The sequence below is a fragment of the Macaca mulatta genome, chromosome 7, assembly GCF_049350105.2.
Source record: "Macaca mulatta isolate MMU2019108-1 chromosome 7, T2T-MMU8v2.0, whole genome shotgun sequence".
Lineage (NCBI taxonomy): Eukaryota > Metazoa > Chordata > Mammalia > Primates > Cercopithecidae > Macaca > Macaca mulatta.
The window spans coordinates 161,112,865-161,257,043 of NC_133412.1; the positions used below are offsets into that span (position 1 = coordinate 161,112,865).

At 38.6% G+C, this 144,179-nt stretch overlaps 2 protein-coding genes across 3 annotated transcripts; one reads left to right on the forward strand and one right to left on the reverse strand.

Annotated features, from left to right (window-relative positions):
* Positions 1 to 39,595: 39,595 nt before the first annotated feature.
* GALC (galactosylceramidase) lies at positions 39,596 to 97,012 on the reverse strand. Of its 2 annotated transcripts, none has more exon segments than NM_001044262.2 (17): positions 39,596 to 41,822; positions 46,809 to 46,885; positions 48,293 to 48,456; positions 52,422 to 52,602; positions 54,588 to 54,738; positions 56,725 to 56,811; positions 57,539 to 57,628; positions 66,990 to 67,117; positions 69,020 to 69,144; positions 72,216 to 72,371; positions 80,168 to 80,298; positions 86,036 to 86,074; positions 88,229 to 88,368; positions 90,313 to 90,426; positions 91,993 to 92,056; positions 92,303 to 92,371; positions 96,800 to 96,946. In NM_001044262.2, coding segments are annotated over 17 exon segments (2,010 nt in total). In that variant the 3' UTR covers positions 39,596 to 41,675.
* Positions 97,013 to 108,054: 11,042 nt separating this feature from the next.
* Positions 108,055 to 116,246, forward strand: GPR65 (G protein-coupled receptor 65). Its single transcript, NM_001266353.1, is given in 2 exon segments — positions 108,055 to 108,126; positions 114,285 to 116,246. A coding segment is annotated over 1 exon segment (1,014 nt). The 5' UTR covers positions 108,055 to 108,126; positions 114,285 to 114,738; the 3' UTR covers positions 115,753 to 116,246.
* The last annotated feature ends 27,933 nt before the right edge of the window (positions 116,247 to 144,179 follow it).

Sequence of the window (144,179 nt, forward strand, 5' to 3'; positions counted from 1 at the left end):
CTAATTTTTGTATTTTTAGTAGAGACAGGGTTTCACCTTGTTGGTCAGGCTAGTGTCAAACTCCTGACCTCAGGTGATCCACCCACCTTGGCCTCCCAAAGTGCTGGGATTACAGGTGTGAGCCACCATGCCCGGCCTATAATAACTTATTTTAACAACTTTTTTTTTTTTTTTTTTTGAGACAGAGTCTGACTCTGTCGCCCAGATTGGAGTGCAGTGGCACTATCTGGGCTCACTGAAGACTTCATCTCCCAGGTTCAAGCAATTTGCCTGTCTCAGCCTTCCCAATAGCTGGGACTATAGGCACATGCCACCATGCCTGGCTAATTTTTGTATCTTCAGGAGAGACAGGGTTTCACCATGTTGACCAGGCTAGTCTCGAACTCCTGACCTCAAGTGATCCGCCTTCCTAGGCCTCCCAAAATGCTGGGATTGCAGGCACAAGCCACTGCACCCGGCCTCTCAACAACACTTTGAAATAACAACACTAAGTTTTCTGATTTACAGAGGGGGCTTAGAACAGTCACTGTGGTAGGAAGAATAATTCCCCCCAAAGATGTCCAAGTCCTAATCCCTGGAACCTATAAATATGTCTCTTACATGGCAAAAAGACTTTGCAGATGTGATTATATTTAGCCTCTTGACATGGGAATATTATACTGTATTATACAGGTGGGCCCAATGTTAATCATAAGGATCCTTAAAAGATAGAAGAGGGAGGACGAGAGACAAAAGATGGAAGAAGGTCAGAGTCAAATTCAGAGAGAGACTTGAAGGCATTACACTGCTGGCTCTGAAGATAGAGAAAGGGACCATGAGCCAAGAAATGCAGGTGGCCTCAAAAAACTGGAAAAGGCAAGGAAACAAGATTCTCCGTTAGAACCTCCATAAGGAATACATCTCTTCTGACACCTTGATTTCAGCCCAGTAGAACACCTAGAACTATAAGACACTAAACTTCTTGATGTTTTAAGTCACTATATGTGTATAATTTGTTACAGTTGCAATAGGAAACTAACAGTCACTTTGCATTAGTAAATGGTGGAGGTTGGATTTGAACACTGGTGTGTCTGACTCCAAATTGCATCCCGCGTTTACCAGAGTTTTGGGTTGAATTGTGCCACCATTAAGGATTGACCCCTTAATCCCCAATATCTGTAAATGTGATCTTATTTGGAAATAGAGTCTTCACAGATTATCAAGATAAGATGAGGTACATCCTAATCCAACGTGATTGGTGCCATTATAAAAGGGGGAAATTTGGACACAGACTGGCACAACGAGAAGACATTGTGATGAGACACAGGGAGAAGGTGGCCATCTACAGCCAGGGAATGCCTGAGGCTCCCAGAAAGTTAGGAAAGATGTCTGATTATATCCTCAGCCTTCAGAGGGAGCACGGCCCCGCCAACTCCTTGATTTCAAATTTCTGGCCTCCAGAACAGACACAATAAAATTCAGTTGTTTTAAGTTACCCAGTTGGTGGTGGTTTGTTGCAAAAGCCCTAGCAAACTAATATACCCATCCGGTGAAGTAGCCTTATAGCTGCTTGAGTCTACAATCTTGGATGGACACTCTCCACATCTAACATTAAGATGTCTTAGTTCGTTTTTGCTACTGTAACAAAATACCTGAGACTGAGTAATTTATAAGTAATAGAAATGTATTTCTCACAGTCCTCGAGGCTGGGAAGTCCAAGATCAAGAAGTTGCAAATTTAGTGTCTGTTGAGGGCCTGGTCTCTGCCTCCAAGATGGCACCTTGAACACTGTGTCCTCACATGGGAAACAGATGGAAGGGCAAAAAGGGCCTGTGCTACTTCCCTCCAGCCCTTTTATAAGGCACCAAACCATTCATGAGGGATTTCATTTAATCACATCCCAAAAGCTTAATACCACCACAATGGGTGTTAATTTTCAATATGAGTTTATAAAGAGATGCCGTCATTCAAACCATAGCAGGAGGCTTTTAGTAATAAATTAAAAATTATATTCTCTTACATCCATGTGAGTTTTTATTTTATAGAACACTTTTCCCAAATATTAACTTATCTTATTCATACCACAATCAGGTAAACAAGCCAAGGATCATCTCTCTAGAGTGGTCCCGTGGTATGGTAGTCCTGTGATATATATATAGTGGTTTCACACACCGGTCTTAGACTGTCTAGGTCCAAATTCTGCCCCCATCAGTGACTCAGGAAAGTTACCAACCTTCTATATTCTTCAGTTTCTTCATCTGTGTAATAAGAGTAATAATAATAATAGTACCTACCTCATAATTTAATCTACCTAATAATTGAGAGAGTTACATTAGATAGCATTGGCTAGGTATGGTGGTTCATGCCTGTAATCCCAGCACTTCAGGAGGCCGAGGCGGGCGGATCACGAAGTCAGAAGTTCGAGACCAGCCTGACCAACATGGTGAAACCCTGTCTCTACTAAAAATACAAAAATTAGCCAGGCGTGGTGAAGCACACCTGTAATCCCAGCTACTTGGGAGGCTGAGGCAGGAGAATCACTTGAACCAAGGAGGCGGAGATTGCAGTGAGCCAAGATCAAGCCAACGCACTCCAGCCTGGGTGACAGAGCAAGACTCTGTCCCAAAAAAAAACAAAAAACAAAAATTGGTAGCACGTGTGAAGTGCTTAGCCTAGTCCATTGTATGCCTGTGGAAGACCCTATTTTATAGATAGAAAAACTGAAGTTCAGAGAAGTTAAGTGATTTGCCCAAGGACATATGACTACTAAGCACAACCAGGACTAAAACCCAAGTCTTCTAAATCTCAGGACAGCACTCTTCACTATAATATCTTGTCTCTCCCTTTCCTTTCATGATCATGATTCTTTCGTGTTCTGGGTTTAAATCAAACTGAACCTTTTTGTCCTTTAAGCAATTATAAATGTAATTCCTCTTGCCATGCCCACCCCAGTCATTCAGTGAAGATTACAGTTTCTATAAACCACAAAGTCTTCTTGTCCAAATTCTTTTATGAGAACTTTTATCCCAAGAAGTAACTCATCTTACTGCCTAACAGCAAAGCAGTTCTGTCAAGATAATGCTTTCCCTAAATAAAACACCAAGGACATTTAAAGATAGAAGACACAGCAGCCCCCACCAGCAGCCACCAAACTGCTGACTCCCCCAAGTCTACTGTGTTTTGTTCCTGGGTTATCTTTGCTTAGTGAGACAGACCCTAATAGCTTACAGTGTTTGCAACTAAATAAACTGAGTGCCCTGTAGATTGCAAAGCTGCCTTGGGACCTCACTTCCGCCTCATTATATTTGTTGCATTTATCCAACCATCTCGAAAAGTGGTTCTCCTTAAAATTATGGGATGCAGAATAAAAAACCCATCAGGATTTAATGACCATATTTCAGTGTCTTATTCCTTAAAGGAACTTGGCTTTTTCAGCATTTTTGCAACCATTCGAACTAGGAGGAGATTGAAAAGGCAGAGCAAGTTTTGTTTTTTTAAAAAAACGACCACAAACTATCCATCAATGTTAAAATATTGATAGGGAGAATGGAGAAGGGATGGGGAGCGATGAGTGAGGAGGTTTGGAGAATATTAAAAAAGACAATCTCTCAGTCTAATAAAATACAATTAACTGAATTTCGTGAAGGCTTCTATAAAAAATACACAAAGAATCAATATTAGGCATAAAACCCAAAAGTGGGTTGTTATCTCTAAACCAGAAAAAGCATTTCATTAGTCTGAAGGATTTTATACTCCCATTGGGAAAATTGCTTTTTCTTCACACCCCTCTTTGCTCACTACAGAAACTCAGTTGAAAAGGCAATCATCAAAGTCACTTAGCAAATGTCAAAAGGTGCTGCCTCTTTCTAAATATATTTGCTTCTTGGTGGAAAATTCAGGCCCTAGAAACCCTGGCACCTTTCCTCCACGTTGGCTCACACTTTTCCATCATTGTGCTGTGTTTACTCTTTATGGTTTTTTGTTGTTGTTTGTCTATTTCTGTTGTTGTTGGAAACAGGAAGCCCATTTTATAAGGTTGTGGACAACAGCTTTTCCCTTTAACATTTCAGTGTTCTTTCACAGTCACTGCACCAGTGAGAGCACCCGTTGTCCAGGTTATAAACAAGCATCACACTCCAAACCCACTCATGGCAGCAAGAAAGGCCTTTTCCAGGCAAATAGCATGAGGTATAGTCTTCTCACATTTTATCCTTGGACACGCCTGTTGCTTAATTTACACTCTGCGCACTAACAATGGTGGTTTCGATTATGATCTTGCCAACCACAGATTGACAAGGCATGCCCCCTCCTTCCTCAACTCGCTAAAACACAAGTTGAGAAGATACTCGGTGTACAAAGGCTCTGGGAGCAGAATTTGAAGATCAGGCACAAACAGTCCAAACAGGAGCTTATAGAAGCATCTGAAAACCTCGAGTCATAAATGACTGAACTGGAAACAGCATGATACAAGACTACTGTCTGGGTACCAAACCAGGCTTCTAGTAAACAGTAGCCACAGTAAAATGGCAATTTACTGGACCTCTGATGTGCACTTGATATATGCTTTACCACTCTACCTCTGGATTCTCTTTTTACTGACTAGCTATGTAAGCTGGGGCAGATTGCCTCTTTTTTGAAAATAGGGTTGTGAAATTCACATGTGATATATCTGAACATGCTTTATTAACCAAGTACTTTAAAAAGGAAAGAATTACCTTGCCAAATCTAGGAGGGTAACTTGTGCTGCTGGTTGACCAGTCTGTATGTATATTCAGTTATCTAACTAATAAATTAACCAGATTGACTGTCTACAATTTCTAATTTACTCTGTCTTGGCTATGTGGACGTGTCCTAAACATGACAGATGGTGACAACAGTAGACAGCTGCGGTGGGGACCTGGTTCCCCCGTGAACATGGCTGGCTTCAGTCTTCTTTGAATAATCCTTAAACTTGGAAAGTCAACACTTGCTTTCCAGTCCAAACTTTTTGGCTGTTTGTAGATCACCCAGCTATTTTCAAAAGAATTTTCCATAATCAATAGGATAGATATCTCAACTTAAAAGGACTTGTGAAGAAAGAATTTACTTTTTACTAAGGTGTGCACTTCATATATGAGTCATGATACATTCCACTAGAGTGCAACCTCCGTCAAAGTCTTGTTCTGCCTTCCCAACAACTCACACATGACGTGCACTCTGTAAAAATGTAATTATTTAACATATTGCACCCATGAAATATCAAAAATTGGGAGTTGTCATTAATATTAAATTATAGAAGAAGAAAATGCCCACTGCCTATAACTGAGTGAAAATCATGATAGAAGAATAATTAGTAGGAACACAGCCGTGTGGCTGATGATTTCGACTAGAGCCATTTAATAAGTAAACATTCCCTGCCCTTTGAAGAATGTAGTTTTAGTTTAGCCAGGCAAAAGCTGAGATAGGCCAAGAAAAGGTTATGGTAGGCAACAAAGGACTTTTAGCTATATGTCAAACCTGTTTAAATCACATACGATTTAAGTAATGACAGTAAGAATTATAGTAAGAATGACAGTATGATACTGTACACAATAGTATTCAGAATTCTATATTAGTTTTATATACACCTATATAGAGAGAGATATATATTCTATAGTTTAGAATTCTTTAATAATAGATTTGTATCCATAAAATCTTTTGAGTTCCAATCTCCATTCAGTATAATAAATCCTCTTTTCTGTGCCGGAGAATGCCGGATATTTTAACCGTAGTCATGCTGCCATCTAGTGGACATCTCTTAGACCTGAGGGTCTTCTGTCTTCTGGAAATCGTCAGGAAAGAATTCGAAGTTTGAAGGTTCGTGTCTGACATCTATTTTTCTGTAAGAGACTAATTTTTTGAATACCTCTATAGATTTATCTTAGCTTAGATCAGAGTATTTTTCACACTATCCCTCCCGTCTTAGTAGATATTTTCAAATGTGTCAGTCACACTCAGTGAGCTGGAAGAGAATTTGTTTTTCTGCTTTTGTCTAAAAATGAGAAGAGTGTGACAAGAGAAAATGTGTCCCCCTGGAAAGAAGTGCCATCAGATGGGCAACAACCTGCCTCCTTTTTTTAGATCCATGGTGTTTATCTTTGAGGGACGAGGCCTCAAACAAACACACTGACAGGTCACTTCCTTTTATTTTTTTCTTTTTGTTGTTTTCCTGAGACAATTATGAACACCGCTATGTGACAAACACACTCCTATTTGGACAGGGACATTTTACTTTACTCCTTCACCAGCAATTGCGACAGAGGAAATGAAGGACAAAGCAAAGAATCTGGCTTCTTTCTCAGCTGTGAGGCCTGAATGAGTCATTTCTTCTCTCTGACCTCGGTTTCTCCCTCTGCTCAATGAATAGTGGCATTAGGCAATCCTTAAAGCACGTCCTTGCCCAAAAGCACATTAAGATATATTGTATGTAATCACCCTATGAACAAAGCAAGTACTGTGCCCGGATTGCAAACAAAATACGATTGCAAGATTTCCCTCATTTTACCCTCCTCTGTTGGTATCAGGTCCTCAGTGCTATCTGAAAAGTCTTGGAGAGAAGGGTTGCCTCTCTCTACTCAGTGGGGAGCTGACACATGGGATTCATAATTCTGAGCCCTTCATTTACTGGAGGGCATGGATCTTAATTTTGGGGTGCACATTGGAATCACCTGGAGAGCTTTTACAATACTGACGTTTGGGATCCACCCAGATTTAATTGGTAGGAGGTGCTTCTGGGACTTTGAAGTAGTCTGAAAGCTCTCCAAGTGATTGCAATTTGCAGTAAAGCTTGAGGCCCACTGGTCTAGAGAAAATAAAACGCAGAGGCATTGGATAGTGAAATAAACCTTTCCAGGGAAGAGCAGGAGAGCAAGGCACCTGCACCACGTTGCTCATCCTCATATGACCCACTTCTGGCTTCCTTTAACCCTTTTGCTCCCACTGGTAAATTTCAAACACTGTTACTTGGTTTCTTAATCTATCTGCATGTGCTCCAATAATTCTTTTTTTTTTTTTATGCTAAAGGAGGAAAAATAGAAACTAAAGGGAATATTAAATTCTCCTTGCTAAAGGCTTTTTAAGTGCCATATATATTTTAAAGAGAAAAGGGAATTTAGAGATCATCTATTCCAAGTCCTTGATTTGACAGGCAAACACATAAACCAGGAAAGATCAATAGCTGGATATAGGCTATAATGTGCTCCGTATAACCAGGACTCCTTGCTACCACTTCTATGTACATCATATCATTAACTCTTCACTATAGTCTTACAAGATGGTCATTTTACAACCATGTGGAGATTTTGTGAGATTAAGCCAACATTGGTAACTTGAAACCTGAACCTGAACCTAGGCCCTTCCAGCTCCTCTGTACATGCAAAGTCCTGCTCCCACAGGTCATGGATGGCCAGGTGAGACCAGAAGACTACAAGCTTACAAAATAGCTATCATTTTTTGAGAACGTACTAGATACCAGACTTGAGCTAAGCACTTCGTATGCATTATCTCATTTAACCCAAACAATAATACTCATAGGATTAATTAACCTATCTACTTTTACACACAGGCAATCTGCAGCCCAGAGAAGTAATTTGCCCAAGATCAGAGAGCTAACAAGAAACAGAGCCGAGGGCCTGTTCAGCCTTCAAAGCCCATGGAGGAATTTTCCCTTATATTACATGACTCATTTCTAACACGGCCAAGCCCGTAAGGAGTATCAGTAACACAAAAGTTTGGTGAAGTTTTCTTCCTCGTTTTGCAGTGCAAGCATGCCCGAATACTTCATCTGGGTGATTTATATTAGTGGGAAGTGCTTAAAACCAGATTACACTTTTCACTTTGCCTATCTCTAAAATGCATTTAATAGGCCACAGGTAAACTGTGATACTTATTAAAATGTACTTTTAGTGCATTCTAAATAGCTGTGATAGCTTCACTGTGAATTTTAAATTTGCACTGCATTTCTTTTACTCTGGAAATACAATTTATATGATTCCTCCCTAATATATTTCTTACCTGATTTGTATTTCATGGCTCAGTCTCTGCAGCTGATACATACTAATGATGATATATACTATAGTGGACTAGGGAAAGGATAGTGTCGATCCCCTCCAAAGAGAATGTGGGGTGTGATAAGATTAATTCACTTCTACAGAGCCTTTTAAGACTCAGGAAAACACTGTACTAGTGTTTTGTTGTTTGCCATTTCAGAAACTTACACGAACATAGAATATGTCGTATACAACTAGTGTCCTAGTACTTCTATGTAAACCAAGTTGCTTTATTAAATTACACTTTCAATGCCCTAAATGAAAATCCTATTGAACGGGTTAGATATCCCAAGCCATTGCATAAAATCACACACTTACCTCTTACCATTTTGTCTGCTAAAATGAGATTACAGTGTCTCTGATAAAGGAAGAGATGAAAAGTTGCCATAAAATGGCAACTGGAGAGGAATAAAGGCAAAGGAACAATCTGGATTATTTGCTTTGTCGAGAGTGGAGGACAGCTATGGTTGGATATAAATCTATTAGCCTCAGGCATGTGTGTTTTACCAAGAGTTAATGGAGCTTGCAGAATGCGTAACCGGCATCACCATGCCCTTTATGATCTAAATAAGATTGGCTCTAACTCCCATTTCATCTCAACCCCCCACCACAAGATAAGATATCTGTGTATGCATGCCTTTCTGCCACCTCTGATTTAGAATTCTGCTTCTGTGAAATTCACTCTACTTCTGTATTATCTCCTCATCCATTCCCTGTTCTGCACTGCAACCACCCTCCTAAGGAGCAGCTCAGGTCTCTCCATCTACACAAACCATTCTCTGTCTCTCTGTTTCGGTCTCTGTCTCTTTCCGTGTGTCTCCCTCTCTCACGCGCACATATACATATTCACCACATGTACACACACATGCTTAAATTCACACACATGCATGCACACATATGGGCACACATACACATGCACATCACTTACGGAAGCTGTGCATTTGGGTGAGCAATGCACTTGACTGAGAATTTCAGAGAACTGCAAGAGGTGCAAGAGTTACATGACTAAAATGCAGCCCCTTCAAACTGACCATTTATCATCTCCGGGCACATTCCTTAGCCCTCCTTTCCACTAACAGGAGCACTTCACTGGCCTCTGGCCACCGCACTAGCTCCTCTCTCTTTTCTCCTTGTTCCTAAGCCTCAATATCTAACGCACAACAATTTTGAAATTCCTTTGGTTGTCTTAACTCCTGCAAGCCCTCAGTGCTCCCCGTCACATCCCCAAATGACTTGTCAAGATACTTTCCTAAAATAGTTTCCATCTTGAGAATAATTCTGGTAGCAGATGTGAAAATAATACATTATTCTACCACCCACAAAACTCTTTCTTCCCTACCTACTTTTTTGCAACTAGATATCTAGTAGCCAGGACAATCAACAAATGCTATACTCTGATTTGATAAAGCTCAGTAACAAAAATAATCATTAAATAATTCAAAAAACAATCCATCTTTATGAGCATCTCCCTAATCTAAATACTTTGCTGGCCTGAGCTGTGTTGAACACACACAGGGCATACCTGTATATTGTTTGGCTTGGAACCCAAACCATCTAGAGGCCCCATCAATTCTGTGGCTCTCAACTGTACTGAGGGACAGCCGATGATCCACCAACCACAAGATTTGAAGCCTAGAAGACAGACAGAGGTTCAATAATCCAAGAAAACTGTTGACAGGAGGTGCCAAGAGCATGAGTCCGTGTCAAAACAGGGGCCTGCTGAAGACTGTCCTTGGCGGGAACTGGAGAAAGCCATGCCAAGTGGTGGGGACTGCAAGATAATTCAGCAGAAGTGGCATGGAGGGAACAGCTGGAGTGTCACTTTCAAACCTTCATCTCTCACACCAATACCCAAATTGAATAGGGCAGGAAGAAAATAGAACAAAGGCATCAGCAGATGCAAGCCCAAAGAGCTAAATGTCATCTTTGCTGTTGCAAAAAGAGAAGAGAGGAAGGAGGGGATGGATTTCCTGGATCCATAATCTTAAACATGGGGCCAATTCTGGGTCAAAAACACTCAAGGTGATGCACAAAAAAAGCCTGCTGCCTCCGTCACCAGCGTCTTCTGCTTTGGTCTTTCCTTGCTTTCCTTGACCAGGTCATTCTCTCTCGCCTCTGCCCACTCTCCTGTCATCCCACATTTGCCCATAAATACACACACTCACACACTCATGGAAGACCAGTCCTGTAACTTTTACCTCCATATGAAAGCCAGGAGGCTTCCTACACCTCTCAGGCATAGTTGTGCTTTTACCCTGTGAGAGGAAAAATGCCATATTGGCAGAGACTTCAAGATTTCATCCCTCCTGCCCAGGGAATAGGGTAAAGGGGTGTGCGGGTTTATGATGTGCCCACGTTTTTCTCAGTAAATGTTCCTGTTCATTCTGAAAATCATTCTGTGACTCTGCCGGCTTCCTTTTTCAGTACAAAGGGAGAAGCTTAGCCAAGGATTATGAGCAATTTGGGAGGTATCATTTCCCTGCCAAGTTGCCAAGTCACGAAGGAAATTCAACTTGTCTAGTGACAAGGCGTTTGCAAAGAGTGATGGCTTGGGAGATCTCTGAAAGCAGTGGCTGGAAACTGCAGAGGGAAATGAAATGCACATTCCTGGAGGAAATCTTCAGAGCTCTCCTACTGCTCTAGCATCCACTCATAGAAAGCCTGGTGCAAGGTCTGAGAAGTAGACATTCTCAGGCCTCATCCTGGTCACCTCATGGGCAGCATTAGATGCCCCAAGAAGCTCTTCCCCTCAATTCCTTCTCCCTTGTCTCTCTCCTACCATCTGTCTCCTCTCCCTGACCTCTAAACACCAGAACATCCCAGGGCTCAATCCTTGGGGCTCTCTTCTACATCAAATCTCATTCATACTTCCAAGAACCATCCATAGGCTGATAGCACTCAAATTTGTAACACCAAACAGACCCCTCACCTTAATCTCAAATTAGGATATCCAACTGCCTACTCAGCATATTATCTGGATGTCTGATAGGCATCTTAGACTTCACATGTCCCAAATAGAACCCTTGGTCTCTGCCCAAAGCATGCTCCTCCTTGCTCTTGTTCATCTCAGTAGATGGAAAAGCCATTTTTCCAACTGCTCAGGCTAAAATCTTAGAGTCATCCTTGAACTTAGCTCTTTCTCATATACCTTATATCTGGACCATCAGCAAAGCCTGCTGGTTCTACCATCTAAATTGTGTCTAGAATCCAACCACTTTTTACCACCTCATTCATCACTACCATTTCGGTACCAACCACCATGTCTTGGCTACTGGATCACTGCAGTCACCTCCCAGCTGGCCTCCAAGTGTCCATACCTTCTGCAGTGTGCTGCGCACAACAGCCACATCTTCTGTGAGTCAAATCAAGCCATTTCCCTGTTCAAACCTTCCAAGGATTTCTTATCTTACTCAGCATAAATTGCTATACGATCTGGCCCTTGCCATTTATCATTTTCTTTTTTTTTTTTTTTTTTAATTCTTAGCACTTAGTCATACCTGCCATATTATGTAGCGGTTGTATAGTCCAGAACAGCAGTCAGCACACTGCAGCCCCTAGGCTCACCACCTGTGTTATAAACAAAATTCTATTGGAAGGCATGCATGCCCCTTCACAAAGACTGTCTCCCTGGCCAAACTTCAGTTTCTTCTGAGCCCACTTCTCAACCAGGGCTTGACCTTAGCCTGCCTTCCTGCCCTCAGCCCCCAGAGCCCAGTTTTAGTAAGAATCCTGCTAAGTCAGTTCAGCAAAAATCCTCCCATCCTTAATACCTGATCAAATTCCTCACCCTTCACCCTTCACCCTTGATATCTAAGTCCTAAGAATTCTGTTGTTAGGTTCGTTTGGCAAGAATCCTTCTTCCCCTGATGTCTAATCAAGTTTCTCTTAGCAATTTTCCATCCCCTAACCCCCTCATTGTGCTATGTTTGGAACTGAGCAATTCTATACTGAAGTCCCTCTTACTTACTACAGTAGCTTGAATAAAATCTGTCTTGCCATTTTTAACAAGCATGCATTGCAAGATTTTTCTCTTGCACCACTCATTGCAGATTATCTCTGGCTGCATTAGGGCTATAATGGCAGAGTTGAGTAGTTGCAACACATTGTATGGCCAGTAAAGTCTAAAATATTTACTGTCCGGTATTTACAGAAAAAGTTGGCCAATTGATCCCTGTTCTCAAATGTAAATTCCATGAAAACAGGGACTTCGAAAATGTTCAATAAATGTTTGTTAAACAAACAATAAATGAATATGAGATAAAAGTACAAAACAGTGACTGGATTTCTAACAGAAGTGTTAGAATTTGACATCCAAGTGAATGTCCTGCAAAAGACAAGGATTGTAATAATAATAAGGTAATGGGATGGTTTTCGTTGAAAATGGATTAAACACTTTTGATGCTGCAAATGATTTCTGCCTTCGAAGGGAGGAGGTTTGAATTTATTTGCAGGGAAGACCATATTTTGGTTTAGGAAAACTACCCCACATAAGCAGTTTCCACATGTTACCACTAGGGAAGAGCTGTGTGGAGGAACTGGAATGCTGACGTTCCAGACTGTTTCAGTAAATAATGCGCATCGGGGGTTTCTTTCAGCAGAGCTATGGGCTCTAAGTTAAGGAGAGGAAAAAAATAAGAACAAAACCACCCACAAACTCTCGCTTCTCTCTGAGTGCTAAGGGAAGTGTGTTCTGAGCCTAAGGAAGGAAGGTGCCTGGGGTCTTCCCAGTGCTGGAGGAGGAGCTGTCCTTCACTTGTGGTGTCTAGTCTAGAGGTAGGCAGGGAAGTGGACCTAAGAGAGACTGTATGAGATAGTCCTAAGCTTGGGAGTTTGTATATAGTGACTAGTGGAGGCTTTAAGTTGTTCTCTGTGGTTTTGGGGTCTGTAAAGTGCTACCAGGAATTAGAGGACAAACTTGGTCCCAGCTAGAGATGAAAGGGCAAAGGGGAGAAAGAAGCTCATGCTCACCCCAAAGCCAGGATGGGGGTACTGGAGAGGGACATGAGCACAGGGCAGCCTTGCTCCTGGAGAGGCACCCCTAAGGCCCACCAGGAAGTGGGGCAGCAGTGTGGGCATGTCACAGGCAGGCTGGAGAACAATGGAGAGAACCAGTCTTGAGCACAGTTGAGAGACAGCCCTTCAGACAACTCTTAGAATTACTCTGGGGACTGGAATTCTACAGTCAAGACAGTGTAGAGCTTACAATATGGATACTTAGAAACGTGATCTTATTTTGGATCATATCCTACTGAGACTATGACATTTAGCTTACAATAAAGCTGGCAATTTAAAGAACATTATTTTAATGACCACGATTAAGTGTTCATTTATCCATTCAATTAATAAATATTGATTGAGTGCCTGCCACACACCCATTATTGGACTGGGGATGGAGATCTAGTGTGGAGCCCAAGAGACATGGCTGTGTTCTTGGGAGCATATCGTCTAGTGCAGGAGGCAGACAGTAAACCAGAGTTACACAAATATTTATGCGTGTGTGATAAATGTTGCAAAAGAGAAACACAGGGTGGGAGGCACATGGGTGGATGGATGGATGAATGAACAGGCTTTCCAACTTTCCTATAATCCTAAGTTCTTCCAAATGGTTATTGTTTCAGGGACATGTCTCATCCTAGCTGCTTGGCTGGGTAACTCCATCGTACACTCTTGATGAATCTCCTTCCCTTAGTCAGATCTTGCCTCTTCCACACCATCGCTATGCCTCATACCTGCAGTAAGGAAGGAGCTGTCACTTCTCAGCCTCATTCACCAGACTGATGACTCCAAGGTAACCTTCTAAAAATGGGGAAGTGACCAGCCTCCCAGCAGCCTTCCATGAGGGCACCGTTCTGTGGGCTCCTGGATTGTTTATAGACATACCTGATATGGTTTGGATGTTTGCCACCTCCAAATCTCATGTTGAACTGTGATCCCCAGTGTTGGAGATGGGCCTAGTGGGAGGTGTTAAGGGTCATGGCTTGGTGCCACCCTGATGGTAATGAGTGAGTTCTTGCTCTGAGTTCATGTGAAACATGTTATTTAAAAGACCCTGGCATCTCTCCCCACCCCCTCTTGCTCTACCTCTCGCCATGTGACATGCTGGCTCCCCCATCACCTTTGACTATGATTAGGAGCTTCCTGAGGTCTCACCAGGAACAAATGCCAGCACAATACTTTCTATAAGTCCTGCAGAACTGTGAGTCAACTAAACCTTTTTTTCTGTATAAATTACCCAACCTCAGGTACTTCTTTGTAGCAGCATAAGAATGGCATAATACAATACCCAAAGAGGCTGATTCTCCAGTGGTTTCACTCATTGTTATAAAAATAAAATGGTCTTACTTTCCCCAGTAACTTTCCTGCAGCAAAGAGTCTGCTCTGCAAACACCTCCCTACTGGAAGAAAGGGGATTTTAGTAATATCTCAACCCAGTTCCATCACTTCTTGGTCACTTTCAATTATTAAAACAGTGTAATTCCAGTTCTTAAAGACTTGTCTTCATTGTAGCTTTGCAAACTCATGTTTGATTCAAATCCCTCCCCACAGGCAGACGAGACTTGGGACAGAGGGACTTGGCTCACTCTCTCTTTCTCTTTCTGGTTCCCACTGCTGTGGTGCTGGGGCAGAAGGATAGAGAGAGTTGGCCTGGATGCCAATTCCTGAGCTGCCTCTGGTCAGTCTGCCAGCTCCATTTTGTTGGTTGCCTCTATTTGTTTGTTTACCCCTGCCTGGACACCAGTCCACTTTATGTGTAAGGGGCCCTTGGGAACACATTTGTGGATTCTCAGAGGGAGGAGGGTCTGCAGAGCCTCCTTGCTGCACAGTACCCCTAACATAAACCCTGCTGGGTTTGTGCTTTCCCTACCTCCTCAGCTCCCCCAGAGACCTCAGGGACCCCTCTCCCAGGAGGCATCCTCACCAGCTGAAGGGATCTTTTGGGGAGACCTATACCTGTGTATGGCATTTTGTTATAGCAGCCAAAATGGACTAAGACACTAGCAGATCAGGAAATGAATGTCATCTTGGGCTGCACTGGCAGAGGTGCCAGATATGAGGGTCTTGTCTCCCTGCCTTTTGTACCAGTAGCACTGTACATCTGACATCCCAGAGCAGGCCAGGCACTGGAGAATCTGAGGTGGATGCTGTGCCCATCAACCCTTGAGTGACTGTTGGTTTAGGGAAGGAGGTGGATCTGGAAACAAATCCTCACACCACAGGGGGAATGAGCAGCAACAGAGCAAGCAGTTCTCTTCAGAGAACCGGGAACACATAGGCAGGACATTTGTCCTGACTTTCGAAGACAAATTAGATCAAAAGGACAATGTTAGGGGAGAGGTGAGGAGAGACTACATTAGTTCTTCAAACAAGACTATAAATGGAAGTGTCCGATTTATTTTTACACCACTAGTACCAAAGAACTCCTAAAATCCCCTGTCAGAGAGAATACATACTTCTTCCCAAACAGTCCTGAGAAGTGGCCTTTATCTATTCAAAGGGCTTTGGAGTGGGATAAGAATTAGACCTTCTCAGAGTTGATTCTGATCTGGAATCAGAATTAGTTGACGAAAGTTTTAGAAAAGCATATTTTGGGCTCAAAACAAACACTTCCTAATGATTGTAGCTATATAGCCTGCTCTCTATATAGTTATAATCATTAGGAAGCATTTGTTATCTCTCTTTAGCTTCTGTCTGAAGGATGCCTCCTTTGTCTTCTGGATGAGGACAGACACCTATCAGGACAGTCAGACAGGAGCTAATCATCACCCATGAGAGATGCAGAAGCACGGGTTCCCCCTCATGCAGGTTCCAAGTCAACTTTCAAATTACTCAAAGGTTTCCTAATTCTGTTTTGAAGAAGGGACCACTCATATGGATTGCTCATTTCCAACGTGCTTATTAAACAATAATCTCCGTAGAGCCCACAGGTCATCAGAACAAGAAAAGCCTGCCAAAGAGGACTGTTTATAAAAGGATCTCATATGCCAAATCATCCATTTGTTGTTTGGACCTATGGTCAAAGGATTGGAATTCTTGCTCTGGGACTCTGGGGATGGAGTTAAGAGGGTTGCTGTCAAAAAATATAAAATTAAAATTAAAAGCTTCTTATTTTTATGTGATTAATGATAAAGAGAGGCATTTTCTTTCTTCAAAACTTCTTAACTTTCCACATGGTTGCCATGGTGATCTGAGCTGGTGCCTGACTCCTGCTAGGAGAGCCCAGGCTCCCTGCTGCAGTGCAGTGAGTTTCCAGGCTTGGCTGACACTCTCCGCTTCTCTTCAGGGACCTGGGAGCCCTGTCTGCCAGTGGAGGCTATGTCTTACTTTAGTCCAAATAATAAAAGGAGAGAATTCCAACCCCGGCCTTTTGTCTTTTAAATAACTTTTAAAATAGCTTTTTAGAAATGCTACATGACACATCGTAAACACATGTACTTATACATACACAAATACAGGACAGTGCAAATAATGTAAAATCACCTGAAATTCCATTCAAAGAGGACCTCTGTTAGGATTTTGAACACACTTACTTACGTGTGCGTGCTCATATATACACTGCTTTCTATATCAAATGGGATCATACTGTATTTGATCTTCTGAAACCACATTACTCAAAATTGCTATGGTCATTAATCTTTAGCAATAAACATAACAAAAATTAATATTCATTGAAAATGAAAGAGAAAATATTGTATAACTTCATTTAATTATCATAATACTCCAGCCAAGTAAGTTACTATCTGTTATGATTATGCCTATTTTACTGTTACTATCTCTGGTTTACAAGTAGCAAAAGTGATGCATTAAAAGATTAATTCCCAAGATCACACAGCTACTAAGCGGTAGAATCAACTGCACTCTGCTTCCAAAGTTTATGTACTTAGTTGACCCATGATACCATCTCTGAGCAATGCTACTCTTCTTCAAAGGCAGTATAATATTTTGTGGTGTACATGTGCTATAATTTATTTACTCAGTCCCTTTTTGATGAGCAATTAGTTTGCAAAACTTTGCAACTACAATCAATACTCTCATAGACATGCTTGCATATACCACCTCTCAACCTCCTGGGTTACCTCCTTCCTTAGCAGACACTCCTTGTAGTGGGATTATTCAATCAGATGATTTTCTCTGCCCTTTACAAAGGTTTATAAAGGTTGTTTACAGTGGTATAAAAGTGCCTCATCTGCCGCATCTTGGACAATACCAGATTTGTCATTGCCGATTTCAGTTGCAGTTCTTGCCATAATAAGGTTGCACAGCCTTTCCTTTCTATTGACATCTTGATTTTCTTTGAGTTACCTGTTTTTTCCTTTGCCTGCTTTTTATATAAGGGTGTTCATATTTTCCTGATTCACTTTTCACAGCTCTATGTACATGCTAGTGTGCATAATTATGGGAAGTAGAGAAAATTAGCTCCTTCAGCACCTGTCCTAACCTCCCATTCCAGAAGAGGTAAAACCCACATTTTCCAGACTCCCTTGCAGCTAACACTTCAAATGTGATGTTATTCCACCACTTGGACATAATGGCAGGAGCCTTGAGAGAGAAAGTCAGTCCATGAGGCACATATGTTACTCACTTTTGCTGCTGTGGAGTCAAAGGGCTTGGTGTGGCCCATGATCCAACAGTTCTGGCCACAGCTTCCTGATCTGTGGCTTACAGCTGTGGCCCTGTGACAATGACCAGCAGAAGAGATCACAGCCTCCTCAGCAGCCTCCTAGGTGAACCAGAGCAGCAGTTGGCTTGGCAGGCTAGTTTGAAAATTTTCTCCTTTGGCCCTTACAATTATTTAATAATCACCTAATTCTGTACATTAAATTATTTCCTACATAAAGAACCAGAGTGGGTTCCATAATCCATAACTGAACACTGAACACTAAATGTTAAACCATGCTAAACATATCTTATGAATACTTTCCAGGTTTGTCATTTGTCTATCAATACTGTTTTCACTGCTTCTCTGCCATTTAAATAATGTTTGTAGTAATATTTTGAAATTCTTTCTTTGTGATTCCTGGTTTATAGCATTCCTGAAAACACTTGTAATTCCCAAGTTTACAAAAGCAATGTTTTCTCTTATTACTATTACTTACTAATTGCAATCTGCATGAGTTGGAGAATAAGACAACTGCCATAATCAACAGTCCTGCTTATTTTTTATTTATTTATTTATTTAAACTTTCAAGTTTAGTGTTACATGTGCAGGTTTGTTATATAGGCAAACTCGTGTCATGGGGGTTTGTTTCATCACCCAGGTATTAAACCTAGTATCCGTTAGTTACTTTTCCTGATCCACTTCCTCCTCCCTCCCTCTACCCTCAGGTAGGCCCCAGTGTTTATTGTTCCCCACTAGATGTCCCTGTGTTCTCATCATTTACCTCCCACTTATAAGTGAAAACATGTGGTATTTGGTTTTCTGTCCCTGCATTAGATTGCTAAGGATAATGGTCTCCAGCTCCATTCATGTTCCTGCAAAGATCATGATACTGTTCTTTTTTTTTTTTTTTTGAATATTCATTTTTTAATCATTGCTCAGTGTTGGAAAAAAGACTTAGTTTTAAAATAAATATTCCATTTCACTGGGTTCTCACATATCAATTGGGTAGCAGATGTTCTTGTTATTGTGTTTGAGGAAACCCACGTCTTGAAACGTTAACTTCGTAATTCTTCCTTTCTCCTGTGTTCAGGATGAGTTGATGGCAGAACTTGAAGAATTGGAACAGGAGGAATTAAATAAGAAGATGACAAATATCCGCCTTCCAAATGTGCCTTCCTCTTCTCTCCCAGCACAGCCAGATAGAAAACCAGGCATGTCCTCCACTGCACGTCGATCCCGAGCAGGTATGGATACTGTTCTTTTTATGGCTGCATAGTATTCTGTGGTGTGTACGTACCACAATTTTTAATCCAGTCTACCATTGATGGGCATTTAGGTTAATTCCATGTCTTTGCTATTGTGAATATCACTTTGTGAATAGCAAAGACATGGAATCATGTGCTGCAATAAACATACGTGTGCATGTGTCTTTATGATAGAATGATTTATATTCCTTTGGGTATGTACCCAGGAATGGTATTGCTAGATCAAATAGTAGTTCTGTTTTTAGCTCTGTGAGGAATTACCACACTGCTGTGGCATCCACAGTGGCTGAACCAATTTATACTCCCACCAACAGTGTATAAGTGTTCCTGTTTCACTACAACCTCTCCAGCATCTGTTATTTTTTGACTTTTTAATAATAGCCATTCTGACTGGTGTGAGATGGTAGCTCTTTGTGGTTTTGATTTGCATTTCTCTAATGATCAGTGATCTTGAGCATTTTTTCATACACTTCTTGGCTGCATGTGTGTCTTCTTTTGAAAAGTATCTGTTCATGTCCCTCACCCACTTTTTAATGGGGTTGTTTTTTCTTGTAAATTTGCTTAAGCTCCTTATAAAAATGCTAGATGTTAGACCTTTGTCAGATGCATAGTTTGCAAAAATTTTCTTCCATCTGGCAGATTGTCTGTTTACCACGTTGACAGTTTCTTTTGCTAAAGTGCAGAAGCTGTTTAGTTTTATTAGATCCCAACTGTCAATTTTTGCTTTTGTTGCAATTGCTTGTGGCATCTTCATCATAAAATATTTGCCTATTCCTATTCCAGAATGTTATTGCCTTCCAGAGTTTGTCTTCCAGGGTTTTTATAGTTTTGGGTTTTACATTTTAGTCTTTAATCCATCTTGAGCTGATTTTTGTATATGGTATAAGGGAGGGGTCCAATCTTCTGTATATGGCTAGCCAGTTATCCCAGCACCATTTATTGAATAGGGAGTCCTTTCCTCATCGTTTTTTTTGGTCAAGTTTGTTGATGATCAGATGGTTGTAGGTGTGCAGCCTTATTTCTGGACTTTCTATTCTGTTCCATTGGTCTATGTGTCTGTTTTTGTACCAGTACCATGCTATTTTGGTTACTGTAGCTCTGTAGTACAGTTTGAAGTTGGGTAGCATGATTTGTTCTTTTTCTTAGGATCGCCTTGTCTATTCAGGCTCTTTTTTGGTTCCATATGAATTCTAAAATACTTTTTCTAGTCATGTGAAGAATGTCAGTGGTGGTTTGATAGGAGTAGCATTGAATCAATAAATTGCTTTGGGCATTTTAATGATGTTGATTCTTCCTATCCATGAGTCTGGAATGTTTTTCCATTTGTTTGTGTCATTTCTGATTTCTTTGAGCAGTGTTTTGTAATTCTCATCATAGACATCTTTCACCTCCCTGGTTAGCTGTATTCCTAGGTATTTTATTCTTTTCGTGGCAATTCTGAATGAGATTGCATTCCTGATTTTGCTCTCACCTTGACTGTTGTTGATGTATAAAAATACTAGCAATTTTTTATGTTGATTTTGTATTGTGAGACTTTGCTGAAATTGTTTATCAGGTTAAGGAGTTTTGGGCCAGGACTATGGGGTTTTCTAGATATAATCATGTCATCTGCAAATAGTAATAATTTGACTTCCTCTCCTTCTATTTGGATGCCCTTTATTTCTTTCTCTTGCCTGATTTCTCTGGCCAGGACTTCCAATACTATATTGAATAGGAGTGGTGAGAAAGGGCATCCTTGTCTTGTGCCAGTTTTCAAGGGGGATGCTTCCAGCTTTTGCCTATTTATTGTAATGTTGGCTGTGGGTTTTTAATAGATGGCTCTTATTATTTTCAGGACTGTTTCTTCAATACTTAGTTTACTGAAAGTTTTTAACATGAAGGGGTGTTGAATTTTATCTAAAGCCTTTTCTGCATCTACTGAGATAATCATGTGGCTTTTGTCTTTAGTTCTATTTATGTGATGAGTCACATTTATTGATTTGCATATGTTGAACCAACCTTGCATCCTAAGGCTAAAGCTTACTTGATGGTGGTGGATAAGCTTTTTGTGATGTGCTGCTGAATTTGGTTTGCCAGTATTTTGTTGAAGATTTTTGCATCAATGTTTATCAAAAATATTGGCCTGAAGTTTTCTTTGTTGTGTCTCTTCCAGGTTTTTGTATCAAGATGATGCTGGCCTCACAGAATGAATTTGGGAGGAGTCCCTGCTCCTTAATTTTTTGGAATAGTTTCAATAGGAATGGTACCAGCTCCTCTCTGTACATCTGGTAGAATTTGACTTTGAATCTATCTGGTACTTGGCTGTTTTTGGTTGGTAGGCTGTTTATTACTGATTCCATTTCAGAGCTTGCTACTGGTCTGTTCAGGGATTCAATTTCTTCCTAGTTCAGTCTTGTGAGGATGTATGCATGCAGAAATTTATCCATTTCTTCTAGATCTTCTGGTTTATGTGCATAGAGGTTTTCATAATATTCCGATGGTTATATTTCTTTGGGGTCAGTGGTAATATCCCCTGTGTTGTTTCTAATTGTGTTTATTTGGATCTTCTCTCTTTTCTTCCTTATTAGTCTAGTTAGTGGTGTATTTTATTAATTTTTTTAAAAAAAACAACTCCTTGAATTGTTGACCTTTCAAATGATTTTTCTTGTCTCAGTCTTCTCCTTCAGTTCAGCTCTGGTTTCGGTTATTTCTTGTGTTCTGCTAGCTTTGGGCTTGGTTTACTCTTGGTTCTCTAGTTCTTTTAGTTGTGATGTTAGGTTATTAAATTGAGATTTTGCTAAATTTTTGATGTAGGCATTTAGTGCTGTAAATGTCCCTCTTAACACTGCCTTGGCTGTGTTCCAGAGATTCTGGTATGCTGTATCTTTGTTCTTTACTATATTGACTATTTTGTCTGTCAGCTGCTGTATCATTTTGTTGTGATTCTTAGCTTTGGTGGATTGGGTTTCAGTGTACTGCATCTTGATGCTTTTCAGTCTTATCCATATTCTGAATTCTATTTCTGTCATTTCATCCATCTCAGCTCAGTTCAGAACCCTCGCTGGAGAACTAGCACAGTCTTTTGGAGGAAAAAAGACACTCTAGCTTTTTGAATTGTCAGAGTCCTTGCACTGGTTCTTTCTCATCGTTGTGGGCTGATGTTCCTTCCATTTTTGAAGCTGCTGTCCTTTCAATGGGTTTCTTTTTTCTTTTATCCTATTTGATGATCTTGAGGGTTTGATTGTGGTATAGGTGTGTTCAGTTGACTGGCTTCATTTCTGGAGTATTTTAGGGAGCCAAGGTTCAGTTCACAACTCCTGTACTGCACGCTCTAACTCTGGGAAACCAAAACAGGGCTTCAACTTTGTTCTCTGGTTTCTGGAGGTTAGGACCCCACTGCACTGGTGTGTGTTGGGGGGTAGAGGGAGTTGCTGAAGGGCTCCCTGACTGCTGGTCCCAGCACTCTGATGGATGGTGCCAGCCAAAGCTTTTCCTAGGACCGTAGCAGCCATCCTGTCCTCGTTTGCATGTGCCAGTAGCAGGCAGCAGCAGCCCGGCAGAGCACACACTCATGGACTGCAATAGAGTGCTAGCAGGTACCAGGGTGCCAGCCTCTATGCGGGCATTCACAGCAGCGATGGAGACAGCACGACTCCGGGGATGGGGTCTCTGCGGGTGACTGTGCACACAGCTGCACTGGCGATGGTGGTAGCACGGGGCTGGGGCGCAGGGCGTGTTCACGCAGGCGAAGGCGGCCGCACAGGGCAGGAGAGGGTCTGCCGTTCTCCATCCTTAGTTTCACTCTGAGGGCAGTGTTGGTGCAGGAATGAGACGCTGGTAGAGGCGGGGCTGGAGGGTTGTGTGCCTGCCAAGGCTCAGACTGCAGTGGAGGTACAGCGGGAGACCGGAGGCGGGGGCGATGGGGGAGCGGAGGCATTCACTGTGGCAGCAGTGGCAGGGCAGTGTGCAGTCGCACATGCGCACTGGTGAGGTAGGGAGGGAAGGTAAGATCCGCCCGGGCACACAGCACCAGCAAAGCGGTGTGGCGGGTGGTCATGGGCCGGGTGAGCTGCAGTGAAGGAAGGAGCAGGCGGGCTGATGCGGGTCCACGGGGCCGCCCTGCTGGAGGTCTCGTCAGGCGCTGTCTGCCAGTACAGGAGCCAGGATGCAGGCCCTCAAGGCACCTGAGGCTGCACTGCCAGCAGACGCAGCCAGGCTGGGGCCCCGGGAGCGGCCAGCAGACCGAGGGTTGCTTAGGTTGGAGCAGCCACACCTGATGGGCAGCACTGCCCTGCAGAGTTCAGGTCCGACAGTTCCCCTGGAGCTAAAGTCAACTATGGGAGCAAGTGGAGCCTAGGGGATGGGCATCAGCCGCGCTCCACTACAGACGCTTCCACACCAAACCCTTTGGGCGCTTCACTGGCTGGAGTGCTGCCCCTACCATTTCTCCGAGTAGCTCTCCTTGCTCAAGTGTCCGTGGCTATCGAGAGGTCTCCTCATGCAGGGATTCCAGAGGCCTGTGGCAAGAGTAACTTGCTCCTTACCAGTTCAACTCACCCATCCCGTTCTCCCTGAGTCATCTAGGGCCAGGAACCAGTCCCTCCCCTTGTGCAGTAGACCCATGCAGGGTTCCCAGCTCCCTCCCACTTCAGCTGGTTTCTGTGTCTTCTCTGGATCCACGCTCAGTGCCTTCCCTCTGAAGATGATAGGAGTGCACCAGTCTTCCAGTTCCCTGGGTGGCAGCTGTTCCACCTGGCTGCATCTAGCCAGCCATCTTGCCCCAAGAGCCCGCTGATTGATTTTTAAGTGCCTTCTAAATCCACTTAAGTTGGGACTTTATTCTATGCTAGGGATTGGCAAACTTTTTCTGTGAAGGACCAGAGTGTAAATATTTTTGGTTTTGCCAGCCATATGATCCCTGTCACTACTTAACTCTGCTGTTGTAGCATGAAAGTCGCCGTAGATCATATGTAAATGTTGACTGGGGCTGTATCTCTGGGGGCCTTAGTTTCACCTCTGCTAACCTTAGTCTGTTGACATCTGTTCTATATCCTCCATTTTTGGTTTATTCCTGGGCCATTTCCACGCTCACTGCATTGCCACAACTTTAAGTCCTTTCTTATTATACTTCTTTATAGAATTTTTCTGGCTATCCTTTAATGTCTACTCATCTAGAGGAACTTTAAAATTATTTTTAAGTTAAGAAAATCTTATTGGAATTATAATTGCAATATAATGTAATCCATAAATAAATTTAGAAAAAAATCCCATCCTTTCAAAATTATCATCAAATCTTCATTTATTCAAATATCCTATCATCATTAATTTTCTTCCTAGAGGGGTAGTGTAGGTGGACTCAAATCCGAGCTCTGCCACTTCTGAGTAGTGTGAGTTTGGGCAAGTTACTTCTCTGTGCTATTATTTTTCTCATCAGTAAATGGGAATAATAGTATCTCTCTTGCAGGGTTTGAGGAGGATTAAATGATTTGCACGGCACATGGAAAGCACTGTTCACTTGGTGCTCTAAATCTCTTGTTACATATGGTAGATAATAGTGGTTATTGCTGTGAGTATCCTCTTCTCTAACACTAAAAAATGGTTCTAGTGCTTCACCATTAGGTACAATGGAAAAATTCATAGAAATTGCCCAAATATGATGTGTTACTATTTTACTGCTTATCTAGTATATGTATTGACTTTTATAAAATGCCTTTGCCACATCTGTTGTGGCACTTTCTTCCCTCCTTTACCCATCAACCTAGAGAATTCCACAAGCAGATTTCCACAATTGATCCATCTCTGATTTGTTAAAATGAACCTCACTTGGCTGTGGTGCTATCCTTTTATTCATTGCTAGGTTGTTTCTGCTTATACTTTATTTGGGATTTTCATATCAATATTCTCATAAAAGATTACATTGCATAGCTAATTGTTTTTAAGTGCCATTCTCACTCATTTTTTATACTAATGTTATGCTTGCTTCATAAAGATAATTCAGAAGGTTCACTTTCTCTGTTCCGAAACACTTTCAAACTGCCTAAGAGCCATCTGATCCTTAAAAATTTGAAATTCTCCAACTGGAAACTGTTTGTGCCTGATTTTTTATGATAACTGGCTCAATTTCTTCTGTAACAATTGGTCAGATTCATTTTTTTCAGTTCTTTTTGAGACCTTTTTTTTTTTATTAAAGCCTTTTAAAGAAAAAGCATTCATTTATCCTAATTTCTCTATTTCTTGACAGATTATCTGTATTTGGATCTACTGGTTACAGAAAATCTATAAACCTTTTCTAGCTTATAATTGTTTCATTTTTATTATTTCTTTCCTTGTTTATTCATTGATTTTTAATTAAAAAAACAAATCATTATTATATACATCTCACTCTGTGCTCGTCATAGAAACTTTACCTTACCTGTCCTCCTGACTTCAATCTAATGCCCAGCCTTTAATGGTCATTAGAAATGCCATCCAGCAGAAGCAGAAGCCCTAATGCTAGATGACACAAGATACGGAACAGGAGAAAAACGCAAATAAAAATCATGGTTTTGGGACAGGGGGCTTGTTAGGCTACAAGAATGGCTCCCAACTCTGACTATACAATTAAATTCACCTGGGGTGCTTCTAAAATTAAATATGAATGCCTTGACCCTTCACCAAACTAATCAACTCAAACTCTTTGGTAGAACCCAGGAATCCATATTTTAAGCCTCCTCAGATTATTCTAACATACATCCAGAGTTTAGAACAACTAGGTTCTGGAAATACAACAGGAGGGGAAAAAACAGCCTTCAGAGGAATATGGCCACATGGTCTCCAGCCCACATCCACCATTCAAAGACAAAGGTCCTAAGCTATGCCTGACCCACAGGCCTGCTTTGGGGATTCTATCCCAGATACAAGGACTTGGATCTCTCTGTAGGTGTCTAAGATGCAGGGTCACACCGTCATCGCCTCCTAAGACAGGCTTATGACATTAGAAATACCTTAGGAACAACAGCAGCAAATAACAAAAACATGTACACAGAAATAGACAAGCTCTCTCCCAGTAGACATAGGAAAGCAAGGTCAGGGCCCAGAAACCACAGAAAGGAAATCCCTGCAGCTCACTGCTCTCTTCTATTCTACACAGAGTCATCATTTCCTTTAAAAAAAAAAAAAAGACACTTAGAACCATGGAAATAAATCCTGGGATCCTGGGATCCTGGGAGTAAGACTCAATGTCTCTCATCCATGATCTAGATTTGGTAACACTTCAGGAGAGCATTTTCAAATTTAATGCATGGCTCAAAAGAAAGTCTCTCAAACAAGAGAGGGTGAAAACTTTATTGAATAACACTTCTCCACTCAACCCTATCCCACTCCTCCCCAAAACACCCAAGAATCTTTCACTAACCTAACAGGTCAGCCTTTTCCTATTTTTTTCTTCCATTTTTTTGTTAAGCTAATTATCTTTGGTGCTAGATAACACATCAACTAGTCAGGCTTTTTAAATTCTTCATAATTAATCTAAGAGAAGTTTTATTTGTTTCATATGATATTCAACCCCAAAACCTCCAGCTTCCCTAGTAATTTAGGATGGAGTCAGACAGACTAGCCCAAGTCCCAACACTCACTATGTTTTTATCCATGGGCATGTTTTCAAATTTTAGTTTCAAATATTATCTACCTCAGAGGGCTGTTACAAGGATGAAATGAGATGACTCATGAAGAGTGCTTAACACCATGTCTGCCACCTCATAAACACTACATCTACCCAACCAACAGCTATTTATTTGTTGGATTATGCATTACGCATCAAGGGCTGTGTTAGGCACTACAGATACAGTGGCGCGTGAAATCAAACTTGATCCCTGCATTCATGGAGCTTATAAACCCAATTCTCAATAAATTCCCGCTGTTATTATTTCCAGATGCTAAGAATGGGAACAATCCATTCACTGCTAAAAATACATAGTTTAAGTGGTACAGCAAGAATTCATGAACTTTTACTTGAGCATGCTGATTCCCAAATGGCAGGTATTAGTACAGTGACGTTTCATGGGCAGAAACCACACAGCACTGAAGGGCTGGATAACTTTCTTTGATTAAACTTGAAATAACAGGGCCTACAAGTGTGTAGAGACAGCCTCAGAAGACTATCTTTCTGCTCTCAGGAAGTCTTCCCAGGGCATTTCATTACCCCTTCAGTCACTTTACCTCTCTGGGCTTTAGTTTCTCCTCTGCAAAATGAAGTAGCTGTGCCCAATGTGTTCTAAGATCTCTGCCAGCTCTCACACTTCTCAATAATTTAAACTGTGTGATTTTTGTTTGTTCCCTAAAAACAATGATGATTCAGGTCTGCCAGCTTTAGTATATTAATACTGACAACAACTAGGTAAAATGCTTGTCCACTGATTGAGATTTTAAATAACATTAACAAAACACCCCGACATCCATTTTCCACTCCCTCCTTAGTAACAGCCCAAGTTGTATTTGAAGTGTTGATGTGCCCAGCTGAAAAGCCATATGTCTCAGCCTCTCATGTGAATTTCTGGCTAGAATTCTACTAAGTTCTGATCAATGACATATACATTGGTCATTCCCAGCAAGTCTCCTTAAATGGGAAGGGTCAAGTCCTTTCCCCCTAATGAGCAGCAATTTTAAAAAGAAATATGTTGAAGGTAAAATGCTATTGAAACATGAAAAAGAGAAATTTTCAAAAGTCACTATTTGTTTTAAAAATTTAGTTAAATATCACTATAACCCAGCAAGCCATAAGCATCTTCTTTAGACAACTAAATTAATGGATCTTTACACCTTTTACACTGCTGGGGATAAAATGTCATCACAGTTAAACTAATTGCAAGTTTTTTATTCAACATTCATTCAACAAGTATTTATGATTTGAATATTTCCCAGGCATTCTTCTACCCTCTACAAAAACAGCCAAAAATTCCTGTGCTCTAAGATAGTTATATTTTTATCATAAAATGTAATGCAGTGCTCCAAATAGATTTTACCTTTCATTTAATAATTTCAAGATGCATCTGTAGTAGAGTTCTAGGAGAAAGGCATCTGTAGTAGTCAGGGTTCGCCAGAGAAAACAGAACCAACAGGGGGTGTGTGTATGTGTGTGTGTGTGTGTGTGTGTGTATGTGTGTCTGTGTGCGTGTGTGTAGAGAGAGAGAGAGATTTACTTTAAGAAATTGGCTCGTGGAATTGTAGAGGTGTAGTGATATGGTTTGGCTGTGTCCCCACCCAAATCTCATATTGAACTGTAGCTCCCATAATTCCCACAGCGTGGGAGGGGCCCGGTGGAAGTTAATAGAATCATGGGGGTGGGTATTTCCCATGCTGTTCTCATAATAGTGAGTAAGTCTCATGAGATCTGATGGTTTTATAAATAGGAGTTCCCCTGCATACGCTCTCTGGCCTGCCGCCATGTAAGATGTGACTTTGCTTCACCTTTGCGTTCTGCCATAATTGTAAGGCCTCTCCAGCCACGTGGAACTGTGAGTCAATTAAACCCCTTTCCTTTACAAATTACCTGGTCTCGGGTATGTCTTTATTAGCAGTGTGAAAACAGACTAATGCATGTAGCAAATCCAAAATCTACAGGGTAGGCCAGCAGGCTGGACACCAAATTGCAGTCCAAGTCCAAAAACCATCTGCTTGCAGAATTCCTCCATAGAGAGGTCAGTCTTTTTCTATTAAAGCTTCCAACTGATTGGAGGAGGTCCATCCACAATATGAAGGGTAATCTCCTTTACCCAAAGTCTACTGATTTAAATATTCATCTTAAAAAAACACCTTCACAGAAACATTTAAAATGGTATTTGTCCAAGTATCTGAGTACTGTGGCTTAGGCAAGTTGACACACAAGATTAACCATCACATCATCTTAGTTTTATTTGCAAACCTTAATTATTTGCAAAGATAATCACAAGCTATATAAGAGGAAAGACACTTCTGGAGGGTCTGTGGCCTGAACCTACAAGAGGGAAAGAAGACTCTCAGTCAGTTTTGTGTTACTATAAAGGAATATGTGAGGCTGGATAATTTAGAAAGAAAAGAGATTTGGCCCATGGTTCTGCAGGCTGTACAAGAATCATGGCATGGTCATCCACTCTGCTTCTAGTAAGGACTTTCATGATGTGTGAAAAGATGGTGGAGAAGGTCTAAGGGGAAGTGGGTACATGTGAAGAGAGACCAAACCTGAGGGGCATCCTGACTTTATAAAAACCCAAATGAATCCATTTCTTGGGAACCAATCCAGTCTCATATGAGCAATAACTCACTCACTACTCCAAGAACAGCACCAAGCCATTCCTGATGGGTTCCCCACTCATGACCCAAATACCTCCCCACTAGGCCTCACCTCCCAACACCGCCACACTGGTGGTCAAATTTCAACATGAGCTTTGGTGAGGACAAATAAACCATACCCAAAACTATAGCAGGGGCTTCACCTGAGAAAGTGACCTTCAACTCACTCAGTCTTGCAGTAAATTTTCAAATTATTCTGGGATTGTTACTAGTTCCACCTAAGGAGTAGTCAAGCATATAGCTAGTCTCCAGAGTCATTAGAAACAGGCAAGTGAGGAGAGACACCTTGAGACCTTCCATTTGCAAAGTTCCTGACCATATTCCCACCGCCACCAGATAGTATCATAGGTAGCTAAGAACCCTGTGAGCCTCAGGGCCAGATATTGTGCAATGCTGCTTAGGGGGATGCCACTGGGATCCCCACATTGAAGTGCCATCTATATACTGGTAAGTTATTATTTACCTACATTTAAGGAACTTGTATCCTCTCCCTGTGTCTAGTAGGGTCTCTAATTGAGTGGCAGACAGCCTGTTTATCAAATAGAGTAGTAAATGGATTGTAATGAACTCAGAGATGCCAAAGCCTATGCTGATTTCCAAAAGACAAGGGATCACCTCACATATAAAATCATTAACATGGTCTTAACTACTACCCACATCCTGTTAAATATATACCATACAATGCAAAAACAATACTTAGTATATTCTGTTAAACAGATGCAGAAAGTAATAAACTGTCTCTTCAATATAATTTTCAAATCACTTAATTCTATATTTCTCTCCCCCAGTGAATGTGAAAACTATAAATAACCTGGTGGAAAAAAATCACTTCAAGTATCTTGTTCAACAATCAATCACAATCCCTCAAAGTGTCTGCATTTTTCCTAGTTGAATAGCAATTACCAATTCTATGGAGCATCAAGTTCAGTTTTATTGGAGAAGGAAGGAGACGGAGGAGGAGACAGAGGAGGAGGAGTGGGAGAAAGAGTGGGAGGAAACACTTCAGAACAATTTCAAATTATCTATGGACTTAAACAGAGGTGCTATTTTCAGTATAATATGATCCAACTATAATATTCCAAACAAAGAAAGCCAGGCTTTCTTTCAAGTGAATGTAAAGCACTAACAAAGCAGAAGAAAAATCAAGTGTAAGGACGAAATCTACCTATGAGCAAAGGCTGTAGAACACTATGATTTTTAAATCCTGCTTTCATGATTTGGAGTGGTATAAATCACATCACAATGCTTGGGCCCCCCAGCCCCCATAGTTTAAACTACTACCAGTAGACCTGTGAGGATAATAAAAGATGGTCCTTTTTAAGCAGGTCACATGTTTAGAGAATGGAATCTGCTATAAAGCTTATGTATCTGTGTGTGTGTGTATATATATTTAACTTCATTAAATATATATACATATATATTACATATATATTAAATATATATATTTAATGAAGTTAAATCCATTTGCAAAATAATTTCATTTGATGAAGCCATTTGGCCAAGTTTAAACATACAAGGCACTGTCTGGTCATCTTTCAGTGTGGGAAACAATACATGGCAAATCTCACTAAGAAAAAAAAACCTCTTCTGGTAAGCAACTTGAGCCTAGTTAAATATTTGAATTAAATTTTTAAAATACACATGTTTAAATCAGCATTACAGAGTAAGAACTGGAAGGTGTCTCAGTGACTATCCAGCCTAATTTCTTTGTTTTACAGAAAGAGCAGTGTCAGTGATTCAACCAAAGTCAGATAAATAAGCAGCAGGTCTGGCATTCAACCCAGATTTTAGGACTCAACTTCAGTAATTTTACCATGGTGCTTTTCCAGGTGTTGTTGTTAGTGTGTAAAGTAACTTTGGCCACTTACAAAGTGGTTTCACTTAGAGGCTCTGATGAGTCTACTTAATTAATACAATTCATGGTTACTGGTAGCCATCTACCAGTACAGCCTATCTAATCAAACCTGATCAAAAATCAAGTCCTTGATGACCACCTATTAATATGTGGGCAGCAACACAAGGAATGTAGAAGCATAAGACATGCTTTATATCCAAATACTTCAAAGCTACTTGAAATAAAGCTACCAGCTGAAACAGTGTCTAAATCATGATGATGAATATGTGGTGCAAATCACAGATGCTCCTCGACGTACCATGGGGCTCTATCCAGAAAAATCCATTATAAGTTGAAATATCAAGTTGAAATGCATTTAATACACCTAACCTACTGAATGAACATCATAGCTTAGCCTAGCCTACCTTAAATGTGCTAAGAATAGTTACATTAGCCTGTAGTTGGGCAAAATTATTTCAAAAAACACAGGCAACACAGTACACTACAGAATATCTGTTGTTTACCCTCAAGATGACATGGCTGATAGGAGATACTGCTTGCTGCCACTGCCCAGTGTCAGGAAAGTATTGTACCGTATATCACTAGGCCAGGAAAAGGTCAAAATTTGAAGTACGGTTTCTACTGAATGTGTATCATTTTTGCAGCATCATGAAGTTGAAAAGTTGGCTGGGCGCGGTGGCTCACACCTATAATCCCAGCACTTTGGGAGGCCGAGGCGGGCGGATCACGATGTCAGGAGATTGAGACCATCCTGGCTAACACGGCGAAACCTCGTCGCTACTAAAATTACAAAAAAAAATATCCAGGCATGGTGGCGGGCACCTGTAGTCCCAGCTACTCGTGAGGCTGAGGCAGGAGAATAGCATGAACCTGGGAGGCGGAGCTTGCAGTGAGCCAAGATCGCACTACTGCACTCCAGCCTGGGGGACGAGCGAGACTCCATCTCAAAAAAGAAAAAAAAAAAAAAAAGGAAAAAGAAACAGAAAAATCATTAAGTTGAACCATCATAAGTTGGGGACTGTCTTAGTGTCAAAATATTTCAGAAAAGGACACCATCTCTCCAAAAAAAAAAAAAATATATATATATATATATATATAAAATATTTTTATATATATATATATAATTAGCCAGGTGTGGTGGCACACGCATGTAATTCCTAGCTACTCAGGAGGCTGAGGCAGGATAACTGCTTGAGCCAAGGGGTTCGAGGCTGCAGTGAGCTATGATGGTCCCATTCCACTCCAGCCTAGGTGACAGAGTGAGACTCTGTCTCAAAAAAAAAAAAAAAAAAAAAATCAAAAAAGGCTCAGGATGGCCAGGTATTCAAGTAAATGAAGAGTTCCATTTCCAGCCTTGAGAGAATAAAAACTACAACTGGATCAGCCCACTGTAAACAACAGTTTCAGAGAGTAGACAGCAGGAAGCCCAGTACTGTGATCAGAGAAAAACGGAGAAATCAATGAGGTGAATTTTGTGATCCCCCATTTCTGTCTAGAGCCATTTACCAGATTTCAGTGCAGGGAAGGGGAATGCAGAGTATATGGGTCTTGTGGAGCTGTGGAGATAAAGATCAGAGTTCAAAGAGGCTGCAGCACCTGAAATTTGCAGTGCAGAGTATCTGAGAGAGGGTGCTATGTAGAAAAAGAGGTTCAGAAATCTCAGAGGGGGTCTATTTGTGTCTTTAGCTCTAAACTAAGCATTCACAGTGTGAAAGCCCTTGGGCCAAAGAATAATCAGGAAAGTGTTAGCTGAACAACTATCAAAATTATCACAGGGCTAGACGATATTTAAGATGTGAACAAATATAGTGGAGAGAACTCATTCAGCTCCCAGGGAATTCCATGCCTTAAGAACAGGGCTAGACTAGAGCTAGAATGCCCCAGGAAAATCAACCTCTCAGACTGAACCTGAACAGGGAAATAGAAAACACACATTTTCTGTATTTGGAGATCTTAACTCTTCTCACTCAGTAATTAACAGTAAACGTAGAGAGAAAATCAGTAAGTCACAGACATCAACACCATCAGCTAACATGACCTAATTAATATTTGTAAAACATTACAGCCAATCACTGCAGAAGGCAAATTATTTTTAAGGGTACACTGACTAAGATAAATTGGGTCATAAAACAAGTCTAAATACATTTAAGATAGCTGAAAGGAAACACAACATATTTTCTAATCACAACAGAATTAAGTTTAAATATCAATGGCAAAAAGTTATCTGGAAAATCTTCAAATACTTAGAAATTAAACATTGAACTTCTACAATAATTAGCACAAAGTTCAAAAAAGTATAAGATAATTTAGAAAATATTCTGAACTAAATGAAAATTAGAACGTGGATATTAAAATATGTGAGATGTAACTAAATAAATGTTTAAATTTTAGTATTAAATGCTAACATATTTTTTAAAAGATGATCTAAAATTGAAGATCTAAGCTTGCATCTGAAGAAGCTAGAATAAGAGTAAATTTAATCCAAAAGTAGACTAAATAATAAAGGTACAAGCAGCAATCAGTGAAACAGAAAAAAGTCTAAGAAATTTAGAACTGGTTCTTTGAAAGATAAATAAAATTGACAAAATTCTAATTAGACCAAGTAAGATAAAAAGAAAGCACAAATTGGCCATATCAGGAATGTCTTATAGACATTAAAATAAGGGAATATTTTAAACAATGTTATGCCAATAAATTAGACAATTTAGATGAAGTTGACAAATTCCTTAAAAGACAAATTGTCAAAACGGACATAAGAAATAGAAAAATTGGCCAGGTGCAGTGGCTCACGCCTGTAATCCCAGCTCTTTGGGAGCCCAAGGTGGGTGGATCACGAGGTCAGGAAATCAAGACCACCCTGGCCAACATGGTGAAACCCCGACTCTACTAAAAATACAAAAATTAGCTGGGCATGGTGGTGTGTGCCTGTAATCCCAGTTACTTGGGAGGCTGAGGCAGGAGAATCATTTGAACCCGGGAGGCAGAGGTTGCAGTGAGCTGAAATTGTGCCATTGCAATCCAGCCTGGTGACAGAGTGAGATTCCATCTCAAAAAAAAAAAAAAAAAATAGAAAAATTGGAACAGCCTTGTATCTGTTAAAGCTTCTCAGCCTCAAACCCACTCATTTGACCTGCTTTATGATAGTGGAGCTGGGTCTTGTCAACATTTCTCCTGTGTCAGGCGGCATACTTAAGTTTTATCAACAGAGGTTACTAAAGGGACACTGCAGGAGGAAGGAGCTTCTCTTCTCTGTCCCGGTGTGCTTTTTCCTTCTTGCTTCTGTGGCATGTGGCTACCAGCAAGCAGCATTTGGGACACTCAGTGAAGCACCTCTTCCAGTAGGAGCTGGAACAACCAGTGGCACTTACTGTGCAGGGATTTTCACCAACAACCCTACAGGTAGTTTCCCTGAAAGTTTCACCAGCACCACAAAGGGTGGCTTCCTAGCGAGTTTCAGCAGCACTCCAGGAGGAGCTTCCCAATGAGTCTGACACATACCCCAGAAGACAGTTTCCCACTGCCAGCCCCAGCACACAGCATCTCAGCAAACTCTAGGCCATTCCAGGGTCACACAATATCAACACTATATCATCTGCAGTGAGATCTGAGCCTCAGTCATGTAAGGAGGATCTCTTCCGAGTTTGTTGCCCTGTAAGTACCCTGCCCCAGCCTAGGAAGTGGCTGGTCTCTACATCTGCTCTTCCTGTATTCTTTGGAGTTCTCTCTACCCCTTAGTGGCTAATCTCATTACTAATTAATAATTCTTAACATTAGATTGGTCCTGGCATGGTTTCTGTCTCCTGATCAGACCCTGACTGACATAACTGATGGATTCTAAGGTTTAAGAACCTCACAAACTTTCAGAGAATAAAGGAGGAGGCAGCATTTCCAAACTGAATTTATGAGGTATCACCCTACCACCAAACCAGATAAAGACATTAGGAGAAAATAAAACTAGATCAATATTCCACAGGAACACAGACACAAACACTTTTAGCCAAATATTGACAGATTAAATTCACCAGTACATAAACAGGGTAATAAACCCCACTTGGTCATGACATATCTCACGAATGCAAAGTTGCTTTAATATTTGAAAATCAAACCATGTGATATATCACATTAACAGAATAAAGAAGAAAGACAGTATAACTATCTCGTTAGATGTAGAGAAAAAGCATTTAACAAATTCAGTACTCACACTTAATGGTGAAAGAGACGCTTCCTAAGATGAGGAACAAGGCTGATACATCTGCTCTTACCACTTCTCAACATTGTACTTGAAGTCCTGGTCAGTGCAATAAGGCAACAAAAGCATCAGAAATACAGCAGAAATATTGAAAAGGAAAAAGCAGAATTGTCTATATTCACAGATTACATAATTACATATGTAGAAAATTCTAAAGAATTTACCCAAAAAAAGCTAAACTAATAAGTGAATTTAGCAAGGGAGCAGGACTGCAGGTCAATATGCAAAAAACCAGCTGTGTTTCTATGTATGAATAACAAATAATAAACACCATTTACAATAGCATCAAAGACATAAAATATTTAAGGATACATTTAATAAAAAACATCTTCAAGATCTGTATGCTGAAAACTACAGAAACTGCTGAGAGAAATTATAGACTTAATACATGAAAAGGTGTAACTGCTCCTCAGCAAATGCCAAATAACTGAAATCGTAACAGTCTCTCAGACCACAGTCCAATCAAATTAGAACTCAGGATTAAGAAACTCACTCAAAACCACACAATTACATGGAAATTGAACAACCTGTTCCTGAATGACTCCTAAGTAAATAATGTAATTAAGGCAGAAATCAAGAAGTTCTTTGAAACCAATGAGAACAAAGAGAACATACCAGAATCTCTGGGACACAGCTAAAGCAGTATTAAGAGGGAAATTTATACCACTAAATGCCCACATCAGAAAGTGAGAAAGATCTCAAACTGACAACCTAACATCACAATTAAAGGAGCCAGAGAAACGAGCAAACTAATCCAAAAACTAGCAGAAGACAAGAAATAACTAAGATCAGAGAAGAATTGAAGAAGATACACGAAAAGCTCTCCAAAAAATCAATAAATCAAGGAGCTAGTTTTTTGAAAAAATTAACAAAATACATAGACCACTAGCTAGACTAATAAAGAAGAAAAGAGGGAAGAATCAAACAGACACAATAAAAAATGATAAAGGGATATCACCACTGACCCCACAGAAATACAAACTACCATCACAGAATACTGTAAACACTTCTAGGCAAATAAACTAGAAAATCTAGAAGAAATGGATAAATTTCTGGACACATATACCCTCCCAACACTAAATTAGGAGGAAGTCGAATCCCTGAATAGACCAATAACAAGTTCTGAAATTGAGGCACTAATTAATAGCCTACCAACAAAAAAAGCCCAGGACCAGATGGATTCACAGTCAAATTCTACCAGAGGTACAAAGAGGACCTGGTATCATTCCTTCTGAAACTATTCCAAATAATTGAAAAGGAGAGACTCCTCCCTAACTCACTGTATGATGCGTCATCCTGGTACCAAAAACTGGGAAGAGACACAACAAAAAAAGAAAACTTCAGGCCAATATCCCTGATGAACATCAACAGGAAAATCGTCAATAAAATACTGGCAAACCGAAACCAGCAGCACATCAAAAAACTTATCCACCACGATAAAGTCGGCTTCATCCCTGGGATGCGAGGCTGGTTCAACATATGCAAATCAATAAACATAATCCTCACATAAACAGAACCAAAGACAAAAACCACATGATAATAGATGCAGAAAGGGGCTTTGACAAAATTCAACATCCCTTCATGTTAAAAACTCTCAATAAACTAGGTATTGCTGGAACATATCTCAAAATAAGAATAGCTATTTATGACAAACTCACAGCCAATATCATATTGAATGGGAAAAAGCTGGAAGCATTCCCTTTGAAAACCGACACCAAGGCAAGGATACCCTCTCTCAACACTCCCATTCAACATAGTATCAGAAGTTCTGGCCAGGGCAATCATGCAAGAGAAAGAAATAAAGGGTATTCAGATAGGAGGAGAGGAAGTCTAATTGTCTCTGTTTGCAGATAACATGATTCTAAATTTAGAAAACCCATCATCTCAGCCCCAAAACTCCTTAAGCTGATAAGCAACTTCAGCAAAGTCTCAGGATACAAAATCAATGTGCAAAAATCACAAGCATTCCTTTACACCAACAACAGACAGGCAGAGAGCCAAATCATGAATGAACTCTCATTCACAATCGCTACACAGAGAATAAAATACCTAGGAATACAGCTAACAAGGGATGAGAAGGATCTCTTCAAGGAGAACTACAAACCACTCCTCGAGGAAATAAGAGAGGACACAAACAAATGGAAAAACATTCCATCCTCATGGATAGGAAGACTCAATATCGTGAAATGCCCATACTGCCCAAAGTAATTTATACATTCAATGCTATTCCCACCAAACTACCATTGACACTTTTCACAGAATTAGAAAAAACTACTTTAAATTTAGTCTGAAATCAAAGAAGACCCCGTATAGCCAAGAAAATCCTAAGCAAAAAGAACAAAGCTGGAAGCATCAGGCTAGCTGACATCAAATTATACTACAAGGCTACAGTAACCAAAACAGCATGGTACTGGTACCAAAACAGACATATAGACCAATGGAGCAGAACAGAGACCTCAGAAATAGCACCACACATCTACAACCATCTGATCTTCAACAAACCTGACAAAAACAAGCAGTGGGAAAAGGATCTCCTACTCAATAAATGGTGCTGGGAAAACTGACTAGCCATATGCAGAAAACTGAAACTGGACCCCTTCCTTACACCTTATACAAAAATTAACTCAAGATGAATTAAAGACTTAAAAGTAAAACCCAAACCATAAAAACCCTAGAAGAAAATCTAGGCAATACTACTGAGGACATATGCATGGGCAAAGACTGCATGATGAAAATGCCAAAAGCAATTGCAAAAAAGCCAAAATTGACAAATGGGATCTAATTAAACTAAAGAGCTTCTGCGCAGCAAAAGAAATTATCATCACAGTGAACAGGCAACCTACAGAATAAGAGAACATTTTTGCGGTCTACCCATCTGACAAAGGTCTAATATCCAGAATTTACAAAGAACTTAAATAAATATACAAGAAACAAACAAACAACTCCATCAAAAAATGGGCAAAGAATATGAACAGACACTACTCAAAAGAAGACATTTATGCACCCAACAAACATGAACAAAAGCTCAACATCACTGATCATTAGAGAAATGCAAATCAAAACCACAATGAGATACCATCTCGTGTCAGTCAAAATAAAAATATTAAAAAGTCAAGAAACAATAGATGCAGGAAAGGCTGTGGAGAAATAGAAGCGCTTTTACACTGTTGGTGTGAATGTAAATTAGTTCAACCATTGTGGAAGGCAGTGTGGTGATTCCTCAAGGATCTAGAACCAGAAATACCATTTGACCCAGCAATGCCATTACTGGGTATACACCCAGAGGAATATAAATCATTCTACTATAAAGACACATGCACATGTTAAGTTTATTGCAGCACCATTTACAACAGCAAAGTTATGGAACCAACCCAAATGTCCATCAACAATAGACTGAATAAAGGAAACGTGATACATATACACCATGGAATACTACGCAGCCATAAAAAAGAATGAGATCATGTACTCTGCAGGGACATGGATGAAGCTGGAAGCCATCATCCTCAGCAAACTAACACGGGAAGAGAAAACCAAACATTGCATGTTCTCACTCATAAGTGGGAGTTGAACAATGAGAACACATGGACACAGGGAGGGGAACAACACATACCAGGGCCTGTTGGGGGGTGTGGGGTGGGAGGTGAGGGGAGGGAACTTAAAGGATGGGTCAGTAGGTGCAGCAAACCAGCATGGCACATGTATACCTATGTAACAAACCTGCACCTTCTGCACATGTATCCCAGAACTTAAAGTAAAATAAAATTTTTTAAAAAGGTGTAACTGCTCATGGATTTGAAGGGTCCATATTAGTCAGATATCAGTTCTTTCCAGATATATCTATAATTTAAATGTAATCAAAATGAAAATTCCATCAGGTTCTTTGTAGAAAAAGAGAAAATAATTTTCAAAACATTTAAAAAAAAACATGTATCTAGAAGATGTAAAGAGCTCTTATAACTCAATAGAAAAGACAACAGAATTTTTTTAGATGAGCAAAAGATTTGAATAGATATTACATAAAACAAAGTATATAAATGTCTATTAAGTCCATGACATCTGCTCAACAGCTTTAGTCATCAGAGAAATGTACATACTATACACCCACAATTAAGGGTTAAAATTAAAAAGAACGACAACACAAGGCACTGACAAGAATGCAGAGTAACTGGAACTTTTAAACATTGCTGATGGAAGTGTAAAACCATACAATCATTTTGGAAAACAGTTTGGTAGCTTCTTATAAAGTTAAACATACAATTAACATAAGACCCAGAAATTTCACTCCTCTGTATTCATCTTAAATAGAAATATATTTGACACAAAGATTGTAAATGTGGACAGTTTTAATTGTAATAGCAGAAACTGGTGGGGAGGAAACAAATTGTGGTATATTCACACAATGTGTGAAAACTCTTCAGAAATAAGAAGGAATAAACCACTGAATCACACAACATGAGGACAAATCTCAAATCATTATGCTGACAGAAAGAAACCATTCATAAGAATACATAGTACATGATGCCACTTTCATGATGTTCTAGAACAAAGAAAACTAACCTATAGTGATAGAATTCGTATCAATGACTGCCAACAATTGGGAGTGAAAGGAACTGACTGAGCAGGTATACAAGAGAACTTTCTAGAGGGTGATGGAAATATTCTGAAACTTGACTGGAGTGTTGGTTACATGGGTATATCCATTTATCAAAACTCACTGAATTGTATACTTAAAGTGGGAACATTTTATTGTAAATAAATTATGACTCTACAATGTTAGTTTTTAAAATATTAGATATATCAACTGGAAATCACTTGGTTTTAACTGAAAAATGTTCTCTGTAACCTTATTTATTCTAGTACTTAGCTTCTTGTCTTCAAAAGCAATGTAAAACTTCACTGTAGCTAAGCCTATGTTAGACTCTTACAAATTCCTAAAGAGTAGAATTAGTTCAATGAGTAATTCTTACAAATAATTCTAGATTTACTTTACCCACATGAATAACGGATTTGCTACTTAGAGCCACATTAATGCTTAGTATAAATCATACTACATGATAAACATGCTCACATATATTTAAATATAAACATATTTGGACTTTAAAAAGTAAGTACATCTTAGGAGATGATCCAATTCTGGGAGTTAGCAAATGGCTAAGTGCTCCCCTCCTTCCACACATAAGGAGAGAAATCATTCATCAGCTGTGTGAGTCTGTTACCAGTGCCACATGTGAGGACAGACCACAGCACAGTGAGATGAGGCAGAGGAAATGCCTACAACAGCATTGGCTAGATCAGGTTTTCTTCCTTCTTCCAGCCACCTGGAAAAATGTTCACAGAGAGTTATAGTGGTTACAAGACCAAAACTTGGAATCAAAAGAATTAAATAATGCAAATAACCCAATTAATCTGATAATATCTATTACTGCAGAAGTAGTGTTAGAGGTAGTTTATTTATTTATTTATTTATTTTTTTTTTTTTTTAATTTTTTTTTTTTTTGAGACTGAGTCTGGCTCTGTCGCCCAGGCTGGAGTGCAGTGGCCGGATCTCAGCTCACTGCAAGCTCCGCCTCCCGGGTTCACGCCATTCTCCTGCCTCAGCCTCCCGAGTAGCTGGGACCACAGGCGCCCGCCACTTCGCCTGGCTAGTTTTTTGTATTTTTTAGTAGAGACGGAGTTTCACCGTGTTAGCCAGGATGGTCTCGATCTCCTGACCTCGTGATCCGCCCGTCTCGGCCTCCCAAAGTGCTGGGATTACAGGCTTGAGCCACCGCGCCCGGCCGAGGTAGTTTATTAAAGAGGCATTTTTTTCAATCATTCCACTCATCATATCCTGCATTTCAAAAGTATTATCTTAAAAAGGAAAATAAAAAAAATACTTTTTAGAGCATAAAACATAACAGGTTGAAGTGGTTTTCAAAAAGCTACTTCCAGTGTTCTTCAGCTTTCTATTATGGCAGCATCATCTTGTGCTGAAGACACTGGCTCATTTGGACACACGGTCAGCATGCATAAATACATCTCCATGATGATCAAGTTACTGCCATGTGCAGGACCGCTTGCAAGTAAGATGAAGAGAGCTACCTTAGTGTTAGCAGCAAGGCTTCGAGGTCTGTACTACTCAAACCACTCCTAAGGGTAGGGCCAATGCACAGTTTGAACATACCAGGTAATGTTAAAGATTCACCAGTTTTCCCCTTGGAATTAATTCTAACAAAATCTTCCAGGATAAATTAAAAATAAATTTCTCTCCCCATTTACTCTTCATTATTTTTAGCCTCGAAAGGCTCATATACTGTTCCAATGAAACAAGAATTGGCTCTGAACCAAAACCAAAAAGAAGGGAAGAAAATCCAGAGTATTCTATGATGCCCTGTAAGTATTAGCGTGTGGCTTCCACATGAAAGTTGTCAAACTGTGCAAATTCAAAGGAGTGAGTTCCAATTGCAGCCCAGCCATTCTTCGGAAAATTCACAGGGATGTCTGTCCACAGAGACTTGTCATTCAGCATGCCAGAGGCAAAACGACCCTGGAGTAGAAAGAAACACATTCCTTGAAACCATATGAAAATGGTCCTCTGAAGTCTGTTTCTTGATCATGTATGGCCCACTACTTAGTGGAGCAAATGTACTTCTCACTCAAGACTTAACCACAGCAAAACACAAATCCACAAGTTTGAGCAAAAGTTTAAAATAAAGAAGAAAACTCCGGCAAGAAATTCTTACCTACCTACTTAAATTGTTCCCAACGTACAAGGAATACCTCAATATTTCCTGTGCTCCATGAAAATGTAAAACCAACAAAAATGCAAAACTTTTCATGCATTATTATAAAGTTTTAGACAAAAGCTCATTAAAATAAAAAAAAACATTATTTATAAGTAGTCACACGTACAAGTGTTATGGCTAACAGCCACCAACTCTTCAGACATGACTGTGCTGGAGCCAAAACATCTGCTTCTACCTCATTGCTTCTCTAAGGTTTTCATTAAGCAGCCTCTGCCCAGCCAGAAGAAAAATAATTAACCTTTGCTTTTGTGTTGTGTTGCCATGAACAGAATATCACTTCAAAGCCACATGAAGCTCCTACCCTTAAGCTGAAAAAACAGTAACCATCAGTTAAAGTGATGATGGAGTAGGGTGCAGTGGGTAGAAGAAGGGAGGCATCTATAAGGTGTTACTTACTGGTTACTGACAGTGAAAGAAAAAATTACACCTTCCTCAGAAGCTTGCCATTCTACTTAGCTCAGTGCCTGGCACATGGTAAACAATAAATCTCAGCTCTTATTATCTTTATGATAATACATTTATGAGCATATATTCACAGCATACTAACTACAGCCAATCATTTAAAACTAGCTACTCTCAAAAGGTAAAGAGCTCAAAATTCAAAGCATTGGGCCAAGAACCAGAATAAATCTGCTTTTAAGTCTTGGAAGGATAATGTAATGGACTTTAATGTAGTTCTTTTTATTTTATGCATGGAAACACTGAGGCTTAATAGATTAAAACTCAAAGTCACAGATTTTTGCTCCAAGTCACTTAGCTCCAAATTCAGAGCCACATTCCTGTTACTACAGACTTGCACAGCTATCTTCAGCTCTAGAAGTGCTTACTGAACATCTTCTGCTGCCATCAAACACTCAGTATTAACATTGAGCCAAGGGACTCATATCACAAATCCCATTAAGCACAAAACCTGTCTAAGAGGACCTCATCTCTCCTGCCTCCCCAGGCTTCAGCCACCCCAGCCTCCAGGCTGCTCTTCACACAATGTCAGCTACACTTGCCTTTTGAACCAGCCATGTGGTCTGCTCAAATTGTTCTTCCCATCATTCAGGTCTGTACTCAAGTACCACCCACTCAGTGAGGTCTTTCCTCACCTCCCTGGTTAGAGAATCAGGGTAACAGAGCTACTTTATCTTATGACTATATTTTTTCTTCATAATCATAAACTTATTTACAAGCTTTCTATCTCAGGATAGCGCTCAGCAAACTATGACCTACATGCCAATGACCTTTTTTTTTTTCATAAACAAAATCTTATTGAAACACAACCACATCCATTCATCTACATATTGTCTACAGCTTTTTTCTCACAACAGCAGCAGAATTGGGTGGTGCCAGCAGAGACCACATGGCCCACAAAGTCTAAAATATTTACTCTCTGGCCCTTTACAGAAAAAGTTGCCAACTCCTGTCCTAGAAGAATATATGCTCTAAGAGAGCAGGAATCTTGTCTGTTTCATTCACTGCTGTATCCCTAGGACTTAGTAGAGTGCATATAGCAGGGGCTTAATAAAAATGTGTTGAATGTAAGAATGTAACACATTTAACCCTCAAGACAACCTCACAGAAGTTATCTGCATTTTACAGATAAGGAAACGGATACTCAAAGAGGTGGAATAACTTGCTAGAAGTCTCAGTATGTGTTAGTGAGGAAATATTAATGCTGTTCTTCTGGTTCCAAACACTCCTACTCGTAAGAATATTAACTTGACTCATTAAGTGCTTACCACATATCAGGTACTATATATATATTTTTTTTTTCTCATTGAATCTTCATAAGAAAAGTGTTCTTCATGATACAATGGATGGGAAAATTGAAGCTGCCCAATATAAAATACTTGCAAGTAGAATACAGTACACTTCAAAGTCCATTGTGCAACAGAGCTGGGACACGTCACCTGACAAGTGCTGAGAAGAATTCAACAGGTGGCTGACAGTGACAAAATCCTCACATTAGCTGAAATTTGGAATATGGGCAACATAGAAGATGATGTTTTGTTTTTTTTCATTTATGCAAAGAAGATTTATATGTCAAATACTGTTTAATGCACTGGGAATTTAAGACGAACAAGAAGACAAGGTCCCTGCTCTTATGGAGCTTATATCCTAGTAGGAGGAGATGGACAGACATGCACACACACACAAAATGAGAGCTAAAGGATAAGCAGCATGTAAAAATTAAGCCAGGTCAAAGTGACAATGGGTGCCTGACAGACTACTTTACTGCCGATAGTTGGAGAAGACCCTCAGAGTATGTGGCAAAAGTTGAGATTCAAGAGGAAGCAGAATGCCCATAGTTGAAGAAACACAAAATAATAGGAGTAGGGGAGTGAAGTGGGTGCAAACCGGCAAAGTCCTATCCATCCTAGTAGCAAGACAAGAGCCAATTTCTAAAAGTAGTGAATCACATTATATTAAAGACACACCAGAAAAAACAGCCAGAATAGTGAGGAGTGGCTGTATCAGAAGTACAGAACACAGAATGGGGGTCAAGAAGAAGGAACAGGATGTGAGGCAGCTGTTTTCAGTAAGTCCTGTTGACATTTTAACCAGGTATGCAAAGTACCTGAAGAAAATTAAGAAAATCTTTTAAATCTCATTCACGATTTCAAAAAAACTCATAAAGTTACTAAAACAAACTTAATCAAAGGTGTGCAAAAATAAAACTGAAGGACCTAGTGGCAAATCTTAATAAATGGTGACATACAGCATGCTTTTGTTCCTATGTTCTCTCATGGGGAAACACATTATTATTTAAAAAAATGTAATTTTTTCCCAAATTGATGTATAAATTTAATGTAATACCAGCACCATTTTTCAAATAATTGAAAGTTTGTTTTTTTAAAGTCAAATCGAATAATATATATAGTGAAATAGCAAAGATAATTTTGAAAAAGAAACAATGAGGAAGTTGCCCCACCAGATATCCATTCATGCATTTACCAAGTATTATTTGGACTCTTGCTCTGCCTGGCTCTCAGGCACTTTTCTAGGTGCTACAGAGCCAGCAGTGAGGAATATGGAGAAAGGCCTGTCACTAAAGGAGCTATGTGCTAGTGAAGGGAGTAGGAAAACACATTAACAATCAACAGAATATGTGTGACGTCACTTGGGATAAAACCTTTAGAGAAAAAAAAAGCAACAGAAAGGAGTTAGAGAGTGAGATGGGGCTATGTTTTCTATCAAGTGGTCAGGTAAGAAAACTCTGAAGGAAGCAAGGGAGTAACTATCATCAAAGCCTTTAGAATGTTAACACCAATTAAAAGTGTGATTTCGGATAATAATAGACAAACAATACGGAGAACAGAAAAAAGCTCAGAAACAAGTATATGCATATGTGCTGATTTGTTACATCAAAAAGGTAGCCTTTAAATTATGGGCAAAAGGATAGTCTATTGTAATAAACGATGGCTATCCATTTTTTAAAAAATTATATTCAATACTTCCCCTTAAAATTCACAAATAAATTTCTGATGTATTAAAAACTTACACATAAAAATAAATCCTAAACTTTTTTTAGTTTGGGGTAAAAATGTTCCTAACCTTGAAAAACAAGAAGGCCTTATTTAAAACATGAAACATAAAGGCAATGAATAAAAAGTGAAACATTTGACAGTATCAAAATATAAAACTTATAGTCATCAAAAATACCATAAGCAAAATTAAAATACACAAGATGGGAGAGCATAGTTGTGACATATGTAACAGACAATGGGTTACTATCCAGAATACATATTAAATTCACACAAATTTGCCAGAAAAAGACAACACGATAGAAAAATGAAGAAAGAAAGTGAACAGGCAATTCAGAGAAGAGAAAATACAAATAGCCAATAAACATTACATGTGCAAGCTCCCTAATTATCAAGGAAATACAAATCATATCTATGAGTTTGGAAAAAATCTTCAAATTCAATAATAGTGAATATTATTATAATTGCTATAAAATGGCTACATTTTGGCTAGTGTAGTATAGTTAAATAATCTATGCTACATCCAAACAAATCTTCAATATACATTATTATTAATGCTAAAAAAATTAGTGCTGTCATTTTGGTGGTTGAGAGGAGAGAATAAATTCCAAAGTTATTGGAATCTGATTTTTAATTTCTATTGCACCCTAAACAAAACTGTGAGGGAGCTATCTTGGGAGAGACCAGCACATTATAAACAAAAATTTCTCTGCACAGCATCCCTTGGAAGCACTGTCAAGCAGTAACTCATGATCACCCAGTGATTCTGAGGAATATTTTTATATTTCTATTATATTAAAATTAATCTGATATTTTGTCTGACAAAAAATATTCATGGAAACCAATTTCTAAAAAACTATGCTTATAATTGAAAAGCAAATTATTCTTAACCATCAAACATAAATGTATATGACTTTGCTTACATCTATAAGCTCCATGTATAGTCTTGGTTCAAGCAAACTTGAAAAAATAGTTCAATTATTGACTTTATCAATTATGCCTCAGTTTAAAAAACAAAATCAAATTTTTAAAAAAATAGTGACCTGATAAAGTCAACTGCTGATGGTTCTCACGTAGATTACCCTCACACACATAGCCACCCTAGGGATGAGTGGCTTCCCAGCATCACGGCAGATTCCTTGTCTCTCTTCATTATATGTCACAATTTCCCCCTCCTATTTTATAACAGAAAATTCTAGAAAGGCACAACAAAAGAATATTTTACCTCCAGATCCTCCAATCAGCAATACCTACCTTAATAGTTAATGTGAGTGTATACCATGTTTTTGCTGTAACTTCAACATGTCCTAAAGCATATATAATCCATCCAGCTGTAACACAAAAAGATTATCCTAATAGATATAATTTTGAGATCTCAATCACAGAGTCATTTAATTCAGTGGGGTTCTCAAGTGTCATCTGTATGTAGTAAAGTCAGCCTCAATAGAGAGCTGTCCCTTCATTCCCAGATCTACAACTGAGTTAAGCCAAAACATTTTTCATTTAGCCATGCATTTAATAGCATATACTGAGATCCTACTCTAAGCTGTATATCATATGTGAGCTCACAACAGAACCAGTGAAATAAACTTAAAAGCCAGTGACAGTATGAGGTGTTAGCATCTATAGTTCAAGTACACATTTATACATGACTGGATTGAATACGGAAGACAAGAGAGAGATAATATAAAATTTCCAACCAGTCAAATTGGTTACATGGTAATAGTATTCACTCAGAGGGAGAAAATAATAAGTTAATTTCTAGAATTACTGTTATTTGAATGCCTATGAGAACCCCAGCATAAAATTTCAAGTAGACAGTTTAAAACAGACAGTGGGGACTGCAGACACAGATTTAAATTCCTACTTCCAGTTTTGCCACTAACTAGCTTTGAGTCATTAGGCAAGTCAATTAACCTCACTGGTTCTCTGTTTTTTATTTCAATATCACTGAGGTAACTTCAGATTGGTAATGTTATGAATATATAACTCTTGTTCTAATATCCTTACTACCTACTTCCTCTTTAATTTTTATTTTATTTATGGAGTCAAAGCAAAGAGCAGCAAACTATAAAAGACATATTTTTAAATTAAGGTAAGAGGAAAATCAAGAGACTGAGAATCAAGAAAAGTCACCACTAGTAAGGTCTAGTTTCAAAGGAGTGGTGTGTACCAAAACCAATCTGAAGTGGACACAGTTCAATCTGAACATATTTGAAGCACCTATTCTGGATAAAATATCATCCTACCTAACACAAGGGCTGTAAAGATGACTGAGAAAAATCAAGCTATTTTCCATTCTATTTTCCATTTCTATGAGATTTTTCCATTTTAAGCAGATCAATCCCTCTCCCTATATTTCTATAAGTACAGCAGCAACATTCTTATACTCCTGCTTTTATTTATGGTGCCTCCTGAGCATTCTCCCCCTACCACCACTACCTCAGATGGTTTTGATACTATCTATGCAAATCCTATCCTCACAGCCCAGTTCAACCTCACAATACCCTAAAAAGCTTTGTACAATTATTTTCCCTTCCACAGAGTTGCCCCCATCTCTAGGAATTAAATAACTTTCTATAATTGTAAACTATTTGGTATTTGCTTACATCTCTTCCCAATTAGCTGTCCAAACACCTTGGGATGAACTTTTTTATCACTCCCACAAATAACAAGTAGGTGCTCAAAGTAACATAGCCTATAAGTCATATGGTATTTAAAAAAAAAAAGTCACTTACCTAAATCCCCTGTAACCCTGTAAGATCCATTTGCAAAAATCCAGAAGAAAATTCCTCTGGCACTTCTAATCAAAATACCACCTTTATTTACTCTTCCTGCAATGAACACACCTCCTGTGTCAGGGGTCTCTATGTAAACATCACATTTTATAGTCAGATTCGTCCTGCAAAATAAAACGGTTGACTAATACTCTTAAAATATGCCCTTTGTAACATAGTACAGATATGTCATTTCACAGCACATGCCTCCAAACTTCTAATTGAGGTGAGAATGTGATTTGCTAAGTCTGAGCCTGTAGCAGAGATGGGCTTCAAGAATCTTTATTGACAACAGTTTTAAATGTTACATGACTTAAGTCATTTCATTGCCTATTTAAATGATTACTGGACAATAATAGTTATGATTTTTAAGTTTCCTGAGAAAATATTTTTTTCTACAATAAAACAACTTCTCATCTTAAGAATACAATATTTTTAAAAGCCACTATTATCTATGAAAAATAAAAAGTAAAAAGTTCCACACAATTCTGAGGGAAAATGTTTATTCAAATTTCCAGCAACAAAGAGAGGTAATTAAGGCAATGCTAGGAGCCTCTGGGAGAACATAAGCTATTCCAGGGCCAATTTTTACATTTAAATCCAACAAAACTTTAAAACTCCAGAAGAAAAGATCTAAAATTATTTCTCTGCAAAGACCGCAGAGTTGACTCTCTAGGAGGGCTTCTCACACCTGAACAGCACAGAAATCACCAGGAGGGCTTCTTAAACTCAGTTCACTGGTCCTACCCCACAGCGTGAGTCAGTAAATCTGGGGCAGCCCCTTGAATTTGCATGTCTAACAAATTCCCAGGTGATGCTGATGCTGCTTACCCAGGAATGCCACTTTGAGGACCATTTTCCCCTATGAAGTATCTGTCTATAAGGAAGCAATAAAATCCTGGTTCTAGGCTCACTGATCCACAGCAGTCTATCAAAGATGGGAAAAAGATTCAGCTGTCCAGGGACTGAGCTTTTACAGTGAGCTCTCCTCCAGGTTTCCTCTTACAAATGCTACCAGGTACAACACTTTCCTTCTGGGATGCTACAACCACCCCAAACCAACATGATCTCTGAAAATATTTTACTTCCTACTCAGTATCTATCTGCAAGTAGGAAGAAAAAAGAAAGCCTGCACACAAATCAAGCAACATATCTCACATAAGACTGGAAACACCAATAAATCTATTCCAGAAATGGGTTGAGGGGAATGAGATCTAGAATTATATGGCTTTTACATTTGTATCTTATCAGTGAATTTTGCACAGTGAAATTTTACTATGTAAAGGAAAATATTACAAAAGTACCTACATCAGGTACACAGGGAGGACAATCCACACTTAATTATCTAAGCAGAGCTGGGCTACTTTACAGGAAGACCAAATGCTGAGTAACTCAAGCCCAGTCTCTCTTGCATGTCCTCTGACATCAGAGGGAGTTTTCTCTCCATAGATTATCACCAGCATGAAACCACTAGCAATCAACACTGGTTCTTCTATCCCTTACCTGCTTTCTGGTTCATCATAAGTTTGAAAGTGCTACAAATACTATCAGCACCATAAAATTATTCCATTTAGAGTTGGAATGAGAGAAGATCAAACTTTTTCCTTTTTTATATACCACATTCCAGAAAAAGTGATTCTTGTATCAGAACTTGCCAGGCAATTTCATAGATAATGAATGAAATAGAATAAAAGTGTGGTTTATTCTTCCACAGCCACAATCTCTCAGGAGTGCTGAAAGAACAAAAACTAGCCAATATATAAGGCAAATCTGATCAGAGAGAGAGTTCAGCTGTGTGCAGGTAAAGGTAATTTTGTGATTGTCTTTAAAGAATTCCAACCAATGCTCACTATCAAGATAGAAGTAGCCAGTTACACTACAATCCACCCAGTATAATCAAATTACTCTGCTGGTAAATAACTAAATCTACGTATAAGAGAGGAAGTTCTACTCAAAACACAACTCTAAAAACTGTGAGTAATGTGCACACATTGAGAGCAGATTTACTAAAATAGCACTACAGATAAACTAGACAAATTTCCCATTTCCTACCTTTAGGAAGAAGACGATTAAAATGAGGCTGTGAGATATACTCCAAAGAGAATGGGCTAGTGAGTCATACAGACCCGGCTTCTAGCCCTGGTTCTGCCATTTACCAGTGATATCTTGGGTAAATCTTACTCCAAAGATGCGGTTTCTCAGTCTGCAAGGTGGGGGCGATGATATCTCCACCATAAAGTGGTTATGTGGGAAATCCATCAAAGTGCCTACTATTATCCAATTTTTATTCCCTCCTTTTCCTACAATAAGTGGGCACAGCAGCCAGACAACAGAAATGAACAAGGGATTTGTGTGGATCTCTGAGCAGATCTGGCTGCCTCAAATAGAGGGTAGAATACTGGAAAATAACCCATAATAGATGAGACCAAATTATAAAGGGTCTTGGAAATCAGGCCTAGAAGTGGAAAACACAGGTAGCAGGGGAGAGTCACTGCATCTTCCTGAGCAGGGGAATAACATGATGAAAACAGGGATTCAGAAAGATGAAGGCAGTCCTTTCTTGACACGCATAATTGCGACTTCCTGGTTCCTTTCCTTTCAGAATGTGTCACTCTCTTCCTCTTCTACACGCTTCCCCATCCCTCATCCCCACCTCCTTATCCACTGCAATAGATCCTAGTAAAAATTGAGTATTGCTACTTAAATTGTGTAAAATCTTCAAATATATGAAGATGTGGGGGAGTAAATCTTTGAATGGTGCTATATCTCATTTCTATACTACAATTAAGGGGCTTCTCAATCTTTCTGGAGTCCCAGCCAGAAATAAGATTGAGTTTGAGTTTAGAAAGAGCCCTCTATAGTATTCAAGTGCATAGGGTATAGGGGACATCACAGAAAAAAAAGTTTCCTATATGGTGACTTCAAAACTGGAGATCAAAACAATGGGACCCATGCCTTGGATACTTAAACCCAGCCACTGGACTTACAATAAGACCATTGTCACAAATGAGGATGCCACGAACTCCACTGCCATAATCGGAAAATCTAGGTAAAGTTTCCTCCTCAGAGACAATGGCACAAGCAGAAATTCTGCTGTGTAAAAACACAAGCCACAAATGTCATCCTAAATTAGGAAAGAATGCTTCACTGCACCTCAATAACTCTTCCTAGTGTTATAAGAGTTCCAGGGGCTCTGGATAACTGAAAGTTTCTTGAGACTTATGTCAGAGCTTGGAACTAGAATCAGGATTTCTAACGGGGAGTAAGGCACTTCAGGAGGGATAAACACTTCCTGCACACTCCACAGACAAGCAATTCAAGGCCCTTTTCAGAATTCTTTTCTCTTCCCTCTCCAGTTTCTAAGCTTTGGATATGGCTTTTTGGTGGCTTGGTATTCTTAGTACTAGCTCTAAACCTGGAATGTTTGTTTGTTTTTATCCCGCAGTGGAATCATACTAGTTATAGGAAAAAATGAAAAAGAAACACGTAAGACAGGTATAATAAGTCAGCACATAGAAATTCTGTAACTAAACTTAGTTTGGCATTATATTTCATGTGAATAATATAACTTGTCTCTTTACCAGATGACTAAATAAAAAGTTAAATTCACTAGGCAACTAAAGCTGATAAGCTTTTTACTATTGCCATCTAGGGTCACCTAGTAAATAGATTTTTTAGTGACTAAGATGGTGTAATTCTATGATTGGTCCACCAGATGGCAACACCAGATCAACAAATCAACTCTCCAGCAAAACAAAACCTTAAAAACACCTCACAAATCCGTCTGTTTATAAATAAATATTAAATTATAATTGGTTCCAAAAGTCCTCAGTTTTTATACTGAAATAAAATTGTTCTTGTAATAATCACTATTAAATAGGGCAAAGATGAGGGAAGGACACTGAGGCAGCAAAACAATGTGCAGCTTTGTGGTCATCATCATAATATTCAACAACCCTTAATATTACATATTACACATCTATTAGGTTCTTGAACAAGGAGGACTACTGAAAGCTCTTCACTTCAAAATGTACCTGACAATATTACAAGGGTATTTCAGCCAGATCCACATTGAGAACATCAATCTTACCAGTTGTAGTCTCCTATAATACTGATTGTGTTGGATGCATCGGCAGCCCACGTAATGGGTCTCTGGTTGAGAACTTGGCGTAGCGTGAAGTGATGCTCACCAGGGTCTTCCATATTTGTAAAATATTCAAATACACCAGTTTGATCAGCAAAGTTTGGAGCTTCACTAAAAAATGGGTAATCTGTTCAGAACATAAGAAATTCTCTGTTTAGTATCAAATCCTTCAGAAGTTCTCCTTGCTGATATTTTACAGTATGTCTGAAACACTTCTGAAAGTTTTTAATAAATAAATAACATCTAAACCAAAGTTTAGGGCCTACATCTATAAAGATATATTAATTTTTGTATCATCATTACTAAATATCAAGATGATAAATTTGACATATAGATGCTGCATAATACTTAATCCAGGCATCTGGTGTAGAGGAAAAGTCATGAGTTCTGAAGTAAGTATGACCTAGGTTCAAATTCCAGCTCAGTATGTTGCCCTGAACAAGTTATTTAACTGCCCTGCATCTAAAGTTTCTTCATTTCTAGGTTTGCAGGAGGACAAGAGAATTAAAGAAAAGATAAAGTATACATAAGCCAGCATCTGGCAAGGGCTCAATAAGGGATAGCTTTATTATTTCTAATATCTGTCAAGCAAGGTTCCAAATCATGGGTCACAATCACCTGCCAAAAGAGCGTAAGAAAAGCTTATTATATGAAGCATAAAATTTACAAATTTTCTTCTACTTCTAAACTGCAGCAAAAACCAGTTTGGGGCCTAAGATATCAATCCCTTTTTAGTTTTACTAAATTAAATTTTAGTCTTAACAATAATGAATGCTGTAGAGGAGAAATTTTAGTTGTAATATCTTATAGCTCTTATACCTCATGCTTTTCTAAATGTTTTTGCATTCATTACCTCATTTGAGACATTTAGAGCCCTAACAAGTATCTTCAGAGCCTAGTTTATAATATTTAACTTTAGTTTTAAATTTATATTGTAGCTCATAAAGTATTACATTTTATATCTGAAGGTTTGGAATTGCCTCTTGGTCTTCAGGGTCACAAAATATTGGTCTTGGTGCTGGCAGTTCTTCAATCTCATTAACTAGGCCATATCCCACACAAATTCCTCACTTACTGAAGGCAAAAGTCACCTTTGCTAACAGAGAACCAACCAAGCAACAGATTTGAAAGACCTATGTTTCACAAAATTAATGGGTTTATCTAAGAGGCCATTTCAAAGAGCTGGAGAAAAACAAACCACCAAGCTTCCCCTGAGGGTCACTGTTGTCTGTATTATAGTTGAGAGGACTCCACTACACAGTCCAAAAGGCCTTCTACTCCAGCCAACTAGATCATTTCCCGAGAAAGAAAGGTGAGACCCTGCAGCAGTGACTGGGAAAGAGTGATAGCAGTGTCCACCTTTGGTGGAACAAGCAGCTCTGCAGCAAACAGGAGGTTCAAGTGATGCTCCAGCAATGCCAGTTCCCTCCCTATTACTCTCCTGCTACAGACTGTAGGAGCAGATTACAAAGCCACCTGACCCTGTCTGTGAGACCCATAAACCTATTGAACACTACCAACTAGTCAACAAATTTTGTTACTTACTGACTAGGAATATAACTACAGTGACCATATCTTCTGTTTTCCAAGTGGTTTTCCTAAATCACCTATAACCAAAAACTTTTCTAAGAACTTTAGGATAGATTTTCCTAGAAAATCAAGAGAGCTCAATAAAAATCTCGGAGGCACAGGATAGTATATGAGTTGGATCACCCAATAACAACATAACTGCCCATAAGCACTCAGTTCACTAGCACTGCGGAAAGACACATATAAATGTGTCTTAACCTCCACACAGAAGGAAGATGTCAGTAATGGCTAACGGGGCAGTAGCAAAGTTACAAAGTTTAAGTTTCACCAAAAGCAAATTAGAATTATAACTTTCATTCTAACAATGAACTCTATATTTTTTTCTGAAACTGAAAAATACAGGGTCCTCAAATTTAGATTTACCATAAAGTAATATAAAAAATTAGCCCTCCTTTTACCACATATGAGATGTAGGAGCTAAATGAATGTGCTTTTGACAGCCACTCCATCATGCACCCAGTATGACAGGTAGAAATCAACACACTATAGAGACGAAGTTAACTTTTAGTGAAAAATACTCACCAACATTGAAATCATCCTTATAGGTACTTGGGAAGCGCTGGGATTTTGGAGGAGGCAGGTAGCTGCCTTTGCGACCAGTGGTGAGAGTGGTGAGTGTGAACAGCTCATCTTCTTGCAGTTTCAGTGTGAAACTGCCATTGCTGTCGAGGAGCTGAAAAAGAAGACACTACTGTATTCAAGACTGGACAAAATAGCTTTTGTAAAAAATTAGCTTAAAGAAAAGTCCAAATCATTTGTTAGAACTTCCTAAACATTTGTGGAAAACTGACCAATACCAAGGCCCTTGGAATCTTTTTCTCCTAAGTATTTTAGAAAACTTCATAAAATTATGCTTTATAATTTTAAACAACCTTAATTCATGGAAGGAAGGACTAAATAATCTCAAAATCTATTTCTATTAGCCTATTCTTTTCCACTACACAGTAAGCTCCTTAAAGCTTGGATATATTCAATACATGCAACTAAGAGACCTGCTTTTTTCCCTCTCAGTAGTTTTACTAAGGTAGAAAACTCCATAAAATATCACTGTTGATCCAGTTGTTAATCACAGATATCCTTTTACAATTAAGAGAGGAAAATCCTGCCCATTTTATGTTCAATATATATTTCAACTAGCAAGTTAGGCTTATGTCACACTTACAATCTTGGCAACTTAATCTCTTTAAGCCACAATCTCATCTACAAAATGAGGAAAAAATACATACCTCATAGAGCTGTTGTGATGATTAAACCAGATAATGCTTTTAAAGTGCTAAGCCCAGTGTGCGACCAATGGGAAACACTCCCAATATCAAAGCTGCTCTATGCTAAATGTAGACCTCTGAAGACACTGGAATCCTTTGCATAATCACTGAAGGCATTAAATCTATGCCCATTTTATGAAATTTGAACCTGTTTTTTCTACTTTGAATTAAAGGAGTTATTATCCTTGTTTTAACGGTAGGTTGATGATCAGATCTATGAAATACCTGATGTTATATTCAGGTTGAAGAATAACCCCAAATGACATTATTTTTCTTATGGGGAAAATCAATTCTATTATGCTATTCCTAGCAATTTTGTTACACAAAAAGTAGGAACCTTTTTTTCAGAACTTAATATATAATAAGGTGTTTTATCACTATTAGTGACTAGTTGGTTATCAGAACATTAATAATAACCAGAAAAAGTGGTAGATTTGTGTCAATTAAGTGAAATAATATGCTTGTTTGGGTCAATTCGTTCTTTGAAACCTTTCCCCAGAAACCACCATGGATGAAGCACTGTGGGAAGCACTTGAGATATAAAGCTAAATAAGGCAAGGCTCAGTCTTCAAGGTGTCTGGTGGAGCAGGACAAGTGTTTAACTAGGTAAGCACATGGCCCCAGGTGAATATGAGCTAAGACTGGTGAGGAAGCTTCAGAGCAAGAGACACTTGAATTGAGTCTCAAAAGATGATAAAGATGAGGAGAAGTCATTCTATGCAAAAAAAACCAGTATGCACAAAGTCACAGAAGTAAATAAACAGGCATGCTACGCTTTGAAAAATGTAAGTTTAGTCTGTGAAGAGAGGCCAGTTTAGTAGGACACACATCTAGGAAGAAGACCAGTCTTCTACCTCCTGGGAGGATAATGAGGGTCATGTGCTACACTAAGGAATGTGAACTTCTAAGAAAATAATCACTGAGGTCCTCTGAGCATGGTGGTCACAAAAATCAGATCTGCATTTTTGACATTTCACTCTGTAGCAGTGATGGGTGACCTGGAAATTCAGACTGGAAAAACAAGAGGCAGTTTCTGAAATCCAGGAGAGAGATAATGAAGAACTGAAACAAGAAGTAACAGAAGTAACAGTGGTAATGGAGAATAAGGAGTGAGTAAGAGAAATTTGTGGATACAATCATCTATACTTGACCACTGGTGGGATACAGAGGGTGAATGGGAAAGACAGAGAGTCTCAAATGGGACTTAAATTTCCGACCTGGGCAGTCAGGTGATGGCGTCACCATCCACCAAGACAAACTAAATGTCTAAGAGCTGAACACATCTATAAACATACAAACATAAAAATAAAAATTATTAATTAATGAAATTTCTGTTCCCTTTTACTGTTTTACTGTTGTAATACCCAAAATATAACAATTTACTTTAAAATTACCCATAGAGAATCCAGCTGCTTAAAAAGAAATCTTTCAGATGTTTTTCCAAGTTTGGTATACCACACCTGTAGCTCTGGTATTTCACTCTGTAAAGAAAAGACAAAAAAGCATGGCTGAGTAATTCATCACATCCTCTTTGAGGATTTCCAAACTCAGTACCAGCAAGAATGTACCAATGACAATATTATCTCTATTTATCAGGAGAATCACCTCAAATATTAAATAATAATATTTTTAAAAATAGGAAAACACTGTTCAAGCAAATACTTTATTCTCTAAACACTAAAGAATTTTGGCAAATGATTAAAAAATCACAGTGTCTTTGCTTCAAAAACATTCATTACTGTACCTGTGTAAAAACCTTTAAATTAAAATAACTTTCTGATATTAAAAAACAATTCTTATGCCATTAGTAATCAGAAAGGGTACTGCAGTTTCTCAATTCAAACCTAACAATTCACAGAAATAGCAAGTATCCAGTACTTTTTAAAAATATTTTTGGCATAGTATACTGTAAATATCAATGCTTGAAAGTTCCTGAGACCATACAATGCTTCTACCACCAAGAACAACTTTCTGGCAAGTGACTTTTGTAAGTGTTCCTCAAAGTCACCGAGCATTTTACCTCCTACTGGCTTCTGTCCTGTTAGATTAAAGCAAGTCAGAAGACAGAAGACACCAAGGCCTCTGTCAATTCATATACAAACTGTTAATAGTTCATAATATGAGGCTCCACTTAAGAACTACTGGCCTGTGATAGAATATACAAATTCTTAAATCAAAACCAAAATAAAGTTAAACATATTTACTTACAAAAGATCCCTTAAGAACAAAGGTAGCAAATTGTTGTGACACATTGAAATAAGGAAGAAATGGCCGTATGCACTTAGAATGTTTATGACTCTGAAAAAAAAAATCACATACATTATCCAAATGATGTATAAGCTACCTTAGGGGAAAAAAAGTCCAATAGTTAATGCCCAAGATTAACAGAAATTAACATATACTAGATAACAAATATGAGTTTCACATTTTTAAAGACTTTCTTATATTATTATCTTTACTGAATGTGTATTGTATGTTCCTAGTCAAATGCAAAGGTCAGTGGCATTTCAACTGGATCAAATTTTGAATTCATAGCTAAACTGTAGAAACATATGGCACGCAGATTAATTTTTTGTTATAACTGTTTTCCAACTAAAATACATCAAATAAAAAGCAAAAGCAAGGCTGTTTTCACTGAAAAGATATCTCATCTACATATAACTTTCGTTCTCATGTAAGAAGTAAAATATATATATATATAATGGATGTGTATATAGTATACATAGATATCAAATACACACTAAGGTCAGCTAAATATATGTAACATAGTTCTCACACTGCCATCATTTTTTACTAAATAGTCACTACTATGGGCTGAGATCAAAAGAAGTATGAAATATAATCCCTACTTTAAGAGATTCCACAGTCACAGAATACTTACAGTACAGTTTTATTTCAGGCTTTGCAGACAATTAAAAAACTACTTTCATAATCAGAGATTTCAATACCCATCTCTTAGTAATTGATAGTACAACTAGATGGACAATCAGCAAGGATATAAGAGATTTGAACAACACTACCAAACAAAGTGCCTTGACATCTATAAATGACTACATCTAGCAATAGCAGGATGCAAATTCTTTTCAAGTGCACATGGAACATTGACCAAACTACACCATACTCTGATCCATGAAGCAAGTCCGCATAAATACAGGAAGATTCAAGTCACAAAAAGTACTTTTAAAACCACAACAGAATTAAATCAGAAATGAATAACTGAAAACCTTCTGGAAAAGTCAAAAATATTTACAAACTATCAAATTTCTAAATAATCAATAGATCAAAGGCAAAATAAAAAGAGAAATTAGAATTTTCAGCTTTATGAAAATGAAAACACAACATATCACAATTTGTGATATGCCACTAAAGCAATACTTAGGGGGACATTTACAGTACTAAATACCTAGATTAGAAATCAAGAAGGGATTTGAGAGTTCAGCTTCTGTCTTGAGATACTAGAAAAATAGGAGCAAATTTTAAAAGATTATAAATTGGGTTCAGTGTATACTGCTCGGGTGATGGGTGCACTAAAATCTCACAAATCACCACTAAAGAACTTATGTAACCAAATACCACTTGTTCCCCAAAAAACTGTGGAAATAAATTTTTTTAAAAAAGTAAAAATAAAAATAAACAAAAAAACAAAATAAGCAAGGAAAATAATAATGAGCGAAGAAGAATCAATTAAACAAAAACAAATTTTAAAACCACAAGAAAATAATAAAACCAAAAGCTGATCCTTTGAGAAGATCAATACAGTTGAAAAACTTCTAGCCAGACTAATAAAAGATCAGGTTGACAGAAAACATACATTTCAACAATAAGAAAGGTGACAACACTAGAGATTAGAGATTTGCCTAAGGGGACAGGCAAGGCATGAAATAGCTTCAAACCTTTTCTTAAAGGAATTGATATTTGACACAGAGCATAGAGACGTTTAAGACTAATGTTGCTCTAAAATATAATGGAGGTTTTGGTGAAAAGAAAATAAGGGACCAGTAGCTTCACCATAGGCATAAGCTAAACCACAGCCCAGCCTAGCATCCTGTTGAGAACCAAAAAAAAAAAAAGAAAAGAAAAGAAAAAAAGTGACAGTTAAAAAAAAAAAAATCTCCTGTGGTCAGAAGAAAACTGAAATACTAACCTCAAACCACCCCTGAAAATGAGCTGGAATTTAATTGGATCAGTCTTTGCAACAACTTAAGCCGCCAGGGCATTGTTTAAAACAATACAGAAATCCACCAGCAGTTAGTGTAACTTACAGTGAGGTATGATCTAGGAACCAGATAGAGTCCTGGAAAAACCAATGTCATCCCAGGGTGACTGTGGATATGCCCAAAGCCACATTCTCCAAGGAGCAACATTTCAGGCTTTACAGTGTGTATGGGGGAAGAGGGAGAGAACAGACTTAACTAAAATACTCCAGCAAATCACTAAATAAATAAATAAACAACAACAAGCCTTAAGCGGGAGAGGATCAATGCCCAGAGTTGCTAGCATGTATTATACATGAGTTGCTACCATATATTATATATAAGGTCCAGTTTCCAACAACACACAAAAAAGTAAGACATTCAAAGAAATAGGCATTATTTCATTCTTTTCTATGGCTGAAGAGTATTTTATGGTATATATATATACCATGAATATATATATATATATTTCCTTATCCACTCATCAGTTGATGGGCACTTAGGTTGATTCCATATCTTTCAATTGTGAACTGTGCTACAACAAACATATGTGTGCAGGCGACTTTTTGATACAATGACTTCTTTTCTTTTGGGTAGATACCCAGTAGTGGATTTGCAGGAATGAATGATAGATCAATCTACTTTAGTTCTTTGATAAATCTCCACACTGTTTTTCCTATAGGTTGTACTAACTTACATTCTCACCAACAGTGGATAAGCACTCTCTTTTCACCACATGCATGCCCACATCTATTGTATTTTGATGTTTCTTAATGGCCATTCTGGCTGGCGTAAGGTGGTATCCCATTGTGGTTCTAATTTGCATTTCCCTGATGATTAGTGATGCTGAGCATTTTTTTCATCTGTTTTTTGGCTATTTGTATATCTTCTTTTGAGAAATGTCTATTCATGTCACCTGCCACATTTTAATGGGATTTGTGCTTTTCTTGCTGGTTTGAGTTCCTTATAGATTCTGGATGCTAGTCTTTTGTCAGATGCATAATTTGTAAATGTCTTCTCCCATTCTGTAGGTTGTCTGTTTACTCCAATGATTCTTTGCTTTGCAGAAGCTTTTTAGTTTAATTAGGTCCCATTTATTTATTTTTGTTTTGCTGCATTTGCTTTTGCGGTCTTAGTCATAAATTATTTGCCTAGGTCAATGTACAGAATAATTTTTCCTAGATTTTCTTCTAGAATTTTCATGGTTTCAGGTCTTAGGTTGAAGCCTTTAATCCATCTTGAGTAAATTTCTGTATATGTTGAGGTGAGAGGTAGGGATGCAGTTAATTATTCTATATGTTGCTATCCAATTTTCCCAGCACAATTTATTAAATGGGATGTCCTTTCCCCAAATTTATATTTTTGAATGCTTTGTCAAAGATCAGTTGGTTTTAAGTATTTGGCTTTATCTTTGGGTTCTCTATTCTGCTCTATTGATATATGACTGCTAGACCTGATAAACGAATTCAGGAAAGTTTCAGGTTACAAAATCAATGTACACAAACAATGTGCATAAATCAGCAGCACTGCTATATACCAATAATGACAAAGCTGAGAATCAAATCAATAATTCAATCTCTTTTAGAATAGCTACAAAAAATATATAAGAATATACTTAACCAAGAACCAATAGTTCTAAAAGGAGAACTATTATACAAAACACTACTGAAAGAAATAATAGATGATGCAAACAAATGGAAATACATCCCATGCTCATGGATTAGAAAAATCAATATTGTGAAAATGTTACTACAATGCCCAAAGTAATCTACATATTCAGTGTAATTCCTATCAAAATACCAACATCATCTTTCACAGAATTAGAAAAAACAATCCTAAAATTCATATGGAACCAAAAAAAGAATCCAAACAGCCAAAGCAATCCTAAACAAAAAGAACAATCTGGAGGCATCACATTATCTAACTTCAAATTATACTATAAGGCTATAGTAACCAAAACGGCATGTTATTCGTTTAAAAACATCAATTTATATATAAAGTAACAATGTCCTACTGAGTTTGCATCATGCAGTGTTGTGATATGTGTGCTAATAATAGAAAAAAAGGGGAAAGGGAACAGACCAACAAGGGAATTCAGCATAATCTACTGGAATTCGGTTAGTTTAAATCTGAAGTGAGTCCAGTAAGTTAAGATGTATATGGTAAGCCCTAGAATAATCACTAAAAAATAACTCACAAAAATATAGTGAATAATTAATATTGTTAACATGCCCGTACTACCCAAAGCAATCTATAGATTTAATGCAATCTGTATCAAAATGTCAAGGACATTCTTCACATAAATAGAAAACACAACCATAAAATTTATATAGGAACACAGAAGACCACAAACAGCCAATGCAATCCTGAGCAAAAAGAACAAAGCTGAAGGCATCACACTACCTGACTTCAAAATATACTAAAAGCCTATAGTAACTATTAATAAAACAGCATTGTTTTGGCACAAAAGCGGACACACAGACAAATGGAACAGAATAGAAAGTCCAGAAATAAATTCATGCCCTATGACCAACTAATTTTCAACAAAGGTGCCAAGAATACACACTGGGAAAAAGGACAGTCTCTTCAATAAACAGTACTGGGAAAAATGGACAGCCACATGCAGAAGATGAAACTGGATCCCTACCTCTCACAATATACACAAGTCAACTCAAAATTGATTACATACTTAAATATAAAACCCGAAACTATGAAACTAGAAAAAAACAAAGGGAAAATGCTTTATGACAATGAAGTGGGCAAGAATTTTTTTAAATAAGACCTCAAAAGCACAGACAAAGCAACAACAGACAAAGGGATTACATCAAACTGAAAAGCTTTTGCACATAGTTACCATGTGACCCAGCAATTCCACTCCTACATATATACCGAAGAGAACTGAAAACACGTCCACAGAAAAACTTGTACACATATGCTAATCCACATCATTAGTCATAACAGCCATGAAGGGGTTCAAGACACACTGCCCCCAAATATTTTACAGTGAAGTAATCTGAGAAAAATGCAGAAGCAGGAAGTTTACTCTCTGCCCTTCTCCTTTCTCCTCTGAAGCAGGTCGCAAAAGAAACAAAGTGAAACAGCCTACAAAATGGGAGGAAATATTTGCAAATTATACATGAGACAAGGGGTTAATATCTAGATTATATAAAGAACTTAAACAACAAGAACAACAACAAAATAGTCCGATTTGAAACTGGGCAAAAGACTGTTCAGACATTTCTCAGAAGAAGACATATAAATGATTAACGGGTACATGAAAAAATACTCAACATCACTAATCATCAGGGAAATGCAAATCAAAACCACAATGGGATACCACTTCCCTCTACTTAGAATGGCTATCACCAAAAAGACAAAAATAAAACAAGGGTTGGTGAGGATGTGGAAAAAAAGAAATACTTACTTAATGTTGGTGGGGTTGTAAATTGGTACAGCCACTATGAAAGATTCCTAAAAAATTAAAAATAGGTGGGGCATGTGGCAGCTCACGCCCATAATCCCAGCACTTTGGGAGGCTGAGGTGGGCAGATCACTTGATGTCAGGACTTCGAGACCAGCCTGGCAAATGGTGAAACCCTGTCTCCACTAAAAATACAAAAATGAGCCAGGTATGGTGGCAGGCGCCTGTAATCCCAGTCACTCAGGAGGCTGAGGCAGAAGAATCGCTTGAACCCAGGAGGCAGAGGTTTCAGGGAGCTGAGATTGTATCACTGCACTCCAGCCTGGAAGTGCAGAGTGACATCTGCCTCAAAAAAAAAAAAAAAAAAAAAATTAAAAGAACTACCATATAATCCAGTAATCCCACTACTGTGTATATATCCCCCAAAATAAAATATGTATTGTTGAAGAAGTATCTGCACTCCCATGTTTGTTAAAACACTATTTATAATAGCCAAGATATGGAATCAACCTGAGTGTTCAACAATGAATGCATGAATAAAGAAAGTGTGATATATATACACAGTGGAGTATTATTAGTCATAGAATGAAATCCTGATATTTGCAACAACATGGAGGAATATGGAGGATATCATGTTAAGTGAAATAAGCCAGACACAGTAAGACAAACACCTCATCACACTTACATGTGGAATTTAAAAAAAGAAGAGTTGACATCACAGATGCAGAGAGTAGAACAGTGGTTACCAGACACTTGGGTAGGGCTGGGGAGGGAAGGACATGAAGAGGTCGGTCGATGGGTCCAAAGTACCTATTGCACAGGAGGTGTAAGTTCTGGTGTTTTATTGCACACTAGGGTGAAGATGGCTAACAGTAAGGTTTTGTGTATTACAAAACAGCTAGAAGAGAGGCTTTTGAATGCTTTCATTACAAAGAAATGATAAATTCATGAGGTGATGGGCATACCCTGAGTTGATCATTATCCCACATGTATGTATCAAAACATCAAATTGTACCGTGTGTCAATAAAAAACAAAAATTTCCTGATTTCAAAAGTTACCAGATAGCTACAGTACTTAAGACAGTGTGGTGCTCACATTAGGATAGATATATAGGCCAACAGAATAAAATTGAGGTTCCAGAAATAAACCCTCAAATTTATTGCCAACTGATTTTCAACAAGGGTGCCACGACAATTCAATGAAAAAGGAATAGTCTTTTCAAAAAACAGTGCGGGGACAACTGGATATCAAAATGCAAAAGAATCAAGTTGGACACACATATAACCCCAGTTAAGAAAGAAAATGGACCAAAAATCTAAATTTAAGAATTAAAACTCTAAAACTCTTAAAGGAATACATAAACATAAATCTTCAGAACCTTGAATTAGGCAATAATTTCTTAGATATGACACCAAAAGCACAAGAAACAAAAGAGAAAACAAAGTGGACTTCATCACAATTTAAAACTTTTTTTAATTCAAAGGGTACCATTAAGAAAATGAAAGACAACCCATACAAAGGGAGAAAATATCTGCAAATTATATTTCTGATTTCTGATAAGGAATTTTTATATAGAATAAAGAACACTTATGACTCAATAATAAAAACACAAATATTCCAATCTAAAAATGGGGAGAGTTTAAACAGACATTTCTCCAAAGAAGATATACTACTTGCCAATAAGCACATGAAAAGATCCCCACATCATTAGTCCCTAGGAAAATGCAAATCGAACTACAATAACAGCACTTCATATCCACTAGGATGGCTATAATCAAAGGCACAGACAACAAGAACTGTTGGGGAGGATGTGGAAAATTGTAAGCTTCATAAACTACTGGTGGCAATGTAAAATGGTGTAGTAACTTTAGAAAACAATTTGGTAGTTCCTCAAAATCCTAAAGACAGAGTTACCATGTGACCTAGCAATTCCACTCCTACATATATACCCAAGAGAACTGAAAACACATCCACAGAAAAACTTGTACACACATGCTAATCCACATCATTAGTCATAACAGCCATGAAGGGGTTCAAGACACACTGCCCCCAAATATTTTAAAGTGAAGTAATCTGAGAAAAATGCAGAAGCAGGAAGTTTACTCTCTGACCTTCTCCTTTCTCCTCTGAAGCAGGTCATAAGACCCTCATTCAACAGGTGCTCTCCCTATATTCCTTATCTCTGAAGACAGTTTCTGGTGAAGATGAGATGCCTACTCACTCTACGAGCCTGCAGATGAGATCCTGAGACACTGACAAAAAGCTGGCAGAAAGGTAAGAATTCTCACCAAGTCCTGCTCTTCTAGATCTCTGCCTGAAGTACTTGATTAAGAGAAGACAATTAAAAACAAACAAACAACAAAAAAAACTTCTCATCCTTTCCTCTCCAAATTCAGATTAGCAGAAGAAAAATATTTGTTTGGTTTGTGACTCTTATATAAATTTAGTTTTGGGTACTCATTACCTGTAGATCCCTTCCCTCCCAGGGTCAGCTATTGCTTTCCTATTTGTCTCATTTTGTCCACTGAGAACCTGGCTTGACTTCACACCTGTCAGGGATGTGTGAGCTGTCAGTTTTGCGTATGCAGGCAGCCAACTTCAAGGTGGGGGCCCCAAGAGTACAACCGGACAAAAATGTGATTTGCACTCCATTGGCAGCTAGTTTACCAACTACTGCCAGCTCTGACGGGGAGTGGGGAGTAGGGAGGTTATCTGGGTCCTTCTTTTGACTATCCTTGGGAGTGGTTCTAGGTCTTTGGAGGATCACTTCTCAGCCTTTTATTTAAAAAATTTTAGCCATGAGTCACAAAACATAGCACACAACTTGTATTTACATGGAAATACATAAGCATACAGACAGACGCCAAGATCTTATGGCTTTTATTTTAAAAATTTTAGCCAGGAGTCACAAAACATAGCACACAACTCACTGATTTATACAAAATATTCGGCTCTCATCCTTTCTCGGTGATCAAGTGTAGATTTTGGGAGGGCTGCATCTTTTTACACCCTCTTTTAAGAATCCTCTTCACCCAGGGTAAGACATAAAAGGCTTATTGTTTTGCGTTGTGAGTCACTTAATAGATACCTTTGGTTTAAAAAATCAATACTGTCAGGAATATCTACTCTTTGTCCTGGCTCAAACCTGATGGTAGGCTATTTGAAAGAATTTTTTTTAAGAGTCTATGGTCAGGAGTTGGACAAACTGTAGGCTGACATTCAGAACCTGATATGATACACATAAACACACACACACACACACACACACTTACACTTTTTTAAAGGTTACTCTGTTCTCTGTTTTGGATCTTACTTCTCCCATGGGAACTTAATTGCTAAAAATCCTTCTTCACATAAGCCCTGCTGACTATATGCACTTCCCATTCTGTTTACCTCCTTCTTGTTGGAACTTCATTGACCTCTTTGGGAAGCTTGAGATCTCCCCAAACTGGTACCTCTAAGACTTTTTCTCTCCATTTGGTTCTGCTTCTCCATCCACCTTTTTTCACCTTCATTCTTTCATTCAGTTCTCTTGAATCCTTGATATGTCCGCCTTCAAGGTCCTACCTCTTCCCATGCCTCTGTCCACCTGTCAGACCTATTCCCTTCCTACTCAAGCCCCTCAGTCACCCGAATTTTAAGCTCCTTGCTCTCAACAGACTTAAGGTCTCCCCAAAACAACCCAAAACAACCTGAGGATGAAAAAGGAAAAAGTCACAGCCTCCATAAGATGACATATCAGGGCAAGGGAAGGTCGTGAAGGTCTTCTCCACAAATATTGGTAAATAGGTAACCTTAATTTTGTCCCAATTGCCAGAAACAAAGTGGAGGAAAGATGAGAGCTGACTATTTTGTATAAATCAGTGAGTTGTGTGCTACATTTTACGACTCATGGCTAAAATTTTTTTAATAAAAGCCATAAGATCTTGGCATCTGTCTGTATGCTTATGTATTTACACGTAAAAAAAGTATTCAGTTTTATATAATGTTATTTTTCCAATAGTAAAGAAGTGAGTTAACCCAATAGCAACAACAAAAGTTTACCATGGTTTCAATGATGATGGTGAGGTTCCCTAAGCCATCAGTCAGAGCTACATAGCTTCCTCCTTTCTCTAAATGGCCAACTGTCTTCAGGTAATACCAGCCAGGTTGAGTAAACTGAGTGGTATGAGCTATAGAAAAACAAAGTTTGAAATAAGATAAAAATGGCAATAATAGTATTTCTTTTGGAAAAAATAAAGCTGTATATCAGTTTAGGTCTGATTGATTCAAACAAGGTATTTTCTATTTTGGAGGAATGTATCTGTCAACCTCATGTTTAAATTTTTAAATAATTAATCTAGCTAAATGAAATAATTGCAAGAAGATTCCCGGAATGATAGGTAAAAATAAATGAACCTGTCAGTTCAAGAATATGATCAGTCTTTTTTTCAAGAACACAATAGTTATTCCCCCACAACCTTAGTTCCTCACTATTTAACCCATCCTAAAATAGCTACCAATAAAAAGGTTAAAAAAGTTAATAACGAATTTCAGAAACTAACTTTATGGTTTCAAACATATTTATTTCCACCACATGTACACTTATTGGTCACCTCCTAAGCTCGTCCTGAAAATGCACTGAGCAATATACCATGTCCCAACCCTTGGAAAAGTCACAAAATTAAGAGCATTAGTTCATCTAGATAATGTGGGGCCAACAATTTCAACATTCAAGGGGCTGATATACAAGTCTAACCTTAATTTTCTCATATGATTCTCAATATTAGAATATACAAGTTTCATACACAAGTCTAACCTTAATTTTCTCATATTTTTGGGAGGATAATTTAAGGAGTTTAGAATAACATCATGATTACATGATTAATATGATTACAAATCTGTCTTAGGAGAGCACAACTAAAAGGGAAAACCACCAAATTTAAGTTTAAAATAAAAACAAATTCACTCCAAATTCATAATTTTCTTCTGAAAGGATTTTACCTTTAAAGAAATTAGATTTTTAGAAAGATTGTTAGGATTTTTAAACAAAATGGTCATAAATGTTTAATATTTTACAAAAAAAAATTGCAGAAAAAATTTCAACATTATTCAGCAACAGATTTTGTTATTTTGTTTAGATTATATTCACTATTAGTATGGTTATATCTCTTCATGAAAAAGTGACACTATGCCATGCATCCCTGCATAATCTCAACTTCCGTTGTGACTAAGGAATGATACTGTACCAAAACTTTTGTATTTCAATAAAAAATGGATGTATTATCTATAGCCCTGCTCATTGTCTCTGAGCTATATAAATTATGTCTTGTCTGGTAGAAATTTAATTAATTTCTTCCCTGTTGTGGGAAACCCAACTTACCTCCATTGACAATTCATCTCCAGTTCCCTTACACTACAAAAATGTGTGCTATGCTGACTTTTTATTTGAATTGTTTCTAATATCTGCCATGTGCCAGGATCCTTCGTATCATATGGGTAACATAAAATCTTCAGTATATGCTCATTTTAAATCTTTATAAGCTTTACATTGTTACCTATTTTGAAATTTACCTTTTCACAACCCACATTTCACAGATTTAGGGGACAGTATAAAGCCATATTTCACATAACTTTCATATTTACTTATTCATTTGATGATTCAATAAATATAGTATTTTTAATCATCTACCTTTGATTTTGCTAGCATATTATTCTAATTGAAACTATATTAATATAAAAGAACAAAGTGTCTCCAAAGCTAATCTTAAGACTTCTAGATACTCTGTTTACAAATACATAATTTTATTAGCAATTATCATCATTTGTAATTATATCCTTAGATGATTATTAATTTCAGCTCTTCCTTTCCCTCTCTGTCTCCTCCTGTCCTACACTTTTCTAAAAGCCTGGTCTTACAACAATCAGAGAGTAGTCTAGTTACCCAAAATATTCTTATAAAACACTGGCAAATCTTGCTTAGATCACATACTTAAAACACGCATAGACACACAGTTTATATAATCTTCTCTAAGTGTTTTTCTGTTGTCTCTTAGAGAAGAATTTAGGGAGTGAGAGATGGAACTGAACCATACCTGACACCCAGACAGGAGATTCTACCACGTAGTGACCACTCCATGGCTCCTGGGCTGTCATCAACCCGCATCTCCCATAAGGCAACTGTTCATAGTAACTAGCCACTAAATTCCATGCGATTGTGCTAAAAGATGTGTTTGATAAAAAAGAAACACCAAGACAACTTGTGATAAAAATATAAATGTCTAAAAACCTGGAGTAAAAAGACTTTATCACAGTAATACACATCTATGTAAATGACAATAAAAGGATCACCCAAAATAAGAAAATATAAGTTGTCTAAATTTATTCACATTTTGAAAAATCCAGTGTTGGGTACATTTTAATATTTTTAATGGTGAATCACATGATAAAAAATACAAATGTATTATGTGCAAGATTTTTACTGAAAAGTGGTACAGCCAGAAGACAAATCATGCCTTACTAGCACCCGACACATCACAAATTTGAGTCAAATACAAATAAAGGCTTTGTGCATACCTACTTTCAACAGTCAGCCTTCTCAATGCCCCAGTTTCATGACATAATTTTTATGAACTTGACTCTGAACTGTTCCAAAGTTTTACAATTGAGAATTCTTAGAGTCAGACTGCCTGGGTTTAAACCATAGTTTCACCACTTAACCTCTCTGTAAAATGAGGATAATAATTACATCTCTCTCATGTGAGTTTGTAAGGATTAAATGTACTAATGCATAGGAAGAGTACGGAACAAGGTCTGGGCTGTAGTATTGCTATTAAATATGATTCCACTTCATCTACAAGTAGTAGTTGGATCCGACTGCTGATCTGCTTTGTGGCCCATTCTTTCTCAGATGATCAGGCCCTAACAGTCAGAGCAGGTGCTAACCCCTAAAACTTTGACTCTCTGGTTCTCAGGAAATCCAAGGGCAAAATGGAAGTTCTTGAACTTGGTATTGTTGAGTCTCTCACAGATTAAAAAAGCACAGAGCTTACCCACAGAATTTTATTTTTTTTATCAAGTCCTCATCCAGCATTAAAAAACAGACTGACATTCTTAGCAAATCAAAGCCTTCTAATTCTATCAATACTAAGTAGAAATAATAGTCCTAATTTTCTTTTTTTCTTTTTTTTTTTTTTTTTTTTTTTGAGACGGAGTCTCACTCTGTCCCCCAGGCTGGAGTGCAGTGGCCGGATCTCAGCTCACTGCAACCTCCACCTCCCGGGTTCACGCCATTCTCCTGCCTCAGCCTCCCGAGTAGCTGGGACTACAGGCGCCCGCCACCGCTCCCGGCTAATTTTTGTATTTTTTTAGTAGAGACGGGGTTTCACGTGTTAGCCAGGATGGTCTCGATCTCCTGAACTCGTGATCCGCCCGTCTCGGCCTCCCAAAGTGCTGGGATTACAGGCTTGAGCCACCGCGCCCGGCCTATAGTCCTAATTTTCAAAACACCTTACTATTAGTGAATATTTTAAGTTCTTATAATTTTGCCCATGGTTTGCAAGATACGTGGTATCCTTTCTGGCTAGTGACAGATGTATCACTCAAGACAAGCTTTCTGGAGGGCATTTTGTAAAATACATACAAAACCCTTCAAAATCTATATATCTCTGACCATTCCATTTCTAAGAATACAGCCTAAGAAAATAGTCATGGGTATGTACAAAGATATTGGTATACAATTGATCATTTCAGTTTGTACAAAGCTATTAATTAAAACAGAGACAACTTCCAATTCTAAAAAGAGGAAATATTCAATAAGGAATAATATATTTTCCACATCAGTGTTTCCCAACTTGCGTAGCATCAGAATCACTAGGGGGCACTGACTAGATGGACAGAACCCCAGGAGCCTTCCCTGTAGATTCTCATTCACAATGTCTGGGCAGCTGCCAAGGAGAAGGTATAACAAGTGTCTCGGGTGCTTCTTAAGGCAAGTTTGGGAAATGGTGCTTTATGTAACAGAATGTTTTAAAATGCATTTACAGCATTAAACATGATGAAGTAGAAATATAGGTAAATGTGAGAAAAAGTTCCTAATGTCATGTCAAGTGAAAAGCAGTTTTTTAAACAGATTCTATAGTATGGTCTCAATTTTGTATTAAAAATGTATACATGCCAATATAAAATAGGAGGACATTCACTAAAATTGTTAAGGATAGTTAGCTCTGGATCATAAGACTGTAGGTGATTTTGCTTCTTTCTTTGTACCTATCTTCAGTTTTCTAAATTCTCTGCCATGAAGATGCCTTACCTTAAGACCAAATTAAGTTATAACCAAACTTTCCTTAAGTATCTTTTCTTTCACAAAGAGAAGAAAAAGAACAAATACAATATATAGCAACCCACATTAATATCACAATAAATATATAAATATTGGTTTGCTTTTGTTCTATGTTTCAGAACAAAAAAGAACAAAATTTAGGAACAAAATGTGGTTCATTGTTTAGAAAGCTAATTGCAATCTATTCACAATTAAAGTGTTTTTCAAAGCATTTAAGAAATGGTTCCCTTAGGAACATAAGTTGTGTTCTCCCTTAAGAACATCTGTTTTTAAACAACAGATTACACACATTAAGTGATGCCATGAGGAATCAATCAGACAGGCTGGGAAGCAGACAGTCCACAAGACAATCAGCCTGGTCTTTTCAACAGATCACTGTCATCAAAAATGAGGAATAAGGAAGCTACTCTAGATTAAAGGAGACTTGAGGGGCGTAACTTTTAAATGCAATATGTGCGTGTTTGACTATTCCTTTTCTTAAAAAAAGCTACAAATGACATTCTGGGGGAACAATTAGGAAAATCTGAATATAGACTGAGTATTAAAAACACTCTCATGTATGAAAAAATGATACTGTGATATGTAGAAGAATATCCTTGTGTTTTGGAGACACATGCTAAAACATTTAGAGATAAAGTGTCCTTACATATACTATTTACTATATAATTATTAAAAATATATGTAGCTTGTCAAAAATCAGAGAGCTGCATGTATTTTGCTACATATAAATTATACCTTAATAAACCAGACTTTATTTAATATAGACCATATTCAAATATAGAAAATTAGATGTAGATTAAGTATAGGTATAAAAATAGAAAATGCTAATAAGGCAAAATGTTTACAATCATTGAATCTAGGCTGGAAGAATAAGGAAGTCCACTTTTTTCTAACTCTTGTGTTTTAAATTTTTTTATAATAAAAACTCTAAAAGGTTTTTAATAACTTACGAAGTCATATAGCCATTGACATAATTCTGATTTAAAATGCGACCCCAGCAGCCTGCACCCGTGTCACTATTTAAAGTGCTAAAGTCTTCAGAAGACCAAAGCTTCTTCCCAGTCAACCTTGCATCTTTTACTGAATGGGTTCCAGGATAATGAGCCCTAGGGAAAAAAAAGGGTGGGAGTCAATGACAAAAGGTCACAATGTGGCACTTATATACATATATATTTGTTGAGTGTATAAAAACACAAGTCTTCTCCAAGGTTTTCTATTTTAAAACAGTTGGGTAGCTTCCAGGTAGATAATGAATGTAAGCATCTGCTTTACGCCCTTCTGTCTCAGCATGCCATTAAAATGACAGCAAATAAAACAAAAGGGGATAAACCTACAACAGCATACTGGATAGGAAGGAAAATCATCAATAGATAGGAAATTTCAGTCTATTTCTGGAACTCACAAAATGGATGGAAGCATGTTGACGGATGGAGGTAGCAGACAGGGCCACAGCCTAGAACACCCCAAGAGGAGAATGAAGTAAAGATAAGATTCAGACTTCCCAGGGGAAGCTAAGGAGCTTGGGGCAATAGTAAATGAGTGAGGAGGAGGCCAAAAATAAGATTAGTGAAACCTTTATATAAAGTAGTACTCTCCCCTCTACTCCTGTCCTTAGAACACAGAAAGATAGCTTGGCATTTACTCCCAGGCCAAAAACAAAACAAAACAAAACAAAAAACAATACCCACAAATGGTTATTTCTTGAATAAAAAGAATAAACTACCTTGGGAAAACTAGAAATTACTGTATCAGAGCAGAGGTGGTTCTCAACCCAGATGATTTTTGTCCCTGGAGGGAATATTTGGCACTATAGGGAGATATTTTTTCAACTGTCTCACCTGGGGTTGAGGATATTTGTTACTGGCATCTAGTGAAGAGAGGCCAAAAATGCTGCTAAACATCCTACAATGCATAGGACCAACCCCTACAACAAAAAAATTGGCCATTAAAAATATCAATAGTGCAGCAAGTGAGAAACTGCCCCAGAAAATGAATGCCTCCTTCATCCTATCATTCGATGGGAGGGGAGTCAGTCAGTGGAAGTATAAATACATATTCATTACTGCAAGAGTAAAATACTCCCATAATGATGACTGTGGAAGTACTGATTATAAGAATAAAGACAATAAATTTTAAATAGAAAATAGATTGACAAACCAATAAGAGAGCACACTAGCTAAATAACTGTAGGAATAAGGGCATCTACTTTTTAGTTTAGCAATTATTTACAAAAAAATAATACAAGCAAAATAATGGAGATTAAGTTATACCATAATTCTAATCTTTGTAGTTTGGTATAGTAGTATTTATAACATCAAAAAATGATTGTGAATACTTGTGTTATTTTTTAGTTATTTAATTCCATTTTAGGTCACAAATCTTTTAGGAAAAAAATCCTATTTGGTAATTCTTTATACCTAGTGAAGATGAATTAGGGCACAATATCAATTTGGCATTCCAGGATTTCATGAGTAAGAAAATAATATACAATATATACTGGAGAACATAAAAAGAAGTATTAGAGAAAAACGAGGTTCCACTAAGATTTTACTGAGTCACTAAACTCAGGTGAAAGCAGGCATCTATTCAGTATTGCAAATCTACACTACAAAGAAATCTAGCATCTAACAGGGTTAAGCAATCATCGTTGTGGCACTATAACACCCAACCTGAAAAATCTGGCTACTAGTCTTTTAACTAATATAAATTCAAAAAACTACATTTTTAGATTTACTCTTCTATCCCACAACTTCATTCTGTCTCCATGAAATTCAGTTACCTCAGCCAAATGTTAATTTTTAATACCCCATCTAGTTGTCATCCAGTTGTCTAGTTGCCAAATGCATGTTTGGTGTATTTGGTTAAAATATATTTCTATATTAAAGAAAACCCTGGAAAGTAATATGCTAGCATGTTACCAATAAGCAGTAGATGTTAGGATTATGAGTATATTCTATCTTAATACTTTTCTACATTTTCCAAAGTCTCTATAATGAGCATATTATATTTATAAAATGAAAAAGTAACTTTACTGAAGTTATAGGAATAGGGGGTATATCCTTCATTCAGAAAATGAAACTGTTACTACATTCAAAACCCAAATGATTTATTACATGATCTGAGCAAAGAAAGGCAGAACTAATACTAAAATCTGGGTCTTTCTCTATGTATATATTTATTCCTAGTGCAACAAAATGTAAAGGCTCTTTAAGAATATAAATTTTTAATGTACATAAGCAGGCAAACATTCTCTATCATTTCACAGCATTATTTTTCAAACTTCAATTACAGACAAAATTAAGATAATTGAAAGTGAACCAACTTCATAGTTTATCCTAACAGAGTAACATATTTGTACTTTAAAAAATTAGAATTTTTGGCCAAGGCAGAACATGACAGCAGCCCAGTTTCTGAAGCTCCTCAGTACTCCTCCTGAAACCAAACAGACCAACCAGATAAGGGAAAGGAAAAACAGATAACACTGCCATCAAACCAGGTGATAGAGACTCTCCCCAGGAGCCTCACAGCATCAGAAATGGCCCAGGATCAGCAGATGGTATATGGAAACTGGAAGTGAAAGGGGATTGGCTGGTACTCACAAAAAGGAGTAGACCCTATCCTAAGTGGGAGAATAGAAGACCAACTCAGGAAGATGGGAACATCTTCACAGGCTTGAAGTTAGGGGAGAATGCTCAAAACCGTGAATTCACTAGGAGATCAAACCCAATACCGTAAGAGTTCAAACTACATTTGTCCAGTAGAAATATAATATGAACCACACATACATTATAATTTTAAATTGTCTAGCAGCCACGTTAAAAACCAGCAAAGGTCTTTACCACAATAAAACACATAAATGAAAAAAATTTAATTTAATTTACAAAGCAGAAAAACATGGAGAACATAATTTTAATGATATATTTCACCCAATATACCCAAAATATTATCATGTAACATGTAATCAGTGTAAAACAATTGTAAATAATATTTTTATATTCAATTTTCAAAACCCAGTGTGTATTTTATACTTATAACACACCTAAACTCAAACTAGCCACATTTCAAGTGCTTCCTAAACATATGTGTCCAGTGGCTACTGTATTGAACAACACAGGTTTAAGCAATAACAATTTCAGGAGAAGGTAGCAAATAATCAGGAATGACAGAGCTTCAACATGAAAATAAGCTGTTTGAAGTAGAATCCAAGTTGAATAAGGCAGGAACACTTCGTGTAAAGGAGAACAACTTTCAGTCAGTAAGAATGGGGCCCAGCAGAAACAGACTCTAGAAAGTACTGTAACTGTAAAACAAAAATCTTCAGATATAGCACAGGCCAAGCACAACATGAATGAGGCAGGAAGGAATAGTCTTCCTGTGAAGATGTGAGCCAAGAAATATCTCCTGAACAAAATTCCAACAGCCAAAAATTGGAAACAGTCTAAATGACCATTAAAAAATAATACACAGATAAGTTGTGGTATACTACACTTAGCATCCAACAGTTGGATGCTAAACAATAAATATGAACTACCTCTATATATAACAACATGCATTCATCTCATTTATATAATATTGACTGAAATAACAGCTACTATAAGATGCCATTTAAATAAAGTTTTTAAACCAGCAAAATTAGTCCATGGTGTTAGAGGTCAGATTAGTAGTTATCTTTAAGGCAAAAACAGAGGTTAATGATTAGAAAGATTTCCAAGGAAAAATCTTTCCAAGAGGAGATATCAATAACCAAGCTTCTTGGGCACTGATAATTTTCTGGGTAGTGGTTACATAGGTACGTTCGCTTTGTGGTAATTCATTAAGCTATAATCCGATGATTTTTGTACTTTTATATATGTATGTTTGTATGCTATACTTCAATTAAAAATTTTTTAAAGATGAATTGTTAGTGATATAGAAAATGAGAGAATTATAGAATTATTTTAAAAATCACATTTTAGAAATGAAGGCTAAACTAGAAGGAACATTAGACAGAAGAGACACTGTGGAAAACACAGTAAGGAATATAGAATAGTAAGGATAAAATAATAGAAAACGTAAATAAAGAGGTAGAGAAAAATTCAGAGAAATACAAAATAAAGGCTATGCAAATAAGAGCAAGATGTATAACTGGGACATCAAAAAAGAAAACCAAAGTAATGGAGTGGAATTATGATTTAGCTTATAACTTAAGTAAACCTTACTAAGAAAATACTTAAATATAGACATTAAGAGATGCATATACTATATATCTGGAAATGGTAAGGTGTATACAACAACTAAACTTTAAAGATGAATAAAAATATTCTTTGGGCATAAAGGAATTGTGTCAAGTTACTTATAAGGAAAAGGAAATATCTCTGGAGTCGAAATTCTCAATAGCAACATTTTATGTAAATAACCAATGGAGCAAATTTTATGATACTCAAGGATTAAAAAAGGATTATATCCAGTCAAACTGTCCTTCAGGTATAAAGGTCATAGATAAACATCAATAAACATCTAAACACATCAAGAAATATTGTTTCCATTAGCACTTTCTGAGACATTTAATAGATAATTACACTTCTGACATCCAAGAAACTGAGGGAGAAACTTCGGCAAAAGACTTGAAGGTGAGCATTTAATATGTTTAATGGTAGAGCTAGATTAAAAGAAATAGTAATTAAATTATGGCCGGGCGCGGTGGCTCAAGCCTGTAATCCCAGCACTTTGGGAGGCCGAGACCAGTGGATCACGAGGTCAGCAGATCGAGACCATCCTGGCTAACCCGGTGAAACCCCGTCTCTACTAAAAAATACAAAAAAAAAACTAGCCGGGCAAGGTGGCGGGCGCCTGTAGTCCCAGCTACTTGGGAGGCTGAGGCAGGAGAATGGCGTAAACCCGGGAGGCGGAGCTTGCAGTGAGCTGAGATCCGGCCACTGCATTCCAGCCTGGGCGACAGAGCGAGACTCCGTCTCAAAAAAAAAAAAAAAAAAGTAATTAAATTATATATAAATATTACACACTTGGCTAAAGTACAACTAATATAGCTACATGAAATAGGACAAGAGGGAAAGAAGGTGAAATGTAAACTAAGTTTGCAGATTATCTGGGAGTAAACAGTTAAAACTTGTAGCTGTCAAATCAATATAGTAGAAGCTTAAGTTCATGTAAGTTCATTTAAGAGTACAAAAATTAAAAGTAAGATAATTCTAGTAATTAAAATTCCATGGTAGGGGAGGAAAGGGGAGGAAGAAGTTATCAAATAATTGTAGTATTGCTTATAGTAAACCAATGGACAATAACTAAATGAAGAGGAAACCATGAGTATTAGTATGAAGCAGTTCCTCAATCTCAGCACTATTAATATTTTGGGCTGGATCATTTTGTGTTATGGGAAAACTATCCAGTGTACTAAAGGATATTTAGAAACATTCGTGGCCTCCATCCATCGGATTCCAGTGGCATCACCCTACCTATTTGTGGCAATTAAAAATATTTCCAGGCATTGCCAAATGTCCCCTGGGAGGCAAAATTATTCTCAGTTGAAAATACTTGTATAAATCAGTATAAATATAATTGATAGAACAAAAAACAAAACTTGCTAAATAACAAAAGAAACACCTCCTTAAATAAGTGCAAAGTAAACAAATCATATAGCAGAATAGCTTGTATTAGTACATGGATAGTATAAATTATTCAATAACAAGAGACAATGTAATAGCATAGAAAACACAAACATCAGTTATATTTAAAAATGAGTTTAACTCATTGATTAAAATATAAAGATTTTCAGAGGAGCTTTAAAAAAGCAAAATCGAACTCTATGCTATTTGCAAGCAATGCACATAAAAGAAAATGGCCTTGAAAGGTAAAGAATAAAAGGGCAAAAATATATTAGGCAAATCCTAATGAAAAGAAAGCAGGGATCTCTTAATCACACAGAAAGCAGAATTCAGGCCAAGAAGCTTTAAACGAGACAAAGAATGGCATTTTCTAATGATAAGAAATAAATCATAATGAAGATAAAACATTCATCAGTATTTATGTACCAAATAACAAAGCAGAAGCTTCCACACAGCAAAAACTGCCTAAGATTGAAAGGAGAAACAGACCTAACACAAGGAAACAAACACACCTGGTAGCTCTGAACAGTTCAAGTGGACGAAATAGTTAAGATCCAAACACCTGAACAATATAATCAAAAAGGTAGATGTTATAAACTCAATTCTGTATCCTAATAAAGAATACATCTTAATAAGTCAAAATATGCTCTTGAGATAGTCAAGAAAAATGCAAAGGTTTTTTTCAGATTTTTAAAAATAAGCTCCTGAGAAATTTCCCCCAAAATTGTAAATAATACATTTGGTATTAAATGGCCACAATGCAATAAAGTTAGAAATTAATGATAAAACAGCCCTATGAGATAAAACTAAGGCAGTACTCAGAGGAAAATTCATTACATTAAAATACCTATATCAATAAAAAATGAAGTACATATCTAAGTCCTTCATGAAGATACAGTAAAACCCATACTTTCATTTAATATTAAGAAAATACATTTAGATGAACACAACTTTGTTTTCCTTCAAGACTTCAACTATTTATGAAAGCTTTTAACAACAGCAAAACTTTAATTTTAATTTCAATGTATAAAATGTTTAAATATAATGAAGAAATTTTATTTATCTTGCAAAAAAAAATTAAGCCTAAATCTAACCTAATCACACCTTCACCAATTTCAAAAACCATTGAAAAAGGAGAGATGAGCAAGTTATTACTGTAGGGGTGAAATCAGTAAAATCCAGACTGACACAAAGTTTATAAGACAAACAACCCTATTCTTCAACAAATTAAAAAGAAAGAAGAGCAAGAACCTAAAGATTAGAACAGATTTAAATATCAACCAATCACAAGGTATGAATTTTAAATGGCTCCAGATTCAATCAAATAAAACTATAAAATAATAATAATGGATATTTAATATAAAAAACTATTACATTTTAGGTATAATTATGGTATTGTTTATAGTAAGTAGAAAAATAATCCTAATCTTTGGAGACACACAGTAATATTTTTATGGAAGAAATAATGTCTGGGATTTCTTTCAAAGTAATGTAGGCAGGAAGGGAAGAGGAGTAGATAGACGCATGGATGAAGATTGGTCATGGGTTCACAGTTCAGGAGGCTGAGTGGTAAGAACAAAGATATTCACTGTATTATTCTGCCTATTTTTGTGTACATTCAAAATTCTTCATTAAAAAAAATAAAGCACATGGAGAGATCAATCAGTGTTCACACTGGATAAAGAACAAATTCTACACACATACATACACACACACACACACACACACACACATATTCTATTTTTCAAATGTTTATATCCTGTGTCACGGTAGGAAAAATGTAAATTCACTTTTTTAAAAAAATGAACTCAATGAGGTCAGGGCCCAGAGGGCTAAAAGGCAGAAATGGAATAAGAAGTAGGGGTCAAAACTATACTACTAAGGAGGCATGACAAAAGTTATCGTCAGTGACCATAATGAACCACTTACAAAAGTGTTCATGCAAGAACTTCCAGCCACAGAATATCTGAGAGTTAGAAACTAATTTCACAACTTTGCCTTTATAATTTCTAAAATTAAATACAGGTATTACTCTGCCCCTTAATCTAAAACAAAGCTCAGTTTTATGATTCCAAACATCAGTATGTTTTTTAAAAGTTATCAATACATGTTTGTCACAGAAAGATCCTAAAATACATTTAAAAGCGAAAGTAATGAACCATGAGCCATGCATGCTTCAGATAAGTAAATACAGGACAGCTACTTTCTGAGAATGTAATCAAATGGGGAGAGGCAAGAAACAGTCAATACACAGAGCAAGCAATCAGAAACTGCTAGTTTTCCAAGTAAACATGCCTTACCCTATAACATCAACCACCTTGAAGAGTTCAGCATCAAGTAGCATGGCTGCAGAGATGGACTCCCAGAGATTATCACTTGCTATGATTTTCACTCGCTGGAGACCTTGAGAGTTCAGCATTTTTCTTAATATCTTTTGGAGTAATAAACAGAAAATATGAAAGGATACAAATGAATTTTTAGCTGTTGAATTTATGATCAAGATAGATAAAGTATCTTTACAAATCAGCATTCTGGATAATAGCTTTTTTGTTGTTGTTTTTGTTTTTCTCAGACAGAGGCTCACTCTGTCACCCAGGCTGGAGTGGCAGGTTCTCAGCTCACTGCAACCTCTGTCTCTCAGGCTCCAATGATTCTCCTGCCTCAGCCTCCTGAGTAAAAGAGATTATAGGCACGCGCCACCACACCCAGCTAATTTTGGTATTTTTTAGCAGAGACGGAGTTTCACTATGTTGGCCAGGTTGCTCTTGAACTCCTGACCTCATGGATGATCATTTCAATACTATATTTTCTCAATAGAAACATGCCTCCTACAGAAAATAAAAGCATTATCATTAAGATAACCTACTTCACTAGGAATGTAAAAAGAAAAAAAAACACAAGGGGTAAAACGTTTTAGAGGATTCTCACTTTAACTTTAAAATTACATTTAACCATAGAAATATGCGGGGGAAAAGAAACAAAAATAATCAAGTAGTACTACCCTGAAATAACCACTATTATTTTGCTATGCATTCTTCCAGGAAGTTTCCTATGCAGACACAATAATAAAATGGGTAACATATTAATCATACCATTCGGCAAAATGCTTTAACTTATCATTTTAAGTATTTTCCAATGTCTTCAAATATTCTGCTTTATTAAACAGGAGAGGACATAAAATTTACCTGTAGGACTGTCCAGCCACAAAATTAAAAGTAACAAGATAAATTCTAATGGGAAATAAATCAAACAAACAGCACCTATTTTAGTACTCAATACTTGGACCCCATGCAGACTCTAAAAGAAGTATGAGATGGAGTCCTCACCCTTAGGTGGCAAACACACTCAACAGGGCACCAACATTAACAGGGCGTACTAGAAAATCAAAGGGAAGGTAACATACCAAAACGTATGGATTGCCTATATGTAAATCAAGAGCAGAGAAGAGGAGACATCATTTTACTCAGGATCAGGAAGATCAGATTTCATACCATAAGCAGTTCTTGATGAATGGATACAAACAAACCCACCACTATACCCCCAAGGACTCAGAAATCTCTGGCACATAGCAGCAGATGCCCAATACTACTGGCTGAAGAAATTAAGAAAGAACAAAGAATTTCACAAGCTCTCTCTTCACATTCCAACTTCTCTGAACTAGGGGAATTTCCAATTAATGTGCTCTTTTAGGACGCAAATAATAAAAGCTCCAATTAAATCCATGGTCTACTTTTCAACAGATGGTTTCTTAAAACAGATATATTACAGGATTTTAGAAAACGTGGTGAAAATTAGAGGTGGCAATCTAATTTCATCTTTCAAACCAGATCAGCTGAGTCCTAGGACACCCTAGAAGCAGCATGAACAGATCCTTCATAGCAAACCAAGACCAACTCTCAAGATTCAGTAGGACTGAGAATCCCTATCCCTCTAGCAGGAGATCAATCCTGAATTTCATCACCCTGAAGTTCTTCCTTTTCTTTGAGATGGTGTTTCGCTCTTGTTGCCCAGGCTGGAGTATGATGGCGCAATCCTGGCTCACTGCAACCTCTGCCTCCCAGGTTCAGCAATTCTCCTGCCTCAGCCTCTTGAGTAGCTGGAATCCCAGCCAGGCACCGTGCCTGGATAATTTTGTATTTTTAGTAGAGATGGAGTTTCTCCATGTTGGTCAGGCTGGTCTCGAACTCCCGACCCCAGGTGATCCGCCCGCCTTGGCCCCCTAAAGTGCTGGCATTACAGGCGTGAGCCACTAAGCCTGGCCTCTTTCTTCTTACAGAGAAGAGGAAGACCAACTTAGTCAAATTTGCATTTTTCACTATGGATGGATCTAGTCTTTCTAGTCCTAGTCCTAGAAAATCCCAGTAAGACTGCTTACTTTTTTATACAGTGTATTTGAATAACATTCCAAAATTTGCAAGTCTCATGCTATGATTTCTAAATAAGTTTCCATCCCAAAGTCATTATGAATAGCAGCATTCTTTTGAGCAGTTTTATCTAACATATTTTCAGATTATGTTTTTGTTTTGGAACTTTCTCCTCCAGAAAAAGCTTAAATAGAAGCTCTATAAGATAAATGGAAAGGAACTTGTTCTGGTTGAACTGAATGAAGGTCCAAAGACCCATACTTCCATTTCCATCCACTATCCTCAGATCCTAGATGAGATTTTCCAGACACAACTTAGAAAACTTAAGAACACCACTGAAAACCACGATAAATCATAAATACCAGTAGCAAAAAAAAAAAAAAAAAACTGTAAAGAAACAATACCCTTGTCATCTTTATATAAATTCCTCCTTTGTATTATATTTATTTCTGCTATTAAAAACAAATGGGTGGAGCTTGCAGTGAGCCCAGATCGCGCCACCGCACTCCAGTCTGGGTGACTGAGCAAGACTCCATCTCAAAAAAAGAAAAAAACAAATCTTTATTCTTTCCAGGGGTCATCTTATTATCCCAAAAAGAATGTATATTCATTAAAATTATCCAATCTGAGCACCTACATTCATCTGTCATTATTGAACTCTTTGTGATAGGCATTTCTTTTTTTCTTAGACAGAGTCTCACTCTTTTTGCCCTGGCTGGAGTGCAATGGCGCAACCTCGGCTCACTGAAACCTCTGCCTCCCAGCTTCAAGCGATTTTTCTGCCTCAGTCTCCCAAGTAGCTGGGATTACAAGCATCTGCCACCACGCCCGGCTAATGTTTTTGAATTTTTAGTGGAGACAGGGTTTCACCACTATGTTGGTCAGGCTGGTCTCAAACTCCTGACCTCAGGTGATCCAGCCGCTTCAGCCTCCCAAAGTGCTGGGATTACAGGCGTGAGCCACTGTACCTGGCCTGCGATGGGCATTTCAACAAACGGAACACAGATCCCAATAAAATCTTGCTGGAAAAAAATGGCAAACACAAAGTAAAAAGGTTTTGTATCCTGAGAGATTTTACTGCAGGAAAACTAAAGGTTCAGAGAAAAGGAAATGAAGTCTGAACTGTCTGAAATACTGAAAATGTGTCTTAGAGCAACACTTAGTCTTTCAAACCAGGTTAGCTGAATTAGAATGCACTGGAGTCAGCAACAGATTCTTAATAGTAAAAAAGTTAAAATAAAATAAAATATAGCCCTGGCTTATTTCATTAGTTTAAAAGAAAATGGAAACTAATACTTTAAATGCTTCCTTCAAATGAACACAAGAGAGACACATGTATAATCACAAGAAAATAAAACATAAGCTTTGAAATGTCAAATTTGGGTATTTAAAAAGTTCATCACCTTTCACTAAGACGATACTGTAGCAATGCCATCCACCTGATTACAGAGTTATCCACTATACATGCACCAACTTGGCTTCTGCTCTGTCCACTTACTGCTCTTATCAGACCTGTGCTCATAGCAGACATGACTTTCCACTTACAATCCCTGTGCTCCAATCTTATTAATAGCTCCACTGCCCCACCAGGCAGCTCCACTGCCCCACCCATTCTGCTCCCACCAGCACACTCTCACCAGCATACTTCAGCCTGGAATTGACCTTGAGTTACCTAGTTCTGGCTGCAATAGATCTTCTCAATCTATGCCTTCTCCATCCCTACAACTACAGATTAATTAAAATATGCCATTACTGGCTGGGTGCGGTGGCTCATGCCTGTAATCCCACCGCTTTGGGAGGCTGAGGCAGGTGGATCACAAGGTCAGGAATTCAAGACCAGCCTGGCCAAGATGGTGAATTCCCATCTCTACTAAAAATACAAAAAAAAATTAGCCAGGCGTGGTGCCAGGTGCCTGTAATCCCAGCTACTCAGCAGGCTGAGGCAGAGAATTGCTTGAACCCGGGATGCAGAAGTTTCAGTGAGCCAAGATGGCGCCACTGCACTCCAGCCTGGGTGACAGAGCAAGACTCCGTCTCAAAAAAAAAAGCCATTATTCCAGTGAATACTTCAGCTTACTGATGGAGGTCAGTGCCCCCACTCTTCCTCCGTTGTTTAAACCATCGTTCATGACTTGTTTTTCTCCCATATCCCTTTACCTCTCAATCTTCAGTTCTCTACACATGCTATGCCCCTCCTTAGCAACGTGGAGAGTTCCCAACCATCCCTTCTTGAACATTCAAATTACACATCACCTCCTCTAAAAGACTTCCCAATCAACCCAGGTAGAGTTGTCATCTCTGTGTCTTCTAAGACCTGTAGGTGTATATCTGACTCTATACCACCCTCCCCAATACAAAAAATCCTTTTGGGCAGAAAACCACATTCTCTATCCTTATATTACAACCGTATGCACAATGCCTGACAAACTAGTGTTGAGCAAATAAATGCTCTATGATTAACTGAACGAAGATATGAAAGAAATGTATTGAACCTTATCTACTTAAGAACATAAAACACCCAATTTAAAGAAATTTTTTCCTATAAACACACATGTGCAAGTATCTTTTTTGTATAATGACTTCTTTTCCTCTGGGTAGATACCCAGTAGCAGGATTGATAGATTTGTGAAAATTTGGAACTAGCCCCAAATGCCCATCAATCAATGAGTAGATAAAGAAACTGCAGTATATGTATACAATGGAATACTACTGGGTCACAAAAAGCAATGCATTAATGGCATCTGCAGCAAGAAGGATGGGATTGGAGACTATTATTCTAAAAGAAGCAACTCAGGAATGGAAAACCAAACATCATATGTTCTCACTCATAAGTGGGAGCTAAGTTATGAGGATGCAAAGGCATAAGAATGATAAAATGAACTTTAAGGACTCAGGGGTAAAGGATGGGAAGGAGGTGAGGGATAAAAGACTACGCATTTGGTTCAGTGTATACTGCTCCAGGGATGGGTGCACCAAAATCTCAAAAATAACCACTAAGGAACTTACTCATGTAACCAAATACCACCTATTCTCCAAAGACCTATGGAAATAAAAACAAAATTTTTTTAATATAAAAAATTTTAAAAACCTGAAATTAAATATTGTCCGAAAATTATATTTCTTGGAGAAAAGATATATACAACAAGACAAAAGGAAGTGAAAAGTAAACCAGAGAATAGCTCCACCTGAAAAGTAAAACTGCCATTTTTTTCCAATGGCAGAAGTTATTATGCTGTTTTTCCTTTCCTGGAAAATAACAATTATAATAGTTACCTCATAGCTAAGGATGTGAGAATTAAATGGAGATAAATAGTTAGGAAGAGTTCCCCAAAAATAACACAATTGGCAGATGTTATTGCCACCTCTTTGCTAATCACAAAAAGAAACATGTACTATAACACACTCCAATAGAAAACGAGAATTAGAATATATGCCATAAATTTTGATAAAAGACAAAGAAAAAACAGGTACATTTCTTGAAGTCCTAAAAGTCCAAAATGATATAATTGTTTCACAAAATTTATCAGAATTCCAAAACTAATGAGTTTTAAAATAGAAAAATTCAACACAATTCTTTAGACAAAGGTAATTAAGGATTCACAAAGAATTACACATGCTTTAATATCAGGAATATAAACATTGTTAAGATTTTGCTTGAATTTTATGTCACAACCAGCAAAATAAATAACTGTAGTATAAAAAATATGGTGTTTCCAACACAAATTTCCTAATTTCTGTGTTTGGAACTACAAGGAATTATTCACTAAAAAGTTAGAGACAGAAAGATACTAAAGTTGTACATACCTTAATGTAATTGGCATTATATGACCTCTCATTCCAAATCTGCAAAACAAAAAGTCAAAAAAGTATGAATTGAAAGTTATGAAATGTCAGAAAGTAGATTATCATTAAGATACCATTTCTCTCCTCATCTTTCATATTATCTGATAAGCCATTTTTTTAACTTTATGGGATATCCTGCCATAGAATTTACAGATACTTGTAAGATCGCTTAACTTTTTTAAAATTAAAATATTATTTTTAAGGACCTTAAAATATTTCGTGGGTATTTTTCAAAAAGTAATTTATTCCAAAGATTTTCAACAATGGAATATTCATTAATTCATTTAACACATGTTGACAGTGCAATGTGTGCCAGAGACTATACTAGGCATTGGAGAACTAATAGATAAGGAGACTGTTACAACAATTATGACAAGATCCCTATAGGCACACCTGAAAGCCAAGTATTAATATGTATACTGTATAGAAGGCATATTTTTAAGCATACACAGAGAATCACAGTAATACACTAGTCACAAAAGCAAACTCTGAATGAGGATGGATAAAAGGAACATATATACATCTATTAGGTTTAGAGTCATGAAGCCTGAGGTTTTAGAATTGAAAGAACTTCTGTAACTCCACAGTTGAGAAAACTGTTAATAACAAGAGATGATTCTAGAATCCAGGTGCAGGTCTTTTTACTCCAACAATACAGGAAAGAGTTTATCAATGAAGCTCCTCACCATAGCATGTGTTATCATGAGTCTAAACAAGATGTGAATCACCCATTATTTGTGATTGTACCATAAGAGAAAGCTATTAGACCAAACCTACATTTAGTCTCACTATGGATTATAAATGTCCTGACATTTAAGAAAGTTCTCTGGCCAGGTGTGGTTGCTCATTCCTGTAATCCCAGCACTTTGGGAGGCTGAGGTGGGCGGATCACGAGGTCAGGAGTTTGAGACCAGCCTGGCCAACACAGTGAAACCCCGTCTCTAATAAAAAGAAAAGAAAAATAGCTCGGCATGGTGGCAGGTGCCTGTAATCCCAGCTACTTGAGGCAGGAGAATCACTTGAACCCAGGAGGCAGAGGTTGCAGCCAGCCGAGATCACAACACTGCACTCCAGTCCGGGCGACAGTGCCAAAAAAAAAAAAAAGAGGAAAGTTCTCAAATATAAACTAATTTTCAGTCATAATTTGGAAAAGGATAGCAAAAACTAATATATTCTTTCTTCTGACTTCCTCCAGCCCTTGGCTCATCCTCATGCCCTTGGCTCATCCTCATGCCCTGTATCACCATGTAGTATCGCAGTTAATATGTTCCAGTGTCTACTTCTCTTACTGAATACAAGAGCTTATTAATCTTAGTAGCCCTAAAATAGGGCTCAATAATTGTTTGCTGATAATCTAAGTCATGGTTGCATGAAAATGTTTAAGTATTAGTTTTAATTGATGGTATATTAATAAGCAACTGATTATGGAGACCCAGTATGTGTATGTTAAGGCTCTGTGGGGTATGATGCAGCCTAAGGCATGCCTCCACCCAGCCAACAGACAAGCTGGACATGATATGATTTTCCATACTTTTTAAATCCTTAAAAGGTGTTAAGGTGTTAAGTAACAGTTTGTGACAGGTGGACACAGATTTCAGCCAGCCTGCCAAATCTGGCCCATCATCTGTAATTTTACAACTTGAGAGCTAAAAGTGCTTTTAGTTTTAAATAGTTACATTTTAAATGGCTATATATTTACCTCAAGATCCTCAATATTGCCTTTTGGCCCACAAACCCAAAACTATCTATGCTCTGGCCCTTTAATAAAAAGTTTGCCAATCTTTGGCTTAAGACAACAATAGAATAAAATGAGACTAACCCATAAGCTGTCTAGGAAACACAACATTGTTGTAGGAACCAGAGAAAGTAGGGAAAGCTTTGAAGGAGAATTTGAGTTGGGCTGATACAAAAAAAAAACCAGCTCAGAGGAAGAAGGTATACACTTAGCACAGTTTTCAAAAGCGGTGACATTGGGATGGGCAAAGGGGAGCAATTAAAGGTCACATGTACTTAGCTTGTGTTATTATCAGATACCAGTAGAACAAATTAGTCTCATGACATAAAATGGTTAGTCAAAAAGTACCTTAGAACCAAATTATATTTTAAATTACAAATAAATGTCCCAAACTGAATCATTTTAAATATATTACTAACTCCAATATAATCAATGTCCAAATCATGATAACGCTTGGCACCCACAATCCAGGTCACGACATAATAGGCAGTCAGCTGAAGATTGACATAAGGCCAGTCAAAACCTTTTCCCAGCCATCCAGGGAATGACCATGGCAACCCTGCAGAGAGAAGGGAGGAGGCAAAGGTAGAGGAGGTATAACATTGCTGGTGCTATTGAAAATAAAACAAATTTTTTTTAAGAAAAGCATTCAACTTGCAAAACACCAACACAGATGTGACTAAAGGAAAGTTTATATACCATATAAAAATTATTGAAATCCTTTCCAATCTATAGACACTATAATTCCTTATTGATCCCTAGAGTCAGGTCCCATAATTTCAAATGTTCTTTCCAGGCAAAAGAAAAATAACAAATACAAACACCTCTATCCAAGACCCTTACCAATAGAAATAAATATACCATATGTTTTAACTTAACATTTCCACTCACTGTTGGAATGTTCAATATTCAACTTCTGTTCTTTGAGGTCAAATCAAAGAATTCTAAAAGGCTTATTCCAAACTACTCACTCCTTTGAGTTATGTATAACACAAATTTATCATTCACTTGTACATCTTCTTATAATTTAAGGGTCCTTAAAATATTAATCAGTCAGGCAATGTAATGTAGCAAAACTAGTTTGTTCTTATATCAATATAAATGACAATTAATCCATAGAGAAATATACCCTTGTTAAGTGATACACATCAAATAAGTCCATATTCTTCCAATAACCCTGATTATGTTTAAGTAAAAAAGTGAGAAGAGTAGAAAAGTACGTATTATAATTCTAAATTTAAATTGCTACTAATTTTAAAATAAGCTCAACAGTTAAGTTCCTCAGCAATAAATATATTACCAAACTAGTTCACCACTGAAAAAAATAAAAATAAAAATGACAAAATGTTTATTTTCTAAACTCAGGAGGAACACCCAAGTGTATTACATAAGAAATGTGACATTAAAGTAATAGAATTCTTGAAAACAATGAAATGCTAAATGCAGTCTGAAGGCCTACCATGTGTAAGTCTTTGTTAGGACATAGTTTTCCCTGCCATATTTTCTACATTTAAATGAGGTCTGACCTTGGAAGCAGTCTAGCGGATATTTGCTAAATTCAGTGATGCTTTTACTGCAAACAGCATTTCTGGAATCTTACAAAAGCCCATTTATAAAGAACATACTTACTCCTAATTTCTTTTAACATAGAAAATATTACTCTTATCCTTTAATTTGATTGCTGAGAAAATTATTTTTTAAATAACTAGAAATCAGGCCTTTAGAAGGAATCATTAATTTCATTTAACTTAGTTTGAATTTAAGCCTGTTTCAAAAAATCAAATTCATTTCAAGTGATGAAAGTATCCCATCACTCTGATGTTTGAAATACTTCACAGGCTCTGTACGCATTCTCACAGAACTGTGAAATGTACATAGTCCCATTGAAGCAACTAGCCAATGATCCTTCCAACAGAACCTAAGCTCCACAGGTGCAGGGATTGGGGATGTGATTGGCTTCCTGAGCCCCTAGAACAGTAACCAGCACATTATTGAAGTTCAAAAACTAACAAACAAACAAAAAACACTTTTGTATGTACCTTTTCTAAAAATGGGTTTACTACTACATGTAACATACAATTGTGTAACTAGTTAGGTGTACTACTGCATAGTATTACCCTTTTACAAATACTGATGACAGATTTTGTGAAGAAAAGTAGTTTAGCATCATAGAAATATGGAATTATGTGCTAAAACCGATTTTGCCATTTACTAACTGTCTATGACCTTAGGTCAGTGGCATAATCTTTCTAAGCCTCTACTGCTTCTTCCTGCCAAATGGAAAGAATCATGCCTTACTTCACAGGTATTACAAGGATTCAACATAATATACAAGGGCAAAGAAAGGATCACCCCTGACACATGCTTTGCTGCTGGTAGCATACTGGTAGTATTAATGACATTATGAGCACTTCCGTACTAATAGAGATTCCACCAACATGATCCAGAATTTAAAAGTTAAAGGAAAAGAGACTGAAGAAGCATTGCAAACTTCATTTCTTACCAATGAGTGTAATATTGGGATTCCTCTTCTTAGCTTCCTTCATTAACCACCACTCATATCCTCGAAAATAATTCTCATCTAGTGCATAGTGCATGTGGGAGGGCTCAGTGCCATCTGAATAGAGGAGAGCAAAAACGAAGTAATGATCCATGAATGGTACTCCCTAGGACCATCTCACTCCCCACCCCCACCCACGACACCCACTTCACAAAAGCAGTATTCCAGTTCTAATCCTGAAGTTGGGCAAATCGTAATCTTATACAACTTAAGGATGGATGATAAAAGCACATTATTTCATCCTTTTTTCATTATCTTAAGCATTGTAAAAGTCTTAATAAAACCACAACCTTCTATTATAAGCAGTACTGAGAGAAATATCACCTCATATAACTAAAAATTCCCAGTATTCATTCTTCTGGGCTTATGATCTCTCTGTGGTTTTCAAATCCCCATGTCCAACTTTAAGTTCTCATTACCTCAACTTTCAGCTTATCAATGCTGGATATGAATCCCCGGGCTCCTGAGCCCTGTTCTCAGAACCCACACCTTTAGCCTATAATATGTCTTGATATAGGAAGAGTTTTGAGGGGAAAAAAAAAAAAAGGAATAAGTATACATATCCACTCTAAGAATAACAAAATTCTATACTAACATCTGCAGTTAGTAGAGGTTACATTATCTTAGCACGGAGGAAGTTAACTGCTATTAAAGTCCTCATATATTCCCACAGTTCACAAATATCTGCCCCTGCTAAGCTGGGCCTTCTGAGAGGCCCTTGCGCATTTCTTCTTAAAGGTAAACATCAGAATTCACAAGAACTGCCTGTTTATGTATCTCTACCTCTAATTTAGCTTCAGCAAGTGAAATTAGCCCATCATTGTCAATTCTGCCTAAAAGGTTTTAACAGTAAAATGCAATAGCTTGGGGAAAGTTTCTATTATGGGGGTTTCTTTTGTTTTTGCTTTGTACTTTTTATTTCAACATAAACACTAATACCACCACATAGACATATCTGTTCAACAAAGAATTACTTCCAAATCACTAGCAGGAATACAAGTATGCAGGAGATACACTAGAGTTCATTATAATGGAATCTGATCTATAAACAATAAGCTATATCTAATCATAGAGAGAATTTTTTTCTTCTTCCTGAAAAACAAAAGGCCTATAAACTGCCAATTGGTAACATGGACTACACAAAGCCAATCAAAATAGTGACAATGAAGACTGAAGATTTAGTGATTAAAGTTTTGTTTTCAAAAGAAAAAAAAAAGCTGTATCTCTGAAACACTGGTTACATACATTTTTACCACATATTTTAAGTTAATAGCACTTTATATGCTCTACATAAAATTAAAATCTTTCTAACTTCTCAATAAAATTCAAAACTGTCCCTATGCTCTGTCCTGTATATATAGATTTTAGAAAACTGTGGATTTGTTTACTACCGATTACTTCAACTAAATAAGCAATTTAAAGTCTGAAAGTTGTTTTAGATGGACCATATTCTATATAATATTTTAAAATAATTACAGTTTTAAAATGAGGAACACTCTAATAAGCAACAATCAATCTCAAAAGTGTTGGTACTGTTTACACATATTCTGAAATCACAGTCCGTATGGTGAGGTATAGATTAAAATGCTGACGGGAGAAATCCTATCTCCCAAATTCTCCTACCTGTTGTCTGCCCATCACCACCTATTTCCACTTTTAGAATATGCAAAGAGGCACCAAAATTCGGCTGTGAAAAGAATTAACAGTATTAACATAGTGCTGTATTGTATGATGCTTCAAGACAATTACTAATTACTGCCTTACGTTTTACAGACGCAAAAACAAAAGTAAAACTTCAAATAGCAATTGATTCCAAAAGTAATGCACCATTTTTTCAAAAACCAGAATTTTGAGGCTAATAAATTATAGGTAAAATTCACCCTACAGTTTCTAAAATATCACAAGTATCAAGAAATAATTATTTTTTCATTACCTTAAAGAGATAATCCAATATCTGAGAACGATAGGGCTCTGGGTAATTTACTAGAAGTCGGGAGGTTGCCTAAAAAAATAAGTTTTTAAAAGTATGAATAAAAGAAATCCAATCATGAATATTGGTCTACAGTGTTCATGCACACCACCTGGTATACACATATTTATCCTTAGGCAAGGTCAGGCTATGGAAAAGCGCCTCACAAGTTGCTTATCTGCCCTTTCTGTGCCAATCACTGGGCAAGTAGGGCTGCTGTTTGTCCAACAGCTAAAAGGTTCTCTTCTTTTGGGATGAGGGTTAACTGGGAGGTAAGCTTGCTAACCTCATGATCACAAACTTATCTTGAAATTCAGGTTTTCTATCTTGAGACCAACTGGCAACAGTATCTCAGGGCTAAGATGAGAGGGATGAATGTCAGGAAATTTTTCCCTTAACATCTTCCAGAAAAACATCACAAGCAGCAGTGCTGAAAGGAAGCACCACTTTCCCCATCCTCATAAATTCTACCTGTTACTATTAAGAATAACTAGCAATAATCTCCAGACCAGGCCGTACTAAGAAAACTTAACCCAAGAGTGGCATCAGAATGCATGGAAAGACAAGGGTGGACAGTGCGGGGACCAATAGCTGATCATGCCTGGACCATGGCATACAACTATTTGAAAAAAGAAATCACAAAACCAATAATTGACCTATAATCTATCCTTTGGCAGGCAATATAATCAAAAAATAAACAAAAAGAGGCCGTTTTTTGGCATGAAATAGTAGCACATCCTCAGGCTTGTAAACCGGACAGTCCTAGGTTCAAACTGCTGACACTTTGCCAGTTGTGTGTATGATGACAGGGACAAAATACTTCCCTTTTATGGGGTTTAACTTTCTATTTTATATTCTCACATATGCTACCACTGACATTCTGGTAGTGCCCATATCTACTTGTTCTCACACCCAAAACATCCCCAGTCCCTACCAGTAAGGCAAAGACCCATGGAGCTGCTCTCTAGTCACTCTTCTCATCTACCTCAATATATCCCAAACCAAACATAGCATTTTTGCACCTATCTGCTCCTTTTCCTGAGCTTGCTGTCTCAGTAACGAACACTGGCCTCCACCATAAACTTGGGCCACCTTTTGTCCAAACGTCTCATGCACCCTCAATCACCAAGATATCCTTAATAGCTCTCAAATCCTTCCTCTACTCTTCAACCCCACTGACTTACCTAGGCCCTCCTCACTTATGAGAAAAGCCTAAGTGGTCTCAGGGCATCCCCTCTGCCTCTCCCTCTATTCCATCTCCATGCTACTTACGAGAGCAACCTTCCCAAAACACAAATGTAATCGTGAAACTCTTCTGTGTAAACGTGCTAAGATCTTCCCTTCCCCAAAAGCTTTCAGGATAAAGTTCAAATTGCTCAATTTTGCACCCAAATCCTTTAATTATTCAGTTCCCAACCCTGATACTTTATCACTCTCACACCTTCTATCTAGGTGTATCAAACAATGTTTTCTATTCTTATGCCTGGAATGCACCCCACATCCTCTCTTGGACAACTCCAATTCACCTTTCAGCTTAAATTCCACCTCTTCAAGGAAGGATGCCTTTTGACCCTGCTCACTGACTTGATGTAAGTGCCTCTCCTTTGGGATCCTTTGGCACCAGATCCATATCTCTATTATAACACTTTGAACCCTGCATCCTCATCACTCCTTTACTTTTCTGACTCAGCTCTTAGTTCCTTAAGGACATGGACTGAATCTTATTCAAGTTCGTATCCTCATTCTTTGTTATTCAATAAACACTTATTAAATATTTTATGGGTCTTTTGTTGCACTGGTACAGGCAACATAACATAGGAGTCTTTAAGTCAAATGGAGTTTGTATTCTGATTTCATCATTAATAAGCTATGTAATCATAGGCAAATTATTGTAAAGTGGGCTATCTTACTCTTTCAGCTGTTGTAAGACTAAAATTAGATGTATGTAAAGGACTTGGCACATTACCTGGCACATAGTAAGTTCTCAATAAAGGCAAGTGTTATATATACAAATTTTTAAAATACATATTTCTCAAAGAGCTTACAACCTAGCAGGGGCTCCAATATCAAAATAGGCAATCTTTAAATGAACACTGTATAGGCACACTAATATATCCTTGACCCTAGGTAAACAATGCTTCCTGTCCTACACTATGCCATTAAAACTGTGCACTTTGTTGTCTAGGGTTTATTCTGCCTTCTATGCACTCCCACATTTAACAGAGAAAGTATCGGCTTTAGGCAAACACACCAATTATGCTATTGCAAACCTATAGCCACACCTAACACAACAGCATAAGTCAAAGGCAATATAACCAAATGTTAAAATGCACCATCAAGCAATAACAAATCATAGGATTACCAACCACACTGCCTGAATGAGGCCTGGAACTGTTTACAGGCACAGGAAAAAAGCCCTGGGAACATTTCATCATCCAGTGGCCTTGAAATAACTTTCTCCTCCCTAATCTCTGAAACTGGTTATTAACCAAAATCAGTAACGTGAAAGACATTATCCTAAGGACTTCAGGTCTATCCTCACGATGCTCCTACCATGTGGGTACATAACTGTATCCCAAAAAAAGAAAGTGAGACAGAGAGGAGTTATAATAGATAACCTGCCAAGGTCATACAGTGAAGTGGCAGAACGCAGAATACACTCTTGGCAATCTTCTCTTTAGTCTATATTCTTTATGTTTTGTTTGGTTTTGGGTTTTGGGTTTTGTTTTGTTTTTTGAACGCAGTCTCACTCTGTCGCCCAGGCTGGAGTGCAATGGTGCGATCTCGGTTCACTGCAACCTCTGCCTCCCGGGTTCAAGCGATTCTCCTGCCTCAGACTCCCAAGTAGCTGGGGACTACAGGCGCATGCCACCGCGACCAGCTAATTGTTTGTATTTTTAGTAGAGACGGGTTTTCACCGTGTTAGCCAGGGTAGTCTTGATCTCCTGACCTTGTGATCCACCCCCCTCGGCCTCCCAAAGCGCTGGGATTACAGGGATGAGCCACCGCGCCTGGCCCTACATTCTTAACTACTTACTGTACCATACTGCTTTCTCTCTCTGACATAAAGATTAAATGACAGCATTCTAAACACTTACTGCCACAACTTGGGCTAGGGACCAAGGACTCCACAAAGAAGTTTAATGTGGTATGCAAATATAATGTTGCAATCATTTTCATTATTTAGTGAGTTCCTACGAGGAGTAATGCACTATACAGGGATACTAATAATTGTTGTATATTCTATCAGATTAGATAGGAGTTTCCTAATTATGAAATGATTCTTCTCATCTTAGTAATTTTAAACTGGGCTTAATAAATCTAATGGAAACAAAGACTTCCATTTTTCGGTAAGCTCTTACACTAGATTTAGTATCACAAGTAAAGCTATAAAAAAGATGGGGCCCCATTTCATGAAATATTGGCTGTTTCAGGTTTAGACCAAAAACATAAAAAGGAGAATAGTAGTAGCAAAGAATAAATGCATTAGCTCATCGACCCACAGGTTTCCCCTGAAACACACATCAGCACTGCTGCAGAGATTGCAAATTAGGGAATAAAAACATAAAATCAAAAAGGATCAGCTAACTCCAGGGGGAAAAAAATTTCCCCTAGCAGGTTATATCATGTGGTCAGACTACCGACCAGGTCATCCTAGCAGCAGGCATTCAAGCTTGTTCTGAGTTGAATGTAAGGATGCAAGCTCCATCCAACTCAATCCCAAAAACCCGAGTTCAATGTTAACATTTTCAAAAAGAATTAGCCCTAGATGTAATTTCAGGTACAAAAAACAAAAAACAAAAACCTTCTCACCCAAAGGTTGGCCACCATGAAGCCCGTGGGCCCAGAGGGAGTACCTGGTAGTTTCAGGCCGCTCCCTTATATTCCTTTTAAAGACACCTTGAGGCACCAGTCGTGCCTCCAAACAAAATCCTATTCGGCGCTACCGTCTCCGGAGAAGCCCATCCTTACCCTGCACTAACAACTGCCCGGGACTTACGGCTCCACCACCCACCAACTCCCCCAAAAGGAAGAGACACAGCCAAAGTATCCCGCTGGGGCGTTCTCTTTCACACACGGACGCTCCCGCACTCCCTGGCCCTTTCTGGAGCGACGCTGCCCGACTGCCATCTCCGAGATGAAGACAGCCTGGGCCCCATTGCCTGGGACTAGGACCAGCCCCGGCTTCTTCACTGCTTAGACCTGTCACTTTACTCTCTGGACCTCCGGATCCTCATTCGTTCAAACCTAACTGCCTCTGTGGTTCGTGTTAAACGAGAAAGCACCCGTCCCAGCCCCGCAGCGCACCCGCCCCAACCGCCTGCTGACGGGCACCTTCGGCCGCACTGGCCGAAGGTGGAGCGGGTCGAAACGCACGGCAACGCCGCGGGGGTTTGTGGGGCGGGCCTCACGGGGCGGGCTCTTGTCGCCCCCCGCGTATCCCCGCAGCTCGCCGCTCACCCCGCCGCCGCTGACCGCGCCGATGCCGTCGAACTCCCGGCCCAGCCCGTCGGAGTCGTCGAGCACGTACGCGCCGCCGGGCGCCAGCAGCGCACACAGCAGGAAGGGCACCGCGGCGCGGCCCGCCGAACCCGCGGCGGCCGTCATGGCTTTCACTCGGCGTTGCCGGGAAGCCGAGAGTAGCCACTCAGCCATTGTGTGGGTCACATGACTCCGGCGCCCAGGGAGGCGGGTCCCGTCGCCGCCACGATAGGTACGGGCAGGAGGCCGTTGACGCTGACGCCGCCGCCGCCATTTTGAGTGCGGATCAAGGGCCACTGACGCAGCCAGCGCAGGGTTGAGGAAGGAAGCGGCGAGCTTTTTCTTACTGCTCGCCTGTCTGTGGTCAGCCGCGGGATTTCACATGTACTTCTCTTCCGACGTCACCTAGTGGAGCACTTTAACGCAGGGAAGGTGGATGTCCAAGGTCCGCCCAGGGAAGAGGGCAATGAGTGGCCCTACCATGGCTCTTCCCCAGCATCTCAGGGAGTATCTACCTTGTGCGAGGACCAGGCTTGGACCCCAGGTCCCAGTTCCATTGTTATCTTGGTGGAATCAGTTTGCTTTTGGAGCCTGAGCTTTCCCTTATATGAGATGAGGCGAGAAGAGCAGCAGTGAGGGACTGAGAGAAAAGTTAATAAGCACTCAGTACATGGAATGCATTCCACAAGTGGCAAATGTTAGCTGAGAAGGTTCTCCAGTCTGGAAACTACCCCGGCATATTCAAGGCGTTTAGCCTTGAAGGAGTTAATAATATACCACCTCAAAATATGCTGCTGTGGCATATTGACTATTTTAAATTAAAGGCGCTTAAAAACAGCAGGTGCAAGATCACTCTCATGGATATTATGTGTCTTAAAAGGAGGAGATGAAATTCCCATGTGAAAGATGTCTTCCCTATAAAATAGCATTCTTATCTTCAAGGACAGAAAGTTGAAGTCGAGGGAAATCTGTCCAAACAAAATTTGTTAATCCCTATCTTTCTAGTCACTTCTCTACCCAGTTAATTACTCTAGCCCAAGCCCCTTCGCCTTATGTTTCACAACTTACTGTTTTTTGTCCATTTCACTCTATAAGCAGTTGACTCTTAACTACTGCTTTAGGTTTTGTTTTTGTTTTTGTTTTTTTAGTGAGACCCCCCCTGCCATTTAAAATAAACAAATTCGTGTGGTTCTCTCCTGACAGTCCATAAATATCTTAAATCGATTTAATACTAGGGCCCTGCTGGGACCCTACAGGGATGAAGGTGAAATTTTGCCTCCCCTACAATTTTATAAACTATCTTCCACTGTCAGTTGAAGTGATTCCAGACAGATAACTCTAAATTGGTAGGAAAGTCGTGAATTGCCCTGGAATTTCTGCCACATCCAGCACTGTCCTGAGATTTCTGATTTCCTTGTTATTGAAGTAAATTAAAGAGACTCTGAAGAGCTGCAGAGAAAGATTTTCTGATCCCCAAATTTCTCTTAGCAGAAGTATAGAGCTGGTTGTCATTGCCTACACAAGCCCCTGAGGTACCACAATGGCAAGGAAAAGACCCAGAGACTTTAGGACCTGTGGGATTTGTCTGCGGAACCCTATTTGGAATCTGATTGTTTTGCCCCTTAACCACAAACCTAAATCTAAGTTTCAAGAACTCAATTATACTTGAAGGTCAAAACTCTGGGCAATCCAATAAATATGTACATCAGGTCCTCTGATATCCCTGAATGTACATTAGCTATGTTTGTTCTTTCTTTCTTTTTAAATTACATCTATCCTGGTTTACTAAGGACAGTCACAACTTTTGTCTGAACGTTAATTATTGATAATGCTCCCTTCATCCTCAGTAGTCTTCTGGCTTGGATCAGTTAAATAGTCCCCTGTGTGTGAACCACTTATTTTCTTTGGTTTCTTCTTTCCCCAGTACAACACCAATCTGAACTCTCTACCTTCCCACTGCAACCAGTTTATGATGCAAGTCAGTAATTTTCCAGTTCTGTGGATTTACTGTTACAGAATTCACTCTGATCCATTTGTTCTAACACAATATATTAAGCATGAGCTGGAGCTCCTGTGGATACAAGCCATGGTAACCATTCGATCAAGTGAATGTTAAGCTTCTCTTACCAGCTCTTAACAAGCGCGTAAGACCCATGTAATACCGTGACTAGATGGGAAATACCAAGGTGATAACAGAGGAAACCACCTTACACATAAAGTTAGGAAGTTGCATGATGATGTATGAATACCCAGCGTACACCATCCTGTAGCACGTCATTGTCAAACGGGTCAGTGGTCAGTGGTCTCGTTGTCTGAGGTGTTATCCAAGCTTGTCTCACAACCAAAAGAATTAAGGAGTGTGGACACCAGAGTGATGTTGAAGAGAGAGTTTATTATATGAAAGAAGAAAGCTGTCTGCAGCGGAGAGGGGTCCCAGATGGGTTGCCACTATTACAGTTGAATCCAAAAGCTTTTATAAGAAACTCCTCTCATCTCTGTAGCTGTTCGTGTAACTTACTGTAAAGCTATCTGTGCAACTCCCCTTATCTGTGCAGCTGTGGGTATGTCTTGGGTAAGGATAAAGTTCAGCTTCTCTTTTTTGTGTAACTGTGGGTTCTAGGTAAGCACCCTCTCCACCCGCATGCAAGTTCCCATAGAGCCTACCATGTATGTGCCTGAAAAAGGGGAGAAACTTTTTCCTAGGAACCTGCTAATCACCCAAAGAACAAAAGGCTTCTATGCTGGGCCTTCCTTTCTTTATCAGTGCAGCTGTTGCCTGAGTTTTCCCCAGGCCACTCTATTTGTGCCTGTAGCTTGATTTTTCAGGCTGTCTTTCTGTTTAAAAGAATTTTACCAAAGACCAACTTTAGCTGTCTGCCCAACTAAGTTTTCCCTTTTCTCCGCCCTCAGTTGCACCTTGTAGTTGGAATGCATGCCACAAATATTTGAGCAATGTGTGTAATCTACAAAAGAGGAAACAAACTCTAAGGGAAAAGGTAGCCTCACTCCCAGAAGTCCCAGTAGTTCCTATTAGTTCAGTTACCAAAGAAATTGCTTACCAGATAAATATTTTTTGTTTCTAATTTCTGATCTATATTCATGAGACCAGACATGAGGCAAGAAAGTTTCTAATAAAAGGCCAATAAATACAAGCTGACAGAGATCCTTGGAGTGCTGGGCACAGCCCTCAAATGTACTCACGATGTGAGATAAGGAAAAATGACAGTTATCCCACAAGTGATCATATGCTTAGCTTCCCTTGCGTCTGTGGATCAGGGTCAGTGAGATAAGACGGTAAGAAAGGAAGGTCCCGGTTTTCAGATTTTAAATGAGTTTAAAAAGTAATGACAGTGTTTCTGTCTCTCTGTTTAATCTGAAACACTTCAAGAATTTGCATGTTATCGTTGCTCAGGGGCCACACTGACCTCTGTACCATTCTAGTGTTCGTAAATGGTCTACCAAAGGAAACACGATGATTTTTCTCTTAAATAACAAGTGTTTCTAAGTATCACAACTACACCTCAGCCACCCCACATCTCTCCTTTTTCTAAATAAAATAATGTGACCAAAATCAAATAGTCTCTTGAGAGGAATCAGAGATCTTGCCTTTTAATGAAAATGTATTGATAAACTCTAATAGCAGTCTGGATTTTTTTTTCTTTTTTCTTTCCCCAAGACTGTCATAAAACAGTATGATAGTAGTCTGTTGTCTCACTTCAGGAAAAGGCTTTACTTTTATAAATCAGTCTACCTCCCCTTCAGTCTACCATCGATGGGCATTTAGGTTGATTCCATGTTTTTGGTATTAGGCTGTCAGAAATTCTAGGGCAGAGGCCAGGTTTATTTCTTATTTGTACATCTTAAGCACAGTGCCCAAACTATGCTAAGTACTCAATAAATATTAGTTGAATTGAACTAAAGGCAAATCATAGCTAATGTACATTAAGAACCCAGGGTGAACAGAGGACCTGATGTGCATATTTATTGGATTGCCCAGAGCTTTGACCTTCAAGTATAATTGAGTTCTTAAAGTAGGAATCCCCTGGGACATAAGAGTGTAGAGTGTTTTCTCGAACTGTCCTGTAACATCTGCTATATTTTTTAACTTTTATTTTAGGTTCAGGGTACATGTGCAGGTTTGTTACAAAGGTAAATTGTATGTCCTAGGATTGATGTACAGATTATTTCATTACCCAGGTAATAAGCATAGTACTCGATAGGTAGTTTTTTGATCCTCCCCTGCCCCCCACCCTCCACCCTTAAGTCAGCCCCAGTGCCTGTTGTTTCGTTGTTGTTTGTGTCCTTATGTACTCGATGTTTAGCTCTGACTTGTGAGAATATGTAGTATTTGATTTTCTGTTCCTGTGTTAGTCTTCTTAGGGTAATGACCTCCAGCTCCATTCATGTTACTGCAAAGAACGTGATCTAATTTTTCTTTTCTTTTTTTTTTTTTTTTTGAGACAGAGTCTTGCTCTATCATCCAGGCTGGAGTGCAGTGGTATAATCTCGGCTCACTGCAATCTCCACCTCCCAGGTTCAAGCGATTCTCCTGACTCAGCCTCCTGAGTAGCTGGGATTACAGGTGTGTGCCACCACACCTGGCTAATTTTTGTATTTTTAATAGAGACGGGGTTTCACCATGTTGGTCAGGCTGGTCTCGAACTCCTGACCTCGTGATCTGCCCACCTCGGCTTCCCAAAGTGCTGGGATTACAGGTGTGAGCCACAGCACCCGGCTTCTCATTTTTTTTTTTATAGCTGCAGAGTATTCCATGTTGTATATGTAACGCATTTTCTTTATTCACTGATAGACCATTGATGGAGATTTAGGTTGATTCCATGTCTTTGCTATTGCAAATAGTGCTGAAATGACCATCCACTTGCATGTGTCTTTATGGGAGAATGACTTACATTCCTTTCAGTATATATTCAACATCTGCCATTTGTCTGGTCTTTCAACTCTGGACATGTTTCTTGATTGCAACTGTTAGTTACACTGCCCTGTTCAGTGACTTCTCTCTAAAATATGTTATAAGGCTCTATTAATTCAGGATTTTACATAAACAAAATGAAAATAATTCAGAGGACAGAATCCACCTAATGAAATAAATTATAAATTGCTTACTGAACATTTTCTTAAGTATAACTACAAATAAAAACTTCTATAGCAAAGAGCAATGTAGTATAGTAGTTAGAATATTCGCCCTGGAGCCCCAGGTTGCCTGGCTTCAAATCTTTCTCCAATGGCTTTGTAGCAGTGTAATTTTGGTTAAGTTACATAACTTCTTTGGGCTTCAGTTTACCCATCCATAAAATAGAGATAATGATGGCAATACATTAATGTGAACATTGGACAAGCTAATATTTATATAGCACTTAGAAGAGTGACCCACACATCCTATGTGTTATATGAGTGCTTATTATATAAATAATGACATAAATGACATACCTATGTAACTATAGTATAACTTTTGAGTTTACTGCTTTCCCCACAATTAATTCTGCAAAAACAGATTATTCCTGTCTTTCTATTGGTCTCAATTTTTCTTTTTGCTAGGTTGTTGTCTACAGTCATCCAAATCCATGTCGTGTGTGGCTGATTCCTCATAGTGAGAGTCTTGGTGTGAAGGAGAATTCTGCCTCCTTCAGAAGTAAAGGAACTAGATCCTCTCTCTTACTGTCCCTAGAAGTACAGGCTCTGACAATGACCAGGCTTTCTCAATCAGTTCCTTGAACCTGCAAATTTGACCTTGGAAGAGTAACTAGATGTATGCACAGTTGAGAAATCCCCCAAGAGCCATATCAGAGTCCAGAAGAGGCAGCTGCATAGAGGCTTCATCAGCGGTGGCCTCAGATACCTAAAGCAGCGTGATCAAGCAGTGCCATTCTCACCTGAATGCGCAGACAGAGTGACCTGGCTGTCTATTTGGTCCTTTGACTCTAACCCATTTTACAAGTCTTATTCTGAAGTTTCTGCATCAATTTGTTCCATATCCTGATTTCTTTCTTTCTAAGTCATTCATTTTCTTCTCAGGTTACCCACAGATGGTTTCTGTTACCTGCAGCAAGGAACCCTGATGGACACACCAGGTTATGATCCAAAGCTGATGTGGTAATTGCAAAGAAGTGTCAGTCTCTGTGTCTGCATTTCTCCACTGTAAAAATTGCCTTCACCACCTGTAGTCCTTTTGCTGGTAATTGTTACAGCATAGATTTGCTCAAATAAAGGAATACCAGGAAATTGTATTGTCCTCCTATGCTTTACCTATGATATTTCTACTCTTCCTTGGATTGCAAATACCTACTTTATTGCACTCCTGCCAGGAAAAGAATTTTAGAATCCACCTAGCTCCAGGCCCCAGGCATGAAGAAAATGACTGTACAAGAGGTTCTCACCACTCAAAATATTTTTGAAACATCTGTTACAATGCTCTCCAACAGAAATATACCCCATAGTGAGATTGCTGAATCACATGGCAGTTCCATTTTTAATTTTTTGAGGAACTGCAGGTTTTCCACAATGGCTAAACTAATTTACATTCTCACCAACAGTGTGCATGGGTTCCCTTTTCTCTATATCCCTGACAACATCTTCTTTCCTCTTTTTGATAACAGCAATTCTAACAAGTGTGAGGTGATACTATGTTTTCAATTTGCATTTCCCTTATGATTAGTGATTTTGAGCATTTTTTAATATACCTGTTGGCCTTTTATATGTATTCTGAGAAATTCTGAGTCTATTCAGAGTCTATTCAGAGTATTCTGAGTCTATTCAGCTCCTTTGCCCATTTTTAATCAGGTTATTTATTTTCTTGCTATTGAGCTGAGTTCCTTATTTATTTTGGATATTAACCCCTGAGATGTGTGGCTTGCAAATATTTTATCTCATTCTGTAGGTTGTCTCTTTACTCTGTTGACTGTTTCTTTGGATATGCAGAAGCTTTTTAGTTTAATGTAATTCCATTTGTCTATTTTCACTTTTGTTGCCTGTGCTTTGGGGATCATATCCAAAACCTCATTGCCCAGACCAATGTCATGGAGTTTTCTTCTATGATTTCTTCTACCAGCTTTACAGTTTCAGGTCTTACATTTAAGTCTTAACCCATTTTGAGTTAATTTTTGCATGTGGTGTGAGACAGCATGGCAGAGAAAGTCCAAAGGAAAGTGGACACATGCAGAGAGGGCCAGAGAGGTATCCAGGCTCTTACTGTGGGGAAAAGAAAGAGAGATCAGCCTGTTACTATGTCTATATAGAAAGAAGTAGACATAAGAGACTCCATCTTGTTCTGTTTTTGAGATGCTGTTAATCTGTGACCCTACCCCCAACCCTGTCCTTGCAAGAGACATGTGCTGTGGTGGCTCAAGGTTTAAAGGATTTTGGGCTGTGCAGGGTGTGCTTTGTTAAACAAGTGCCTGAAGGCAGTATGCTTGTGAAAAGTCATCACCATTCTCCTAATCTCAAGTACCCAGGGACAGTACACTGCCAAAGGTCGCAGGGACCTCTGCCTAGGAAAGCTAGGTATTGTCCAAGGTTTCTCCCCATGTGATAGTCTGAAATATGGCCTCGAGGGAAGAGAAAGACCTAATCGTCCCCAAGTCTGACACCCGTGAAGGGTCTGTGCTGAGGACTAGTGTAAGAGGAAAGAAGTCCTCTTGGCAGTTGGGATAGAGAAAAGCATCTGTCTCCTGCCCGTCCCTGGGCAATGGAACATCTCGGTGTAAAACCCGATTGTTTGTTCTGTTTACTGAGAAAGGAGAAAACCGCCTTACGGCGAAAGGTGGGACTTGCTAGCGCAATGCTGCTCTTTATGCACTAAAAAGGTTTATGGAGATGTTTGCATATGCATATCAAGGCACAGCACTTTTCCTTAAACTTGTGTCACAGAGATCTTTATTCATATGTCTTACTGCTGACCTACGATGATCCTATTATCCTGCTACTTCCCTTTTTTCTAAGATGGTAAAGATAATTATCAACAAATACTAAGAGAACTCAGAGACCAGTGCCAGCGTGGGTCCTCTGTATGCTGAGCGCCGGTCCCCTGGGCCCACTTTTTCTTTCTCTATACTTTGTCTCTGTGTCTCATTTCTTTTCTCAAGTCTCTTGTTCCACCTAACGAGAAACGCCCACAGGTGTGGAGGGGCAGGCCACCCCTTCACTTACAACAGCCCACTTTGTCGAGAACTAATCTATTCCTGAGATAACTAATCCAGAGAGAGAACTCACTCACTACTTCAGAACAGCACCAAGCCATTAAGGAGGGATCTACCCCCACTGCCCAAACATCTCCCACTGGGCCCCACCTCCCACTACTGCCACACTGGGAATCAAATCAACACCAGCTTTGTAAAGACAAACGAACCATACCCAACTACAACAGTGAGGTCTCTCGGGAACATACTCCTGAGTCTTTCCTTGGAAATGAGGAACAGGTTCACTCCTCCCCAGATCACACAACTCATCTAGGGTGTTTGTCACCCACCCCTACCTCAGGGCTTGCTTGGAAGTGAGGACAGCAATCAAGATGCAGGGCCCCTTTCTCAAGCACTGACCACATCTAAGCTCTTGAACATACTTCCTCTCTCACAACGGTAAACCCAACCCCCACCAAGCAGGACAATCTTTTTCAGTTTTGGGGGCTGGGAAGTTTTACTTTATTTCAACACATATTCTCCCAAGCGTAGTGTCTGTGCCTCAGTCTTTTCCATGGCCTTGAGTTCCCTAAATCTTTTGAAACTCAAAACTCACATTGTCTTCTTTTTTTTCCCTGCTTGTGCCAGAAATTTCCTCGAGGCAATAAATGCAAAATGGTTCACTGATAGTGTCAGGGTAGGGCTAGAGTGAAAAGAAATGTGGCTGGGAAAATACAGCATTATTTCAAAATCTTACCTTGCCATATTTAGTTGCTGCTTTGACTAGTGAAACTACACCTAGCAGATAGTGTGGTCTCACAAAGGACGCCTTCATCAGCAGAACACACTCTTGCACTGTCTGCCCCATGGAGAATTGGATCCACAATCTCCTCCCCATTACACAATGAGTAGCCCAACTGGCCAGTGTTGGGTCCCCAGTTTGTGACCACAAGAAGACCAAATAATGGACTGGTCAGAATTGCCAACCCCTTTAAGGCAGTGTTCTGAATAACTACTTATTGTCTTATTATCTACTACTACTTACTACTTATTATCTACTACTACTTATTATCTCGCGTTACGTTGTTAAAATGTCACAGTGACTCATTGATTTAAAATTTGTAACCATTCATTATAAAAGATAGCCCTATCATTGAAAATACAGTATTGCCATATTTTCCATATTAAGAAGCAAAATTCTTAAAAGCTGGTAAATTTCTTATTGTGTAGAGTTGGCAAGGTGTTAGCACAGCTCAGCTCCAGCTTTTTCTCCTGTTAAATCAGGAGAAATGAAAGTTTGTGTTTCTTATGTTTCTTAACTACAACCTTTTTTTTTTTTTGAAAAGCAAACCACATGCATATTTGATATGGACGTGAAAAAATATCCTTTCCCTAAAAGCAGAAGTATAGTCTATTCAGATAAAGTAAGAGATCATGAGAGTAATGAAATACCTACGTAACAATACCCTTGTACCCCGAACTTAAAAAAAGATATCCCGTGTATAGAAACCACAGATAAGCAGATGTACAAAACCAAGCAAAAATGAGAATTTTGAATTAGAGTCTCGAGTAAACTGAAATCATTACTTTCATTTTTGTAAAAGTTCAAGACACATTAATTTTTTACTTTATAAATTTTATTATTTCAGTAACATATTCTGATTTATGATTTACCATATGCTAAATTACTTTATAAACTTTCCTGTACTTTATAAATGTAAAGTATTAGTTTTATTATTCTTAAAGAAAGACCTACAAAGGAAGTATTGAAAATTCCTGATATACCCTGATCAACTTCAATATGAAAAGCCTTGCTTATATACAGCCTCATCTTTTCCATCTCGGGTAGGAGAAAAAAAGAAAAAAAAAGCCACCACCACCACCACCAACCCTTAATGTCATTTTACAAACACAGATTCAAAATGTCCTGATTACATCTTTAAAAATGGGTTGAGTTGATGGGTGCAGCACAGCAACATGGCACAAGTATACATATGTAACAAACCTGCACGTTATGCACATGTACCCTACAACTTAAAGTATAATAATAATAAATAAATTAAAAAAAAAAAAATGGGTTAAATATTTTCATCCCAAATCAATTATGTTATTTTAAATAATATTTTCCCTTCATTTATAATAAAAGTTTGTGAGGGCAAGATTCAAAAGTGATATTTCTGACTTTTTTATATATCAATAGCAAGAAAGTTATAGGAGCTAATTTCACTTCATATTAAACCGCTTATAGATTTGGCATTAACTTTAACTTGCTAAAGTACAAGAGGTTTTGTAATAACAATAAAAATCTTTCTCAAATAAAATTTTCAAGTTTCATAAAATTATTTGTCTCAGCTAGTTAGTTCAACTGCTCCTAGCCATCTCTGTTTCCAAGAGGAAACTCAAAGGAGAAAATAGTTCTACAATCAAATACTATATATCCAATCCCATTAGTCTCTCAAAAAAAAAAAAAAAAAAAAAAAGACTGTATGAAGTTGGCTACCTTAACCCCAGCCTTAAACAGCACAACAGCCATCATTAAACCCCTCAGCCTCAATTCTCCCTTTTCTGTTTTTCTCCCAGGAACTTCATCACCCTGAATCTGTCTACAATATCCTCCCCTATCTCACACATCCAAATGGCTCATTCTATTTTATCTGTTCCCCTCTTGAAGTACTTCTTCATTTTGCCATTGCATTACAATCACTATTAAACATGTCTTTCTCCTTTACTAGGTAAAAAAAAAAAAACTCCTTTGGGTTGATAACCAGTTCGTATACATCTCCCCGCACACTGCTGGCATGATGAGTGAATGAATGATTGAATTAATGAATGAATAAAGAAATAAAATATTTACTATATATTCCATTAAGTAAGGGGCATATTATATCTGTACACACTTGAAATTAAGATGCAATGAGACAAGTGAGTTATAAAAATTACAGTACGGTAAAAAAATAACTAGAAACATCTTTAAAAGTATTTAAGAGAGTTTTGGCTTCAAACTTGGATAATGCACGTCCTTCTCATTGAGATGCTACTTCCTCATTGGTTTGTGGTGAAATATGAGTGCAATTTCCTGTCCCCTCAGCAGTGTTGGTTTCTCTTCTTGACTTGATGCAGGCACAGATTTATCAAGCTCCTCAGTCAACAAACGCATCACCCGAAGAAACATGGGTAAGTGTAAGATTAAAAAATAAAATAAGATTTTAAAATAGATAACATGCTTTGGCATAATTGTCAGCGATGTTCGCAACATTCTACCTGGTTTAGGCTGTATAAATGTAGTGATGCAAATTATTATAAGAGAGAAAGAAATGAGGAAGACACAGGGTTTCCTCTACTTTGAGCAGTGGTAAAGGGCCAAACTTTAAATTTAGAACTAATTAGGTAAAACTATAGATATAGAAAAAGGGGGTTGTTCATACTTTATTTTCTTTCCAGGAAAGAGTGCTTTGGCAAACTTGATTCAGTATTTAGGAAGAAGCCGACCACCACCTCCTGGCTTTAGAGCTATCTGGCACCAATCCCTCATCTGTACAATGGTCCAGTAAATATTTTTTATATCCATCGGAAAAAAATGTGATGTTAGGAATGAATATTTCCAGTATTAATAAATGTCAAGTAATAATTATTAGTTAATAAGTGACTACCACAGTGCCTGAAATATATAGTAGAGTCTTAATAAGTAACTATTAAACTGATAAATGAAAGCAAGCATTTTCTATAACACTGTAGGAAAATATTTTACTTTTGATCATCGTCATCAATGATTTGTACTATTTTTAGAGCTGTTCAAGAATAGGTACACTTTAATATACTGTAGATTGTCTTTTTTGACATCTGGTAAAAATTTAAAAATTAAAAACTCACCAAAATTTCTCAGTTCTGGCTCTAAAAACAATTTTCTCAAAATTTGATTAAAGGAGCCAAAATAAGATCTGAAAAGATATATGAATACTGTAATAGGAATTATATGCAGTATTCCATGAAAATCTCAGATCCACCCAAATTAAATGAACAACTATTATCTGCAGAGCTTGGTATTATATGTGAAATGTTACCATACAAATCACACTCTGAGCACCTCCAGCTTTTCTGCTATGCTCTGGCTAGATGGCTAAGGATTATTTCTTTTCAGGAAATGTAGGGGACAGCACAAAGATTGGAGCACACTACCAATGTCATTAAAGCAATATTACCAGCTAACCTACAGTGAATGCTTCCCATGTGCTATGAACTTTGCTTCATATGTCATTTCATTTAACCCTCACAACAATCTTAGAAACTGGGTACTAACTTACACATGTGAAAACGGGAACTTAGAGAGGTGAAGAAACACAAATGGGCCCAGAGTGCTTTTGAGAGGCATTTGAATTGTCTCCAGAGCCCACGCTCATAACCACAAGCCTGCACTGCCTCTGCGTCACTACAGAGAAGAGGGCCTCTGTCTGCTTCATCGACCCATCCTGTCTTGTGGTTAAGTCAAGGCAGGAAATGCTTTTACAGCTAGAGAAATGTATTCCATTGAAAACCTTATAAACCTTTCTAAAAATCATTTTTTCCATTTAATCTATCATCCCATTTTTAAAGAAAATGATGCCTATTTATTGAGTAACACAGACAGAGGAGGAAGAGGTACACACTGCCCATTACCCGACTTTCTCGGTCCTGGTCTTAAGGGAGGATGTTTTCATGGTCCAGGTGTTCTCCCCAAGACACACGAGCCTAGTGTTGGACGTGTTGTGTGTGCATCAGAGTCCCATCCGCGGGGGCTGATTCAATCCTTCCTGCATCTCAGACATTACTCTAGTGTCCTTTTCCTACTTCAATTATATCCTTTAGAAGTTTCTTTAGTGGGGATTTTGGATGTAAATGTTCTCAGTGGTAGTTTATCTGAAAATGTCCTAATTCTTCCTCTGGTCCTTGAAATTTAGTTCTGTTGAGTATATAATTATAGGATGACATATATTTTCTTAGCAATTTGGAACTTTTAATCTTCCGCTGTCTATTATCGCGGTTGAGAAGTCCTTTGTCCATCTCAATTCCATCCTTCATAGGTAGTCCATCTTTCCTCTCTGGCTCTTTTTTCCTTAGTCTTTGGCGAACTGCAATTTTATTGCAATGTGTCTAAGTATAGGTTTCCATTTTTGTGTTTTTAATCCTATTTGAGATTTTCTAAGCTTCATTAATCTGTGGATTCCATGAGGATTGAAGATATATGAGGATTCTTCATCCATCCTCAGGATTCCTTCATCAGTTCTAGAAAGCTCATCATCTTTGTGAATATTGCCTTTTCAACATTCTCTCTTTTCAATCTTTATGGAATTCCAATTATGTATATGCTACCCTTTTCACCTTTTCTCCATATCTCTTTTATGTTTTCCCCTGTCCTTAACATGCTGATAATTTTGTGTTACTTCTTTATCTCTATCCTGCAAAATACTGATTTTCTCTTCAGCTGGATCTAATCAGTTGGTTAGTCCCTGTGTTGAGTTTTAAATTTAAATTATTGTATTTTTTATTTTTAGAAAGTCTTTTTCAGTCTTTCTAAAAATATGGCTTGTCATTTTTTAATAATCTCTTCCTCCTTACTCATGTTTTTAAATCCCTTATTTTGTTTCTTTAAACCTAGTCTCTAGTTTCTCTGATCCCTAGTGAGTTCCTTCATACACCTTCAGGCCGTGCAGAGCCCCAACGCTCACTCACCTCCCTGATAGCAGCTCCCACCTCCTTTCTTCCATCACGAATTTTCCCCCCCTTTGGAAGCTTCCCTATTTATTTAACATGCTTCCCCCTATTTATTAAATATACTTATTTTGTGTTATATTAATTTTATCTCTAAAATTTTGTGGATTTGATTTACTTTGCTGTTTCTGCTCAATCTCACACGTAGTTACTTATTTCTCTCTCTCTGTGTGTGTGTGTGTGTGTGTGTGTGTGTGTGTGAATAAGGTAATATTTGTTGGAACTCTTATCTGTAGGATTCTTTGAAGCACGAGTTAAAGAGGACTTGTTCAAGGGGGGATCTGTGTCTACTTCTTCCAGGAGCCTAGAATTTATTTTTTCATATATAGTTAACCTTTATTTTTGGTGAATGTATTTTCATAATTATGTAAATTATTTATTTATTGTTTTGTTTCTCTCAATTACATTTTATATATGAGGATAGAAATAAAATCCAATTCTTAGGAAGGCATGTATGTTCCATCTGCAGATAAAACAGATGTTTGTTTGTCAAGATGCTCTACATGCCATCTCACACAGCCTTTTGATTCCGCTCTTTAATGTTTTCATTGCAATACAACACATGCAGCAAAATGCACATATCCTAAGTATACAACTTGATGCATTTCTGCAAACTGAGCGTGCTCATGGAACCAGCCACCCCTATCAAGAAATAGAACATTACCAAATCTCAGAAGTCCTCCTCATGCCCTCTTCCAGCAGCACCCAGCCTTTCCCCAAAGATAGCCACTACCCAGACTCCTAACAGCATAGATTAACTTAGCCTGGTTTGTATCAGGTAATGCATACTGTTTTGTGTCATTTTTTATCACTCAGCATTATATTTGTGATTTTCAACCATGTGATTGCATGTAGCAATAATTTATTTATTGAGGTGTAGATTTCAACGGTGTTACTATATCCCAATTTACTCATCTATTATACTGCTAATGGGCATTCTATTTAGGGGATATTACAAGTAGTGTTACTGTGAATATTCTAATTCTAGTACCTGTCTTTTGGTTAACATATGCATGCATTTATGTTGACCACATACCTAGATGTGGAATTGCTGGATCATATGGTATGCATAAGTGCCAAATGATTTTTTTAATCAACAGCATATGAGTCAAGGCGTTCTATTTCCTCCCTAACACTTGATATTTTGTCTTATTTTCATTTTATTTACTCTGTTGGGTGTGTAGTAGTATATCATTTTAATTTTAGTTTGAATTCCTCTGATGACTAATGAAGCTGAACATGTAGGTTGGCCTGAAGTTTGCAGGACCAAATAAATAATGTAGACCCAGACCCAGTTTCCAAGTGAGGACCCCACAGGCCACAACTACTTAGGGTAGAATTTTTTATTGTAACTCCTCACAGAAACCAAGCAGAGGCAGGGAAATTGCCATCTTTTCTCTACTGTCTGCAAATCTCTGTGGAATTTGTTATTTTGTTTATTTTCTAGTTCACCCTTTCCCTGACAGCAGAGGTTCCTGGATCCCATGTGTTTGGGATGGTCAAGGACCCCTTCTTACCTGCATAGGCCCAAGCTTTGTCTCTAGTTTCTCTGATCTCTAGTGATTGGATCCCTGGTGATTCATATGCCTTCAGGCCATCCAGAGCTCCAATGCTCACTCACCTCCCTGATAGCAGCTCCCACCTCCTTTCTTCCATTATGAATTTTTCCCCCCTTTGGAAGCTTCCCTATTTATTTAAAAGGCTGTTTTTCACATTTTATTCCTGTTTTTCAGGTTGATAAAGCTAAAAGGTTTCAGGAGTTTTCGTTCTCTGCTTAAGAGTGAAATATGATATATTCTCCCATATGGTTTACTCTGCTAGTAGGATTCTTGTGACTTGTGATGGCAGGTCTTTTTGTGCTCAGGATTAATCAACAGTTGAGACGGAGTGATTCTGGTGCCCTGAATAGTGTTTCTACAAAGCTTTCTGTGAAGGTATTCACCAGGTGAATAATCTAAGCCACCAGTAAGCCTCAGCAGCAAAGGGATATAGACAAAATATTTCTCTACTCCAGTATGGAGAGAAGGATAGAACCTTTACTTTTATGTGAATCTATAACATCAGAGCTTTAAAAAAGACACTAACCTAATAAACCATCAGATATAAAGATGGAAATTAATGATTCTAAGATTTTACCCAGAATTGTGAACATTCTGTCCTCTCATTTATAAAAGTATAAGAAAAATAAAGTGAGTTAGTCTACAGAGGAAACAAAAAGAAAACAGAAGTAGGATTGTCTAATTATATGCTAAGATTTAACAAACTGCTACATTTTAAAATTCTAAAACTTTATTGTATTTCTATTATAGTATTTCTTTGGATAATAAGGTGAGTTTTGAAAATGCCATACACCTAGATTGCATATGAAATTAGAAATTTGAAATCATATAACCATACAGTTGATCATACATGCAAAAGTATTTATCAATCACAGACAAATAACAGATTTTTTTTTCTTTTATTATACTTTAAGTTCTAGGGTACATGTGCACAATGTGCAGGTTTGTTACATATGTATACATGTGCCACGTTGGTGTGCTGCACCCATTAACTCGTCATTTACATTAGGTATATCTCCTAATGCTATCCATCCCCACTACCCCCTCCCCACAATAGGACCCGGTGTGTGATGCTGCCCTTCCTGTGTCCAAGTGTTCTCATTGTTCAATTCCCACCTATGAGTGAGAACATGCGGTATTTGGTTTTCTGTTCTTGCGATAGTTTGCTGAGAATGATGGTTTCCAGCTGCATCCATGTCCCTACAAAGGACACTAACTCATCCTTTTTTATGGCTGCATAGTATTCCATGGTGTGTATGTGCCACATTTTCTTAATCCAGTCTGTCACTGATGGACATTTGGGTTGATTCCAAGTTTTGCTATTGTGAATAGTGCCACAATAAACATACACGTGCATGTGTCTTTATAGCAGCATGACTTATAATCCTTTGGGTATATCCCCAGTAATGGGATGGCTGGGTCGAATGGTATTTCTAGTTCTAGATCCTTGAGGAATCACCACACTGTTTTCTACAATGGTTGAACTAGTTTACAGTCCCACCAACAGTGTAAAAATGTTCCTATTTCTCCACATCCTCTCCAGCACCTGGTGTTTCCTGATTTTTTAATGATTGCCATTGTAACTGGTGTGAGATGGTATCTCATTGTGGTTTTGATTTGCATTTCTCTGATGGCCAGTGATGATGAACATTTTTTCATGTGTCTGTTGGCTGTATGAATGTCTTCTTTTGAGGAGTGTCAATAACAGATTTTTTTTATCTTTAGCTGCTAAAATGGCTTTTTAACTTGAGTTTTGTGTTATTGGGTTATGTCCATTGAGAAATATAATTCACTCTAATCTAGCATGCCTCAGGTAATTCTTATTTGAAATAAGTAAAATATCTTGGCTTGACTTTATTTACTGAAGTCACTAAGATAATTTTCCCATTTTAAACACCTTCACTGTAACTTAATGCATTTTCAATATCTTCAATAAATGAAACAAAAAGGGACTATTTCAAAATCATGATTGTAATGAACTTATGTATCTTAAACATCTAAACAATTTTAATTCATCTTTCATTACAGAAAGAAAGGAATTTTAAAAGGAAATACCAATCTCTGTGAAAACAAAGCCTTGTATATTATGTTTGCACCAATCTACTGTGAGATTTATGAAGAAAAACAAATTGCGGACAACTCTCCACGTACACTTACAAATGCCTCAGTTGATCCTTGTGGGCTGCTTGTCAGCATTCTGTGATAATGAACACACGGACTTCTGTTTATTAAATTCAATTGACCTCTTTAGCCAACTGCGAGGAGCCTGAATTTTGACTTCCAACTGCTGATATCTGTGTAAAAATTGATCTACGTCCACCCTTTAAAAGCATCGATGAATTAATTAGAACTTTAGACAACAAAGAAAAATTGAAAAAGAATTCTCAGTAAAAGAGAATTCGATGTTCAAAACGAACTACAACGAGACAAGACTTTTCTGTTTACTTTCTAAGAATTAATATAATTGCTACCTTAAAAAAAAATGAACAGCACATGTATTGAAGAACAGCATGACCTGGATCACTATTTGTTTCCCATTGTTTACATCTTTGTGATTATAGTCAGCATTCCGGCCAATATTGGATCTCTGTGTGTGTCTTTCCTGCAAGCAAAGAAGGAAAGTGAACTAGGAATTTACCTCTTCAGTTTGTCCCTATCAGATTTGCTCTATGCATTAACTCTCCCTTTATGGATTGATTACACTTGGAATAAGGACAACTGGACTTTCTCTCCTGCCTTGTGCAAAGGGAGTGCTTTTCTCATGTACATGAATTTTTACAGCAGCACAGCATTCCTCACCTGCATTGCCATTGATAGGTATTTGGCTGTTGTCTACCCTTTGAAGTTTTTTTTCCTAAGGACAAGAAAATTTGCACTCATGGTCAGCCTGTCCATCTGGACACTGGAAACCATCTTCAATGCTGTCATGTTGTGGGAAGATGAAACAGTTGTTGAATATTGCGATGACAAAAAATCTAATTTTACTTTATGCTATGACAGATACCCTTTAGAGAAATGGCAAATCAACCTCAACTTGTTCAGGACGTGTACAGGCTATGCAGTACCCTTGGTCACCATCCTGATCTGCAACCGGAAAGTCTACCAAGCTGTGCGGCACAATAAAGCCACGGAAAACAAGGAGAAGAAGAGAATCATAAAACTACTGGTCAGCATCACAGTTACTTTTGTCTTATGCTTTACTCCCTTTCATGTGATGTTGCTGATTCGCTGCATTTTAGAGCATGATGTGTACTTCAAAGACCACAGCAAGTCTGGGAAGCAAACTTACACAATGTATAGAATCACGGTTGCATTAACAAGTTTAAATTGTGTTGCTGATCCAATTCTGTACTGTTTTGTAACCGAAACAGGAAGATATGATATGTGGAATATATTAAAATTCTGCACTGAGAGGTGTAATACATCACAAAGACAAAGAAAACGCATACTTTCTGTGTCTACAAAAGATACTATGGAATTAGAGGTCCTTGAGTAGAACCAAGGATGTTTTGAAGGGAAGGGAGGTTTAAGTTACATATTATTATAACATCAAGATTATGTTTTGAAAAGGAAATCTAGCATATGAGGGGACTAAGGGTTCTCAGAATGATATTTTAATCCTGTCTAATAAAAATATCTTAAGAGTGCCGTGTACAGCTCCCTCCCTGAGTTTTATTAAATGACATATATTGAACAAAGTTCAATATTTTCTTAATGACTCAGGGACATTTGCTAATGCCAATTGTTTTTGTATCTGTGCTATAATCCCTCAGAGTCAGTAAAGTATGTAGGACTGTTTCTTCCTTTGTGTCTGGGTTTTATGATTTTTCTCACTCTTTCTTTGGATTCCAGGGTGTCAGCCATCAGTTCTCCTAATTTTTTGTACCGGTCTTCAACAACCCCAGCTACTGAATACTGCTTCTAATCTCCTCATTCATTAACAAATCTTTATTTTTTTATCTTGTATAAAATAACTGCTTTATTGACACAAAATTTACATAACTTAAAATTCAACTTTGTAATGTGTACAATTTGGTGATTTTTAGTATATTCACAGAGCTGTGCAACCATCACCACACTCAGAAAATTTTCATCACCCACCAAAGAAATCTTATAGTCTTAGGAGTCACTCCCTGTTCTCCTGTCCATGCCAGTTATCAATTTACTTTCTGTCTCTGAGGATTTTCATATTCTGAATATTTCATATAAATAGAATTATACAATTTGTGGCCTATTGTGACGTATTTCACTTAGTATAATGGTTTCAAGTTTTAGCCATGTGTAGAATGTATCAGCACTTCATTTCTTTTTATGGCCTGATAGGATTCTGCTGCATGGTTATACCACATTTTGTTTATCTAATCCACTTGGCTTCATTAACAAATATTTACTGAATCCATTCCATAAACTAGGTTTTGAGTTAAGTGCTGGAACTATGAAAGAAATGGTTTCATGAAGCCTCACGAAGTTTACATTAGTTCAAAAGTCTAGTCTCTGAGCTTGAAAGATTTCTATATAAAGGAAAAGGAAACAGGCTCTGAGTTTTATTTTGATCTCTTTTTAATTTATAACTGGGTATAACATAGTTGAAGTTACCAGAAGTTTAATGTATAGACAAATAAATAGTTCTATTGTATCTTTCTTTTTGGACTTAGAATCTTAGAATATTTGAATATTTTGAGAGTTCTTTTTTTTTTTTGAGTCAGAGTCTCACTCTGTTGTCCAGGCTGGAGTGGAGTGGTGCGATCTCCACTCACTGCAACCTCCACCTCCCAGGTTCAAGCGATTCTCCTGCCTCAACCTCCCAAGTAGCTGGGGTTACAGGTGCCTGCCACCACACCCAGCTAATTTTTGTATTTTTGGTAGAGACGGGGTTTCACCATGTTGCACAGGCTGGTCTCGATTGAACTCCTGACCTCAAGTGATCGTCCCACCTAGGCCTCCCAAAATGCTGAGATTACAGGCATGAGCCACCATGCCTGGCCAAGAGAGTCTTGATACAACATATTCTTTTGAATCCTCATTGTGGAAATTGCCTAGTTGTAAGTAGATACTCAGTAAACATTTTCCTCACCAAAATATTTTTAAGGATTTTTCTACCCTTCTCCTTTTCTTTCCTTTCCTTTTCTTGCTTGTTCTTTCCACTGCCCCCAAAATGATCAGATAGCAAATACCTTGATAACAAGTGGTGCCCTCACATTAAAAAACAAAATACTGGGCTGGGCACGGTGGCTCATGTCTGTAATCCCAGCACTTTGGGAGGCTGAGGCGGGCAGATCATCTTGGGTCAGGAGTTCAAGACCAGGCTGACCAATATGATGAAACCCCGTCTCTACTAAAAATTCAAAAATTAGCCAGGCCTGGCCTGGTGGCATGTGCCTGTAATCCCAGCTGCTTGGGAGGCTGAGGCAGGAAAATCACCTGAACCCGGGAGGCGAAGGTTGCAGTGAGCCAAGATTGCACCACTGCACTCCAGCCTGTGCAACAAGAGCGAAACTCCGTCTCAAAAATACATAGAGATAATAAGAAAGATCAATATTTTTTCAGTAATTAACTTCTAGACACACACTGAAAAATCAGTGAGTGCACAAACTGACTCCATTACCCATGAAAGTATTCCATGATGCTGTGTGTACATAACAGAAAACCACCCTACTTTGAGGACATACGCACATTCTCTGTTCTTTGCATTCTTCAGATCATAACCCTTTTAGAGAATTAGTTAATATTACCTCTGGGCACTCTGAGGCACACATATGTTTAAAGACTAAATATTCATTAAAATGAAAAATAATGAAAATAGTTTGGGCTGACTGATTAGTTACTGATACATTATTGGCAGCCTGTGAGTCGCATACTTGTAAAAGATCCAAAACCAGTGTTGCCCACATCTGGAAACTCAGGTGCAGATTAAGTGTCTTCTCCAAGATCACACAGTTGGTTGCAAACAGAGCCAGGCCTGGAACCCAGGAATGCTGACTTCCCTCCAGAGTTGTTTCTCCCTCTTTGTGATCTTTTTTGCTCATTTCTACCATTCTACCATTTCTTTCTTTAGGCTTGATAAAGACATATGCATGGAAAGCTGTTCAGTGTAGTCATGAGGTTTAGGTCATGATAAAGGAAAAAGGAGAGTTATTTCCTTAATTAATATGTCTGGAAATGCAATATATCATGTAGATAGTAATTACAGTGGTCTGTATTAGAGAATCTATGAGGACTTTTCCTCAGCTGGTTATACAAACAGACGTAGCAAATACATATTTGTGGCACCCTTAATAAGAACGTTGTGCTTCATGATTAACAGCAAAACATGGATTTGGGATGTTGTGAGATGAGTTCCCAGATGAACCAGCTTCCCATGCCTTCTAGCAGCCTATCTTTCCTATGGGAGTCTATCATGGAGAATCCATGTTGACCGGATACTTATATGATTTCAGACAAAACATTCTAGCAGCGACCTAAAATTATCCAAAATTTCAGCATTCGAGAGTTATTATTTAATTTTTAAAGGCTTTTTAGGTTTTTTATTAAATTTTCCCAGTAAACTGAAAGTACTTCCGGAAGGGATAAGACCTTCTAGCTGTTGTTACCTGGGATTTATTGTCAGAAGACCTGGATTAGAGGACCAGAACACCCACTTACTAGCTGTTTGACCTCCAAACATTTTTGTGATTTTTCCCAACACTCAATTTTTACAAAATGCAGGCACAGTAGTAATACCTGCTTTTAATCAGCAGATGTGAAAACGCTTTGTAATCTGTGGATCTGTGGTGAGTTTGTCAAAATGTTTGTGATTATTAGTTATCCTCATCTTTATTAGGATTAATAGACAGCAACCTGAGAGATAAAAAGTCCCTGGAGCAACACTGGGGTAGGAATGTACCAATGGCAGCTGGCAGGAGCTGGCTGTAGGGCACCACTGCTATAGCGACTTTCTCTAAGTGGTTAAATACATCCATTAAGGTAATTTAAAGACCTTTATTTTTCTTTTTCTGTGTACCATTCTCACCCCTAGTACCTTCCTGCTCTTAGGAGTTCGTGATTCTGAGGAGACATACACTGTGGACATCAATATACAGGTTGACGTCCATTTATCACTTGTTTAAAAATTGTTGACTTTTTGTTTTCTCATTCAAAATGTTATTTTCTAATATAATGAACTGAAAATAAACCTCTTGGACAGGCCAGAGAAAGGACGGATAATAAGTTTTTAAAACTTCCATTTTCTCTACCTAGTCTGGGGAGGCTTCATGGATGAAGAGGAACTTAAAAACACCCAAAAGAACAAACTCATTTGGTTCAAATTATGTAACGTTATCTCCCCCAGAGCATCCTGAGCAAATCTGCTCACCCAGCCTGATTTATTCCTTTTTCTGTCTCAAGCTAAGCTAATGAGACTCCCCAAGACATTAGATTTCTATTCTTTAATGTGATGATCAAATAAATAATTAGTTACCAAAGGCCTCTGTGGACTTTGTTGATTTATTTCTTTTTAATTAGCACTGATTTTAGAATAGAATTTGTAATACAGAACACACATTCTTTTTACAACACGTTTATCTTGCCCCATGCTTCTTTTCGTCCAATCCTCATGTTCATCATTCTGCTAGCTATGCATGGGTGGGCCCCTGTGCTTTCCTGGATAAACCCATCTGTAGGTTGCTATGGAAACACAATGGCTACTATAGCACCCTAACCCAGGAAGCTTTTGTAATGATAGACTCCTTTGTCTTGGTCTATCCGGTGACCGGCCATGGAATCAGAAAACTTCCGGCAGCCGACACACAGACAGAAAGTATACTTACAAACAACTTGCCCATCTCACAAAAACAAACAAAAATCCCTGGGCCCTTTCAGCATGTCCTTTAAGGTGTCCTAATACCAACTAGTAGAACACACATCACCTCCTTAACTTCTGAAATAATGCACCATCAGGTTGCTTTTATTTTCTTGTTTGCAAAATCAGCATCTGGGGGGCATTTTTAAGATTCTCTCTCTCAGTCCCTCCTTCCATCTTTCTCCCCCAACCAGAAGGATCTGCCAAGGGAGTTATGGTAAGAAAACTTCTAACTGCATTTTTACACTACTGTACTGGAAAAATCCAGTTCTGACTGCGTTTTATTTACATCTACTAGGTAGACACCTTTGGGGAGAAATAACAGAAATTTAATTTAAAGGAAAGTAGGGCCAGGCGCAGTGGCTCACGCCTGTAATCCCAGCACTTTGGGAGGCTGAGGCAGGTGGATCACCTGAGGTCAGGAGTTTGAGACTAGCCTGGCCAACACGGTGAAACCCCATCTCTACTAAAAATACAAAAATTAGCTGGGCATGGTGGCGCATGCCTGTAATCCCAGCTATGCCTGTAGTCCCAGCTACCTGGGAGGCTGAGGGAGGAGAATCGCTTGAACCTGGGAGGTGGAGGTTGTGGTGAGCCGAGATGATGACATTGCACTCCAGCCTGGGCGACAAGAGTGAAACTCCGTCGAAAAGAAGAGAAAAGAAAGTAGACATTTACTATTTTGAAATTAGTTTTCATTTATAATATAAAAACCTGATTCGACTCAAGTGAAAAAAAAACCATATTTGACCACTATCTTCTCTTTTATTCTTTGACATTTCAAACAGCTTAAAGATGGAGTGCAGCATGGTTAGTTTTGTGTTATTTCTTACATTAGCTGAATGCACCTAGGTTGAAGGCATAAGCCTGCAATGGGAAAACGGATCAAATCTGGGGTGAGGGGGAAGTGATGTGGGGGTTAAGTTACCTCTTTTCTCTTCCAAAGATGCTGTTCTTACTGCATCATTTGTGGCTGGCCAGGAAAAGCCATGCAGGAGTTTTGTTTGTGGCCACTAGGTGGCGATCGTGTTCTGCATGGGACCTCTTACTAATAGTTCACCACCAGCCACTCTAGAAGAGAGGAGGAACCCAGGATGATATTTTGTCAACCGAGAAACAAGAAGTACCTCCCAGGAACTGGAAATGAATGGGGAAATGCTGAAATCTCATTTGCCCTATACTTTATCTTCTCTCTGGAAAGTTCAGCAATCATCAGGTCATTTCATTTGGCTTAGATTCCATATGTCTTTCCAAACTTAAAAATTTGTGAAAATTGTTCCACCCATATGTAAGCGAGCATAGGCTAAGTTGTCTAATTCTTGCAGAAATGTGGGTATAGCATTAAAAATATGTCTTTGTATAGTTATCTTACCCATGTAAGAAAAGAGTGGCCAACTTTCATATAAATAGAAACAGAACATTTAAGCTATATGCAGTTTGCATTTTTGTCTACTATTATGAAATTATTATCTATGAAATTCAAGATGTAACTCAACATATGTATAATTTTAATTTGTAATTTATTGTTAGATCTCAGCACTTAAAACATTACATCTAGTATTTTGAATTGTTTAAATCTGTTCCCTGCAAAGAACAGTAATACAATCATGTTCTAATTTACTAGCATTTGCATATCTTAAAAATATAATGGCCTGTAATTTACTTTTCTTCTGCTATAATTTTCTGAAGCTCTTTATGAAGCACCGGTGCATTTTTATTTAAAAAATAGGTTGTGACTCCTCAGATAATGTTACAATTCGATGTTCAAGAAGCAATCCATGTACATAGCCATAAAGGAATGAGCTGGAGAGGTCTCCATATTATTATTCAGTGTGAGCTCTAGAATAAAAGTATAAATTTCTGTATCTAGGAAATGTGTGTTCATTGACCTTCAAATCTAACACAAGCAAGAAACCTTGCTGTGCAATGACTCAATTTGCCAATGCTGTTAAAAATGTTAACTTCAGTTCTCAGCATTTCATTGAAAGCTCGTAGATATTTGCTTAAGCTTGTAAACATCTTTCTAAAAGAAATATTTTCAGAATTACTCTAAAATTTCTGGTATTTCCTCCAAGACTGTTGACACTAACAAAAAATCTAACTTGGAAACCTCAATTGAAAATTTAGAAACAATTCTTGTTCTGATCTCCAGAAAGGACAATGTATTTTTAAGGGTGTTCCCACTGGTAATCACAATTGTTTGTTGGATAAATAAATAATAAGTTAATTAATCAAACAAACTAAAAATGCTGCAGTTTTACAGTTTGTCCTAACTGTATTCAGTTCCTAAAACCCTTGGTGATATTTGTATTCCTGGTTGAAAAACTTTAAGATTATATTGGAAAGTAAGGTTAAAGAGAAAGAGTCTCCCATTAGGAAAGCCATTATTAATAATTTTTACATTTGCTGAACTAAAATAGTAGGAACAAACATTAGCAATTGACATTTTATCCATCTTAAATTAGTAGTAACAAGAATTGTCATGTTAATTTCCAGCTATCATTCCTTGCTCATGAGAGATGTGTTTAGGATATCCCTTCCCTAAATTTTTAGTAAGCTGTTCATCAGTTGACTTACTTTTGTTGCAGACTACACAGTGGCATGAATCTCTGTTCATGGAATCAGTGCTGCGAAAAAACATTGCTACATTTTCTTTGTCAGCTTAATTGTAACTCCCAACCCACATACCACCAAGCTATAGGAAATTCCATCTTAGGCATTATGGGATTGTCTTCCTCTTTTTGGTTTACACCAGAATCGGGGAGGTTCACAATAGCAAAGACTTGGAATCAACCCAAATGTCCATCAGTGACAGACAGGATTGAGAAAATGTGGCACATATACACCATGGAATACTATGCAACCATAAAAAAGGATGAGTTTGTGTCCTTTGTAGGGACATGGGTGCAGCTGGAAACCATCATTCTCAGCAAACTTTCGCAAGAACAGAAAACCAAATGCCACATGTTCTCACTCATAGGTGGGAATTGAACAATGAGATCACTTGGACATGGGAAGGGGAACATCACACACCAGGGCCTATTATGGGGAGACAGGAAGGGGGAGGGATGGTATTGGGAGTTATAACTGACGTAAATGACGAGTTGATGGGTGCAGACGAGTTGATGGGTGCAGCACACCAACATGGCATATGTATACATATGTAACAAACCTGCACATTGTGCACATGTACCCTAGAACTTAAAGTATAATAAATAAATAAATACATACATACATAAATTAAAAAGTGTAAGAAATTTCTCAGGGGGAAAAAAAAAAGAAAATAAAAGGGGTCTTTGATTTATAGTCACCGGTGACGGTAGTATTGCCTAACCTTTTAGTGGTTGCTTGATTCCTTTACTGAATCTCTTGGGACACAGGGCAGGACTTGGTAGAAGCCCAGTTAATGGCCCAGATTCTTGTGCATCAGGTAGAGTTTCCTTCAAAATGTTGTATATCCTCATGAGAACTAAAAATAAAATCCTAAAATTCTAAGCCCCCCAACTGACTGAAAAGAACCCTCTTGGCCGGGGAACCCCAGAGAAACCTGAAAAACTGAGTTCCTAACCATGACAGAATGGGAGCTTGTACGCACCTCACTGTACCCACTCCGTTTTACAACTTAGACACAATAACTGACCAGTATTAATGTTAAAATGGAGATCATAAGACTGACAAAATGGACTCTTTATGGCAATAGATACTAAATTATGACCAAGACCTAAGGCCACGCCAAGCAAGAGTTAAATCATGTACCCCTGTACTTAAAGAATAAACTATGTTCCACCTGCCACAAAATTTTTCTTTTTCTCTAGCAGCTAAACAAGCACTGGCCTCGAGATAAGAAATATTGAAACGATTACAGCTCACCAATTGCCAGATGCAGCCTGATTTCACCCCTCTGTTCCACAAGCCATCACTACAGCTTTGATTAGACAAGAAGTTGATTTTGGTAACTTTCTCTTGATAAAAGACCACCAACCATGGACTGGTTCTGGCTGGTTTGCAGAGGCTGTGCACTTGAGTGCCTTTGTGTCTCTGCTTCACCTTTTGACATACAAGGCCTAATTGTAATGCATTTGTATGTTAAGTCTCCACCCCAAAGTGAACATGCAACATGCATGTTTATTCCGCGCACATGCCTTAGGACACCCTTCATGAATATTCATAGCTACTTTTATAACCTGCTAAATATGTATACTTGGCCAATCTGTTCAGCATAAATCCCTGTTTCATCCTCCCCTCCCTCAAAGTACCTGCCTTCTGGCTTCTACCAGAGGCTATGTTTCCCAGCCTGTCAAAATGACCACCCTGCAGGCTGTAACCCTTTAAGAGATATAAAGTCTCCATTCTAAATGTAACATCTCATGATGTTTCAGTTGACACTTCAGAGTTGCCTCTTTTTAGGAATGCCTGACTTCCAGACCTACGTGGTTCTTGGCTTTAGGAATGGAACATGTGGTACCTAAATAAGTCAATCAAAGCCACAATGATTGGTTCAGTGGTGCGCATGCTACTGAACCTGCTTAGATTCTGGGACAAAGGCCCTTTCTTTTAATCTGGATGTTGTGGAATGTGAATGAGATGCCTTGAATCTTTGTGGCCATTTTATTAACATGAAATAGCCAATGCATGGGAGAAAGGAGAGCTCAGGGAATCATACAACACTGGAGCTACAGCCTAAAGATACGGAGAGTCTTGAATATCGCAGTTACATGAACCAAATACACTTCCTTATTATTTTAGTGTGAATCTGGTATTTTTCTTCCTTGAATCCTAAAGGATCCTAATGGAATTTGGAACATGGAAGTCAGGGTGATGTTACAGACTCCAGACTGTTGAATAGGCAGAGCTAAAGAGTTACAGTAGAGAGGCAATGAAGATAGAGCTAGTTGTGATGTTAGCAGCCCATCGCTGGTTAAACTATTGCCTGCTATATCCCGAGACTCAGATAATGTCCACCAAGGGTCTGGAATCAACACACTGGAAGGAAAAATTCAAAATGTTGGTGGTTTTTGGCTTCTTCTTGTAGCCTTCGATAAAGTCCCACAAGAGACAGATAACATAATACAATTTTTGTGAGAGCTTTTCTGTTAAATTTTCAAATCCAGAAAACACTGCTGCCCTGTGGGGCCTACACACAGAAACAGTGTGTTTTATGCTTCAGGAAAAGGGTAAATTTTAGCTAGAAAAAGCAAGTTAGCATTGTTTGTGAGTCACTAGTGAGTGCAGTCTCAAAAGCCAGACATTATGGGGAAATGAAAGAATTTTTTAGGCCGGGCGCGGTGGCTCAAGCCTGTAATCCCAGCACTTTGGGAGGCCGAGACGGGCGGATCACAAGGTCAGGAGATCGAGACCATCCTGGCTAACATGGTGAAACCCCGTCTCTACTAAAAATACAAAAAACTAGCCAGGCGAGGTGGCGGGCGCCTGTAGTCCCAGCTACTCGGGAGGCTGAGGCAGGAGAATGGTGTAAACCCAGGAGGCGGAGCTTGCAGTGAGCTGAGATCCGGCCACTGCACTCCAGCCTGGTCAACAGAGCGAGACTCCACCTCAAAAAAAAAAAAAAAAGAATTTTTTAGACCTCTTAGGCTCCCATATCATTTCAGGAAGCAGGCCTGGCTGACTGAAACTTGGAGTTTTCTGTATGCCAGTGGGTAGTGAGAAGCAGTCACGACATAAACAAAGCTTCTATTATTCAGGGAAATGAAAAAGCCTGGGCTCCCGACCCCAGGGGTCTAAAGGGAGGAGGCAAGCAATAGTTAAAATGAGGATGTCGGGGACCAATGTTGATCCTCATGGCCCGAGAGCAATAGAATTTTCAGAGTGGCCAGGACAGTCAATGCCAATAGTCTGCTTTTCCTGAAGATAGCTGCAAGCCTCTGGGGAAAACTCCATATTCTGCCTTATGCATGCACTTTACTGCGGTACAAAAATAGAGACTGGCATACAGTTGTGCAGGTTGAGTATTGCACAAGAAATCCATGTCTCAGAGGGCACCCTTCATTTAACAGACATTGAAGATTTGCACATTTGTTATGTCGATTTTAAAGCATATGGCAACAAGGTGCTTGTTCTAATAAAAGCAGCATGACAACTTTCCAACATCTGGAAGGAAGGTATCATAAGGAAGACACATCTTGTTTTCACAGAATGCCCCATGAGCAGCATAGCCCTGCCCCTGCTCTGCTACCATAAGGTCGTGTAAGCCTCTCCCACCCTGAGCCATCATGGGAGGAGCTAGGGTAAGTGCAGTATATCTGAAAGACTGAATATTTAGCCCAAAGTAGCTGAGCTAACCTAAAAAGACAGTTTAAGCAAGAAAAGGTGGTGATATCATTAATTCGCAAGTAAAATAATTTTTTGCACCGATACCCAGTAGGTTGGTAAATCAGAAAGAAGAATAAAACAGTCAGAGAAAATAGCTACTGTTTTACGTGCGCATGCAGTTGAGCTGTGGTGTGACCACTGTCTCTCAGATGTCCCAGCCTTGACAGGAGGTGGCCTTTCTGGAACAGAGAGAAGAAAACATACCTTTTAAAAAACAGGATGAGTTCATGTCCTTTGCAGGGACATGGATGAAGCTGGAAGCCATCATTCTCAGCAAACTAACACAGAAACAGAAAAACAAACACCGCATGTTTTCACTCATAAGTGGGAGTTGAAGAATGAGAACACATGGACACAGGGAGGGGAACATTACATACTGGAGCCTGTTGGGGGTTGGGGGGCTAGGGGAGGGATAGCATTAGGAGAAATACCTAATGTAGATGACGGGTTGATGGGTGCAGTAAACCACCATTGCACATGTATACCTATGTAACAAACCTGCACATTCTGCTCATGTACCCCAGAACTTAAAGTACAATAATAATTTAAAAAATGATACTGTCCACCTATGATCTAGAATCCAGGTTGAATATAGGTCCAACCACCTAGTGCAGTGTTTCTCAAACTTTAATGTTTATAAGAATTAACTAGGAATCTTAGTTGAAAAGATTCTTATTCAATACATCTGAAGTGGAGCCTGAGAGTCTACATTTCTAAGAAATTCCCATGTAATGCCAGTGCTGCTGGGCCCTGGGTGCAGGTGTGGAGTTACATAATTTTAGAGTCTAGAGAAGAGGTTCTCAAACTTTAGCATGGATGAGAATCACCTGGAGAGCTTATTCAGACAGAGTGCTGGGCTTCATCCCCAGATATTTTGATTCAGCAGGCCTGGGGTGGGACCTGAGAATTTGTGTTTTTGACAAGTTTCCTGGTAACACAAACGTGGGTGGGACACACTTTGAGAACTACTGCTCTCAAATAGAGGGCAGCCCTTTCCTAAGTACCTCCTATTAATTGCCATCTACCAGAAAAAAGGTACAGTCCCAACCAGTGAAGAGACGGATCCTTCCCACCTCCAAGTTCAGGCCCAACCTGATGTTTGCTGAGACAGAAATTCTCAAGCCAATGTCTAGGCTCAAAGACTGCAGCTAATCAGGGTTCAGGCTGTGGTCCCTAACCTATAGAATTTAGAAGAAGCAAACTGAAAGCAGCCAGCTTTTTAAGGGATCTAAGTGATCTTTCACCCCTGTCTGATCTCATCACCCAGTGGTGCAGGCCACATTTTGTTCCTATGCCATGCCTCGGCCAATGGTGTTCATGTCCATCTCTTCCTCCAAGTTAAAAGCTATTTAAGAACAAAAATCATGTTTAATTCACGTTTTAATCCCCTTTGAGCCTATCCTCAGCTCCCTTCCTAGAAACTAGCAGAGTTTTACGTATTCTAGATGTAACAGAAATCCTGTTTAGAAGATATTAAATTGTTAAATTTTCCACTCCATATAAGTGATGGTTCTCCCAAAGGTTTTCCATCATGAAAGCCCAGTTTATTGCCCAGGGAAAAGGAGGAAAGTATCAAAATGCCACAGAGCATGAAGGAAGATATTACCTAGTGATGCCCCGCTGGACAGTGTTAAATCAAGTTTAGCTAAAAGTTGCCTCCTTACGTATTTTAAGTTCAGCCTAAAGGTTTCTGTGTACATCATGAACTGTAACCTCAATGGAGTTGCACTCAGACTGTAGTGTAGTCTTGTGTCGTCACTGAGTCTTGGCCATTCAAAGGTGACCAACTGTTCAAACTGTGCTCAAACGATGCAAACATCAAGTAGTAACCCATCTGGTTGTTTCTGTACCTCACACCATTTTCTGTATGTCTCTTTCTTCTATCTGTAAATCTTCCACCATGTGGCTGCGCTGGAGTCCCTGAGCCTACTCTGGCTCAGGAGGCTGCTCAATTTGCAAATTGTTCTTTGCTCAATCAAACTCTCTTAAATTTAATTCGGCAAAATTTTTTCTTTTAACAACAGAAAGATGAAGTAGATATACCTTCTGATTCTGCGAAGAAGCCATGAGGTACAGAAAGCAAGAGCAAGAGATAGGACATATTTCTTGATTCATATCAAGAGAGATCAGCAAGGAAACCCAGAAGCAGAGCGGCAGACGGAATTCACGCCTTTTTTGGGGTTCAGGGAAGAGATCACCTTTTAGGGAACCCCTGCGTCAGTAAAATTGCAACAAAACAGAAAAATCGACATGGTGGTATGCCATGGTGGTGATACTTAAGAAGAAAAGATAACTGGAAATAGGTCCTCTGCTGTGGGATAGGGAAGGAATCCAAACACTGTCACTTGCTCCCAGAAGAAGAAGAGTAAGGAAGAGAGATGATGGCCAGTGGGCCTCCCATGGATCCCTGTGGGAGAGAAACTTGACCCCATGGTCAAACAGTCTCTGGGCTGCTGGGTGGACAACCAAGGCCCGGGGTGCATGGAGGAGGCAACTGAGACCATGGGGAGATGCTGCTCTAGCAAGAACCAAGGTAAGGGAGTATAACAGGAGGGGACACAGTAGACCCCCAGCAGGCTACCAGATTACCAATTACACTGGCTGAGGTCTCAGCAGCTTCTGTCGGGGGTATGCCTAATGGACAGACAGGACCTTTTCAAAGGCCAGAGGGGACCAGACGACAGTATGAGGAACAGCAGGTGGACATCCTCACAGCAAAGAGGACAGGTAAGCTTTCCTCTCCATCCAGCTGCCATCTTATGGAAGACTACATCTTGTGAGAGGCACCTCTCGTGGTAAGTGCCATCTAGTGAGTGGATGTCCAAGATGACAAACAGTACTAAGAGGGGTGTGGACCTTAAACTTGATTGAGTCTTTATCCAGAAGATATTAAACAAGTCTTTAAAACACTAGTTAAGCCATCAGACACAGAAATATCTTCTATGCACAAATTTAGGGTTTTTCCGCCCCCCACCAATGGTGGGAATGAGGTTTTCAGGGCACTATAACGATAGTTTCTTTCCCACATCTAAATGTACTGTGCAAATATGTGACCTCTCATCAAATGCTTGGCAAATTATGCAGGACTGTACCATTACATTGATATTACATAAGCCTAGTTTACTTAAGCTAAATTTTCATCAACTAAAAAACAATAGCAGAAAATAAAGCTACTGTGAACAACCCAGAAACAGTGTCTTGGTCATTGGATAGTGGAACAATGAATGGATGAATAACAAAGAAATTAAGTACTTTACAAAATTTTTCTTCATCTTTACTTTAAAACTCATTTGTTTTTCTGGCATCCTTTGATGAAAATAATTTTCATCAAACGGATGCCAGAGGAAAGTATCAAAAAGCCACAGTGCATGAAGGAAGATATTACTTGGTGGAAACTTGGAGGGCTTGGAAGGGTTTTTTGAGTCCCTTTCAAAGAGGATAGACATAAAGATGGAATGCTAACAGTCACAATACCTAGCACCACATTTTACTTCTGGTAGACATTGAATATTTCTTTGGCCATTTGGTGTGCTGATTAGATTTTAAGAGAGGTATCACGAAAATTATATAGTGTATTTGGTTAATTGGATTGAAGTGGGAAGATGGGATGAGCTCTCCTGGGAGTTATCAAGAGGGCTGACCAGGGCTGGGTAGGGCCCTTATTTGTAACGATGTCTGTCCTTTACTGGATGGACAGCAGTGCTGCGGTGAACATGCTGAGAACAGAGAATGAGCTCACTTGGAGGCATAACTTTTCTCTCAGTTCTAGCTGACCTGGAAGATTGGCTACTGTTGATCCTTCTCCACATTCAGCTCTAGAAAGGCATTTGAAGAACATCCAGTACAAAACCCTCATTTTATGGGTGAGGGATCTAAGATCTAAGCCCAATTCCAAGTCTCTCAGTTCAGAAATGTTTTCTTTACTGTAGACTTTTCCGGATGAAGGTGACAACAGATCACACAAAAGAAAAAAAAAAGATTATTGGTCCAAGGGAGGAAGTGCAGGGACACTTTCAGGTATGGCTGAATTCAAATGCTCAACCTATGTGGCCAGGAGGACATTTTCACCATCTCTCAGTTCCACCATTTGCTATTTTAATTTGGCTTTTATATGATGTCAAAGATGATTAACAGCATCTCCAAGCCTAGGTTCCACAGATTAGAAAATCCAGTGGGAAAAGAGCATCTTTCTTGATATCTCTGGAAAACGTCAAGGTTCCCCTGTCCTTGTTCCTTCCCATCTTTAAATCGATCACTGTGGTTAAGGGCGTATAGTTTTCTCATAAGCCAAGGCAGGGCCCCATGCCTGCCCAGGAGAGTAGAGTCGGTCCCATCATAATGACAGACTGTAAGGAGAAGAGAGGATGGTTTCTCAAGGGAAAATCAGGATGCTGTTACCAAACGAAAGAGAGAAAAAGAGTCTATTTCTATGACTACATCTTTCTGGACTGTGTGGCCCAAACAAACCTGTGACATCAGACATGTCCCCTACATTATTTTCCATTGAAAACGATGTTTATTTCCTTTTATACATGGTGAGAAATTGAGTTTCTTTGCATAGAGAATAGACACCTTCAGAAATATTCATTCTGGAAGGTAATGTCAGGAAGGATCCTGGCAGGCAATGGATCCATGACTCAAATTCAGGTATTCTGAGGAAGGTTTAGTAAAGAGATATTTACAAAGGATGGGCAGGGTACAGGGAAGCCAGAAGGCTGATGTGGGAACTGGGGATAAGAACATCTGGGCACCCTGAGGCCCCTAGCTCCGAGAGGGCAAGCGGAGGGGGAGGTTACCAAACCTGGAGGCACAGAAGTCTGCCTGCAGATGACCCGCAGGCACAGCCAGCCTATGGCCAGGCATTAAAATAAGAACTAGGGAAAGAAACAAAAATCCACACCTGCTTCTCCTCCCTCCCTCCAACATGCTGCAGGAATTCCCTACTGAATGAACCACCAGGAAGCCAGTGAGAAATCTCTGTTGTAGGTCCTAAGATCAGCCTCCCAGGGCACAACTGGAGAATAGACACCTCCAGTTGCACACCCAGGGCACAACTGGAGAAGGACAAAAAGTGGGAAGAGAGAAACAAACAGGAAGTCAGTTTCTTATCAACTTTTACACTCTAGTCATGGGCCCGATCAGGGAAATATTCATAAGATGTCTAAACACATGCCCTGGTCTAAGTTCATTTCCTGTGGCATTGACTGCTAAACATGTATGTTAAAAATGGCCTGTGTAACATTAAAATACATGAGACTGTGAACATATCTAATAGCAACATCGTGTGGTCCATTGGTACTTCCTCTTGATTTGGAGGCATGAGGCTTGTTTGAACTTTTGTTCTTTCATTTACAGGCTAAGTGACTTTTAACAAATGAGAAGGCCGGGCGCGGCGGCTCATGCCTGTAATCCCAGCACTTTGGGAGGCCGAGGCGGGCGGATCACGAGGTCAGGAGATGGAGACCCTCCTGGCTAACATGGTGAAACCCCGTCTCTACTAAAAATACAAAAAATTAGCCGGGCGTGGTGGCGGGCGCCTGTAGTCCCAGATACTCGGAGGCTGAGGCAGGAGAATGGTGGGAACCCGGGAGGCGGAGCTTGCAGTGAGCCGAGATCGCACCACTGCACTCCAGCCTGGGCGACAGAGCCAGACTCCATCTCAAAAAAAAAAAAAAAAAGAGATAACCTCTCAGATATTGTGTCCTTGTCTGTAATAGGAGGATATTTCCCCTGCCCACCTAATGGTATCTGTTATTCAGTGCAAATGAAATATTGGATATAAAAGTATTTGAGAGTGATAAAGTACTAATGTTATATTGATCTTTTCAACCTTAAAATGTGGGCATAAGAAATACAGATTAATGTTTTTATGGGCATGATTTTTTGCAATGTTTATTTCAGAGTTCTAAAGCCTCCTTGGCTCACTCCACATGTGGCAGTATTTTTTTACCATGTGAACACCGAAATGAATTCGTGACAAATGAACCTCCCATTTATTTCAGGCTTGCGTTAAGGAAATGATTTCCTATGATTCTGCTTACTGCTTAAAAAAATTAATCAAGTTTTCTGCCTGACAAGTAAGTCACTGCATTTATTGTCTGTCCCTGACTAGACAAAAGCACATAACATCCCTGTGTGTCCGGTGAGTTATGAAAGTCCTTTAAAAGCAGTGCATTAGCCATGGATCTTCCTGCTATCTCTCCCCTGCAGTTTGCTGAGAATGTTTTCCGTAATAGAACCAGACTTATCACAATTTATTCTTGCCTCACTGACTACTGGGTCATTGCCTAGAGTTCTGAACCCCAGGTTGGAAGCTGCTAAAGTTTAATAAAAACTACTTTAGAGAAATGGCCCCACTCCCTTCATCCTCTCTCACCTGCCTCTGGCTCCTTGACCCCCATCCCTGAAGATTCCTAAGGCTCTTGTAATAGATTTCCTTATTGTTCCAGGTTTCCGGGAACTCATCAGTGATAGCTGCCATGGGTATGTTGAGAGGATACTATGTGCTGAGAACTCCACATCTGATATTTCACTTAATTTTCCTACAATATTATGAAGTAGGTGTTATTTTCCCCATTGTACAAGAAGAGATGGTGTTGGGGTCCACGTGTTTCCTGAACAAAGGAATGAACACACAAGACAACACAAGACAAGACAAACATGGCAGCCGCCCCAATGGCGCGCTCTGCTTTATTTTATACAGTCGTTTGTGGAATGTTGCCAAGTCACAAGACACATTGTTGTTTTTCTGACCTTTCCCTGACTTTCTAGATTTTCAAGATGTTTACACATAAACAAGCCCCCAGGGTCTGCTGTTTGCAGCTGGCTCCTTTGTCCTCCCTGTTTGCAGGGAAGGAACGCCCTGCTTCATTTGCAAGAGCAGGACTTATCGGGAACGTCTGGTTTGCGAGCACGTAGTCCTCTACAAGATGGAGAGCTAGAGAGGCTAAAAACAGAACAAGAATTTGAACCCAAATGTCTGTGACTGTAACCACCATACATATAGCCTATCTGTTTCCATGTTGTTCCAGCAGGCTCCTTGTTTTCTTCCTTCTTACAGTAAAATCTGACTGATCACTGTTGAGTAATGGATCTTAATTAGGTCAAGATGCGGAAGGAGTTTGCTTCTGTAATTTCAGGAGGTCTTTGCATACACCTATTGTTGCAAATAGATTTCGCTTTATTGGAAAAGAGGCTATCAGTATTCCCTGGGGATTCTATTTTTACAGCTGAGACTACTGTTCTCTATCAGTCACTATGAAGTAGAAATTCTGATTATGATATCACATAAGATTCAAGGCCACTAGTGATAAATGTTCAAGAGGAGGTATGTTCAGCTTTGCGATGCACTATTGTGATAAAAATATGGCACATGATTTAAAAAATATAAAAATGTAAAAGGAATATGAATATAATAAATGATTACAAATCTATGTGCGGAATTTAATCTATTTTTCCTAAATGCTGACTGTAAGAGGTTTAGCCCAATGATATAAACTGTGCCTGAGAAGGGTCTGAGTCAATTCCATGCTGTTCATATGCCATTTCATTTCACTTTTTAAGTACATTGGGAAAATACATAAGAAAAAATGCACATTCATCTTATTAATGATATTATAAAAGATGGTGAACAAGTTAATAGGAAGAAAAGAAAAACAATTCATCTAGACATTCTTGCAATGAATTTTTGCCAAATGCTTGATTTTTACTAGATGCTAGGAGAATTGGGAAGCCTTAAGTCTGAGAGAGGATCCAGAGACAAAAATTACAAAATAGTGAGTGCTACAGTAAGAGTTAAGTAAGAAGGTTGGATAAGATGTCCGCTACTAGCTCAATGTTGAAAGGGTCCAGGACACTTGCCTCTGAGACCCAAAAGGCCGAGTGGGCATTAATCAAGTGTGGGAGGTTGTTTCAGGGTCAGCACATGCAAAGGACAGGCTCCATTTTAGGAAAATGAAAGTAGTTCAGTATTATTGAAGCTGATGGTGAGGGAGGAAGTGGCAGAAGATAAAGGCTGGAAAGAAACAAGCCAATAAGTAGCCACAAAAAAGTTTTAAGTAGGTGAATGACACGATCCAATTTGTGCTTTAGGAAGATTATTTTTGTCTCAGTGTCCAAAATAGGTGGAGGGAGGCAAAATGAGAAGCAGAGAGTTATTTGATGTTGGAAAGAGAGAGCTGTTCAAACAAACAGGCAAGATTCAGTGGAGACCTGACCTAGGCAGGTGGCATCTGGGGTTGCAAGAAAAGGACAGATACAAAAGATATGTAGAAGGACAAGAAGGCATTTTAGTTGGATGACATACATTTCAAAGGAGCAAGGAGAAAGAATGGTCTTGGAATACTATTGGTGAGCCAGGAGTCTTCATTTGAGCGGGCTGCAGGGAAATTTGTGTCCTCAGAAGATGCCACATTTCAGTTATGGTACAGTGGGAGGGAATGTTCACTGTGGCAGTGGAATCACCAGAAGGCCACAAGTGGATCAGATTGGGAAGTGGGATAATATCCCAGCCTGAATTAGATTGTACAATTCCAGGGGGCAGAAATGAGGAACAAGGGAGTGGAATAGAGAAAGAGGGAGAGTAATAGGAGGATGCATTATAGATCTAACTGCTGCTAGGTATGACTGATTGCTCAATGCCATAGGACCATCTTCTGAGAAATTGTATAATTTCATCATGGAGAAAAGAAAGTGAAGAATTTAACCACTGGCTGCAGCCTCCAATTGGTCAAAGGTTTGTCTCACAGAGCATGAAACTTCCTGCACCTCCATATTACACATATTTGAGTGTAACAAGGTTCTTATCTAAGTATCATCAGGGTAGCCCCAGGGAAGGAGGTGAGAAGTTGCAACAATGTCAGGTTGCACTTGCATGCAAGTGATCAGAATATGCCCTAAGAGCAAGTTATCTCAGTGGCAGCTTGAATGAAATCGGTGGGCCAAAGCATATAAACTAGCACATAAAAGGTGCATAATACAGTCCACCTCTGTACTATTCAGGACCACTTTCCCCAATCATTATATCCAAATCCCATACTGCAATATAGGTCCCCATTTTTGTGAGAATAAGTTGTCCTGATCTATTCTACAAGAGGGGAAGCACTCGTCCAATCTGTCACAACATCCCCTTCAAGGGGATGGTCCACCAGAGTATGGTTGAGGATAAGCAAGACAAACTTCTGTTCCATAGCTGGACCTGGATCTGAAGTCGTAAGTAATATTTATCTCCAACCTCTTCCAGCAATTCTATATTTCCCTCACTATGGGCCAGCACATTAGCTATCTGTGTTGGTCTCCTGGTGGGATGACACAAACATTCATCTCTGAGGGGCTTGAACCTTTATTTGCCTTATCCTCTTTGGGCCATAGTTGTTGCAATACAATTACGCATCAAGTTTTGACAATACGATTATGTAGGTACAATACAAACTATGTACAAATCTGTTATCACTGGACCCAGGAGCACCAAGAGATACCCCTGTGAAATCCTTGGGTTCCAGACGTGCTTCTTGTTGTCCTCACTGAGAACAGCAACTCTAGTTATTTAGCAGAGTCAGGGGCTATTATTTTTAATGATGTGCTAACTTTTTCTCCCCTGCTGGCCCATAAGCATGAGGAGTTCAACTGATATTTTCAGCTTCAAATTCAGGGGACCCTTACATTTTATCTGGCAGAATTATTCTCTTTCCCATCCACAATCACAATTAAGATGTATAATCCAATAGAGGCTAAAGTTGCAAGACGGTAAACACAAATTCCATTATCACTTGGTTCCCAGTTTTATATAATTGAGCTACTGGGGATTCAAAAACACATATTGGTCATTGGCTTAATGTATATGCCATATCCTGGAAGATCACATTCAACCCTGCCAGGTGTTGTCCTCAAGCTGGGATCTTAATGAACCTTTAAAATGATTTCTACTATTCTCTTAGGATGACTGCTTCTGGGTGATGGGATACAAGGAACAATTATTAGATCCTGTTTCATGCACTCATTACCTTGATTCTTATAAAACAGTTCCCTTGGTGTGTGGCAATGCTGTGTGAGATATACGTTGATAAGTCAAGCATTCTAAAAACTTTTGGATGGTAAGCCAGTGGAGGTACTACAGACGAGGAGGGCAAACCCAGGGTCTATTCACATTAAGGATCAATTCCTATAAGGACAAATTTCTGTCCTCCTCAACCCCCTAGAGTAGAAGATGTCTAATTGTAATCTACCTGATACCAAGAGCCTGACTGATCTCCTCAATCTCTGCTGTTGACAAATTGAGCATTCAAGAGTATCATTAGCTAGACTAGAAGGAGTTCATGTAAACCTTTATCTCTGCCATGTGACCACCCTTTTCTTGGGCTTACTGTACAGCATAGAAGCAGTCAATGAAAGAGAGATGAAATGACATACATGATGAGGTAGCCTTCCCCACAGGTTGCTGAGATACCTATTGGTGGTAGATGTTCTCTGGTAGGTAGTAATAGCTGCAAAATTTGTGTCCATTTTTATAGGTCAATCTATATGCCTCTTCCTGTGACATCATCACTTCCCAGTTTTCTAATTTGGTTCCTTCCAGACTCTTCACCAGTCATTCATGCAAAGTAGATGACCAGTTTACTGCTCACCACTTTCCTGCTGGCTAATTTACTTTTACCACTGCTCTTTAGAGATACCACTAAGTGGATCTATAATATGTCAGCAGTGTATTTTTGACTAGCATCTGTTGACACAACTTGTGAGCCAGGCCTGAAGCTTTTTCAATCTTCTATCAGTTGGTCATAGGGAATCCCCTATAAACCATTAAGTGCAAGATGAGATAAAAAGATATTGAAGTGATAGAAGCAGATGACATGCAAATTTGGGCCACCTCTTCGTGCAATTTACTCTTGCCTTTTGGACCTGCCTCAGGCCCATTTCCAGGCACAACATTCCACAATGTAGATTGCTGCTGTGCTAACCCAATCTATGATTTAGTGGATCTAATAACACACAGCTTGCTCTAGTTCAGATATTTGCTCCTTTCAAATCTTATCTTGAAATTTCATTTCCAGTGTTGGAGGTGGGCCCTAGTGGGAGGTGTTTGGGTCATGAGGAGTGGATCCCACATGAATAGCTTGGTATCATTCTCTCATTAGTGAGTGAATTCTTGCTCTTTTAGTTTCCACGAGAACTGGTTGTTAAAAAGAGTCTGGCACCTCTGCTTCTCTCTCTCTCTCTCTCTCTCTCTCTCTCTCTCCATCAGAAGGCTCGGATTCTACTTCCTCTGTTGCCATGTGATCTCTGCACATGCTGGCTCCCCTTAGCTTTCCACCATGAGTAGAAGTAGCCTGGGCCCTTCTGCAGAAACAGAAGCTGGCACCATGCTTCTTGTACAGTCTGCAGAACAGTGAGCCAAATAAGCTTCTTTTCTTTATAAATTACCCAGCCTCAGGTATTCCTTTATAGCAACACTAAACGGACTCAGAAACAGCTCACACTTGGTGTCTTGTGATTTTATAACCAGGCATTAAATCTCTACAAATATCTGGTAGCAGGCCAGGAGCTGCAAAATAAATGGCAGTTTGCAAAAGCCAGATAACTCTTTGTCAGATTTGAAGGGGATTCTCATTTCCTACAGTTACTTCATCATGGAGAGCTCTATGATGATTAGATCTACTGAGTTTTATGGTTCAATAGTCTGGCTTGCAGAGCCTTCTGTTAACTGTGGCCCAGACAAAACTTCTGTATCTCCCAGAATATAGACCAAAGCAATATTTTTAAATGCAGTCTATTCTTCCACCAAAATTCAAAAAGGCTCACCAAGCACTGTACCTCTTTCTTAGTGGTAGGAGTTGCAAGTAGAACAATGTGCTTATTTCTTTGGAATAATATCCTAGCATAATCTGGATTGCTGGATAGCTACTAAGTTGACCAATATCATGGGAACCTGAATCTTCATTGGGTTTATCTCCTACTCTCTGATATGCATGTATCTTACTGGGTCACCTAGGGTACTAACATTTCCAGTAAGCATGGCATCATCAATACAGTAGAAAAGTATGATACTGTGACGTTCTGCAGAAGGTTAAGATTATGGAAATACCTAGCTATTATATCGTGACAGGGAACAGGAGAGTTAACACAACAGTAAGTATGTAGAGTTGTCCCTCTAAATGTAAAGACAGATTCCTTTTGATCATTTTTGCTGATGGAAATCTAGTCAACAAACATTTTCTGTAAAGGGTCACACAATAAATACTTTTAGTCACATGGTTCTGTTACAATTATTCAACTCTGCTTTTGTAGTCTGTGGTCATATTTGGCCCATGAGCTGTAGTTTACCTACCCCTGACTTAAAAACAAAGTGCTTTCCAGATTAGTAGCTGCATATAAAATGCCAAAGACTGTGTTGGTCTTTTTCATGAAAGGTACCACATTTTGTCTGCCATGACCCATACGTTTTTTTCAAGATACAGATAAACCAACTGAATAGGGATATGATGAGACCACCACACATTCATTTTTTAAATCTTTAATGGTAGTGAAAATCTGTGTAATTCCTTTTAGGATGCAGATTGCGTCTTATTTACCATATAGGGCATGAATGTGTACACAGGTGTGTGTGCGCGCGTGCATGGCCCTTAATCTACAAGTTGGAGAAACAATGGGAGGGTTCTGCCAGATGCTTAAAATAACTGTGTATTTGGAGACTAGAAAAATAACTGAAATAAACTTGAGCTAACATTTCATTTATCACCTAGCTTCCATATACCTACTCTAACTGGAATTACATGATGAAGTTTTGAGTCCACTAGCATCAGAAGGCTTGGATTCCATATTTAACAGTGTTCAAAACCAAATAATGTGTACTTCCTACCCCAGTGTACAATGGTCTATCAATGGCCATAGGTCCCTTTGGGGAAGGATTATAAGGAATATTTCATATGTGTATATAAATTTGCAATAGCATTGCAATGTTATTCCTTAAGGGAACTCAGCCTCCCTTTCAATTAGTGGGTTCTAGGTCTACATATTAACAAATTTTTAAACTGGAAGAAAGATTGCAGATTTCATTGTGGTGACGGATGTTACACTTCTGTAGTTCTCCATTTTTTAAAATAAATTAGTGCAAGTCAGCAGTCCTTGTCAGCAGTCTAGCTATCTCACATCTAAGAACACCATGGTCTATTAGCCAACACCAAAGATCCCCATTAAGGCATTTTGATTGACAGCCTGACCTTGGTGCTCATTGTAGACATTATGTCCACCATGTCTCTGATAGTTCAACTATCAGAATTCCAAGCTCTGCCACTCTAGAATCCTGTCATCCCCACTGATAATATAGAGCCCAATTTTATGGCAGCATCTCTAACCATCAGTCCTTTTTACAAAGATAATTTCCATTAAACTTCTAAACAATTGTCAGTTCCCTCTGACCACAGCATTCTTTATTTCTTTGGTTAATGGAGTATATTCTGTGTTCACTGAGTGAACACGGCCAGGTGATAGATTTTTAGATCTTACAAAATAAATTAATTCTAATGGCCCCATCTTTATGATCCTTCTGATCCTTTTTTCAATACTATACATCAAGAAAGTCCTAGCATCTCTACCTCATTTACTGAAGGCCATCATACTGTACAAGCTTTAAGGATCCATCCAAACAGATTTTCAGAATCATCTTGAGATGTTTCCAAAGCATTGAAATCTAAGTCACGAATGAGCTCTCCCTTGTTGAAAATGCTCCCTATGCAGCCTTTTATCTGTCTCCCCACTCTAGGACGATGTCCTCTAGATCTGCTTCCACATGTGTCCCAGGTCCTGCAAATCCTTATCAGTATAGACTTTTCCTCCTAGAGCAGAGACTGTACTTCCTTGATCAGACTGTGCTGAGACTTGACTCTGGTCATTGGCCTGGAACTAGTGACAACTGGATCTGGAAGAGAACTAGTGCCATATTGCAAAGCACCTGCCTTAAGTGGTGTCATTTCATTGACTCCAGAAAAGGGGAGACTGTTCCCCTCAGGCAAGTTGGAATCAGTTGCTTCTGCCATCCTGGGGAGTTCAGAGACATGTCAGAGTTCAGAATTCTCAGGATAATATACCCAAATATCTCTAATACAAGTTAGTGGTCCCACTCTTTTGCCATCAGGGCATTAACTTTGACAGATGAGATCTGTTGGGGCTATGCCTTGAGTCACCTGTGCAGCTCTGCTACACTGAAAACTGGGATGCTGGGTCTGTTTTTCAGCAGTCTGTAGGAAATAAGAGTCTCCTTCAAAGTTACCATAGAACTCTTTGACTTTTTAAGATTGTTTTTACTTGGCAGTTGGCTGTCATGAACTTCCCGTTTTCTTGTGCCAAGTCTTTCAATGCAGTTAAGAAACATCCCACTCAAAATTTTGTGTAATTATCATTGCCCTCATAACATTCAATTACAACATATCCCAGTGCCATATCTTCTGCCTGCACCTCACTCCCAATTACTCTCGGCTCAAGGGCAAAAAAAATTACATAGAGGTATGGGGTAGGAATGCAGAAAAGCAAAATGGCCATATGCAAATTGAAAACTTAGGCCTTCTGAATAAATTGGCCTATAGATGTATTTTGTTTGGCAGGGTCAACTTCCAGAAAAATTCTGAACTTAAATATCTTTAGGCAGAGCATTCATTTTTCCCATTTGCCTTACTTCCTACCAATCACGGTGTTACTCCACTATTCTCCTTCCCTGCCTGACTTCTGAGGGCATTTGGGCTTAGCATCTCTGGGTGTCAGGATTATATCCAGTAAGAAAGCATAGTGGATTTAGCTAGCTGCAAATTATCAAGAGGAGTTACTCTCAGCAGTCTTCAGATAGGAATGCCCCATGCCTCCTGAAAACAAGTGAGCAAAGGCCCAGATTCCCTCAGCTCCTTTGAGATTTCCAGCACAGGCGAGCAGGGAAGCAACAGAGTTAGTTGATTCCCAGAACCCTGGGCACATGTTAGAAACAGCAGCAATCTCTTTTTAAGAAAATGCTTAACATTTTCAGGGGATGAGAGGGCACTGAAGTATCTTTATGCAGAAAGAGGTTTCATCTTGATTCTGATTAAACAAAACGATGTTGTACCTGGCTGGTTCTCTTCCCTACCATTTTTTAGTGGCCTCCAATTCAGTCATCATTTTCCCCCATTCCCAAGTAAGATAAGAGTTAGAGTTGTTGTATTATCAAAGCAGAGCTTGAGGTTTATTGTCTGTGCGTGCTGATAAATATGGTAACGCCATTCTATTAAGTGAATGATCTAGATTTGTAAGAGATGTTGAATTTCTTAAATTCACTCTGAGATAGACAATAGATACCATAGACATTTTATTTGCAAATTTATATCATAGACATATTTATTGAGGCTCACTCTGTGCCAGGCATTGTGTTGGCTCTGTTGATGCAAAGAGAGTTAAGATATGGGTTGCTGCTCTTGGGGAGTTCAGAATCTAGTAGGAAAACATATTATATCATGTGAAGTCTAATCAGAGTGTTATGGAGACACCAAGGAGGGAGAGAAGGCTTCACTGAGGAAGTGACATTTGTCCTGAATCTTGAAGGACAACTTGCTCCTGAGGCAGAAGTGGGAAGATGGGATGGCAGTTCAGAACAGTGAGTTAGGGGCAAGATGTGGGACTGCTTGCCCCTGTCTTACTGGGCTGCCTTTACCCCTATCACTCCTGTTCACCACCTCACTTTGGGTACTACTGCAGCTACCTTCATTAACAATCTCTGATAGACTCTGCCTCCCCACACCTCTGAGATGAGCGAGTTGTACCAACTGCCTACAAGTAACAAGTCCGTCACTAGTGCCCTGGACTGGGCACACAGGAGCTAGCTGAAAATCCATCCCCAGCTGTACATTTTAAGTGTAACATTATACCAAGGACATCTATCAGTAAAGTGCCTAAACATTCCTTATTTTCCCACTCTCACAAGCTTGGAGATCAATGAGCAGGAGCAGGAATAAATGACTATGTTATCATGCTTTGCTGAGCATCTGGAAGAAAAGCTGTACCTGAAGAGCTGTGGGTGATCAGAATAGCTGAGTAGGTACTTGGGTGATCAGGTGTATTATCAGCAGAGTAGTTGTTTCATCTTTATGATGATTTGACAATGAATGGCATTTTCAACTTCCATTGACTCCATGTTCTCAATCAGTCATATTGTACTCTGATATGCACACAATGGGATTGCCTTGGTGCTTAAAAAATCGATGCATGGACTCCACCATTTAAATCAGAATCTCAGAAATTGGGGCCCAGATATCTGTATTTTGAAGGCTGCTCACAAGGCTGTTATGGGCAACCAGGGTTGATTACCACACGTCTAGACCAACAGAGAGATAAAAGATAGGGGAGCTCACAGTCAAGGAGCAAGGATCCTTATTGGCATCTTCCCACTTTATATAGATACAGTTTCCATAACAACGACATGGGAAAATGTAATCAGAATTCTTCTTGGAGGCACACTCCACTAGTTTGACAGAAATACAGAAATACTTTGATAAGCTGCTGGGGGTAAGGGGTGAGTCCTCTCAGGCATATGCTTAGGAAACAAAGTAGTTTCCAAAATCTATGCGTATGACAGAGAAGAATTAGATGGCCTTTGAGAGACCCAGAAGAAAATGCAAAAAGGAATAGGGGGGAAAAAGGCAAAGCAACCTGCTGTGAACCTCCTAATCTTCCATGGCCTGAATTCCCAGTGCTTGAGGTAAGGATTTCAGTGCCGAGGGTGACATGGGCAATGTGAAACGGGAGCTGGAGGATCAAGATTGTCTCTGCAGAGGTCTGGATCTCAACCATGGTGATGGCTAATATGCACTGAGAGTTCTTTAGACATTCAGGAGTAGGGGGAAAGTTGAAAGATACTGTCACATTTTGACAAAAGAGAATTTGCTGATGTCGGTGGTCACCTTGGTGTCAGGCTTACAGCTGGAACTGCGTTTATGAGGTTCTACAGAGAGCCATTGTGACCAAAAATCCCCCTTCAGGGTGTTAAACTCCTGGAGGATACTCATAAGCCAGGACTTCCCAAGAGTGTCCCGTGAAACTTGAGTTCTAAGGTGGGTACGTGAAAAAAGTCAACATGAGTTCCATGATCAAAGAAGTTTGGAAAATGGGCTAAATAAAAGGACTTCCAAGGCCTTTTATCTGCTAATGAGAAAGGTGATGTTTCTAGAGGCAAGATATAGGCTGCAGCTCTCTCTGTATACTCTCATGAAATATCTCAAAGAAACAGAATTCCTTAAGAGTCACTTTGGGAAACACTACTGCAGGTCTATGTATGAATGACTAGAGCCACATAGAATGTTTTGCAAGAAAGACCCAGAAGACACAAATGTATAAGGACACATACCAATGCATTTTAAATTTGCCCACTTTTTTGATCAAAAACAAACAAGAGTAAGTTGTTTTCCCTTTCCATGTCCATTTCTAGAAACAAGCCTTGTGAAAAACAAGCTGCTGTCCCTGCTAGAGGAATCCTGCAATCCTTGGATGTTTATCCCCAAGCCATTGTTAACATGAGGTAACGGCTATTCAGGATTTATTTCACTCACCCGTTGAAACACAAATTCCCTCTGGAGAGTTGGAGTAATATATATGAGGACAATAGGGAGCCTGAAAGTTAAGAATTCATCCTGTTGTATTTCTCCAATGGCACATTCATGACGCGGCTCCATAGTTTAATGCAGACTGAAAAAGCAGTTGGCATTTCACAGCAGGAGGTTAGAAATAGAATGTGCTCTATTTTTTGG

Bases quoted from the DNA above. Each gene is read 5' to 3' on its own strand.
- GALC (XM_077937673.1), bottom strand. From the start codon at position 96,994: ATGGCTGAGTGGCTACTCTCGGCTTCCCGGCAACGCCGAGTGAAAGCC. The intron at 72,372-80,167 runs GTAAGGCATGTT...TTTTTTCCCTAG, and splicing joins AAGGTGGTTGATGTTATAGG to GGCTCATTATCCTGGAACCC. The intron at 46,886-48,292 runs GTAAGTGACTTT...TTTGTGTTACAG, and splicing joins CAGGGTTACAGGGGATTTAG to CTGGATGGATTATATATGCT.